Raw genomic sequence first — 112543 nt, 5'->3', positions numbered from 1 at the left:
GAAGACCACCACATTCAATTAATATAGTTTCTGTTCACAATAACAACACAAAAACCACCAAACGTTGCACACTGTACCTTCAAATGTGAGCGCTGAGAGTTGAAAAGGGCACTGTTTTTCTGTTTTGGCCTTTTTTTGCAGCAATATCATTTAGCAGGAAGGGTCTCAGGTGTTACTAATCGCATAAACGAGGGCTCTGTTAAATTCCCGAGTGCGACAGAGGGCCAGAAGTGTCCCTGAACCTGGGGAAGCTAAATGGAATGCAGCCCTAATTTAATTGATTATTTACACCTGTGCTTTTCCTGCTGTCACTCAAAAATGTCTTGCATGAAAAGAAAGACCCTAGAGAGAGAGAGAACTACAGAAGTACAGATAATGAGATATCTGAAGCTCCTGCTTGTTTGTTCAGCTGGAAACACTGAATTTGACACAGGCTCAAAGACGCAGTCGTGACTTATTGTCATGTTATTTAGAGGTTGATTGACTTCCCAGTTGTAAGTTAAGCTCTGCGTTCCCCGTGTTACTCATTTGCTTCATTAGAGGGAAGATACAGTCGTGTGTTGTGGAGCTCAGGTGTCAAGACTTTGTTGTATTTTTATTTTAGTTGCCAGCAAGAATGTTACTCAGATTTCATAAAAAGTTGAGATCACCTCCATGTATTTATTTATTTAACACTACACTGCATATATTTGTTTTCTGAAAATGTAACAATTCAGTAGGGTTTCCTTGTAAATTCCTAAACACACACCTTTGCTGGAGTAACATGGAGGTTTACTGACGGCTGAGAGGAGGGGAGGTGAGTCTTTCCTAACTCTGCTAACTCAGATCCGGTGTGAACTGACACCAACTGCTTTAGCCTCTTCCTGAATAACCCCATTCCAAGTCATCAACAAAACCATCCAAGATGATGCATAATCTGCCCGCATAATTTCTGCCCTGTCATTTCTTCTGAAAGCGCTATAGATGTCGTTTTTCAGCCATTTTCAGGCATGAACTTGAAATTTGGATCCGCTGATTTTCCATTGTCTGCCATTCACATACGAGGAATGCAGCACAAGATTGTCCAGAATTTCCAGAAGATTTAGGACATTTCCCTGCTGTTTTCTCATGTATCTAAATGCATTTTTTTCTGATATTTAAATGTGACGGGATTTTCATATTTTTTTCTATTTCGCTTGGGTTCACGTTACATGACATGAAAATATGAACTACTATTTTACACGACTGGATAAGAAACAAAGATGCGAACCTGTTTCAAAAAATATTATATTATATTATATTATAATATAATATATTGTATTATATTCTCATAGGCAGCCTTTATGGACAAGGAACATACCCAGTCTTTGTGTGGTCCATTCTTAATCTGTCTCCCAAATGACTCTGAAATCACAATCATAAAACGGATGTTTTCAATAATTTTAATCCTAACCCAGAGATTTTTTCTGTGCAGGGAAAAGTTTTAAAGTTGTTCTGTTTCATTCTTGTTTTGCCTCTAATTTTACCCATGGTGATGGACGATGATGCACTTTGCTCTGAAGAGGTCAGAGGTAAGGACACTGGTGGAGGCTGGACTAAGTATAGCATTACAAAGCCACCCGCCCCCCTCCCCTCAGTCGTGTTAAATACTAAAACCTGAGCATTTCTCACAGATTAATCTCCTGAGACGACTCCAGCCGGGCAGCGAGAGTCACACGCGGCACCACAATGAAAGGTAAGTCACACATGTCAGCAGACTCTCCTACGTTTCTTTGACAAATGTTATTACTCTTACTCACAGCTGACTATGTAAACAGGGGATGTTATGTTGGGATTTATCTATTCATTTAGTGTTTTATGGACCACTTTGTGCCAGTTGAATAAAATCCCTGCCTCCCTTTGAGAGCTGGTAAACACTGGTTGATTCTGTTATAAGAGCATGTTTATAGCTCCTTCTTGAATCTGTAAACATGCAGTGAATTCACTTTTTATTTTTTTTGTTATTGTTCACTGAACACAGAAGTGAACATCCAGGCACATATTACTGAATAGCAAGAGTGATACACGGTACATATGTATAGGACACTCACAGCACCACAGTAACAGCTAAGTCGTTCATGTTTGCAGATCTATAAATAGATGTTTAACGCATTCATTTCTTCTAATTAATTACTGTAACTCACAAGGATTATGTTGCCTGTTTGACCAAAATGACTGCAGTCGACTTTATACATGAAAGACGTTAGAATTTATAAATTTTTTGTGTTTACTGGATTTTTTTTGTGTTTTATCACATTCAAACTTGATGACTAATGAGAACAGGGAAATCAGCTCGAGATCAAACGACCACCTTTTAATAGGTTCACCTTTTCTGTCTTGAATTGTAGGAGATGTTCCTAAAGCTGTGGTCTCCAAGGCGAAGGACCTCCTGCCTCCTTCAGAGGAGAAGATGGAGGAGCGCGGTCAGTGGAGCAACAAGGTGGAGTTTATCCTGTCAGTCGCCGGCTCCATCATCGGCCTGGGCAACATGTGGCGCTTCCCGTACCTCTGCTACAAGAACGGAGGAGGTAATTTGTTAAAAGGGTTTTTTTTTTGTGTCGCTGCTAAATTGGTTGGGCCCTCTCTTCTCCCTCTATAGTGTGGCAGGGTCAGAGGTCAGAGCCTTGTGGGGTCAGACAGCTGTTGTTGCTCCTCGATCACAGCGGCTGTCCGTGCAGAGAGAAGAGGTGGAAATCTGAGCACAGGCAAACATTCTCGGCCACCCAATGGGATGTCAGCACAAAAGACTAGTGTGGTGGCCCAGATATAATGCATGCATATCAAGATAAAAGAGTGCTCACGAATTATAATTCCTTGCAGCAGATGCCGTGCAGTGTGTCACTGAGTCTATCTCGCATATCATTTTCAGTTTAGAGACAGGAAAGACACACGTGTATCAGTATTTTTTGGAACTTCATTTCAGTCCACATGTCAAAGTACTTCTGGTTTTTGCTAACTCGGCGTCCCCGTTGCATTCCTCTGCTCTAGTTTCCACTTAGGTCTGACGACATGCTGTCAGTGTGTGTGTGTGTGTGTGTGTGTGTGTGAGAATGAAAATCTGTTTCTTACTCTAAATCCTTGGCTCTTTCTGAACTCAGGTGCGTTCCTCATCCCCTACATGATCTTCCTGTTCACCTGTGGTGTTCCCGTCTTCTTCCTGGAGACAGCTCTTGGCCAGTACACCAGTCAGGGAGGCATCACCTGCTGGAGGAAAATCAGTCCCTTGTTTGAAGGTAAGGAAAACAAATTTTAAGTCGCACATGTATTAGCGGACACAGATCCAGGAGGGTCCCTGTGCTGGAGTCTCTGTTTGAATAACTGCTAACGGTCAACACACAACCATTAAAATGGAACATGGCAACACAGAGACACAGCACAACCACAAACACATGAAAAACAACCACAAAGAGGTCTTAAACCGCAACAAATCAATGAAAGACGACCACAAAGAGACAAAAACAGCCACAAATCTATGGAAGACAGCCACAGAGAGACAAAAAACAACCACAAATCTATGGAAGACAGCCACAAAGAGACAAAAACAACCACAAATCTATGAAGGACAACCACATATTTGTGAAAGACGGCCATAAAAAGACAAAAACAACCGCATTTTTATGAAAGACAACCAAAAAGAGGCACCAACAACTACATATCTATGAAAAAGGACCACACATCTATGAAGAACAACCACATATTTGTGAAAGACGGCCACAAAGTGACAAAAACAACTGCATTCTTATGAAAGACAACCAAAAAGAGGCACCAACAACTACAAATCTATGAAAAACGACCACACATCTATGAAGAACAACCACATATTTATGAAAGACAACCAAAAAGAGGCACAAACAACTACAAATCTATGAAAACGACCACACATCTATGAAGAACAACCACATATTTATGAAAGACAAGCACAAAGAGACTAAGAACCACACATCCATGAAGAACAACCACAAATCTACGAAAGACAACCACAAATAGACAAAAACAAGGATTGTGAACTGTATGATTCCTGTGTATGATGTAAAAACCATTACCCAATGGTGGACTACTTTTTAAAATCTCACATTTCCTGACTGTTTGAGTTTTGCTTCACATATAAAATGTTCTGCAGGTCTTGGCTATGGGACTCAGGTGATTGTGACACTGTTAAACTTCTACTACATCATCGTTCTGGCCTGGGGGATTTTCTACCTGTCTTTCTCCTTCTCTTGGGACCTGCCCTGGTCGTCCTGCAACAACACGTGGAACACAGGTAACACACGTGTGCATCAAAACGATAACATTTCTTTCCGGGTGTCTTGGATGCAGTTAGGAGTTTCTCCATTTTGTACTTGTTTTTCGTCTTAGAAAACTGTGTGGAGTTCCAGAAGAGAAACACGTCAGGCGACACAGCAGTCTACCTGAACGCCACCTCTCCTGTCCTTGAGTTCTGGGAGTGAGTATTCTGAATGTCCGGCCTCCTTGTAAGTGCTGCGTTAGTGATTATATATCAACTTTTTTTTGTGTCTTGTCGCGTCGGCAGGAGGAGAGCACTGAGAATTTCCCCAGGCATTGATCACATGGGCTCGCTGAATTGGGACTTGGCCTTGTGTCTGTTTATCGCCTGGGTCATGTGCTACTTCTGCATCTGGAAGGGGGTGAAATCCACAGGAAAGGTGGGTGAGAGGTGATTATTGAGAACACAATGTGAAATACCTTTTTTCCAAAAACACAGTTGCAGCCCTCAGGATATTTAGTCTCAAAGCTTTTGTATTACAAAGAAGGACAACTTTTATTTGGCCTAATAGTTTCTCAAACACAGGGGAAGTGATGTTATTGCGGCTGAAAGGCCGAAAACGTTTCTAGTGAGTGATGTAACGCGATCACCTGATACTTTCCAGACAGATAGACGAGAGGAAATGTAAGAGGCGGTCCATTGTCAAAGAAAAACATCTCTTTCCGGTTGCAACTGTGTTCTCAGGGCTTCCATTATATGTAGACCTGTCTCTTAGTCCACTGTTCCAAAATGAGGGGAGGCAAGAAAAAGTTATTTTTCCGGCACATGCACTAATATGACACTTCGATGTTGTGTGCTTATCTGAGCTTGTTTATGCTGTGTATTTTTTTATCATTTTTTTTTAGCAGTTATAACTATGTTTGAGATTGCACCATGTGCTGTGTGTTTAGCCACATTAAAACCGTTCATTTTCTGTTTTTCGGATTTCTATTCTGCTCCATCAAACCCTTAAAAAAAAACAAAAAAAAAAACATGTTGTCATAGAGTAACGTGCACGTAAACATCCTTGTGTGTTGTAAAGTGGGTTTAAATGCAACTCAATGTTTAGATGTCTGAGATTTTGGACACCCCCCCCCCAAAAATGTGTATGATCACTATTGTTTTGCCTAATTAACATCACTTACATGTGTGTAGTCATGGCTATTCTCCAGAGCCAGATCATTAAACTGTAACGATTTTAATATTTATAATATTGATCATTTTTTTTGATCATCTTGGCCTCTGGACTGATGGCAAACTAACTTTTAAATATCATATTAATAATGTGTCCTGACTCGGTTATTTGAACAGAAATCAGTCAATATTCCCACATTCTGAAGTGTTTGAGTGTTTGTTACTTTTCAGGAAAATGTGCTTTATCTTATAATGCAGTTGTAACCTTTATTACATCACTGTAATAAAGGTTGTTTGTATAGTGTGCAGTCCTGTATGAAGTACCTAAAAGGGAAACATGAGTAAAAGTACAAGTAACTTACCAGAAAATGACTAGGGTAGAATTTGAAGTCACTTTTTTTACAATATTACCTAAATAAAAGTCTTAAAGTATTTGACATTTACTGTATTGATTTTATTTACTAGTAATGAGTAACAAAGATAGTTAGAGGAAATGCAGTGGAGTAAAAGTAAAAGTTGCCAGAAATATAAATAACAAAGTAAAGTGCAGATACGTGAATTTTGTACTTAAGTACAGCAAAGAAGTATTTGTACAACACTGTACGTGTGTCTACATAGGTGGTCTATTTCACTGCGACCTTCCCCTATTTGATGCTGATTGTGCTGCTGATCAGAGGAATCACCCTGCCTGGTGCTGGCATCGGCATCCAGTTCTACCTGTACCCCGACCTGGGACGATTGTCCGACCCACAGGTGACGAGATCTCACACTCGCACACACACACACACACACACATGCATCCACATTATAGTGTCCACTGTATCTGTAACATAACTACCTTCAGGTTAATTAGTGCAAACATACACCAATCCAACCTCAAAATCCCACTGAGGGATTTTTGTTGTGTTTTCCTCCCCGTGAGCGAGGGCGCACCAGGTGCAGGTATCCCATGGTTCTCTGCTGGAGAGCCTAGTTTCTGCTGGGTCCATCTGCTCCTCCATGAAAGAGGCAAAGACCTTGGGGGTCACATTCAGGGCCAGGACACCACTGGGACTGTAAACATGAGCTCAACCAGGAAAGAGCTGCAGGCACTCGGCTAACCAGGCTTCTCTCTGTACAAGAGTTTTTGTTCTCTTCTTGTTATTAACATACAACTACATACTACTACAAATACATCACACACACACACACACACACACACACACACACACACACACACACACACACACACACACACACACACATTGAGAACATAATACGGAAACAAATACAAACTTTTAATCCCAAAATATTTAAGGCCCATTACAAATATTCGAGGCATCATTTTCATAGTAATTCTCAAATGGAAAACTGGCTGCCATAACTCTTCCAGAATACTGTTTGTTTTATTAAAAACAATTCATTTCTTAGCAAATATATGATAATTGAAGGTTGTATTTTTGTGTTATCCATGTGAAAATGAGGCATATTGTCATGCTAAAACAAATGTGAAAATGTCTGGGATAAATGTACATTTATTCACTCACAAATCTTCACCTGGGTATTTTCATCCGGCCCCACCCCTGTAACACTGTAGGTTTGTATAATAATAATAATAATAATAATAATAATAATAATAATAATAATAATAATAATAATAATAATAATAATGAGGGACAATGCTATAATTTCTTAAATACATTAATATTTGTATCATCATAGATCTGGTAGTTTCAGTAGTTGTGGAAACTTGGTTCGTTAATCAGTGTTGTGTGAAATTCCAGAGTTCGAACAGTTTGCTATTATGCAGCTGCAGTAGTCAATGATTATTCATGTGAAAACTGAGCACATGAATTCCTTTTTGACCTGTTAAAATGTTTTTTTTTTTTTTCCTGTCAGGTGTGGATGGATGCTGGCACCCAGATTTTCTTCTCCTACGCCATTTGTTTAGGGTCACTGACGGCTCTGGGCAGCTACAACAAATACAACAATAACTGCTACAGGTAGGCGAGGAGCCCCAAAAAACACACACGAGAGAACTTATAACTTGATACAACCTTTGTATATCTGCTCCTGGTCTCTCTCTTCTATCTCTACCTCACCTCCCTCTTGTCCTTTCTCTCCCCCCTTTCTGTCCCCCACCTCTCCTCTGTCTCCCATTTTCCCTTTCGCCCCAACCGGTCGAGCCAGATGGCTGCACATCTTTGAGTCTGGTTCTGTCAGAGATTTCTTCCTGTTTAAAGGGCCTTGAGACAATGTATGTTGTGATTTGGTGCTATAGAAGTACAATTGAATTGAATTAAATCAGAAATTAAAATAGTAAAACACTAAATCTTTTTGAAAGAAAACAAAGAAAAAGGAGAATACAATCAACCAAGACACCTCAAAAGACCGAAGTAAATTGCATAAAAATGAGTGCAATAATAACTATAAAAGTAGGATAAAAGATCAATAAAAGTAAAGTAGGAAATAGAAGTTCAAAACAAATTATTGTTATTTTAATTGTCATAAGTAAGATGATGCTCTGCTGTCAAATCATACTGAAATCATCCCAATCTCCTGTTTTCGGCAGAGACTGCCTCTCGCTGTGCTTCCTGAACAGCGGCACCAGTTTTGTGGCGGGATTCGCCATCTTTTCCATCCTTGGTTTCATGGCGTATGAACAGAATGTTCCCATCTCAGCAGTGGCAGAATCTGGTGAGGCTTGCATCATGGAATAACAAAAAAAAATTAAAAACAATCTCTGTCCTCAGGAGCTGCATTTATTAAGATTCCCTCCTTGTCTCTGTGTAGGTCCTGGTCTTGCCTTCATTGCTTACCCCCGTGCTGTGTCCATGATGCCCTTCTCTCCTCTGTGGGCCGCCCTCTTCTTCATCATGATTGTCTTTCTGGGGCTGGACAGCCAGGTAAAAGTTTGTTTCATGTACTTTTACTTTTTCATAATAACCAGAATCACGTTTACCTGTTTTGTGTCTCTCTCTCTGCCTTCCTTCCCTTCAGTTTGTGTGTGTCGAGAGTCTTGTGACAGCGATCGTCGACATGTACCCTGCTGTGTTCCGCCGCAAAAATCGCAGGGAGCTCTTCCTGTTGGCCGTTAGTCTGGTCTCCTTCCTTATGGGCCTCATCATGTTGACGGAGGTAGGAGGTCACACTCTGGGACCACACACAAAGATAAAACAAAAGATCTGTCAGAATAAACTCATTTTGAACAGAAAAACAAACACATTTTGGAGGAAAGGGGAGAGAATGTTGTTCCTTGTTTATTGCACTTGAAAAAACAACCTCTACCACCGTATGTGTTTTAAAAGGTCCAGTGTGTGAGAATGAGTGACATTAACCCTTTAACTCTTAAATCTTTCTCTCTGTAGGGGGGCATGTATGTCTTCCAGCTCTTTGACTACTATGCAGCCAGTGGCATGTGTCTTCTCTTCATGTCCATCTTTGAGACTGTCTGCATTGCATGGGTCTACGGTAAGCTTTTCTAAAACATGAGAGTGTGATCATGGAGAAATATTTTCCATTTGACGAATGGCGAATTGAATGTTACGGTTTTTGCAGGTGCCGATCGCTTCTATGACAACATCGAGGACATGATTGGCTACCGCCCAGGACCTTACATCAAGTACTGTTGGTTGTTTCTCACCCCTGCCACGTGCATTGTGAGTATCAACAAACCAATCAAGCAGCAATCACGGCTTTCCAAAAATGACACAGACTCTTCCTTACGCTTGTAGAAATAAGAATTAATCACATGCTCACTCTTCACCAATGGCTGTAACATTTGTCTATTTGTTTCTTCAGGGTACTTTCGCCTTCTCCCTCATCAAATACACTCCTCTTAAGTACAACAATGAGTATGTATACCCGTGGTGGGGCTATGCCGTTGGCTGGCTGCTCGCACTCTCCTCCATGGTCTGCATTCCACTCTGGATGGTGTACAAGATCAGCACGACCCAAGGGACATTCCGAGAGGTAATTTTAAATTTAGCTTAGTCTTTTAAAAAAAAGAAAAAATGATCATGATATTAAGAATAGTTTTATTTTAAGTAGCACTCTAACAGCAGAAGGTTACAAAGTGCTCTGACAGACAAAGCAGAAAAAACAGGATACTCGGGTAAAGAATTCCCTGAATCTTGATGGGTAGCGTTCTTGGGGCTGTGTATACAGTTCAGCAGTATCAGTTTACTAGTCATCATATTAGATATTTAATATGTTCTATATGATATGCAATGTAGTGTATACTATATTTAGTATATTTATAAGAAGATATAATAACTTAATTTGTAATTATGTGCAACTGGATAAGGGCATCATAAATACAAAAAGTACAAAGACGATATATACCGTAACCAACGTTACGGAAACAAGACAGCAAAATGGCAAAAATCAGAACATCAAATATAAATAAATGCAAAAGAACAGTAAAAACAAAATCATATTACACAAAGTGAACGAGAAATAAAAGAATATAAAAAAGTAAATAAATATATACAAATATATCTTTTAGTCATCTGATCTAAAGTGAAGGTATATATGTGTGTCGTCTGCAAAACAGTGAAATGGATGACGTGAACAAGCAGGAGTATATTAATAGACATTAAAATTGGGCCTAAAATTTAACCTTGCGGTACACCGCAAGTAATCTGGGCTGTAGAAGATTATTAATCACCTATGGTGACCGTGTAGGTTATTCAGTGTAACATGTCTTGTGTCTTGTCTTTGGTTTGTTACCCTTCTGAACTTTTGATCTTGACTTGAATTGAATTGATCTGCATTGGCTTATTTTTTTATAGCGCATCCAACTGCTCATCACACCATCTGACGATTTGCCCAAAACCAAGAGGGAGCAGGAGAGGTTACTGGCTATCTTTGCTCCAGAGACGGATGCCACTACGTCTAAAAGTGGCTACTCACTTGTCTCAGAGAAAGACTCCAACTTATAATGCTCCGGTGGTGATATGTATGGCAGAGACATGTGGGTTTTGGTTCCATCACTGACTTGCTGAACGTTCAACAAACCTTCACATCATCTACTTTAACTTGTGGAGGACTCAGGAGATAAGAGAGCCACAGTGTCAGGTTTTGCAGAACCTGTGTAGTTTGGATTATATAAAAGTTTTAAAGGGGACAAGGCATTTTTTTCAGGGACTATAGTCATCTGCTCTACTCAAAATGAAATCCATTAATATATGGGCGTAAAATGCTCATGTTTTGTTTTGCCAGAATGCTGTTTTATAAAAGAAAAGTAGTAAAATAGTAGATACAGACACACAAGTGCCAACAAAGATTTTTAAAAAGGTTTCAGTCTGAGTTTTCTGCAAGTGTACAGGTCATGTGTTACCAGTGAAAAGTGGACTACATGTAAATTGAGGTGTCCTTGTTGTGTATCTGGCATCACTTTTTCAGCTACTTCATATTTGTATCATATACTGTTTTATCAATTACCTGTTTTTATTTACGTGAATTAAGATAAAATGTGACATTTTGGTGTGACTAGAGTGGAAAAGAAATACAGAATGCCAGTGAAAATTATAATTACTCTACAACAGTGCAAAAGGTTTAGGACTAACTTGGTACGTACAATGTAGTCACTTTGTAGTAAGTTTATAGCTTGTTTTGTGCTATGTAATGTGAATCTTGTGAGTGCATTTTTAAATAAACATGGTAATTTTAGTGTTGTCTTGAACCATCAAATATCATTTATCTCTGGTGGTAACCAGAAACCCTTGTAAGCATTCATTCTAATTGGCTTGTGTAGGCTCGTTTTAAAGTCAACATTGAGTTGCATCATGGGAAGTAAAGGACAAAGCTAGGATTAAAGATTTGTATTTTACTGCATTTGCTGTACTAAATTTGTATAGAGTTTTGTCTCTATACTTGTCCTGTTAGATCTTAATGCTGCATTTGACACCATCGATTATTATATTCTATTACAGAGACTGGAGCAGACTCTTGGGATCTGTGGTACTGCCCTCTGCTGGTCTAAATACTACCTATCGGATAGATTCCAGTTTGTTCATATTAATAATGCCTCATTGCATATGAAAGTTAATTGTAGAGTTCCACAGGGTTGAGTGCTTGGGCCTATACTCTTTACCTTGTCTATTGCTTCCCTTAAGGAACATTCTTAGGAAGCATACACTTCCATTGTAATGCAGATGGCACATAGCTATATTTATCAATGAGGCCGGATGAAATAAATCAGGTTGTTCCTGGATGACTTGTAACTTTCTACTTTTAAATTCAGACTAAAATTAGGTCATTATACTCAAACCTAAACACCTCGGAGAAAAACTTTCTGACAACATTAAATGCTTTAGACATGAAGGGAATGAAATATATTTTAAATTGGAAATAACACATAGTCATAATTCAATTGAAAATATCCACAATTCACAGTGTGGAGTTCTACAATTCTGTAATTATAAATCCCATACACATGAATAGAAAAGGTGACATCATCTATCCCAGGAAATATGAAGTTGTGAATATCTACATTACATTTACACTGTGCTTGTACTATCCCTCACATCCTGTCTGTATCAGATAAAACTGTAGTTTACATCTGTAAAATGTTATTGTGTCTCTGTACTTTTTCATTGTTCTTTTCTTATTAAAGGGTGTATATTGTATATTATGTGAATATCTTGACAGCCATTGCTAATTTTTTTCCCCTTATATTTCATACTAGGGATGCATGATATTATCAGCAAGATATTGGCTTTAAAATGTATTATCAGATATCGGCAAACTAGCTATTAAATGTTAAAATGGCTTGTTGTGAGCTCATGTTAAAATGTGACATGCTCCTGGCTGAATAAAAATGTGAGAGTGGGTCCTGATGGTGATAAGCAGGCACAATGATGGGGCAGTTTTGGAGAATTTTTCTAGAAAAACTTCACCACTGGGTGTCACGCTCCCCCCCTGTCCCGGCAGCGAGCTGCTGATTGGTTGATACAGGGCGTCACTTTCTCCGTGCCTCGGTGACGCCCCGCGTTTTCCCAGCATGCAGCGGGTGATGTCCGAGGAAAGATGGCGGAAGGAGGAGCGGCTGATCTGGATACCCAGAGAGGAGAGGTCGCGGCACTATTGAAAACTCAGCTAAGGAAGGGAGACACTTGGTAAGACTCGAGCTGAAACCCTTTCACAGATGCAGCGTGGCCTTCGGCTGGCTCCGCCGACGCTGTCAACGCCGTGAGGGTTAAGAAAGCGGAGGTGACGAGCCCTGTTGACAGTTAGCTCCGAGCTAGCTAACGGAATCTCGTCAGTTTCATGTGTGTCAGCTCGATGTGCTAGCGGCGCTGTGAGCTGTTTCTACCTGTTCAACTGACGAAGAACGATAGACCATTCATGTCGCTCGAAAGTTATATTCTGGCTGTCGTGTCCACCCCTGTATAACCACCACTTAACATTTTATCTGATGACATGATCTCAGTGAATATACACATTGTGTGTTGGAGCTAGTTAGCAGGCTGATAACTAGCTAGATGGCCAGACCACCGAGGCTCCAAGTGGTTTCCCAGCTAGTGGGTTCATCTGTCGACTCCAGGCAGGGCGGAGTGGAAGAAAAACACCTGTCAAAATCACAGAGCCAGCTAACCAGGCATGCAGCAACCTGAACTCAGCCCCGCGTCAACACAGCATATGTTACAACCATCAATCTGTTACATGTTTTAATCTCAATTGCAGATTTGTTTAGAGAACAGACAGAGAGGTGACATTTTCCTGCCATTGTTTGAATTGTTAAATATGAAGAACCTTTGTGTTGACACTTTAAAGATTGCTGCGTAATCCAACAATGACCATCCTCCCACACTGTTTCATCAGACCTAATTTGTATTACTGTCTGTCTCCACTGCAGGTACCTGGTGGACAGTCACTGGTTTAAACAGTGGAAGAAATATGTGGGATTTGACAGTTGGGACAAATACCAGATGGGGGACCAGAATGTCTACCCAGGGCCAGTTGACAACTCTGGTCTTCTCAGAGGTAAGACAGATGAAGCTCCATTTCTTAACACCTAAATTCACAGGAGGGAATACAGTATATATTAAATACTCTGTGGCCTTTACATTGGTCCAGGGCCTTTCAGACAGCAATGCTTCGTCATTCTGGAAGTAGCAAAAAAGAGTTATGAGGAAAGGGGAATGAAAACAACATTGTTGACCAGCTCTATAGAGCATGCTTTTTTTGGGAGTGGGGGTTCATAGAAAGCTTTCCAGCATACCCCTTTCTTTGTGTGACATGAGACAGTCATTGCAGGGTCAATAGTGTAAGTCCGTGTTTTCTAAACTATTGTGACTCAATACACAAAGGGAATAGATGTATGCAAAAGATAATGTTTCTAATTAGAGCTAAATGTTTGACCAATAAATTATAGCTTCATTTTTTGCATGTGATATTTATTTAATAAATCTTACTTAAAAAGGCTGGAAACATATCTCTGGCAGCCTATCCTTGGAGTCCATCTCATTCTCTTGGAATGACTGGTGTAAGAGACAAATTATTGTAGTCTCACTAATAAATATGCCTTGTCTTATTCTGTTCCTCTTCTTTCTGCGATTAGATGGGGATGTGCTGGCCATCAAAGAGCACCTCATCGATGAGTTGGACTACATCCTGGTTCCCACAGAGGGCTGGAATAAGCTTGTCAGTTGGTACGGACTGACAGAGGTCCAGGAGCCAATTGCACGCAAGGTAAGGTTCAATCATGACCACACGACTATGAAACGATTTGAGGGTCAGAGCTTGTGCTGCTGATAAAACCTACAGTACAACAGAGGATGGTTTTCTCTGATGCAAGTTTAATTCTTGCCGTTAGTGGTAGTGTGGCGTCTGTTGGATTGAAAGGGATAAATGTGTTTGAATAATTGTATTGGATAGTAGATTAGATTTGTCAATTAGATTTATTAAAATATACCATGCACAGAAGCTAGAAGTTAGGAGTTCTACCCTGCAGTGATATTAAGTAACAATTATGGTATTTTTCATTCATTTCCTTAAGCATTTCATTAATTTCTCTCATAATTATTAGTGTTGTGTTAAGGAGACTTTAGTTCATATTCTGGTATAGTGACCACTGATAGTTTTTATGTATGGTTACTGCTCTTAAAGAATGCTTGATGATGGTGGCTAAAACTTAGCTTATCAAATTCCTGCCTCAAATCTCACTAGTCATGGCATCATGGCTGCTAGAAGAGGTTCCTCTTCCCCCTTCATTGCTGTCATTCTCTCTCTCTCTAGTTCTTTCTCCCACCTCTTCCATTGACCCTCCCCTTTTGCCTTGTATGTATTGGTACATATCGGGTGGCTGCCGGGTTTCTATTTTCAGGCAACGTTCTGGATGACTGTAAAGCTACATGGAGCAATCAGCAAGAAACAACATGAAGGAGGTCCTGTATTAGTTTTCCTCTGTTTTGAGAGCGGTTTCTTTTGTGGGGTTGTCATCCTGAGGTGTGGGGGGAACATGCTTGTAAAAGGATTTAGGAGGATTTTGGTTAAAGGTTTTGGTGCTACCTTTCCTACTACCCTGGTCTAATTGCCAACACCAGTGAAGTGTTTCTGCGTGTCCTTGTTTTTTTTTTAAGTGGAGGAATGGAAGCTGAGGTCACACTGAGAGAAGCTTTTGACATGAGTGAGATAGGGAGGAGTGGGCATGGTTGGGTGAAATGGTTTTAGACTGGTTTTTGATTTGAGAAATTCTGTTCAGACTTTGGCGATGAGTTTGCCTTTATAGCTTTGCGCTTACAAACACATGGGTGTAATGCTGAGGAGAAGGATGGGCCCACCGGGCAATCGGGGTTTGGATAGGGGAGGGGCTGGAGGGAGAATCTGAGCCGTGAGTGTGTGTGCATGACTACTGCAGGAACATTGGTGAAGTTGGTACTGTGTGTGTGTATATATATGTGAGAGTGTGTGTGTGTGTGTTGGAGGGGGGGGGGATCAGCGGTGAAATAAATAGGCTGGGACCCTTCAGCTGTTTCTGTGAGGTGCTGCTAATTTAAGCGCTTCACTCTCACTGTGTTCCTGTCAGGACACCAGATGAGTGGCACCCAGGACAGCATAGCCTGCTTTGTTATAGTCTTGAAACAGTAGCTGGTACAAGCCACAGTTTGTCTGTTAAATGTCATTGTCTAAGACTGAAACTAGATTATTAGAGTGATACAAGTATAATGCTGTATCTTGTATACTTTCAAGTTTACTAGCTCCTAGTCATATTCTCTGATTGTGCGTTGAAAGCTGACTTACAGGTTGGTGCTATAAAGACATGTTTAGAGGAAATGAATGAAGGTTCGCAGCAGAGACTTATGGGTACCTGTTGCTACTGTAACTAATGCATTCTGGATAAGATATAGGAAGTGCTGGAAATTCCTCTGATTATTCCTGTGCTACTTAAGAAAGTGTGTAGATTAATTGATGACTGAACATTAAAAAGATGTGAATAGTGAATAACACCCCATTTTTCTTCCAGGTGGTGGAACAGGGTATGTTTGTGAAGCACTGTAAGGTGGAGGTGTACCTGACAGAGCTGAAGCTCTGTGAAGACAGCAACATGGACAATTTGATCACTAGACGCTTCAGTAAAGCTGACACAATAGGTAAGCCTGAGTCATCATAATGTGATAAAATGACTTCTCAAGAATTTCAATTTGGCTTGACCATTTTTGGCACACATACTACTGATAAAGGAAAGGATATACTGTAAACAACGCAGGACTTATTTTATTATCCTTATAGCTAGTAAATCTTTATTCTGATAAAAAACACATCACTCATCAAACACTAGTTTTCTTCTAAAACTCCAACTCCAGCACTTTTAATTTGTCACAATAATCACATTTACTTATATCTCTATCAGCCATGTCCATTTTTGATCCAAAATAATGCTGTTGGGATTCAAATGAAATGATGATGATAGATTATCTAATTGTTGTTTTTTTTATGTTGTTTTGTTTGTTTGTTTTCTGTAAATAAGTTTTCTGTAATATTGCTGTTTTAAACAAACTGAATTTAGTCATGTTTTTTTTCTTTTTAAATTGTATTCATTCTTTGCTGCAGACCTGATAGAGAAAGACATGAGGAAGCTGTTCAGCATTCCTGATGAGAAAGAGACCAGGCTGTGGAACAGGTACATGAGCAACACCTTTGAGCCTCTCAACAAACCTGATAGCACAATTCAGGATGCTGGCCTCTACCAAGGACAGGTAGGAACTGCCCTGCATGGTTGTTTTCTTTGAAGAGGCACAGGAGTGTCCAGTTTGCTATTAAGACTGTAATTATTTCAGAGTTTAAACAAAGTAATCTATATATAATTTTGTTTTTATTTGTGTAATCACTGTGCTATGTTCAGGCATCTACGAACAGATTTCATAAATCCAGTAGCTGGATAGGGCTTGGCGATAACATGATAACAATATATATCACGATATAACTAATAGACAACCTAAACAGCCAACAACGAGAGAAACTGTGCTTTGAACCATGTAGCTGGCATAGCTGCAGCTCGTCATGTTGATGCACACAATGTAAGACAAACAGGGGTTTTATGACTGCAGCCATGCACGCCAACACGCCAGAAGTGAAGAAAATGACAACGAAACCTTGAGCGACAGTGTTATCGAGGAAGACCAAGAAGAAGACACCTGAAGCAATGCTATTTGCAGAACATGTTACAGGTGTCATGTTCAACTTTTACCAAGATAAACAATATTTTAACCAAAATAACCTTTTTCCTGTCTTTACGTTTCACTTCAAAGTAAAGTGGAAACTTTAAACTTGACAGAAATATTGATTTGCATTATATCGCGATATATATCGATATCGAATGATATAAAAACTACATCATAAGATTTTTTTTTCCATATCGCCCATCCTTATAGATGGTGCCCTGATATTTTCTGTTCATCACAGCTGCTGCCATCTACCATGTTCCTCTCCTGGGTAAACATTTAACATGATCCTCAGAAAACCTCAATATGGGCTAAATGGGGCAAGAAAGGCAGTAAACATGCAGTGTCCAATCCCACATATTTATCAGCTGCCAGTGTAAAGCACTTGACCTCACTTTGTAATGTACTAACACCCTGACTTCCACCTGGCTGGTTGGATCTAACACAGATTTACTGGGACACCTGGCCACAGTGAGCTAGCAGGCTTCAGATCAGAGCACAGTCCTGTTCACCAGCAGCTGTTCCAGAGGACTGCTAAGCCTCAGACAAATCCTCACCAAGTCAATTGGCATATAACATCCATCTGGCTCCCTGTCTCTTCACATTTAAATAGGCCCTTTTGTTGAAAGGATACAAATGTTTTAGCAGCAGCAGTTACAGGTTGTTCCACATTGATTAAAATGATTAAATTATGCCTGAACATTCACCCAGGACTGCATTTTGAAAAAGTTGAGATAGATGCATTTTAATGCAGCCATTTGGTCAGAGATTTAGACACTTTAATGTGCCGGCATCTTTTAAAACTAGTGAAAGCTGATGGAGCAGCTTTGTCTTTCTCCCTCAGGTTCTTGTAATAGAGCAGAAGAATGAGGACGGCTCTTGGCCTCGAGGCTCCACAGCACCAAAGTGAGTGAACGGCACATCACCTGTGTATATATATCACCTTATTTGTCTTTGTTGACGGACAGAAGACATTTCCACAGTAATGGAATGTAATTTCCATGCTATATTCAAACACTACTCACAACTTTACTTACATATTACAAACACTCAAGGCAATTGATTTTGAATTGTTTAGCAATTTTTGCAGGTTTTGGTCAGTATGAAGGGACATTGTTATGACAAAGCACTAGAGTGACTTGTCTAAGAAGTTGCTTCAAACACTTTTCCATGGTCTCTGTTTCAGAAATTACAAAATGTAAACCCTCCGTAACATTTGCCAGCAATATCACTAGTGCACCTCATTATTTTCAAAAATGCCCCCCTCTGCCTCTTTTGCTTGATGTTTTGTTGCTGACATATCGCTCTGTTTATTTTGTCTCATCTCAGTTTTATTTGATGGACACGCGCACACGTTTCTTGAATGGCTCCTTATTTTCTCTAACTCATGATCTATTCTTTATCTTTTGAAGGTCATCTGGTGCTTCCAATCTCTCTGCTTTGCCAAAGATCTCGCCTTCATCTCTCACAAACAATCATAACAGCAGCTTCAACAGCAGGAAGTAAGGCCTAGTAGACGGTTGAATAGCTGAAGGGTGGGTTCGGACATTGACAGCCAGAGATGGAGCCCGGACGTGTAGCTCTGTGCAGACCTTCACATTAATCTTACTTGAATTGCAGATCAAATTGGCTTGTGAAGTGACAGTGAGCTTAGAGAAAGTCTTTATAAATTGTGGCTGAAATTATTTGACCAAAGACTGATCAAACATTTGTTCCATTCCTCAATTTAGTCAAGTAGTTTACAGTATCCTAGTGGCATGTTTTATTCTGGTCTGTCTCTGGCTGTGAGTGGCGACTTAAAACTTTCTCCTTATGATGCAGTTTCAGCTGTAAGAGCTGATCACTCAGCGGGGGAGGGGGATCACTAGGAATTGATCTCATTGGAATTTTCCCTCGGTGACAGCAGTGCTCTCTAAAAATGGCCCGCGGGTGCCTCTGGGTGCCTGAGTCAGCTTTTAATTATCTTGGTTTATCGTTTGCATCTGATTTTCTACTTGATTTATTGAGCATTTTCCCTATAACTCCATGATCATGGCTAATGTGATCATTATTTTACGTATTAATCAGTGCCATAACATTTTGAGATCGCCCTTAACCATAATAGTTTTATACAAGAAACAATCACAACATTCTGATAACAAGCCTCACAACGGTGTATTTAAGGTGTAACTACAAACCTAATCACATAATACAATCTTCTCAATTAAACCAAATTGTTTTTTTTTTAATAATGTATTTACCACAGTATTAAATGTTTTCTTATTTTTTTCTGTGGCCTCGATCTACGTGGTAGTCCAGAATCACAGTTTTCAGCACACAAGCCATTTAGCAAGACGGCTACACCCATTTCAAAAACATGTTGTGTCACTGCATTATGCAATCTTTTGGATTCTGATTAGGGATCAGTTGCTCAAACAAAACATTTTTCACCCACACCTGAAGCACAACACTGTACTTGCACTGTATTTGAGGTGCAGCTATGAGACAGAATCTTAGACCTTAAGCTCAGCGTTCTTCAAATGAAAAAAAGTTCACTGATTAACAGACATGTTTTTATCATCACATCTTTTTATTTCAACTAAGCCCTTTTCAAAAGATGGCCTTTGCAAGACTTGTTCATGTCTCCAGACTGCTTTTAGTGTGTTAACGTCTCTGTATAATGGAATGTAATACATCACACAAGCTCATTCAGAGATATCAAACATTTATCAGACAAACAAAAGTGCGTCCTTGTTAATCATTTAAAAATCCCTCTGCTCAAGCATGCAGCACTGCCAGGAGCTTACATTTTCAGATGCTTAATTCTACTAAACCACCTTTACTTAAGAGGCAGGGGTGACAGATTTGATACACTGTGTATGAGGTAAATCTCAGAAACTAAACATCATCGTGGATTAGATTTAATTTTGTCTTTATAATAAATTCTTATTGTTCTTCTGCAAAGCCAAATTGGCTCACAGCTCAGTTTCTTTTTAACTTTCAGTTTCTGTTCCTTGAAAATGTAACTAAAAACTAATGGAGGCTTTTCCTCCAAAAGCACCAGGACCCAGAGGAGCTGTGGGCCTTCTGCTTGAGAGCACTGCTCTACTGTGGGTGGAGCTTTGTCCCTCTGCTGTCCAGTAGACATCACTGTTCCTCCTTCCACTGGATGTGTGTGATTTACTGCATGCTGGAGTGTGTCTCAGAGTGTGTGTGTGTGTGTTGCAGCTATACATACTCTCTGAAATGCATTTCTTATTAATACTGTTGGAATGCATAAATAACTGCTGCAGGCTTGCCACCTCCCCCCCCCCCCCCACCCCCAAAAGAGAAATCAATATTTACAAAAGAGGAAAGTGTTGGGAGTGAAGTGACCTGGCCCTTTCTCAACTGTAAAGATAATCTTACCAGTTATATCTCAGTACATTACATTTCTGGTATGTCAGCTGCTAACATAGTTTCACTTTGTCATTTTCTGCGTTACACTTTTTTTCTTTTTTTGATAGCAGTGGCATAATTTCTGTCCGTGGTTGTGGATTCATAGAGTGGGTGACTTTGGGAAATTGGATCTTCAGACTTAGCAGCTCTCATGTCCCTGATTTACCTTAGTTCCGCTGTAGTGTTATTTCCTCTGAATTATGTATGGAATCGTTTTTTTTTTAAACTCAAGTGCTCCCACATAAGCTTAACACTTGTTTTCTGGTTTTGCAATTTTGGTCTGGTCAGCGTTGCTCTGTAACCGCAGTAATTGTCACTGTCTTACAAGGCAGAGTGTCCCCTGATTCTGGCAAGCAGTTCCCCCTTTCTCTCCTCTCCTCTCTCCTTTCCCCTGAGCTCAATGCAATGCACATGTTCTGCAGTCTAAGTGACCTTCAGAATACATCTCATCTGCTCCAGTCCTTCTCCCCGCATCACTTTCCTCCCATCGCCCTGTGATGAAACTGCCTCCCTTACTAGATTTTATTTTATTTATTTAGAACCACCTCCAAGAAGCTCCTTGAAAAGCTCTCTTACAGACACCCATGGCATATTAACGAGGATAAAAGATGGCGTGTCAGAAGTGAAGTGTGAGTTTTGTTGAGGATGGGTATGTTTTAACAGCAAGGGGTGAAATAATAGTGCAAATGTTGGGTGTTAATGTATGTTGGGGTGGGAGGGGGTTAGAAATACTAATAGAGAGTCAGGCCTGTGAATACTGCAGCCTCAGCTGGATGCAGTAGATCAGCTACCCCCTCCATCCCCATCTCATTTGTCTTCTGTCAGCTTCTACCCCTTGTACTGTCCGCCCCTCCCCCTCTATACTCTTGCCTCTCCCTCCCTCTCTCAACCTCACTCTCTCTCTCTCTCTCTCTCTCTCTCCCTCTCCCTCTCTCTCTCCCTCTCTCTCTCTCTCTCTCTCTCTGTGCACCTCTAGCTTTGGTAGTCTTGAGCATCCTTGCTGCTGCTGATGCTGCTATAAATATCCGCTGCTAGCCGTAGCGCAGCAGAGAGCAGCAGGCAGGCCAGAGGGAGGAGCAGGAGACCGGAGGACAGGACAGCACAGGACAGGACAGCAAGGACAGGACGTCTGAGGCAGAGAGGATAACAAGATGTCAGGTGGTAGAGCCCGAAGAAAGAGAAGAGAGGAGAAGAGAGGAGAGGAACTGCTTAGTTAGCTTTAGGAAAGAAAGTGTGTGTGTTTGTGTTTATGTGCTTTGTGTCATTGGCCTCTGCTGGACTTTGAAGTCAAATGTTGGCCTAAACTTGAGGTAGCCTTTACTGGAGCTGTGCTAGAGCTGCACCAGGTGGGATTGAGTTAACACAGAGACAGTGGGAGAGTGAGAGACGAGAGCTGGACCTTACTTCCCATACTTGAAAACTCAGGATCTGCATGCGACACACCGGAACCAGACCTTGTCCAGGCTGCTGGCCCTTTAGTTTCACATGGTCATGTGGGCCGGCGTGGGCCGGGGTGGGGCTGAGATGTCATGCTCCTGTGTTGCTGGTGGTGCCTGAGGCCAGAGGCAGTGGAGCTGGACAGCAGGAGGGTGGACCACCGTGTCTTGAACTGTGAGGTCGCTGCTTCTACCACCATCACAGCTGTTTCCCTTGAACAGTGGGAGCCAGAAACGACCAGCAGTGGCTTACAGCCAATTCAGAGGTCTGCTGATTGGCGTAGCTGGGGAGGCCTTCATTTAAGATCAATCTTGTGGTCTAGGAAGCCGGAGAAATGCTCTGTGTTGGGAATTGTAGTTTTTTGTCTATAGTCAGAAAGAAAATAGTGTGAACTTGTGCTAGTTGAAGTGTTTTCTTTTGATTGTACTAACACATTTATTTACAATTAAAACATAGATGTAGTGATATACTATTTCTGTACTATATAATTTGTACTATACATAACGTGCCTGTTTGTGTATGCTTGTTGCACAGTGTGAAGAATTCAAGCTATAGTCTGCCGTCCTACCACCCCTACAGTAACAGTTACGACTACTCGGACCATGGCAGACAGAGTGAGCGCTCAGGCCTCTGTGGACTCTCCAACCTGGGCAACACCTGTTTCATGAACTCTGCAGTGCAGGTAACAAACATGCCTCCAGGGAGCTTTGCACAAAAAAATGGGAATTTATTCTAAATCTTGCTAAGTCTTAAAAGTTTTACTCAGGGAATGTGGACTTCTCACTTCACCTGGGATTCCTAAACCCTTAAGCAGATGTGTTCATGTTAAATGTGGAAGAAAAAGGTTCTAAACAAGAAAAAGAAAATTGTTGAATATATGCACAGGTTCTTGTCTGTATACAATGACATGTATTAAAAAGAAAATAAAACACTGTGTCACATGAAAAGAATCTCATGAAGAGCCTTAATCCATCCTCTTCTTTTACTCCTCTTTAGTGTCTCAGTAATATCCCTCCATTGACGGAGTACTTCCTCAAAGACAAATACACGGACGAGCTGAACGAGGACAACCCGCTGGGAATGAAAGGAGAGATTGCCAAGGCCTATGCTGAGCTTATCAAGCAGCTGTGGTCGGGCAAATTCAGCTATGTCACCCCAAGGCCTTTCAAGGTGATTACCTGGATAAAACTTACAGCAGGAAAATGTACAGTATTTTTTGACTTTGTATTATGTGTCACACACAGCTGCTAACTTTGAAATTGTTCTACTGGCAGCAGAGAGTGGAAAATATATCTTTGGAATGTAGAGTATATTGTCACTTTAATATACAAAGGCACGTATGAAACCAGAGGAAAAATAGCACAGTGGCAACTGAAAGGTTTAAAAGTGCAGGAACAAGTTTGAAGCCTCAGGCAAATTCACATTGGCTAAATGTGAACCAATAAAATCTTAAACGCCTTAAGTCAGTTGAAGTTTATTTTTTTGTGAATGTTAAACAGTTACACTTTATTTCAAAGTTTTGGAATACTTTTCAAATTTGTGCGCATGTTGTTATCCTCCAGACCCAGGTGGGCCGCTTTGCCCCTCAGTTCTCAGGCTACCAGCAGCAGGACTCTCATGAGCTGTTGGCCTTTCTCCTGGACGGCCTTCACGAGGACTTGAACCGCATTAGGAAGAAGCCCTACATCCAGCTAAAGGATGCTTACGGCAGGCCCGACAAGGTAATGATCACAGCGTTTATACAAAAGTATATGTCAACGGTTGTGTAAATCTCCAAATGTGTTAAAAAAAATGAATGAAAGCAACCAAAGGTGTCAATTTACCCTTCTGTTCGGCAAGGTTAACAATTTGTCCTCAATCTGCATCCATGTCGGGATCACCACTAAAATCTAATAATTTCTTCCTTGGCTACAACTTACACCTCCAGAAAATGTCATAAAATTCCTCCCCTTACTTAATGAGTACGCTCTCATGCAGACAAATAGACAAACGTGACCAAAAACACTGGCACAGTTTTTTTTTCCAAACCCTTGATAGAAAGTTTGTGTATTTCCTTTAATGATTACACTTTAAGTAGTTGTGCACTGATTTATGCTACAGATAGCCTTTTCTTAACAGTCTCCTTGTTAGATTGAATTAATATGTTTATTTTTCACATTTTATTACCTCTTTTAATGGCTGGTTTGTGTTTTGTTGTTTCCTCCAGGTGGTAGCGGAAGAAGCGTGGGAGAGCCACATCAAGAGAAACGACTCAATCATCGTGGACATCTTCCACGGCCTTTTCAAGTCCACCCTGGTGTGTCCTGTGTGCTCCAAGGTCTCTGTGACCTTCGATCCTTTCTGCTACTTGACTCTGCCACTTCCTATGAGGAAGGAGCGGACACTGGAGGTCTATCTGGTCAGACTCGACCCTCTGGCCAAACCCACTCAGGTAACATAAGTTAACTTATCATAACTTGTAGCATCATCAGTACATGATTGCATGTGGAGACGATGGGTAATTGGCCTGTGTCTTTTGTTTCAGTACAAGCTGACTGTGCCTAAGGTGGGCTACATATCTGACCTGTGTACCTCCCTCTCCAGCTTGTCTGGAGTTCCCGCTGAGAAGGTATACACATCATATCACAGTCATCTCAGCTCTTATTAGCAATCATTTTATTATAGTGCTGAGCATCTGCTTACACAGCACAACCCAAAATAGTCATTCACTTTTAAACTGTCTCTGCCTGCCTCTGGTCAGAAGCTAGTGGATAAAATGTTCTCTATTTTTATTACATGAAAGCATGGAAAAATGAGCTCAACAACCTTAGTTTAGTGAAAGACCTCAGGGTCACATCATTTTACGCCTGTTCTTTCTTCTGCGTCCGTTTTCCCTCAGATGATTGTAACTGACATCTACAACCACCGTTTCCATCGGATCTTTGCTACCAATGAAAACCTCAGCAGCATCATGGAGAGAGATGATATCTATGTGTGAGTGTGAAGCTTATTTAGGAGGGCATTAACAGCATTAACTACATTGTGATTATAATTGGGCTATTAACAGAGTTAGGGTTAGAAGGTTAGAAGGTTATGGCCTTTGTTTACCATATTATACGACAGAATTGACTCATATTTCATTTTTGGCTGATCGATCAGCTGCAGTTATGATTCAAATCATATATCTGGGACCCCAGAGATTTAAAATTTAGAACAGTGGACTGTCTCCCAGTAAAATTTGCTTTATATTCCAACGATTTATGAGTCACATTCAGTGTTGTTTCAAAACCTGACCCCACAACTTTCTGCAGATTTGAGTTGGCGGTGAACAGGGTGGAGGACACGGACCATGTCGTGATCCCAGTTCACCTGAGGGAGAAGTACAAACAGTCGGGCTACAACCACACCAGCACGCCGCTGTTCGGACAACCGTTCCTCATCGCTGTGCCCAGAACCCTCAGTGAAGACAAACTATATAACATGCTGCTTGTGCGCCTCTGGTAGGTCACGTGTCTCCCTGATGGCTGTGAGTTGAGATGAAAGTTTGTCAAGACTTCAAAAAGAGGTCCCTAAAGATTCTTAGCAGAAATGTTGCCATAAATAAAAATGTCTCATGTCTGCAGCCGGTTCGTGCGATCTTCAGTTGAGGAAGATGAGGAGGACTGCGAAGAGACGCAGCCATCGAAACCACACACTGTCAATGGTAATGCCACTAATGGAGTTCTGGAGGAGGGTTCGCCAAGTGAGTTCTTTTCCTCGAATGTTTTAACATTTCCTGTATTTTTGCCTAATGGCATTTATTACTCAAAGATATTATTCTTTAGAATTAGCAGAGGTGATTATAAAATATTCTCCTTCAGGTGAAATGGAGACTGACGAGCAGGACGACGAGTCCAGTCAGGACCAGGAGCTGCCCTCCGAGAACGACAACAGCCAATCGGAGGACTCTGTGGGCGGGGACAATGAACTGGAGAACGGCGTGGTCGGCCCACAGAACTCCACCAAATGCCAGCAGACGGCCGAGCACAACAACAAAAAGAGACTTTTTACATTCCAGTTCAATAACATGGGCAAAACGGACTTTTCGCTCATCAAGGAGGACACCAGGCAGATCCGCTTTGACGAGGGACATCTCCGACTCAGTGGTAGGAACGGAAGAGAACCAAGGAAATAAAGAATTAATGTTAGGAAAAAACAAGTCTTCCCTCATTATCAACCTTATGTATAATAGTGTTGCCTGTTCAGTATCCAATGTCTCAAATGGTGGAGATCATACTCAGATAATAAATACAATTACTGTTAAATTACAACATAGGAAAGTAAATGAGTCATTTTTCAAGCACCAGAATAAGTTATGTGAGTGATGGCAATGAGAACGTAGAGTGAAATTAAAGGCGACTTGTCTGATCTGTTCACCTTTTCACAGACCGCTCTTATCTCTCCTTGGACTGGGAACCAGAGATCAAGAAAAAGTACTTTGATGAGACCGTTGTCGAGGTAAAACCAGTATCCTGATCTTTAGGTATTATCTGATGACTGCTTTTTTTAGTTTTACAGAAGAGCTGCATCACTCTGAAGCACACACCCTTGGTGTAGAAGAAAAGGAGTCTACCAGTGTCATAATGTAATAAAACACGGCAGACTGGAGCCAATTAAAGATCTATTTAATTCATTACAAAATGATACAAATAGGCATCTTTGTTGACTAAATTATAGTTTTTAATGAAACACTTAAAAGGGCATATGTAATCATATAAGATGTAAATAATAGGATTTATTTGGAAAGGTGTGTAATTGTAATTTTGTTTCAGCTCAGTGCATTTTTAGATTTGTATGCATAAAGCCAACATTTGTCTGTATATATACACACTTTTTGGTGAAATGGTTCTCATTAGAATGAAATTGAAGAAAGAACACACAGTACTTGTATGACACCCCCTTATTGTTATCAGCTTTTGTTCTATTTTTGGACAAGGACATTATCATGTCCAGTGACACACAGCAGTGTTCGGTATTGCTAAGTGGTGGTTGCTAACAATTCTCTTTGTGTGTGTGTGTGTGTCTTTGACTGAGCAGGACTTTGACAAGCATGAAAGCATGGAGTACAAGCCCCAGAAGAAGGCTTTCTTCAAGCTTAAGGACTGCATTGAGCTGTTTACCACCAAGGAAAAACTAGGAGCAGAGGACCCATGGTGAGAAACACTTGCCGTTCTATCAAGAGGAAGGAGTGACAAGCAGATAGCCACACCCACTACGATTTAATTATGAACCCTCTGGTCCTGCAGGTACTGTCCTAACTGTAAGCAGCACCAACAGGCCACTAAAAAGTTGGACCTGTGGTCTCTGCCGCCGGTGCTGGTGGTCCATCTGAAGCGCTTCTCTTACAGCCGCTATATGAGGGATAAACTGGACTCTCTTGTTGATTTCCCACTGAGGTACACAAACATGCACACACTCGTCCTCATGTCCTGACGAGCCACAGATTATCATAGAAAAGGGAAAAACACAATTATCAAAATGTAGTTGGACACTTTTTTTGTATTGTGACAGTGTTTTATGCATTTTTTTCCCTGTAGAGATCTGGACATGTCTGAGTTCCTGATCAACCCCAACGCGGGGCCGTGTCGCTACGACCTCATTGCCGTTTCTAACCACTATGGAGGAATGGGTGGAGGCCACTGTAAGACTTGCACACATGATTTTTTATCACTGAATTTCGTCACTTTATCATTTCATACAGTGCAATTACAACAAATTGTTATGCTGTTTGTATTTTCTTATCAAATACAGCTATGGAATTCACTACAGTCTTTTCTGCATTTTTAACACATTTTTTTAAAGCCTTCTTCGTGACTGTGTGTTGAGTTTGTGTAGTTATTAGTTATAAGTAAATGTAGCCAATTTGTTCCTCAAATGAATGAATGTTTTCACTGTAGGAGACTGTGTGTGTAATTTAATATGTAGAACTCTCCTGGAGACTTGACTGGGCTTAATCCAAGTTACATTTACAAAGACATTTGTAAGACAGAGACTCTCGGATACTTCTGAGATAGAGGCACACAGCACTTTATAACTTGCTATAAAAAGTGCACCTGCGAAGGGCCGTTAAATCGTAATTCGTTTACTTTATACACTGTCTGGTCTTGCTCAGATACTGCTTATGCTAAGAACAAAGACGATGGAAAGTGGTACAACTTTGATGACAGCAGCGTGTCTCCTGCCAGCGAAGATCAAATAGTGGTGAGTGTGTCCTTTTTTTTTTTTTTTTGCTTATATCAGTAAAGAAGTTCAGTTTTGAATCATTTGACCAATTGAGATGAATTATTAGAAGTTACCGTTTCCTGTGGTTGTTGTGGTCTGCTGCTATTACGGTAATGGTGAACAGTTAAAATGTCCAGTGGCATGTGCAGTATATAAACAACAGTAAGCTCGGACACAAGCCAAAGTCTCATTTAGTACTTCCATGCCAGCCATTAGGGCTACAATTATATGAACCATGGTGTTCTCTTCATCAGCCAAACGGAACTAAAGTTTCACCATCATCGATGACGACCATTACTCGGTGCATGCGAACAGAAATAAACACATTAGTGGCAACATGGCAGATGGCATATCCACACATGCCCACTAATGACGTAACGGTAATAGCAAGTATTTTCTGTTTCCTTCCCATGGAAACCAAATCTTTTCAGCCTCTGAATCAATTTATTTGCGGTGTCAATGCACAGTGTGCTCTGGGAAATTGAACCATGCCGGTTTTTGACAGTGGGGGTGTTGAAGAAGTTTGTATTTCAAACAAATGAATAACGGTGGCCAGTGTTTAATTTCTGAGAGTCATCTCTTAATTCATCTTTCTTTTGTGTCTTTAGTCCAAAGCTGGTTACGTGTTGTTTTACCAGCGGCAGGACACGGTGAAAGGCACAGGCTACTTTGCTCTTGACCGAGAGGAGGAGGAGGAGGAGGAGGAAGAGGAAGAGGAGGGAGAGGGAGAGGGAGAGGGAGAGGAGGAGGAGGAGGAGAACGAGAATGAGAATGAGAATGAGAACGAGGCGGCGGAGGAGAAGAGACGGGAGAGAAAGACCACCTCCTCCACGCAGTGTGCCTCGTCAGCTGCTGCTGCTGCTGCTCAGAACAATGAGGAGGACCTTTACGAGAGCGCATGCAGGAAAAATGACAACGACAACGAGCAGGGAGACGATGAGGAGGAAGATGGCGACGAGGAGGAGGAGGAAGAGGAGGAAGAGGAGGAGGAGGAGGAGCCCAATCGGGATGTCACCATGAAAACCAACTGAAGTTGACACGCGGGACAACGGATAAATGGAGAGATGGATGCTGGAATCTTTCCATCCAAAGCCATATGGACACTCAGCATGGCAGCGGGCGGCATCAGTTCCACTCTGTGGCTCAGACTCGGCCGCTCCACAGGCGGAGCCAATGTGTTTTAGGTCAGGGAGCTGCTGCGGTACACAGTACACTCTAAGAAATCAGGGCCCTCCTCTGTGGTTGGATCACGGTGTTTGTGTGTGTGTGTGTGCGCGTGTGTGTGTGTGTGTTTGTGTCGCCAAGTCTGTCCGTTTGGGAATTGCTCACTAAATACCACCGGGGATGGATTTTGAGGTGACTCCGTACGTTAGTGCAGCACTCTGAACCTCCCACTGCTTTTTGTGTTCCTTTGTTAAATTTTTTACATAAATATATTTATATATTTCAGAGCAATGCATTGTTGGCATATCATTTTAGTATCATTTAGAGATTTTTGTAAATATTTTAGACACTGAAATCATTTTGGGGGTTGTCGGGATGTGCGGAAATGTTTTTGAAAATTGCACAATCACCAACCATCCACCTTTTTTTGTTTATTTCATGTATTATTGCCAGACACACTGCATTTGTTTAACAATGATGCTGTCTCTCAGAGGGTTTTCTCACATAAAGAAGCTTAGGAAGCTGCCTTTAATAAGCCAGTGGTGAGATGCGTGTGCAGTCACACTTAACGTAAAGAAGTGATGCCTGTATTTGTGTGGTTTTATAGAGTTAAACAGCTTTGTGCTGCTGCTGCTGCTGCTGCTGCTGCTGTGGTCTTATAGTTTTAGACAGTTGAGTACTTCGTTCACAGGCTCATACCTTAGTAATTTAAGGCTGTGCTAATGTTGTCTTTCGCTCTGGTCTTGTGTGCTAATAACACATTTTTTTATACCCAAAATAAAGCAGGGTAACTTTTTTAACCAGCAGACTTTGCAGTGTAAGGATACAGATTGTATTTGTGCATATTCAGCTGCAAACGTGAATCAGGAGAAGTTGTTTCAGAATGTCCTAGCATTCAAATTTCTGTCTCGATGATCTCCACATAGCAGGCAGCAGTTGTGGACACAAATCTTCCCTTCAGCACTCCCCCTCTCATTATACTTTGTAATTCGTTTTCAAAGCTTTACCTTGGCTCTGCACTCTCTCTGAGGCACTGTGAGATTGGGAACATTGGTGATTTCGCTGACATCAGATGCATTGTCTGTTTGGATCACCTCGGCCTTAACTCTTAATCTCGGACCAGTTGCCTTTTGCTTTGCACATCACGGTTGCGCAGTCTTTCTTGCATTTCCTCTTCCAAACCGCAAACTCTGTATAAAAATGGACGTAGTCTACTGTTTGCAAAGCAAAACTCTCATTTTGAAGCCTAAAGAGTTGACCGGTGCAATGATCGCTTTATGAAACACGGATGCCACCTGCAACCAGTTACCTATTGGGACAGTACCAGCTGTCGATCACACTGGTGTCCAACTCGTATGTGCCATGCTTTATCGTCCATGTTGCTCTATATAATCATGTTCCAGTGAAGACGACCTGCAACTACAAATTAAAGATCATTGACATTAGGCTCGTGTTCCCACAGACGTCCTTTCAAAAGGACTTCTTTTTGCGAACAGCGGAGTCGCCCCCTGGTGGCTAACTTCCCCGGGCTTCACTTTCCAAAGCGGAAAGCTACGTCTATTTTTATATACAGTTTTCTATTCCAAACACACAATCACACGAGTATGAATGTCTGTATTTGCTTGTTATATCGCAGCCACGTCATCCTGCAGGGCTTTTTGTTTGTTTTTATAAAAGCCACATGAGGGCCAGAATATATGCTAAATGGAATGAACACTGACCAGATGTATGTGGTTGATGATGCCTTTTGAGTCTTTACAGGGCCAGATCTGTTTTTCATTTCCCCCCCTCTTCTGTCTTTCATGGCTCCCTCTCTCGGTTTGGATGAATGTGACGGTAAATGGGGTTTCCTCGCCTTTGATACTCGCTGTATGCATTAATGGGTACTGCTGAATGTGTCTCTTTACAGAAAGGGACAAATAAATGCTTGTCTGAGGTCTTTGAGGATGTGGAGGAAAAAGGGGGAGACAAACTGAAAACTGAGGGGTGGGTCTGCCCAAAAGGCCTCGGGATCATGACACAGTGAAATTATTTTGTGGCAGGGTTGTTGCAGGGTATTCTTCCATCTATGTAGCTCATGATTGAATGTTGATGTTTTATTTTTCTACCCGTTCTTTCCATTGTAAACAACATTAGCATACCTGCTGTTGCCTCAGAATATTAGACGTGTACCATCTCTCTCTCTCTCGCCGCGCTTTCACCTTGGTGGGCTCCATCGCCGTGGCGCCGTCTCTCTTTTTGGGCGACTCACCCCATCCTGACTGTGTGAGATGTGATTGCTACTATAGAGTTATACAATACTGTACATAAGAGTTCACTCTGTGAGTGCACATTTGATAAAGTTTATTTATTTATATGTAAGCATTTAATAATAAACAGACAATATATTTAAGCCTCGGCAAGACCCGATATGTCGGGGGAGAAAAACGTGGATTTCGGTCCACACGTACACACCAATTCGGAAAGTCTTGCCTGTGCTGTTGTCAGGGAGGGAATATTTAAAAAGAAAAAGGATGGTTCTGATGTTTTGGGACTTTTTTTGTAGAAAAGAAATAATGGAAAAATAAATAAAAAAAACAACAATAATCCAGACATCCTTGCATGATGATGACATAACGAGGGTTTCCAGATTTTGCTGCACTTGAGTTCACTTGGGTTTACATTTGAAATGTGCATGTGTATTTATACACAATCTTCAGTAAAGATGTGTAAAGCTTCTTGTGGGTTTCACTCTGGTCTTCTTCCCTCCTGTGTGACGTGTTTAACGTGCATCCCGACATCCATACACTGACAAAAATGGACACACGTTGAAGTTCTATTCATTAAAGCCACACTATGTAACATTTGCTGGACGCTCTGCGTTAGCAGTAATGCCACGTTGAGTTAGGGTAACATGTATATAATATTTTGGCCGAATAGCACTATACCTCGCGTACTGAATCCTGGTATTAATATCATTATTAGTAATAAAGCTGCCATTTTCACACACTGCTCACCCTAACATAGGGCCAAAACAATCGCTGGAATAACTTGAGTAATTCGATTACTAAAATTACTCGAGGCAACTTATCTGCATCAGTCGAGTAATTGTTAAAAACAGTATTAAATTTTGGTTACACATGGCTATCAACGTGATCACATGATCAGATGAGGTTAGTGTAACTGAAACTGATGGCCGTAAAATGGAATTAGCGTTCCGCAACAGCACGTCCTCGATTTTTTGCAACATCTCAACAGGACGCATCCACTGTACGCTGCGGGTTCTTGGTCTAGTTCGCCGAACCTCCAACCGACAGGTAATATTTATTTCTCCTTTGCAAGAACATCCGACCCAAATCAGTGCAAGTTCAGATAAGTCTGTGTAATTACTGTAACGGTAGACGAATTATGGCTCACGTCAGTTATCAACGTTAACGTAGTCTGCTACCTGGTGAGGTAATATGTGATGCACACATATTAGCAATTTGACTATAAAATGTACCAAACGGGTGAAGGAGTAGGTTCAGCAGGTTTCGACCACCCCTTCTCATTATTATATAAGTGCATTTTGCCAGTGTTGTGGACTTAAATATTAATTTAGGTCGAATATTGAATAAACAATATATATTTTTTGCTTTTCAGAACATCACAGATTGGACAGCTTCATACAGAGGGCTCCACCATGTTCACCTGAGCAAGCAGCCGTGTTCACAGAGAGCATTTTAAGGCAGGTCGGCAGTCCATCACAGGGAAACGTACAGACAGCTATTCACTCTCACACTCAAACCTATAGTCAATTTAGAGTGTCAAGTTTTACATGAAAAACATAAATATTATATTTTTACAGCTGTGCGGTAGGGGCTGTTTTTTTGTTTTTTTATAATAAATAAAAGTGTTGGAACGATATATCATCATTTAAAAATAATAAAAAGAAAAACATACAGAAATAACTCATAACTTGATATTAAGTGATTTTCTGCCTCAGAGCAAAGTTCACTTATAACACGATTTAATATGTAGCATGGTCACCGAAGGGTGGCGCTCTCTGACAGTTCCCCAATCCTGCCGGTGTTCGGAAAAATCAGTCGGAGTGGGACCTCTGTGTTTTTTCTCCTCATCTCTAGTCGCGCCTCCAACCGTCATGACGCTCCCCCCGCGAGTTTTATCCACGCCGCTCCTCCACCGCCGCCGCCACATCTACTCATTCCCCCCCCCATACCTTCCTCCCGTCCTGTCGTGTGGGTGTGTGTCGTCTGCGTGGAGACAGAAGAGAGGGTAGAGACGCGCTTTCCACTCTGTCGCAGTGCTCGGGTTCATTGTTCCGTGAACGGAGCCTGGATTTTGAATCCGGGACAACTTTATTTATTTTTTTCCTCCTTACAGACACAATAGATGCGGCTGGAGGATCCAGTGAGGAGTCGGTTTTTTTCTCCGCGAGCCTGCGGTCATAGAGCTGTGAGTCAGGACACTGACACTACTGCAATGATTTAGAAGGAAAATTACATTGACCTTGTAATATTTTTTAAATCGTTACATTATGTTTTTTGTTGGTATTTTTCACGCGTAATGTGTAGGCTATGGGGTAGATTTTCCTCTTATAGCCACAGACTACATTGTTTTCCTCCTCACATTCATACATTCATTCATATTCGTGTTCATATGCGGACTCTGTTTTTAATCTCTCTTGTGTTAATGTAACACACAGATGGGCTTTATCGTGGATCCGTGAGGCTGCGTGTGCTCCTGCCCAAGCAGATCCACGCGTCCTCACCTGCCATATGGCGTCTCTCCACTGAGGTCATCCGAGGAGAACAGCGGGTGCAGGAAATGTGGGGTGGGGGGGGTGGGGGGGGGAAAGACACATGGGGTGTTGTTGTTTCTCCCACTCTGGGTGGGGTTTTTGTCTCGTGGTAATGCAGCCACGTTTGGCGCGCACGTCCTCGTGCGCTTTTACGCACAGCGACACACGGACTGAAAAGGAGACTCGATCGGACAGAAGCTGGAGGTGGAGAGGGAAGGAGGTGAGGAGCGGAGCACCCGGGACCAGACGCTGGTTGAGGTAGTAGTTTGTGCTGTTGGTCGGGTTGTCACACTGCCCCCTCATGGAGATGACTGCGCAATCTACTGCCTTGCCAGCGCTGGTGACTTGCGACACAGAGGAATCAAACCCGATCGGAATGGAGTGCAGTCATGTCCGCTACTCGACGAGATCACGTGGTTATTGAAACAAACAGGTGCGTGAATTAACAGACGTGTGAACTGGGGGTTGATTACATTACACACGAATCTTGTGTTCATTTAAATAAAGCAGATTTAAAAAATAAAATGCATCACCTGTTATGTATTCTTAAAGCTTTAATATTTGGCTGGAGATAGTATGAGTATGATTATGATTATTATTGGGGGTTCAATGCAGAGAGCAAGGACTCAAGTGAATAATGGGCACCATCTCATAATTATGAATTAATATACGTATATATATATTACAATAACAAATCAAGTACTTCTACTTGCACTAAATTACTATATGTAAAAAATGAGTGCAGTTTTGAGGCATTATTACACATTTTTATGGAGAATGAATGCTATGGGTGACAAAAAAATACATTAGACAAAGAAAATAACTAATTGGTAAAAGGGCAACATGTTAGTGCTCAAGGTGTAATGATTTGTGTGCATAATGTTTGTGACGTTTTTTTTATGATGATGAGTCGCCAGACATTTCCAGGATAAACTATATGTTTGAGAAAATAATCACACATTTTCTTTAGCTGAGCATTTATTTTAATGAGCTAAGGATCCATTTTGTGTGTCTGCTTGCAGAATTGTGGGTTACTATGGCAAATAAAACCCCAAAACATGACACTAGTGGAAAATTAATGAGCTCTCATTTGACTCCAAAGTGTACGGCAGACATACAGTAAATCTTGAGAAAAAGAACAAGTTGGCGACCCACAAAACATCCAATATCTCATATTTGGCAAAGACTGACGCAAATATCTAATCAACAAATCACATGGCAGCGACTCATTGGATTTAGGCATAGACATAGTCAAGAAAGAAGTTCAACCCGAGCATTAGAATGAGGAAGAAGGGTGATTTAAGTGACTCTGCCTGGTTCATTATCAGAAGTTAGGCCAGACTGGTTTGAATGATAGGTCACAGTATCTCAAATAACCACCGTCTCCGAACACACAATACATTAAACCTGAGAAGATCACACCACGTGCCACTCCAGACATGAATAAGATGGCCACTGGGTGTACATTTAAGGCCTACTTAAGGAATAATTGTGTCTCCTGTGATCTTCATCATTAAGAATCTTCTATTACTGAGAACACAGTTTATCATTGACCCCATTCTGTCATTGCTCCCAGTGAAATGTTTGACGTACTGTCCTCTTACAAAGTCTTTATTTTCACTCATTTTGAGGTGATGAGCTGATCATTGATTACAAACCAACCTTATTTATAAACTCCTCTGCACTTCTCTATTGCATTCCTTCAGACTGATTCGATTTTGCATATTTTTCCTTTTATTAAATGACACAAACTACCTTTTTTTTTTTTTTTTGAAACATTGATGTTCAACATTTATTATCAGTTCTTTTATTTCTGGAAAAAAAACACCAAAAATAAACATTGTTTATTTTCCCGCAGAAAAATTCAAAGTTACACAAAGAAACATAAAAAATATTTATACTTGACTTCATAAGTTGTTGTTTTTTCCTTATACAAAATGTACATTTCACATTCACAAACAGAGGTTGGGAGTATAGCACAATGGTCACTTAAAAATGGTTCCTCAATGGGCTTAAACTTCCTCTTTGCTACAGAAAAACCCTAAGTTTTTCCTGTTGTCTCATAATGAAATGTATACAGTACCAAAACAAACAAACAAACACAAAAACCCAAACACTTTAACGATATAGAAACCTAAAAAAATGGAAACATCTACAGTTAGGCAGAGCGAAGAAAGCAACATTTTAAGTTTGTGCTTTGTACACACACCAAACCACCGAGAAATGTAGTTAAACCATCATGAAGTACCACTTGCTTTTGACGACCACTCTAACTGCCTGTCCAGTTTAAAATCACCATAGTTGAACCTGAGTCGATGTGCAGCAGTTGGGTGGCACAGAGGGATAAGAAAAATAAATATTATTCTTTCTTTGACATTCATATAATAGAAAAAAGGCTTAATGATGGGTAGAAGGATGAACATTCAATCAACACATATCCTGGCGCCCCATTCATTCATGCTTTGTCTTAATGTGTTGAATTGGAGCAAGGTGGCAGCACAAAAAACAAATAATTGATCAGATGGAAAACATGTTAGAAAATAAACGTGTAAATCTCAGCCAGTATTTGATGGAGGAACAGATGTTAAAACCACATAAATGTTTTTTTTTCATGGAATGTACAAGAGGAAATGTGCACCACCTGAATAAAAGACTACTACTTATGAGAGGAATGGCACATATCAAAAGACGCAAAAGAACAATTCAAAAACCTTTTTGGACAACAGAGTTAGCAAAGACTAGCACCACTCTTTTCACTAACGCTAGAAGCTGGTTAGCTTAGCATAGCGTAGTGTTGAGCCTCGAAATAATGTTAAAGTTCTTCTTCCAATAAGTTCCAACAGGCTGTACACTATGAGGTGCAATGCTGCCCTCCACAGTTCGAATTACGAAATCACAGTTCGAAGTTCCTCAACACCAATGAAAAAGTTAGCCTAGCTCTGTCCAACAGTATAGCTCCAGGCTAGCTCTAACGCCAGGATTAAGCTAGGCTCCAAATAAACTAGATTAGTCAGACACCAGCAGGGTTCCCACACCTTGGTTGACATCAAATTCAAGGATTCTTCAAGGACCAATTCCCTAAAAATTCAAGGACCGAATGTGCTTACACAGCTTAAGATGGGAGGGCAACAACTTAAAAGAGCCACGTTTGCCAGGCGTCACATAATTTGCTCTCTCTTGTTTGACGCTAGTAATTACGACTCCACATTTGTTGATACAGACACATGACATGATAAAGTAGGTGGCATTGAAACAAACAAGGGAGACATAAATATACCTAAATATCAACATAACCTCTTTGTTAATCAATTAAAATTATTATTATAATTTTTTTCAAATGCACCAACTTTCAAGGATTTCAAGGACCTGTGGGAATCATAACCAGTTCTTCCTTTTTTTCCCATTTCAGGAGACATTTGCTGCCTTCCAAAATTGGGTTGTGTTCACTGAGTTCAGGCCATTTTCGTAGCAGGCATTTTGACATGTTTTAGCAGGAAACGCACAGGTGTAACTGATCATACTAACGATGTGTTCAATTAGTGCAGACAGTAAACCAGCATGCGCCCTGACGCTGAGGCAGCAAAGTGGAGCTCAGCCGTCATTAATTAGATTTTCTTTGCGGCTGTGCTTTTCCAACCGTGATGTGTCAAAATGTCTGCCCTAATGAAGGTCCATAAACAATACAGGAAAAATGCAATATTACTTACTAATATTTGCAACTCATACTGAAGGAAACCAGTGCTACTTTAAAAAAGTAATACAAACCTACATTTAATCTCAGTTACTATTTATAGTACATTATGTTTTTCAGTCAAGGACTTGAAGACATGCTGTTTCTTTTAATTATATGATGTCAATCAAACAATGATGTCGGTTTGAGAATCCTCTGAAATCTCCTTCCCACACACTGCTTTCCATCTCCTGCCTCTTAACCCAGTGTCCGTGGCAGAGCAGTGCAGCTCCAAGAATACAGATGATTAATAATAACGACTGGAAGGGGTGAACTCTGCACATCAGCTTCTGAGGCCACAACGATTATGAGACTTTACAAACTGAACTCAAGGCAGCCGCCTTTCTTTCTGAAGTCCATTCAAAAAGATGGGAAAAAAGTACAAAAAAAGAAGACATTATTTGGTTTTGTGTCTGGCTATTACCAATTTCTGATTTTCTTTGTCTTCCATTGCAAAGAGTCACATCTAGCTACTATGCTAGGGTGCTATTATTTCAAAAGGATGAACAACCTAATAAATATTTGCAAGATTACAGCACATTTACAAACAAATTACGTTATTACTATACTTCGTTGATACATTACAGCAATGTAAATTCAGTCCATCGGAGAAAAAAAAAAAAAAAAGCAGTGTAAACCATTGCACCGTTGCTCATATTCCCAGGCCTAAAATATATCACTGCATGCACTAACATACAGTAAAATCACTACATCCAAACACAGTACGTCATTGATCCCAAACCTCTACCTATAAAGACAAGTCTGTTATGTCTACAGCTCAGAAAACATGCAAAACATGTTCAAACACCAGGGCGTTGCTGTCTGACTTTGATTGTATTTCGTTATGATTTTATTTAATCGTCCCTGCTGCAGGGAATATTTGCCTCTTCATCATCACATGTATCACAGCTCCTCTGCGAGTAATGTGGGTTGGCCTAAAGTGCGATAACATTCCCTGCTCGAAGAACCACCATAGACCAGCATGAACTAGCATGGACCAACATAATGATGCTGGTGGACTAGCATAGACTAGCGTAGACCAGCATAATGATGCTGGTGGACTAGCAAAGACCAACATGGACCAGTTAGTTTTTCTAGAAGGGATCGCAAGTCATCTAATCTGATAAGTTACATTTCACATTTAAATCAATTTTTTCTTGAAAAAATTAAATTGAAATTAAATAAAAAATAAAAAAAGGTAATTTGCTTTATTTGCTGCGAGCGAAGGAGACCGTTAGCTTAGTTTAGTGTAAAGACTGGAAGCAATAAGAAATAGCTAACTTGGGTCAATTCAAAGGTAATACAATGTTAAAAAAAAGCTTGTTTACCTTGTATATAAGCTTTATTTATAGGGGTTTTGAAATAAGTTTAAACCCTTTAAGTGTCGCTGTTTCTTTTGTGCTAAGCTACATTTAGCTAACGGTCTTCTGTAGCCAAACTAATGTTAAAATCCATGGTAGTAAACAAACAAAGATCTACTTTCCTTAGTCAAAAGTGAAATGTTTGGATTAAAATCAGATTAAATGACTTTGTTTCAGTGACTGTTTTCTTTCAGTACACAAGTTGAATTAATGAGCAGTTTTCATTACAAACTTTGCCACTTCTATTGACCCATATCAGCCCAGATCCCCAGTTTTTCTGCTGTCCCAACAGTCAAACACATTCCTTATCAGTCTTGCTGGAATAACTTTTAAGTCTTCATTTTTTTTTTTTCCTTCTGCTTATAAAATCTGTTCAGCAAACAAACCGGAAATGTTACTTGTTTTCAGCAAAATAATCCTTCACAGCCACACTGTGGCAAAAGGTCAATGCACCTGACCTGTCAGCTCTGTCCATGGTCAGGAGGAGAAGAAGGTTATGTTTTTTTTTCCCCAGTAAACAAGTTTAACTTACATCAGGGAAAAAGAAGGGACAGAAAGAAAGGAAGCCAAATATTGTACAGCATTAAGAGAGTTAATGAGAAAGAAAAAGTCAGTTCTTGATCCTTCCTGTAAAAATGCTTTTACCCTTCATTTCTTGATCAAACTTTAACAAAAAATAAAAATAAAAAATTGGGTCAGACTTCAGTTCACCTGAACTGGTAGCCGATCAATCCTTCACTCCTGTGGAGAAACCAAGCACCAACAAATCTACATATTCCATTTAACTTTGAACTTTGAAGAAAATAAGAGAGAAAACAGCACAGCAGAAACTCAAAAGGGAATTTTGAGGTCAGGACTAACCAGTCCTGTTGGTTTAAGAGCCTTAGGGAGTCCTTGAATGGCAGCATCTCCGTCAGGCTCCTCAAGGCTGACGATTTCCATACATCAGCGGTATGATGAAGACCGAGATATCGTCTCCAGAGCCCAATCGCTCATTGGTGATCCTCCACCCTCTGTCCCTTAGAACTCCCCGGGCTCGCATCACCAGGTCCTGCGCCGCCATCGTGTACCTGTGCCCCAGAGGAAATATAACACAACAAAAATCTGAGTGGACTAAACCTGTCACACAAGGAAAGAGAGAAGAAAGAAAACAAGTATTGCACCTGTGTAGGTCATCGGGGTCACAGTTGGCTAGAAAAGTGGTAACTGCCTCAGCCACTTCCTCGTTCGACAGGACATCCCAGAGCCCGTCCGTTGCCATCACCAAAACATCATCAGCTCCGTGCTCATACTGCATTAGGTTGTATACTTTTACCTGCGTGGGACAAAATATTACACCGGTTATTTGGAGTCCTTGATAACCACCTCCTGCTCATAAATCGTCTCCTCCTTTTCGCTCCTGCATTCGCCTCGGCATGCAATCAGTTCACCTGCGGCGGGAGCACACCTGGTCCCAATCTAATCATCAAGCCTCTACTTATTTCCTGGTTATTTGCGTCTATTCTGCTTTCGCTAACGCCATCGTGCTCAGAACTTCCTCCCACGATGGCGTGCTGCCACTCACGCCTACCTTCTCCGCCACCTGGATCTGATCCTCGCCTTCACCTCTGGTTCCTGCATTGTCCAACTCATCTTTCAATACACTGTAAAACTGCCTACTGCCTTCGCCTGCCTGCTCTCGGGTCCAGCACCACCTCGCCTTAACAGAAAAGGTAATAAAACTTCCTCAGTGTCAACATTCTCTCGCGTGTCTGTCCTCATAAGGCCGTAAGATCCATACAAACATGCGATCCCAGTGTTGCAACGCACCAGGATGTCCTGATAACACCGTTAAATGTATAAAAACACACCGAAACAGGTGCAACATTTGGTCCAGTGATCCACTGCTTTGCAAACATATACTAAAAGTGCCTTTAAGCTTTCTCAGCCATACTCAAATCTATACAGACTTAACTCGACGAATTCAACGCCGGTTTTGTTCAGTGAAAGCTTCTCCTAAATCCCGCTAAAGAGACTTTGTTAAAGTAAGAGACAGAGCGCGGCACCCATAAAGTGTTGAGAGTGTTCTGCGTGAACCTGGTGTGAACCAACGTATGAATGAATTAAAGATTAAGCACAGAGCCGTGAGAGGGGAAGTGCAAAACTGCAGCAGACAAAAATGCTTCAGGAGATGAAAGAGCTTTGAAACCAGTGCCAGACAGTCAGACAGGTGAGCTCCAGTTCTCCTGCAGCAGCCCAGAGAGAGAGAGAGGCAGCAAAATGCTGCTTCTGGTGACTGAGGCACAGAAATGAGAGAGGCAGACGCAGGGAAAGTCATGTGGCAGAAGACGGCACGAGCCAAAACTCAGTAGGAAGTTGGGCTTTGTAGATGAGATAAAAGAGAGAAGGAACACTAGGGTTTCATAATAATTGCACCAGTTACAGGGAAACAACCGTGGGACAGATTTGAGGAGATAGATGAGCAGACATATGATGATATCTTGTTGTTTTTGAATGGTATGAGCACCTGAGACACAACAAGAAGACTGTCAAGAAGACACAACAAGAAGACTGTAAAACAAGTTCTCATGGGTACAATGGCATTATTGGGTGGCATTGGACCATAAATAGCTCATAAAAAAAGGATTTAAGTACTAAGCCATAACTCGGTGAACAGCCACCACATAGAAAGTTGAAAGTGAGATGTGTCTAAAGACGATTTGTCTTGCAGTGATGACACATTTGCTCTTACCTCGGGGCAACAGGAAAGGAATGGCTTGATGTAAATATTGGAGTCGTGAACTTTGAGGTCGTGGTCGCCGAGCCCTCGCGTCACACCGATCGTGGCCAACACCCGAGCCTGTAAAACACGGACTGTTTTACTTACAGCTCCCAAAGTGCTTTTTAGGTTCCGTAAAACATTTTTGTGGATTTGGCTAAGCACAACTGATTGTACGGTGACAGATTTACATTGTTATGTTGAGATACTGCTGTTGTAGTTCGACACGAGGGGAAATCTAACATCTGTTAGAAACATCTGGAGTAAATAAATGACAGGTTTGTATCAGAGCGTCAGAGTTTCCTTGTAAAGCATCTCCCCCCCTCCCCCCATTGACGCTCATTATGTACTGTATTCACCATAAGGCTGATCTGTCATCATCGTGTGCATTTATTTGACTCCAGTGCATAATTATATAGATTTGTTCCGTAGGCTTCATACATAAAGAGGCTACACAGCACGATAAGTGAGGCTGTTAGAAGCGGTGTAATGTGTCCTGAGGTGAATGAAGCTCACAATCAAAATCTTTCACAACACTCTTCCCCTTATTAATCCCCATGTGAATTGTAAAACCCTGGTGCCATATAGACGAAACAAGCCTGTCCATGTCATGAGGAGCACTTGTTACTTCTCTTTGCATCGAAGTGTTTTCAGTCTCCTCTGCTGTCCCGGTGGGAATTAACTACAATTTATTTGTGAGAAACCCTAACCTTAACTTTAACTTTAACACATCTCTGACCTTAACCAGAGCTTCAGAGCCTCAGTGACTGAGGGTTCGGTCTCATAAGGACCAGGCTTTGGCCTCCATGAAGACTGCTAGTCCTGACGTGGTCAGAAAATGTCCTGAAGACACACTTACCTTTTTCCCTTCACCATATATTAGTGGAAACTTGAGGTCTTCATCGTCAATGGTCTTGTAAGCCCTGTGTTTGAGGACAACAAAGAGGTTCAGGAGCGGAGTGGAGTTAAAGGCTTTCTTGGTGTCACTGCAGTAATTTTAAATGCAATTTCTTAATGTAAACACAAACACAAGCACCATGTCATTCATTTTTAAAAACAGTCCAAATTAGTGCAAGGGCTGTAGGAGATGAGACACCCTGACTTTCTCTGATGCTGAAACACACACACATCTTGACAGCATCTCTTTGCCAGTCCCTCCACGTCTGGTGAAACCCAACATCTTTCAAACTCCACACCGCCATCCTCTCGAGTGAATAACAATGGAGGAGGTTTTAATACACTTAAAAGTCGGAAAACTGCAATCCTTTCAGGAGGTCCTTAATGCTTTGATTAACCTGCGTGTCAGTGCAGAATCTAGAGTGCAAGAACAAGTGATTTGCAGCTGCTGCAAACTTAAGTGAGGCAAATGCAGCGGGGACGGGATGTTTCCACATGCGGGCAAACAACAAATTAAGTTGACAAGTGCAATGCACTTAGAAATGGAGCTTTGATGTCAGAATGAAGAACTCCAAGGATGACACTGATGCGCTTTAGCCGGATTAGATTTGACGCCAACCGTCAGCGGAGAACATCACCGACTTCAAACGGCCCCGTATCTGACCAGGGTTTGATCTGCCTAGCTTTTTGCCTTTGTACTGGAGAGGTAGAAGTGCATCTTCTTCATCATCCCTCCGTCGCCCTTCCCACCTCTGGCCGTCAAACACTGCACCTCTTGTAGGAAGAGGGAGAGCGAGAGAGGGAGCCAGCGATGAGTCAGACACATTAAATTATCTTCCCAGTGGTGAATCTGGAGGGAGAGGATGCTGCAGACTGAAAGGACTTCTTTTTTACTGCTTTTTCCATCTAATTTGGATTGAAACATTTTTCAGCTTTGCATTGTCGGCTGGGTTAAATAAACACACGCACATTACCATGGGCTGACGATGAAGATGAACACTGTCATGCCCACCTGGCACCTCAACTGTAGCTGCTTCTTGTAAACAGGCCACGGTCGCCAGAGGCAGAATCATTACCACGTCTTGGCTTTTCTCAAATCTCATAATTATTCTCCAGCTGCCTCACACTGTGAGCCCGGTTGCCCTTCAAACTGAGGAGCTTTGAGAACATGACTGTGTCTAATGTGTAGCTCAGAGGCAGAGGAATAAACCGTAACACTCTTGGTTATGGCTATATTTTTTTTGGATTATTGAGTTTTCCAAATGAATAAAAAGGTTTTGTAGAAAAGTAATCATGTAACCGTGCTGCCAAGAATGGATTAAATAACTGATATGTCATGATAACAAACTTTAAGAGAATTACTAGATTTGTGCAGTCTCCCGCAGCTCTGTGGACCATTTTAGTGTCTTTACAACCCACACGTTAACCAATCTGTTTCTTGTTTCCTGTTTTATTTTGTAGTATGCCCATGTGTGGGTACCTTGTTGAGTTTTACTTCCTGTTCTGGCTTCTCGCTTGATTGTCTGCCCCGCCCTAATGTGATTCACCTGTGTGTTATCAGTTTCACCTGTGTTTGATTTTCCCTGCCTCTCCAGTGTCTTTTAGTTTCAGTTCACCATGTTTAGTTCTCAAGTTTTCCGCCTGTTCCTGGTCGTGTTCCCAACTTTTCTGCTCCCTGTGTGTCAAGGTATTTTTCTGTTTTACTTCTTGCCATTTCGTTTGTCTCCCTATGATGATGTTGTATATTGCCCCATGCTAGGGGTGGGGTCAAAATATTCAATAATTTGCTTATCGTCATCATTCCTCATGCAGTACGATAATCGATACACCAGGGAAAATATCGATATTTTAATTAACAACTTAAGGGCTTCTTCATGTCTCCTCGTGGTGGTGCAGCTCAAATGAATGAGGGAAACTGGGGCTAAAATTAGTCGTAACTTTTCACGGACGTTTTGTTTTGATATCACAATGTATCCCTAATTGTTGTATCGTGATATTATTGGTACTGGTGACCATGTATCGTATCGTACGGTACGCTGTGATTCCACCCCAAGAAGACTCGTTGACTGTATTATATTGAGCTGATTCTGAAGTATAGAAAACAATTAATTGTATCCGGTGGTATTAGATAAATAATAATCTATATATTGTATTTAGTGATTGTAGAACAGACACCCCTAAATCTGTCGATTGTATTTCCAGCTTGTAAACACAGCTACTGTATCCAAACAACAAAATGCCGTATTTGTTCGTGTATATGGAATAATAATGATTTTCACAGAATAAAATAGCCTGTTGAGACACAGACAACGTATTAACATGACATCTAAAATAACAGTAATCTTTACTGAGGCTACAGAGGAGGCAGCCTCACTGTGAAATATACATCACACAGTACAGTGTGTGTCTCAGCGTGTGCCCGTAAAAGCGCATCTCATTACCGACTTCCACTGCAGCCACAATCAAACCGCATGGTGCCCGTCTCACCCACATAACACTGCGCACACGGGAGCATCTACGCTGTGTCATTATATGGTATCAGGTTAGGCTGCTCCCTCATTAGCACTCTGCCACTCTCCTCAGCTCTCGCTGTGTGGAAGAGCCATAAGCAGCAGCTCAGGAGGGACAACGATGTGGTAACAGCAGGGATTCGGGCAGACCTCGGTGTGATAACCACGTCAAATCTTTCCCAGATTACTGTTTCATTTAAAGTGGATGCAGTTTTGGCTGCTGGGGGCTTGGTTTTAAAAGTCCCCCGAAATTGAATCATAATTTGACATAATTCATGGCGAGAGGGAGACTCGTTTGTGGCTGGTGGAGCCTGTGCCTGCTGTGTGGAAATAGTGTGTAAAAGGAGGGAGAATTAATGAGTCGGGGGGGGGGGGGGGGGAGACTGAAGGGACTCACCACCCGTTCATGGTGAAGTCTCGGTAGAGCATCCTCTTGCCCACCTCCTTCCTCTGAACTCTCCGGGGAAATTCCAGGTGCGTGAACTCATTTCCTAACAGGTGAGGCTGCATGAAACCCTGGAGGACGGACAATGATGGTCTGGAGTCAGTCAAGCAGCGACGTGTGTGGCAGATTTGCAGGTGACATCCATTCCCCCCCCTCTGACACTTCACTCTTGAGGCTGACTCCAAGTCGGATTTTGGAGATTGAGATAATGATATGCCGCCGACAGGATACTGGAAACTATACCTTATTTATTTATGATGCAAGATTTTCAACGCCCGAGTAGAGGCTTTATGTTATTGTTCCACATTAAACTTTCCAAAACTCCAGACTGAAGCAATAGCTTATCATACAATCAGCAACCCTGACGCTTAAATCAAAAACAGACTAAAACTAAAAGGGGAAAAAAAGGAACTATTTAAATGTTTCCCTGTGACTTCCCTGTGATTATACAAATGCCTGGGTTGAGATCAGTATAATCAATAATACATCTCTCCCCCCAGGTCTACTTTTGAACCCTGTCAGTGAAGTATTGATCAGGCTCAAAAGTAGAAATAATTCTAAAATCTTGTATTTGACACTAAATTCTACAGTGAAAAAAACCTCCATTTCAAGAGCAAGCCCTTTTTAAAGTATTCCTATATAATTACTAAGTACTATTTAGTGTCTCTTTTAACTGTCTCATTAATAAAAGTGAAAGATTCCATATAGGACACATACAGCAGAGTCAGACAGGTGTGTTTTTCCTACCAGGAACTGAAGTCGCCGTCGCTCAGATTCTGGGGTGAACTCCGTTGACATGGGGATAATCTCATTGTTCCTAATAATGACAGCCCTGCAGACACACACACACACATAGTTGGACAAGTATGGCAGACCCAATTAAAAACAACAAGCAGCTGTGTGAGCTGCGAACTCCCCTCTCTGCCCCTGCATGTTCATGCACTGCCATTAAATGTCTGTACTGTACTGCAGTGTAATTAAATCTGCATTCATCTCTTTTTTTTTTTTTTCTTTAGCAGCAAAAGTGCACACACCTGCTGTCACCAGCGTTCCCAACGTATAGTTTCCCGAGCAGGTAGACGACACTGAGGGCCGTACATCCTCCTGTGACGTGGTAAGCCTGCTTCTCCCTCTCAATCTGGGCGTCCTAGGAAACGGAAAGGCGGCGATAGTTTGGGGTTATGGATAGGGAGGGTGATCTTGAAAGAGCTTAGTTTATCCACTCTGGTTTACACAAGGTAAAGCTTGAACCCCATGTATTGCTTTCCATTGCCATCTAGTGGTAAAAACTCAGGGCTCCTATATTTCTAGGACTTTCCAGGCTCAATTTCCTTAAATCCAAGGACCTGGAGGAAGGTTCTAACTTATACAAGAAGAAGCATCTCACAGATACAGAATAATAAGACAAAAGCTTAAATGTGTGAACGGAATCTAATTTTCAAGGATTTTAAAAGCCCCAAAAGCATGAATACTGCTTACATTTTGGCTTATGAAAAGGAAACGCACAACCGAATGGTATAAAAGAATCTGTTCACACATTTGACGAGATGCAAAATCTAGATTTCCTGTATTTTTTTTCTTATTGAATATCTTTGATTGAAAAGCCACATACGTAGTGAGTGAGACGCTGCCATTGAGTCTGATGAAGAGACGGAAATCCGCAGCCTTGCGTGCACGAGTAGCATTTAGCAAGGAGACATTTCATAAGCCAGCTCTGTGACGCCAGAGCTCATTAAAGCTGTCAACAGCGACGCTAAAGGTTGTGGTTTGTGTGCAGCTCTGTGAAGTGTGTCCTCCTCTTGGCAAATATGTGCGTGTGTCCTCTGCTCACATCTGACACTGAGCACAAGGCATTGTGTTACCGATGACAGCTTTTGCGTATCAACACGAACATATTAATGGAGCCAAAGACTCATACAGTATGTCACCAGTATGTGCATTTCCATGTACATATTTAGTAGACACAGCCTGGGTTTGAATTAATACAGTGATGTGGGCACAAGTTTTTCAGTTAATTAGTTGAATTCAAAGTGTAATGATTTAACTATTTTCAGTTAAGTAGTTATGATGGTTTTTGTATGCATTAGTGATCATTTACTTGTGGAATAATCTGCCACATTTCAAGGCCCAGTGTGTGAAATGAGTGACATCTAGTGGTGAGGCTGCAGACTTCCCAAATGCACCACAGTGGCCACAAGTTGAATAGTGAGTCTCAAAGGTCGCACCTCACAAATTTGTTTCGAGAATCCAAGGTAACTCATTCAAATGTATTCATTGTAAAAGAACGTACGCTTTACTGCAACCTTGCTGGATAGATCTCTGCACAAGAGGTAATGATAGAAGGCTCAAAGCTGATCAGGATGAGTGAACTCATGACACGGCACTTGTCTCTCACCATCTCTTTGAAGGCGTTCTCTATGGCTCCGATCACCAGACTCTCGTGCTGGACCTTTTTCTCTGAGAAAAAGCGAGGCGGAGGCGGGGTGCTGCACGGGGAGCCCGGCGCCCCGGCGGCACCGCGCAGTGAAGCGGCCCTGGTCAGGGACCGATGAGGTGTGTTGCCCTGGAGGTAGGGGTTGCTGTCGGGCTCTTCGCCCAGCACAGTGGGAGGCAGGGAGGACGGGCTGCGCAGGATCTCGATCACGGCCTGGAGCTGGCAGGCGATGTGGTGCTGCAGCAGACGGGAGGCGACGACCGCCGCGCCCGAACCCGCGTGGCCGTCAAACAAAGCCCAGTAGTGGAACACGAGTCCTTCACTCTCCTGCATAAACAAGATAAGCGATCGTATTATAGAGGAGATATCACAGAAACAAAGTATGGAGACTGTATTACAGACTCAGAAATAGAGCTGTGTTTTGGCAACAATCTGGAGATGCAATACCCACACTGATACAGGGCTGACAAAACTATTTATTGTGATATGCTGGGATATTACAGTATAAATAAGGCAATATATTGCATCCCCCCCCTCCCATTGGAGCATGAGTGAGTCATTTGTGAGACCCAAGAGAAAACATTGTGACTCATTCTGTCCAGTGTGTGTGTGTGTGTGTGTGCAAACTGCTGAGGTCAAACCTCCTCATTTCATCTCTTCATTTCTTTCTGTAGAGGGAAAATCACAAGGCTCTCCGTCACGTCTCTGTCACGTCTGTATCATAACCCACAAAGCTTGGTATTCATTGACCTTTTAATAGGATCATTTTTCCAGGAAATTGAAGCTGAAGCTGCCTTTGGAATAATTTTCAGCTGTTGAGTGGTTTTCATATTTTTCGAATACTGTCCTTACCACTGCCACCGCAGATAAAACAAAAAGTAATTGATTAAATGAAAATGTCAGAGGCATTTCATCTTAATAAGCAGTGTAGTTTTATCCCAAATAATTCACACTTCTGTATTCTTACATTGCAGTTAATAGTAAAAATGAATCCACCATCCATAAGTATGATTGTATAAGTATATAATAACTTTAAAATAAAGATGGTTTGATTTTGATTTCAGTCTTAGTATCGACAGATACCGATATTAGTCTCGATCAGTCATTTCATGAACTATGAAGCTGTTAACAACACGTTTGTGCCGAGTCATTCCAAAGACGACATTCTCCAACCGTGTCTCAAATCTCCCAAAAAGAAGAAATAAACAGCCGTGAACATGACTCGGCTAAAATGCTTTTGCTGATTCTTATTTACATTTTTACAGCCCGTGCATAGAAAAGCATGCGATAGATGGGACTCTAAGGCTGTATTGGATTTTAACATCTTTATCTGTCCGATATCTGATCCAGTGATTCTGACTCGAGCTGCAGCTAACAATTATTTTCATAATCGATTAATCTGTCGATTATTTTCTCGATTAATCAATTAATCATTTGGTCCATAAAATATCATCAAACCTGGAAATGATGATGTTCTCAAATGTCTTGTTTTGTCCACAAACCAAAATGATTGACTTTTAATGATTTCTTTGTTATCCAGAGCAAAGAAATGAAGAAAATATTCATATTTAAGAAGTTTAAACAATTGAAAATCTTGTTTTAATCATGAATAAAGCTTCAAACCGATTCATCGATTATCAAAATAGTTGTTGATTTAATTTAGTAATCGATTAATAATCCATTCATCGATTAATTGTTTTAAGATGAGGAAAACTTCTCATCCAACTTCCAGCACGTAAAGCTAATAGGTGTGTTTTACTTTAACAGGGAACTTTTCTATATGCTGCGCATCGAGTTAGTTTGATTAACCATATTTTTAGTGGCTGTAACGTGAACCTGTGTGTTCTTGTACGTGCTGTACGTGTATATCTGCACACAATGCAATCGATTTGTGTTCATGCGTTTACTGACTTCCTCCAGCTTGTTGTGCTCCATGTGCAGCCCATGGCCCTCTCCATTAGGCAGGGAGCTGCGTCTCTTGGCGGTGGGCGTGTTGCTGGGCGTCGACTGGGGGCAGTAGCTCATCGGCCTCCTTCTGGCCACAACTACTGTGCAGCACGCCTGGTCCTCGTTCAGCGCACTCTTGCCGGCATTAATCACCCTGTAAGAGGAGGGGAAAAGGACAGTGGTTATAGTGTTACAGGTAGTATTTACAGCCACTCAAGGATCCTCTTGTAGCCTTGGAAATGCAGTGCCTTAAATCTGCCTTTGTGGATGAAAAGTGGTCTACACTTTGGCTATGTACTCACGGTATGGGCTATAATTATTATTCCAGTTCAATTCTGCTCAAAAACAACAGATGCAGGACTTGCTATTGTGACATCTGCGCTATAAAACAAGAGGTTGAATAAAAGGCAACGTCAGCCGCTTTCTGATGGATAAAATGGCACTGCTGTACTTCGTGGTTACGATAGGAACAGTTTGAGCCACAGCCTGAGGTTCATCTCTGCTCATATAGTGAAGCAGCTGGCTCTGTGCGGCTCGTGTTCCTAACGGAGATCAAACGGGGGCGTTTGTTTGTGGCACCGCTGCGCTCGGACTCCTAATTCAGCTTTATCTGTCTTTTATTTCTGTTTACAGAGAGACACGGGATGTGTCTTTTCTTGCTCTGATCTCGGTGACGTCAGTGACTCGGGATGGAACGCTACTGTGGATCGCTGTAATGAAGCACCTGCAATGAGTTGAACGTAGCAAACATACATACAGTCCTAGTAAATGGATGGAAAGCAAAAGGTTGCAGCAATGAGACTGGTGAGAGTAGCAGACATCGCTGGAGGATGTTGTGAATATCTGTGTGTGTGTGTGTGTGAGAGAGCGGGTTGAGAAATTGACATGTCTATTTATAACCTCAGGCTGTGGGATGGTTTCTGCTAGACAGAATTATTGTCTGGTTCTTAGCCTCAAAGGCTTCTTCACCTTGTATTGAGACACAGAGACGGACAGGGTGACGAAGACGCAGTAAAAGGGACGCGAAGTGCGAGAACATTGTTTACTGGGTATCAGAATCTATTTATGAGTTCGCACTTTGTTTATTATTAGGGTCACGGATGATTAGTTCAATCCATAGCATATAGAGGCAGAAGGTTTCTCTGTAAAGCCTGGAAAGTGTAGCTGTCCACTGCACATGTCTGGATACTGTCAAGAGGGAGGAGGAGGAGGAGGAGGAGAGAGGGTAATGGATAAAGGAGAGGAGAATGAATCAATAAAGTCCTTTTGCATCTGAATGTGGGAAGAGTACATTTTATTTGTGGGATGACCTTGTCTGATCGGTGTTAAAAGGTTAAGCATTGAAAAAACATGAATCTACATGTAATAGGTATTGATTTGTTATCAGTGATTAGTTTTGATTAACTGTCGCAGTAAAGTTAAAAACACCACATCTTGATTCTTAACAAAAGACGTGCTGTATTTCTAAAACATGAATCAACTACATGTGTTGTATTTTAAAGGTTAACTGCTCCTGAAAATACACATGAGAAACACCAAAGCTAAAATGGCACCGCTTCGCTCATAATGTGTCATTTGTTATGCGTCGCATTGCATAAAAGCCTCCATACTTTATACCGAATCACTCAATTCTGCGTCAAACAACCGCACCGATCATTTCAGCATGAGACTGCGTTCTCGTTTAGTGCAGCCATAAAACACAGTGACACATTTACCACATCCACTCCTGAGCTTGTTGATACACCGGAGTCCAGGAAGCCTTTTGTCTGCGCCATCTAATCTGCTGTCAACAAACACACGTGTGTGTGTGTCTGTGTGTGTGCAGTAAAAACACAATAAAATGTTGCTATGGACTTCTGAAACATGACTACAAAGTCATTTTTGTCCTTCATAACTACAATGCATTTAATTGAATCACGCCATTGTACTCCATGAAAGGTGCAGCTGGTGCTATTGTGCTCCTTGTGATTGAGAGGCTCTTGCTGCAACTCACTTGTCGTCAGTTCATTTCACCATTCGCAGGAAGAGTGGTAGTCACTTTATTTCCCTGCCAATCAAATGTCTTTCCGATTTGGAACAATTGGCTTTCCATCCATTAGGAATAAAAACCCAATTTCCTCTCCATTGTCAAGCGTCTAATTCCCTCTTTGTTTCCCTAACATCGGCAACAGATTCTGGGCCAGAATCAGCGCCAAAGACGTAATTGGTTGAAAGCTTTGCTTTTATTCAACCTGCAAGGGAACAATAACAGCAATTTAATGAAAGTTTAAAAAAAAAAAAAAAAAAAAAAGACTCCATTTAGTACTGAGGATAAGATAAGAAAATAAAAATGTGAATTTGATTTTGGGGCAAATTAATTAGGAATACTAACTAATATTATGCTAGAGCAGACAAATGTGGAGAAATTACAAATCCGACAGGCCAACTATTTTTATTATATGAAGATAATGTTTTAACGTAATCAATTCCAACGTCTAGACTATTTTTTTTTTTTTTTACAAATGTTGAGCAAACCGAAGCCAAAGCGGCTGCTGTGATGACAATAGTGGAGGCTTTAATTACAGATAAATGCAGACGAGAGCTGAACTCATAAAGCACACCAGCCCCAGAGTGACACTTCATGACGGCGCTGAGTATCCGTGATTGTGATAATAATCCAGGGGGCAGAGAAGAGAGGAGTTCAAAGTACTTTATAATGAAAGAAAAGCACTTACCTTACAGAAAGGGAGCAAACGATGGTTGACTTTGTAGAGGAGGATTTGAAGAAGTGGGCAGATTTAAAAACAAATATCTGGCAGCATTTATGAGAGGGAAGTGAATTAATCAGCACTGAGACCACAACATATCTACAGTGAGATCCTTCTCTTCACTTTCCTTCTAATTGTTTCCGTGTACGTTGTTGTGAAATTCGGCCACGGACGTCAGCGTTATCGGGGGGGAAAGAGAGAGAGAGAGAGAGACAGATTGCTTTCTAGGAATTGCCATTTGTGATACATGAGCCGAGGTTGGAGAGCGATAAGGCTGCATGGAGCAAAGTGCAACTGCACAATGTGTTTGTGTGTGCGGAGAGAAGCCGTGTTGTAGGTTTCATGCGCTTTTATTTGTTGTTAATGTGTTCAAAATGGATGCAGCACACGCATAGCCAAGATAAGGTGCTTTATACTGTGAGTCACGGTGGTGAATTAACGATAAAAGATGGCTAAGAGACTAACTGCTGACATTTAAAGGGTAACTTAACCGCCATCTTCTGAGGCTAACTTTGAAATGGGCAGAGAGCTGAGACTCTGGCGCAGTCACTAAAACTGAAATACGGCTGAACGGGTTGTGATTTCAGAAGTGCTGTCGCTAAATACACCAGACTCCTCTGTTGATTATTAAGATTTTACAATAGATTACTTATCTTACTTGTAGATTAACGCATGTTTTCAGGATTTTTAAAGTCTTTTTAAACTGATCTGCAGTTCGGCATGAGGTGAGGTTTGGACCAGGAGCTCCAAGCTGTTGGATGTCCTTCCCCAGGCTACATCAGAGGTTACCAGAGGTATAGTCCATTTATGAATGTCTGGTTACCACCAAAAAAGAAGGGTAAACGGGGTTTTTGCTAAAACACCTGATGTGTCGTTTTCATTGGACAATATTCGGTTTGGACTTCTGGTTGTTCTGTTTTCTTCAACCTCAGCTTTTTAGTTATTTGTGTTGTCTGTATCTTGTTTCCTGTTTTATTTTGGAGCATGTCCTCGTGTGGTACCTTGTTAAGTTTCACTTCCTGTCCTGTCTTCCCTCTTGATTGTCTGCCCCGCCCTAATTGGATTCACCTGTGTTCCTCAGCTTGGTTCCCCCAGTTTTCTGCTCCCTGTGTATCAAGGTATTTTTCTGTTTTTTACCTCTTGCCAGTCCCTCCTGCTTTAGTTTGTCTTCCCGAGATAATATCGTTTATTGTCCCATGCTAGGGGTGGGTCAAAGTATCGATTTGGTGAAATATCTTGTCCTTCCTCGTGCAACACGATAACTAATACCCCAGGGCAAATATTTTAATTAAGAAATTAAGACGCTCTACTCGCCTGGTGTCACTTCTTCATGTCTGAAAATGATCACATTTAAGTGTAAACTGCACGTGTAAAGCCGTTTTATCACATGTGTCCGGTGTTTTCCGAAGCTTTATCAGCTTAAGATAAAACCGCAGTGCAAAATGCATCATAATTCCGTCAGCGCAGTCAATATTGGTGAAAACAGACTTGTTGAACTAGTCTTTTGCATCTGGAGGCTGGTGTCGCGTCATGCAATCACAAATTGACACTCATGGATTCATAAATAGATCACAGTTGTAGACTAATACCCAGATGCTGCAGGCCTGCACGTGAGTGAAGCCGTGGCTTGAGTGCTCTGATCCTCTGGGAGAGTGTTTGTCGTCGTTTTTTTAATCAGCAAACGGTTTATGTTTCATAGAAAAAGTGGAGGTTGTTGGACGATGTTTGATATTATCGCAATTTAAAAAAAAAACACTGTGTTTTTGATACATTTTCATCATCAAATCTGATCCTAGCTCGCCAACATACAGTCCTAGTGATTTTATTTTGAAGTAACAGACTTTGCAGTTATTCCAGGGCCTTATAAAGCTGCAGTGCATCATAGCTTATCGTGATTTTAGTTTAAGCTCATGTCATTTTTCTGTCTGCATCCATCCATGGCGTTAGGTGATTGGATGAACACGTGCAGGCTCCACACAACACCCCAAAACACACAATTGACCCAGTGTTGACACAGAGCAGGAGCCGTTTTAAGAGCAGCTGATGCCGGTCTTACTTACTCAGCGTATCCGGTGGCCCACGGTAATCTCCTGGTCTCCTTCAGGATGAGGATGGGCCGCGAAATGTGGTCCGCGGAACACTCGATCTCATCCGAGCTCAGGCCGAGGAACTCGGGTCTTTTATACGGAAATTTCAGGGGCAGTTCGGATCCAGGGTTGCCCCCTCCGCCGGAGCTCCCCCCGGCCATGATTCCACCCATGAATCCGGCCACGGCGGACTTGACCCGTGTGAGCATGTTGGTGGCGCGTCGCGGCGGGGCGTCCGTCGGCCGGTGCGCGGCGCCGCGGCTCCCTTTCCCCGGATTCCCCCCCAGCTTCGGCCGCGCTGCTCGACGACGGACGGAGCTCAAAGGAGACTAGAGGAGGAAAACCTCAGATGGTGGAGGCTTAATTCATTCATTCATTGATTCATTCATTCATTGATGGAGGCCCGCTGTGTTTGGAAACGGCAAACGGTCCTTATTTATGACAGTAAATCGCGCACATCCCCGCGGAGCGTCATTGATCACAGCTCTGCGTCCGTGAACGCGGAAATACTCTGAAGATTAACGAGTCATGTGACGCGTCTATGGATGCACACTGCAAGAAAAATGGGGTAACGGATATTTGAGTTGAATTCACCCACCCATATATCCTTCTATGCTTATTTTTAAATTGAACTATAAAACGGGTAGCAAATTATAGCGAAATGTAAATTACAAAGGTTCCTTTGATAAACAGCAAAATAAAAGGATGTCAAGTGTAAGTGAGGAGCTTATAAACTGTATAGATTGTGTAAAAAGAAGCTAAATAATATCAGCCACCAAATATGTTTTTTTTTGAATGTGTTAAAATTGGCATTCATGAAAATAAAACATGATGGAAACAGCAGGAGTTTGCAGTGGTATTTCCTCTGTCTATGTTGAACTGAGGTTCACAACAAGAAGAAACCAAAGTAGTGCCTGTCAGTCTCTGCTTTTGGTGACTGTCCATGGTTCTGAAACGACACCCACACACTTAGGTGTTAATGGTTTGTTTTCAATGAATTTATGAATTCCTTTTCCAAAGGGGGCAAAAAAAACAGCATCGTAATCCCCGTCATTGCCTGTGTGCCTGCAACAGGATGTGTATCATCATTTTAAGATAGTTTTGTTTTTAAGTGACACGTTACTGACGAATAACGGCAAAGCAAGCAGGATGAGACCACTCGTGTCGTTTTATAAATTTTACTGGCACATCCCTATCAAGTTTCCTCAGCTTAACAGTGCAACAGGGGGTTGGTTAGACATTTTTTACAGTGCAGTCTGACCAGAGATTGGTAATTCTTTACAGAGCAGATGAGCAGCTTAAAGCTGCTCACAGCAAATCAGAGGCAAGGCCACAGAAACCTACAGAAATCTTAGAGGAAGAAGTGCACAGAGAAACTTTTGTCTGTAGAAGATAAGCACTTAACAGTCCGTCATTCATCATTTCCTTCTTCTTTCTTACTTGTAGAACTGCCTGCATTTCCACAGCTGTAGACGCTAATGCAAATGTTGTAGATCAGAGGTGTCAAACTTGTGGCCCACCATGTAATATCAATTTATAGACTTATTTCTGTGTTATTGTTTAGTAATATTCATATTGCGTCGTAAATGCATTGTTCCAGAGAGAGCATTGTTCCCCCCCCCAGACAAGTTTCTCACTTGTCTGGCCCCTTACTGGCCAGACTAGATGCTCAGTGGCCCCAAGGTCATTTGAGTTTGAGAGACCTGTTGTAGATGCTCAAATGAGTTTTGGCCAAGGGGTTTTAGAGGAAGTCTACTGTAGCCCACTTAAAAGGATTTCACTGTATATCTTGAATCTGTAAAAATGATGACAGATGTTGGATTAAACATGTAGAAGCATATTTAACTGTGCTATCATAAAATTCAATGTATTGTTTTTATTGATAGCCACAGCTTTATTTTTTAAGGTCATGTGTTCATGTCTTAAATGACGTGTATTAAATGTTGTGATTTTATAGCTCTTGGAAATGTTTGGTTTACTTATTCAAGATAATATTAGGTGTTGCAGAAATAACCGTTTTTTTGATAACAGTGTTTTGAGTTGGGCCCCATAATAGTTAATAGTTAAACCTGGGACCCCATGTAAAACGTTTGGGAAAAACAATACTTGTACCAATACTGAGACAAAAACTTTATGAACTTCATTCATAAATCCACTCTTGAATATTTTCAATTGCATACTGTATATATGTTGCTTCAGTGGAGGGATCACTTTTGAATGGCTTACAATAAACCTTTATGACTGCAGACTAGCTCACTATGCTATAAATGCATATGAATGATTAATCATTGCTAAATTATTCAAACATTTGCTGTTATCATGACCTTAAAAGCCTCCCCGTGCTCTGAAGCAGTGTTGTGATGCACACAGAATCCCAGCAGGTAGAGCCATAACACAAAAGTAGTTGTGACAACTACTTTTTTTTTTTTTTTTTTTTTACACTTCACATCTGTGGAGTAGCTCCAGAGGCTAGGAGGAAAAAATAATGAATAGATCAACCTTTGTAGTTTGCTGAGCTTTGCTCAAGGACTGTCGTATAATTATTGTATTTGATAACCTTGCATTTTCATTAAGGAAGCTCAAAGGAACCACATGCTGAGCCACGTGCCATGTTTTCCAACTCCTTAATGGCCCTTTGTTTCCTCCTTTTTATTTGCATGGTATTTTGCTTGGTACATGTTTGTAATAGACTTATATATTGGCATCCTCATCACCATTATTCTATTATTAGAAGCTGTGCATGACCGAGAGCTTTTGTTTATTTAATTCCAGGAGGTGTATTATGCCTTAAAGGCAGTTTTGCCTTTAAGGCTGGACCTGTTTTTAAGGGCATGGTTTGCAGTCGAGCGTGGCAGTAATCTCTTAACTTGTGGAAAGTGATTTATGCTCCTGTGGCTAGATGGCATTGTGTAACACTGCATTTAAAAGAAGTGCAGGGGCTGCCTGTGAAACACAAGTGAAGCTCCGGGCAGTGGCCGCTGGCGTCGCTGTTTCAACAGTAGTGTACCTGTGTTTCTGTGTTGTTGGACGTGTTGTCAGATAATTATGTGTGTAGGGTTTGTGTAATCTCGTCCAGTACTTATTGTCATCATTAGACTGATGAGTTCACATGATGCCTCAACGTGTTGCAGTTTTGCGGGAACTCCACCACGGCAGCACGTCATGCGTCTCACACAGGTTGTTGTTATGAGTGTTGCAAGTGTCACTGTCAAATTTAATTAAGACTGTTTTTAGACCCTTACCACGGAGAAAAATCCTTTTATTTTATTGATTTATTGAACTTTTTTAACTTAAGTTGTTTTAACTCACCTTACGTTTGCAGAATCTTCTAATATTTAAGCAGCTACAGTCAATATTATTTAGTGCGAAAGGTACAACTTACAGGGAATTGTGACTTTGATCATGTGACTCTTTTAGCTATTTTTTGGGTTATATGCTTATTTGTTGTTTATTGCCTTGTGCACTATTATCATTGAGTGGCTGCTGTTTAGACATACAGGGAAATATCCGGAGGTGCTTTATGTGAAATGCTATTTACAGTGAGCAAATCAGTGAATGTTCCCGAGAATGATCCAATAATTTCATATTTTTTTTTTTTAATGTTCTTCTGTAATCTCCACAAATATAACAGCACAGACGTTGAATTCAGATTCACAGTGAGTTTACCATGTTTGGGCATGTACTACAAGCACGGTGCCAAGAGGAAGTTTGCTCTCTCATAAAGGGGAGTTATATGTCACTGGTTTCTATTGTAATGAATTAATGCCCAGGGTGAATATTTTCTTGTTGTTGCAACCAAATGTCCAATAATAATAATAAAAAAAAAACGTGTTAAACAAATCAACAAAACTCATTGTACCTTGGTCTGAGGCATTTAACTTTGGGGACAGGCTGATCACAACATAGTGAACATCCTGCTTGTATCAAGTTACAGCTACTCCATTTGAGATGAATTTGAGTTGACTCACTAAGTTATGTTGAGTGATTTGATAGCAGGGGTATTTTTAAACTGAGGGGTTTTATTTCAGGAAACATGAATGTGGGAGTTTACAACTCAAAGCAATTGGAGCACAAAGTTATTATTTCATCTAAATTGCATTCCATTTCTCTGATAATCAAACTGATTTAAGGGGCATTATTGGTGCCAGTCGTGAAAGAAATGTAAAAGGACCAGGTACCACACTTAGAAACAGACAGTGACAGGTGACAAGTCGTTTTAGAAAGCTCCACCCCCCAATATTTAAAACATGTCTTTTCACTGGGTTGATTTGACTCTGTCCTTGGCTCTGCCCCATTCCACTGCTCAGTCAGTATAATATAAATAAGAGAACCTCCTCATCATCCAGCAAATCTGCAGGTCCTGCCAGCCAAGCCTCACCTGAACCTACCACACAGCCCCATAAAGAAACAAGACAAAAGAGAGAAGGAAGAAACAGATAAGGCAAAATACAAGAGCCTGTTCAATTAGAGGAGGAGGGGAGGAAGAAGAAGAAGAAGAAGAAGAAGAAGAAGAAGTCCCTACTGCTGAGTGAAGATGATCCGGTGGACTGCTCTGTTTATGTCTTCCTGTTGTTTGGCTCTGAGTGGAGCTGCAGCAGCAAGCACGAGACTGGAGAGGATAGAAACATGTGGCACCAGGTGTTCACAGGTAAATACAGCATCTGACACACACACACACACAACACTTGCACTCTGGTCATCACTGAGCTACTCTTCCAGTAAAACACTTTGGTTGACAACATTTTCTTCTGGTGGATCAGTGCGATAAACACTTCAGCAGCAGCCACTTTTACATTTTGGTCTTTCACTGCTTTGAAATGTATGGTTCTGATACCTATTTACTGTTTTTTCCTGGTTTTATGCAGCACATAAACTATATCATTATTTGATTAGTATTAGGACCAACACTTAATGCTGTTTCCCCTCATTATGTAGATTATTGTTTTTACTTTTATGTAAAAGGGACAGACCCAATTGAGAACTACACAGCAATGTTGCTTTTTAATGTGCGATAATAATAATAATAAAAAAGATGAATTTCTTCTGCTGCTAACTCCAACAAAACAAATGCAGTCATCAGTATTTACAGTTTCTGATGAGATAATTCTCACGTTTCCCCTTGGCATGAATCCGTTTAAATGAGGATACAAGCACTAAAGTTGTAAAACAAATTCCGGACACTGTATGACTCACCTGTTTGCTCATGTATATCCTGTGAAGGTCAGAATACATGGAGCGCTGGGAGCATATAATGTGTACAGTACAAGCTCAGCTGATCGTATACAGTCTCTGAGCTCTCAAGGTGAGCAGGAAACTGCATCAGAAGCTGCTCTACAAAGTAGACAGACGGAAATGGATATAGATATATAGATATATGTATATATGCAGTAACAGGAGGGAACAATGAGCATATAAAATGTTCACTTTGACCCCTTTGTTAAGAATGACTTTATTAAGAGAGAACAATTAAAGGGCATTCCACCACGTCTCTTTCTTCTCGCAGGGCCTTCACTGCAAGTCCAAGCCAGATTGTGAGTACAGACAAGTGAGGCTGCCAACACATTTACACCTGTGGTTATTTTTAAGCATCACAGAGACTTCCATCGTTGTTATTTATCTCCGTCTGTAGATCTGTTTACTCCCACGTGTCAGATGCCTCCCAAGGGTCTAAACACGTCCTCTGTGTTCCACAACATCAGCCTGTCCACAGTCATGAGGTGTGAGGGGAGACAGAGGTGCTCCCTGCATCTCAGAATCAATACTCTGTTACAACTTAATGGTATGTATACGCTCTGTGGATCTGTGCTTTATCATGTTCATATTAGATTCATATGATGCCAGCACAGCAGAGGCTGATGGGAGTGCTGTGAGGTGTCCAGATATTTATATAAATATATATATATATATATAAAACATATACACATAGAACATATACACATAGAGGAAACACCTGTCTAGATTTGAATGCATTTACACTGCAGACCCTTGTTTCTCTTCTCCTCTGGTCGAGATGTTTTTGAGAGGGGTAGAGGGGCTTTTTAGGTCTGGTAACATTGGGCATTTACTTTACTTTACTCTGCTGGCAACCTGTGTGCCAAAGTGCTACGAGTTGTGTATGATTATGTCTGGTGCTTCGGTTTGTTGCGCCAACCACTGCTACCTACGCAAACAAATGAAAATAAAACCGTGAATAAACAAGCTGCGTCGTTATCAGTGAAGTCCGTATATCACTTTAAAATGTTTCAATCTCTGACACATCGTGGTCATTTTATGACTATTGCCTCACAGGAATATGGAAGTCATGTTATACAATGTATTGTTGCTTTTCTGTGGAAACTGATGATCACACCCACAAGTTACTTGCTTAATAAGGAAGTTTGAAATGCAGCTTTTTGGGGTCAAGCCACATGGGACCTAGATAGATAGAGACATTTAAAAGCATTTGCCTATTTACCAGTGAAGGAAGTCTAATTTAGGAAAACCGCCCACTTTACATGATTTAAACTTCTTCTTTTACATTTTGAATATGTCAATTGACATTTTGTCTTCCTGATTCTGCATGCAGCTGATCAGATATGGTCAGCACTCATCAATCTGACACACACACACGCAGAGGTTTGCACTCCTATCCTTTTAAGGACACTGTTTTGACTTTCACTCATTTGGACAGTCTTAAACAATGGCTAATCCTAACCTTAACCTTACCACAATTCAAATCAAATCTCTAAACTTGAGGTGTTCAGCCCCCATTAGGACCAGATTTTGGTCTTCGTGCAGACGATTGGTCCTGACAAGATTAGTGGGTTTTTTTTGCCAGAAAATGTCCTGAAAGAAGGAGCAAATACAAGTACATACACAGTCTGGTTTTCCATCATTTATGTCCCCATAAGGAAGACAAGTGCCCATAATGTGACTGTGTTTGGGTCCCCACAACAGGAGTAAAACCTGGAACACACACACACACACACAAGGTCACAACCTCTATGGATGTATCCGGGTTTTGAGGGGGGAAATCCCTCAGCTCTTTTTTTATCTTTAGTCCAATGAAATTGAACATATTCTGCTTCCTGCATGGCACCAAAACCAGAGTCCACACCCAGGGTAACGCATGAGTATTTGTCAAACAGTAACAGTCACTGTTACTGTTTGACAACCGTTTTCTGACCATGCTACATTTTCCCAACAGAATCCATCCAGGGCGTGTCTGTTTGCACCGCCACTGCAGGGATGATGGTTAACTGTCGCATCTTTAGGTTTTCAAGATCGTCAAGACAAAGAATGTCTGGACTGCAGGTACAATTTCACACAGCTACGATTTCTCAAAACTGGATGAAGTGAATCATGTTTTTATGCTGTGAGCTGACATTTTTGTTTGTTTTTCCCTGGAAGGTGGAAGTTGAAAATGATTGCGCTTCCCTTTCCCCAAGCCAACAAGTGCAAGTATTGGTCAAAACTGTGCCGAGCTACTGTGGCCTAACGTGGACGGGATCGTACAGCGCTCCAGGCAAGAACACGGCACGCGTATTTGCACAGACAGACGCACACTCACTCGTAGGCAAATGATGGACGACAAACAGGAAATGGGCCAGAAAAGGCGGGGGAGTTTAATGGCTCCTTTTTAAACGGTCGACCCAAATAAAACCACAAACCAATTATTATGATTGACTCATGTTATGATGACTTACACTGTAGTACTACACTGTGTTGTTTATGTAGAAATGACACAATCTATACCACATTCATCCCCCTTTGCACACACCCCCCCCCTTCTTGATATCATTTTAATATTTGTAAAATCTTTCCACAGAGTGTGTCAGTGAAGATTTGAGAAGACATGTCCCTGAATGTATCAGTGAGTATAGTTTTTTCTTAACTAAATTAAATGAAGAGACCTACACCATGTCATCAGTTGCTTTTTATTTCATTTTTAATATCTGTTAATGCAGTTTAGAGGCTCGGACAAGCACACAGGTTTATAATCGTTGCTGGTGTGCATCTCTTTCAGCCGGCACGCTGTTATATGACATAAACCCAGAGAGGAAGGAGCTCAGAGTGGGTGTAGCAGACATGCTCGAGGGTCACAACTACCACCTGCGTCTGTGCTACAAGGATTTCCTCTGCTTTGGCACAGAGGCGAAGGCACTGGTTAGTAACGCTGTTTATTAGAAACCAAGCTCACAGTCACATGTTGTATTTGAAAACACACAATGTGTGAGATGCATGAAACAACGGGATCGTCAGATGTGCAGTACATAGTTACATAACGCTTTCAACCTTGCACACAGGAGACGATGGGTAAAGAAATATCATTGATGGGGTGACTTTGTGAATAGTGGAATTCCTTGGTATGAAATTAAGATTAAAAAAACATCTTCACATTAAATAGACATCGTAAAGTATCATCATAAACGCCATTTTTTTTTGGTAATCACTGAATGATTTAGTTGATGGTTGACTTGGTGATCTTACGTCCAGTTCAGTTTTCCTCACTTACTGATTAACTTGCTTTAACTACAACTTACTACAAAGTAAAGCAAAGGAGGGCTGCACTGCCACGTTCAATGATGGTTATAAAACTCAGAGATGAGTTCTAGATAAGTTACTCATCTAGAAACCTGTCTCTCAGTGACTGCCACGTGACTCGAGTATCACCAGGAACCTACTTGTTTACCTTGCAGATAACAAAGGAGAACCCTGTGAAGAGTGCCGTTCTCCCCTACTCAAGACCTTTGCCCTGTCTCTGCATTGAGGTAGAGTTTCCGTCAATACTCCTTTCAAACACTTAAAACTGCAGTGCGTAGCTTGTATATAAGAAAAATTCAAACCTTTGTCAAATGAGTGCAACAGTGCAGGTGAAGCCACGCCGCTCCACGCGACTCTCTCTGTGTTTCTAAGCGTCCAAGATCCGAGATGGAGGCGACATTGCTTATAAAGCAAGACAGTTGTGAACAGGTCGGGGTATGACTAGAAACACAAAAAGAAGTGCCCACAGAAAGTTTCTGTGTTTAAGGACTTTTTAAGGTTTTGTGCCTTATCTCGCAGACTTGCTTTTACCCTATGAACCCTCGCTAAGCCTTGCTTAGACCAGAACTTTCCAGCATTACGCCGTTTATAGAACAGCCTGCCGGAGAACCTGAGGACCGCAGAGAATGTTGACGTTTTTAAAAGCAGGCAAAGCAAGACCCACCTTTTAAATTTGACTTTTAACTAATGTCTCAGTTTTATATTTTGTTTTTTTTAAAATAAAAATCCAAAATGGTGGCTGCATCACGGGGTCCATGCACCTTACAGCGGCGGTGTTGGCTCTTTGCTGCTCGGCCAATCCAGTGAACATATAAAGAGCCTTCAGTGCCAAGTTTAACTTTTCCATTTGTCCATTTTTTACGCTCTAAACGGTTTTAATTATGATGAATGTTCCTGACCTAACCATGGTTGCATCATTTCTGTTCATAAAGACCAAACGGAGGGGAAAACAAATCCCTAAATGTTACGCACTGCAGCTTTAAGATCTGTGTAATAGTTGATGTGAAAAAAAAAAAAATTCCACTTTTAATACTCGTTAATACGCTCGTCACAGGGATGGTCAGCTGTGGTGGACGCCCTGAGAGTCCAGGTCTGCCCGTTCAAAGACCGTGAGTCACCAGAAGCTCCTCAGTAAATCGAGCATGTGTCGTAGTATTTCAAAAACCAACACAGGTGATATGAAAGATTGTGACTCCACCTCCATTCAGGTCTTGAGGAACTGTGGTTTGGGATCACCTTTGACCCACTGGAGGAGACACTGTCTTGGGAGCTGCGCTGCCCAGTTCCGACTGTGGTCTCGCTGTGTCTGAAGGAAGACGATGGCGTCTGCGTGGATCTGCCTCACGCCTCCCAGAACGTTAGCAGAGGAAAGGTACACGCCTCTACGCAAACACTCTGTGTGTTTTCACTTTGAATCAAAGCACAAGATGTGACAGACACGATAGGATTCAGATCATGATGCATAGAAGGGATTTTTCAGAAACCATACCACGAGATTGGTCTCACATTAGTCACTGCCTTAGAAAAAAATACTCACCCTTGTGACACTGCCAGGGGTGTGATGACAGCCATGTGTCAGCAATTTTAGCAATTCATAATCTATTTTGGGGACATCATTTTTTGGTGACTCATTGATTAGAATGTGGCTTGCGACATTAGCTGTTATGATGATGATGGGATTTTTTCTTTGCCCCCAATATTTTTGCGTACGTGTGTGTGCATGGGTGTGCGTGTGTGTGTGTGTGTGTGTTGTGTTACAACAATGAAGTAAATCACAGCTTATCTTGGAGTCTTGGGGAATCACTTTGAAACCTGACCCGGGGCCATGTGATGGAGAGGAATTCTCTTTCGTGACAACTCCCAGTGACGCAGATGTCTTCCATCTGATAGCTAAACAAAAAAACAAACAAATGAGTGTATTGTTAATGACGTCAGATTAAAATGAAAAAAATGTAGACATCCTTTGGAGAAGTCTTATTTAACATGTTTTGATAGATGTATTTGATTAATCTTTTGCTTTTCAGGTTGCTTTCAGTGAAGTGGATCCACACCCTCAGTTGTGCATAAAGGTGACTATCACTTTTCCCTCCCTTTGGCTACTTTTAGTGTTACAGATTATATCTTTACTAACATTATAGGCTTGTTTCTTCCTGTTGTGGTAACAGCACAGCAGCTGTTTTACCGTTTCAAGTGTTTCCTGTATGTAAAAAATCAGTGACATCTAATGGTGAGGCTGCAGATTGTAACAAAACAGAGGACTCCTCCACTCACTCACTCACTCACTGTGCTGGCCTTTGCATACCAGAAAATACGTTGAATCTCCTCAGTTATTCATTTATTTATTTATTTAGATAGATTCCAATTCAAACCACAAAATGAACATTGAAGCTACTTTATGCACCGATTTTAAACAGCGATTCAAGCGTTCACTTTATGGCTCAATGCCATTTTTTATTTTCTCCCCCACCTCTCCTCTGTCCCCCACTTTTCGCTTTCACCCCAACCGTTCTAGGCAGATGGAGTTGTTTTTCCCCCCCCTCTCCACTGATGCCTAGTGTTTACAGCATTATAGAGAAAAAAAGAAACCCAATGCGATGAGCAAAGGTTTTTGCCTTGCGTAAGTCGAGATTTGGCGCTATACTTGTACATACCATAAACTGGTCTAGCAGCATTCCAAGCATTCTACAGACAAGTGCTTAATAATGCGTAAAATCCACAATTGCAGTACAACAATGCAATTGACAATGACTTTTTTTTTTTTTTTTTTTTTAATGATAATATGTTTACTCTGCAGCTAAACTTGTCACATCTTGCTCTGATGATGTTCTTGAAGCGGTGTCCCATTTCATAGGGCTAGACTTTAACCACTACCTCTTGTTATGGTTAATACATGAGTAATAGGAATAAGCCTTAGTGCTTACACTCACTATATCACTATATTCTTTATACAACTGTAAATGTTCTATCCTCTGCAGTTCACTGTAGGCACTCAGTCCTGGACCAGGTGCCCTTTTGCTGCTGGAAGTTTTCAAGGTATCACCTTTTTTTTTTATTTTTAATACACGACACGGTACAATCTGATTATCACAGCGCTACATTAGATTAGCGTGGCACCATTTAACACTGACAGTCATTTACCCGTGTAGAAGATAATGAAAATCTCTAGTGTTGTAGAATTGCTAATTTTAATGACAGATCTTCAATCATTTCCAGTGTGGGATGTGGTTTCGCCGAGACGGCCGGGTCACGAAGGAGTGAAGCTGCGGTCAAAGGTCAATGCTGCCTTTCTTGTAGGCTGGTGTGCAAAGTCTGCCGAGTGCCACATCACCAAAACACACACCGTGCACGCGGTAGGTACTGTCGAGAGAAAACGCCATCTGCAGTTATAAACAAAGTAATCGGGCGTAATTGCATTCATAGTAACCACAGGACATCTGTCAGCATACCAGCAATGCAAAATGTGCAAGGACATGTTTTTGGAATATAGCAGGAAGTCTCTGATTAAGGTGTGACCTTACTCTGTAATTCTTATTTAATCTTTTATCAGTGTTGTGAGTCGCTACTTGGCAGATGGCGTACAATCTAAACAGAATCCATGGAAACATCAACAATATTGTGTTTGTTTTTTGTAGGAGAAAAATACACCTGTTGCTTTAAACATGAAAGAGGAACTATGTGACTCCTGTGTCCAGGTATGTTTATATTGTTCAAATCTCCATTGAGGTAAACTGCGTGCTGCTTGAAAATGACTCTGAATCTGTATTTGGACAGGTGAAGAGGCTGGATGTGAAGTATGGGGCTACAGTTATTCACTGTACTGAGCAATGCAGTAAGTATTTTTTTTGTGTGTGTTTTGTTGACCGGCTCTGATTTTTACCTCTTTTTTCTACTACCTTACTTTTTTCTTTCATGGTTTGAAACGGTAACAGAGCTCGTCTACAACGTCATCCAACATCTCAGTGGATATTAATTACAAATGTGATTTGAAATTGAAACCATGTGTAAACGTAAGGACTGAGAAGAAAGTGAAGATTACGTCTTTGTTGCACTGTGCAACTTCTTCTGAGAACAAATGTGAACACAATTGATGCTGCTTTTAAAGACCCCATAAACTGACATGTTTCATTCTTTTTGAAATGACTATAGGTTTATAGGGAATGGTTCAGAAATGATTTGGAATATTGCTGACAGTCAGATCAGATGAATGATGCAACTATTTCTGTTCATGATGAGCTTAGTTCTATGCAAAGATGATGAAATCCACACAACAATGCCTCTTTAACACATCACGTAACACATAAAATCTCACTTTCTTTTACTCTGCTGCCACTTTTCATGTTAAATCATTCATATAAGTCATATGTCATCCATCAGTCTTTACACCGTCAAAATTCTCTTTCCAGAAAACATTTTACCTCTCAGCCGGAACATCCCCAGTCAGACCTTGTGGGATTGGACGTGGGTCATTGTGCCTGCAGGCGTTTGCCTCTCTGGTATCATAATTGTCGTACTGGTTCTCCATTTCATATTAACTGGTAGGTACAATGTTACACCATCACTCAGGTCTGTAGTTTTGTCTTATTCACTGACATTTTACAATTTTAGCAGCAAAGGTCAGTCAGCTCACTCTTTACCAAAGGTTATAATGTACATTTAAAGGTCAATATGTAACATTTACAAACATACTCAAAAGTATGTTTGTATAAAGGTGTCACCTACATTTAAAAAAAAAAAAAAAAAAAAGAAAGGTTTTGTTTTGGTGCCATGTTTTTACAGCAGGTCAAACATTATACACATTATACTGTGCTCCGGTTATGAAGGAAGCACTGAACTAATCCTTATAATTAACTGATTCTAATGACTCAGTACACCAGTAAAAACTATTTTGCGCTTCACTAGTTTGAGCATTTGTGACGCATATAAAACAACGTCATGGCAGTTTTGTGCGGCCGTGCTATGACGACACCGCACGCATTGAGGAGAGGTGCTTAAGTAATGGAAAATTATTCCAAACCTAACCGTATAATGGAAAGGTGGCTTTTCTGTATGTTTGTGTTCTGTATCAATGGAAGGCCACTTTGCTTGATTGATTGTAAAAACACAAAAACAAAAACATGCTTGCTGTACATATATATATTTGCAGATTTGCAAACATTAATATTTGATTCATCCCAGTATGGTACCATAACTAATATGTTTACAACTGTAACTGAGGAAGTTATTTGTGTAGATTAGTTTTTAATCACACAATGGACTGGATATGGACTTTAATCTTGACCTTCTCTTTGAGTGTATGTATGTTTACAGTAACTAAAACGTCAGATGGGTTTCATGGTTGTATTAGTCCAATATGCAGAATGATTTGAATGAAAACCCACAAGTGAATGAATCTATTTCCTCATGTGTTCCTGTCGTGTTTTATTTCAGTGCATCAGAGGAGGAAACAAAAAAGAACTGGAAATGAAAAGCAAATAGGTAAGGTCATCACCTTTGACATGCCATGTCTTTAATGTAGCAGGTTTTACTTAAGACTTTTACTAACACTCTGTCGTTGTGTTGTTGCAGATCCTGCTCTTGACTGTGTGGTCCCTGCATTACAAAGTCATCCCCACAGAGGGATCCTCGTACCTGATTCCCCACAGTGTGGCAACACAGAGAAGGCAAATTTAATCTCAGAATAACCTGAGCTGCAGTCAAAAGCAAGACTTTATACATGCAGTGTGAAGCTGTAAAGACATTCAAACTAAACTATTTCTCTGTTGAATGCATTGCACAATGCAGAGATGGATTTTTGGAACATCAGCATGTGTGTGTTATTGTGTACGAGCCAGTTATTACATGTGTGCATCAGCTGTTTATTATGTATAGTGTGATGTCTGTTAGGGTGAAAGTTACTGTGTATATTGTCATTTCATTAAGTTATGTTATATTCAATTATGTTTACAGCTAAAACTTCATTGTTGTTCATTTTAAATGTCCAGTGTGTAACATTTAGGAGGGATTTATTGGAAGAAGTTGAATATACTCCCCTATAAGTATGTTTGTATTGGCGTATAATTGCTTTAAAATAAAACTAGTTTGGTTTTAATGGCCTTAGAATAAGCCTTTATATGTACGACTTAAATAGAGAAATAGCAGAAGCTTACAATAGTTCCATGGTCCATTATTTACTAATTCATAAATCAGACAATTGCATCAGTCCGTTTGACACCCAGTGCTGTTAATGACTTTTGTGTTGTACAGAATGCGAGAAGTCTGTTTTTGTCCACACCTTACATGGGCCCCGACAGGCAAAAGGTCTTTTGGTATTTGAACTGAACCGCTTTTGAGAAATGAGCTGTTAGCTCACATTCCCCCATGACTATGTTTCCATACTTGTTCAGACAAGCAAACGCTACTGTTTGTTGTGTTCCTTTGAGCTTGTCTCATTTCTTGGCAAGCATCAGATACACAGCATGCCTTAGATGGGAAATGTGAGCACCTCTTACTAGACTGCAAAACAACAAACATTTGTTTTTGTGGAAACACTTGATGCATCACACATGATAAAGTGATATAAATCAATATCAATATTTCTATATTATCAATGGATAAAAATCAACTGTAGAGACTGCCGATCATTAGAAGGACACAGATGTTTCAATATCTTTATTTTTTTGTCTGGGGTTATTCTCATTAGCAGATCTGATAAAGTTGGACCTAGAGGCTAAGATTAATGCTATCATTGATTTGTATCTGTTCTTGTCAGCTGTGAGGTGATATATCTGTCAGAAAAATCTAATTTAAAATGAGTTCATTGAGTAAGTACGAGTAAATTTATATTTGCTTTTCATGCTTCAATCAATTTTTAAACGATTGAGCTATGAAATGTCTATTTTCCTCTTTGCATGTACATGCTAATAACAAAACATTTTTTAAATGTGCGGGCCCTCGCAGCCACTGTACTGCAAGCAGGTGGCGCTGTGGTCTTGACTTTTCCAGTCAAAAGTGTCCTGTCTCATCAGTTTTGAGCAGATCGGTCAATGCATGGCAGAGTTACCCTGCACTTCCTGTTTCGCGGCAAAACAGCAGCTAAATTAGATGGCTGACTTCCTGTTGGGTGAAGTTCTCGTGCACAGATGTGTTCAGGGACTCTTGCCTCTTGTGTCATGTATGACCCTTCGAGCAGATCGGTCAATGCATGGCAAAGTTACAGGGCGCTTCTGGTTTTGTGGCGAGACCTTTGGATAACTTAATTGACAAACTGATGTTTTTCTAAAATGATACGATTATCGTGCTCGAGACGAGTTCGTTCATTTACGATATGTGCAAATTGCCAAGATGGATGCCAAATTCACTACCTGTTGAGTTGAGGTCATGGTCCCAATAGACCTTTTGTTCATTTTGGGCTGTAGCATGTTTCCACCAAGTTTTATGAAATTTGGTGGAACTTAGTTTTGACTGTGTCCTACCGGGTTTCACCTTTGGGGGCAATACTGAGCACAATTTTGCGAAATCTTTGGCCATTTCTTATTTGTGTGCCACTTTTCGTCCATTTTCACCAACTTTTAGTGCCTCAAAAATGTGATCCTTTCAGGATTCATGAATAAATAAAAATCCAGGAAATCCAATAGGTCCTCGCACCACTGTGTAAGGGCTCGGTCCATAATGATAATTCGGACATGATATGCTTTTAACGATAGAAGCAATAACTGAATTGCACTTGTCTTTCCCGCCTTAAACCAAAATTGAATGACGTGTCTTGAGACCTTAACCCCATGTCATATTTCCAGATTCAATGCACATCACAGGTCAGTCAGTCTGAAATAAAGTATTTTTTAAGCTTTGCCGTCTCAATTTTCACTAAGCTAGTTCTTTAAGGAAATAAAACTGAGCCAAGATGAAGTGTCTCAAAAAACCCCACAAAAAAACAGAACATCCAATACTTTTTGAGGTAAATACTATCAAGATTCTGGGAGCAGAAAACTGTTTTTAAGAATGTTTTTAGTTAGATTTTCCCATCACCCCTTTGTGTTGTTTTGATGCCTGGAATGAGGAAAAGCTTAATCTCTTCACACTATCTCCTACTTCCTGTTAGTCAACTCTTCTCTGCACTACTTTCCTGTCCTCCTCCTCTTCTTTTATGTTGTGGAATGATTTCTGTACATACAGTTTATTCAAATGACGTTTCAAGACAAGGACACCATTCCCGTAAGAGAACAGTGGAGTGTCTGTGCAGACTCTTGCACAGGAAGCGTGCAAATTGTTTATGTACAAACCGGGCAGTGATGAGGCATTTGCACACCAGGAACTTGTTACTGTAAAAGTCTTTATGGGTCAAACCTGTAACCGGGTCGCGATAATACCTATTTCCCTGTCAGATTAGTTTTGAATGTGCCTTTGAACAGCATGTAAAACATCCGCTGTGAGTAAAACGGGAGGCAATGAGCACTTTCAAATCACTTCACGGGAACAGGAATGGAAAAGCTCCAGAGATCTCACATGCAAGGACTATAAATACACCACAGGACAAAGCATGTGTTCATGTTGCTGCACATACAAGGAAAGCTTCCTCATACATGCCTTAATTCCTCTTGCATGAATCATCATGTGTGATCTGGGAAAATATAAGTGGCTTTGTCATTGCTAACCATAATATAGTCATATAGGAAATAATCAAATACAATGCCCATCTGATTACTGTAAAAAAAAATAATAAAAAATAAAATATCTTTGTAATCCACGTTGACAAAGCAAAACAAAGGCTGATATCAGGTGGCACTTTAACCCAGAAGTGACCTGGCACAAAACAAATGTTGGTAAAGGTTCCCAAATGGCTTGTTCCTTAGTCATCGTTACTCAAGTTTTCTCTCTTGGCTTGTGTGGTGTAACACGTACAAAGTTATTACCTGTAAACCAGCCACCAGCCCATAAATGGTTTGAAAACATTGTGGCCCCACTGTCCAGTTAACCCAATCACTCGGGGGCTAATGAATGGATTTATCTCAAAGGACTAAGACGGAACAATTGAGGAGTGATTTATCTTGCTGGATCTTTGATTGAAATCCAGATTAAACCACAGCTTTCTTTCTTTTAGCATCGAACGCCTGTAAAAAAACATTTGTTATCTTAAATGGAAACGCTCGACTATTCCGATATGAAGCTCATCGATTCACAAATTCCCGCACACCGCAGAAGAGAGGTTGTCACTATTTAGATTTGTCAAATTCTATTGTGATTAGAATTTTACATTGTGCATACAGTGCTGTGGATAAGTCTTGGACCTGGAGTGGAACCCCAGTGAATGTTACAGATTTAGACATCTGTGTCATTATACACACATCATACTATACGTTTGCTATTAAGACTAACTTTCAGTTATATCATTCCAATCCACATGCCACTGATCACACAATTTTTAAAAGCAACAAAGCTTCAGGTGCCCCAAGACTTTTGCACAGTACGGTACATTTAAATATTGCCTGTCTTTACATAAAAAGTGGAGATTAAGATCCACAAAGTGCCCACATTTTTAACACAACTGTAGAATTCTACCTCCTATCGATGCTTTGCATGCTCTTTCTTTGAAGAGCTCAGTCAGACACACCTCGCAATTCTCTCTCGTTAATCCCATGTTACCGATCACACCAACAATGGCTCTGTTCAGTTCATGTAGGTCAAGACCGTGTGATGGTACTAACCCATCATTTTCACACTGTGATGGCGCCGGAGCATTTTTGAATCATGGATTGACCTGCTGTATTTCCTGTAGATTTTCTCTGGTGTCATTAGCTGAACACAGTAGATGCATTGAGCCTACGTTGGTGACAATAACATATAAATATGTGTTTGGCTCTTTCAAGAGCATATATTCTAAATCTGGGCGGCCAAATAAAGAAATAAATCTGGGCAAAAACCCTGATGCAAGCATGTGAGTGTCTGACTGAGGGACTTTTGTGCACTGATGTTACCCAACTACATGATACTACTTTTGATATCATTCACTTTGAAAAACCAGACATTTTTTCCTCACCAGTCACAACATAATTTATCAGGGAAATTTTGACGTGTTTTTTTTTTCCCCCCCAGATGAGAGGCTTCAAAACCATGTGTGACTCAGCCTTTTCACCCGGGTTCTATTATCAACAAACACAATAACAGGCGGCAGATTCCAGGCGCTACTTGGACTCCATCAAAGGGAGTGTACATGTTCATACCTGGTGGCACAAGACTTGACCTCGCCCATTAAACTCACATTTAATTAAAAGTGGAATCTAAATGTCCGGAGTGTGAAGATATCATAATTACACTTCAGCTAATTGTGTAAATTGTTGTTTTTCATGACCCCAGAACGTGCCTCTCAAGTTGAACACAATGGAAAACTAATAAATATGTAATTAAAATAAGCTTTCAGAAGAAACCTGAAACTGATTTTACTTGTCTGATATCAGACAGGGAGTTCCACAAATGAGGGACCTGTACCTTAAACTGAAACCTGAAGATTGCAGATTATATTTGGTCTTGTGAGGGACTAACATGTCTTTTATGTAAGAAGGATCCTTGCCTTGTTCAGCCTTAAAAAACATGAATAACTATTATTAAAAGTGTAAGATGTGTGTTTTTAATGTATGCCCCATGAAAACATCTTTGTTTTTTTGACAAAGTGAGAAGTTTTTAATAGGAATGTAGCTGTAATACATTGTTAAAGGAATACCGATTAGCATTTAGCTAAACAGTGTCCGCCATCTTTGCCATCTCAAGGCCATCTCAAGGTTGCTAACAGTTACGCCGTAACTGTTAGCAACCTTTTTGAGACCGAGAGCTACCTAAAGGTTAGAGAATAATATGGAGGGCTACCATATTAACATTTTATGCAGTTTACCATTTAAATGATAAATATTATGCATTCAATTGCATACACATTAATTCCAGTGCTTACTCCTAATGATTATCACAGTTTTTATAAACAATATCAAGGACATTTTACTCAGTGATCATATGGATACATACAAGTGAGGTGAAGTGAAATGAGCCCGCGGGCACCTCGTTGGCTGCTCGCGGGCTACCAGGTGCCCGCGGGCACCACGTTGGTGACCACTGAGTTACGCTAACAGGACCAAGTGTCACTGGTGAGCACGTAACAAAGAAAAGATATCAAGATATTTCTCGACTTAGAGGAAGCTGAGGTTGGAAAGCTCAGTTTTTCAAAAATACTACCCCTATTCTAGTAACACAAAGCTATTCCTTTAACTGACAGCAGCACATGTTGGAAAGGCAGTTCATTGTCCACTCTGTTAAATACTTGGTGAACAGTGCCATCTAGAGGCCTTTCCAGGAAACACAACTTCATCTGCAGCGCCAACTCGCCTGATATTATTTACCATCATATTTGGATCAGTATGGAAGAGGCTATGGCACAGTCATTCAAGAGACTGGGTCTGGAGTCACATATGGCTTGCTGCAGATTCTTATTTATTTATGTATTTTAAGACCCCAAATAACATTTTCTTTTTGCAGATTTATTAAATAACACAAGCATATTATGAGGCTGCGATTCAAACATCTGGAAATAGCTCACACCCCATCTAGATGATACAACACACAACATAACACAATTTGTATTGAATGAATGGGTAGCAACTTTGACACCTCTTAGCAGGAAACATCAGATCACATCTGTTCAGTTTAGGTAAACTATTCCTTTTTATACATGTTAAACTGTTTAAATATTTTGTTGGTTTATTTTATTTTATATGTTGTTTATTTTATGTACATATTATATTATATACTATTGTTTTTTGAACATGTAAATTGAAAGATGTTGTGTGTCAATGCTGTGGAATGGCCATCTGCCTTTGTTTTCTTTTGTCTGTTTTGTTTTTACATGTTCGAAACAAACAAAAGATCAGGATAGCGTGACAGTGAACTAGCGTGCACACTGGAACTGGAAGCTAAATGGAACTAAGCCATCATTAGCTGATTATTTACACCTGTGTTTTTACACCTCTTGCCTTTAATTATTTAATTATGTACACCTGTCTAAATGTTTGCTAATTGCTTTTTGTCACAGTGACTAATTAAATATAACTACAGTGTTACATTCCATTCCATTCCATTCCATTACATGTCATTTAGCAGACGGTTTCATCCAAAGCGACTGACAATAAGTGCATTTCAACATTTGGTTACAAGCGTTTGAGTGTTAGTGGTCATAGAGTCCACAAGATGGCAGCATTCACTAAGGCTCTTGCTTGTCTGCACATAGACAAGCAAGAAAAAAAAGTGTTAGGTTCAATCAGAGGAAAATATTAGAGTCACAAACAGATAATAGAACTGAGACAATCTGGTGAACAAAGCTAACACAGTGATACAGTTACAAAAGGAAACATTGTCCAGATAATTTTCTGCTTGTAATTTTGTTTGCCAACTTTAATTCTGTTCAGCGAGCTCCTCATCATTTAAAAAAGTAGTTTCCTGCAATGTCTTTGGATAATCTCTACAAAATAATGTGTTCCCAAACAGGTGCAGTTTGGAGAAAGAGCTTCATACAAAGAAGTAAAAAGCACATCATCCTGAAGCTCCGTTTCAGTGTATTTAGTAAATATGGAAGCAAAATACAATACAAGTGTTGAATCTGTGTTGAATAATATGAACATGATGTCACGCTATTGGCTCGACTGCTTAGTGACAGGGATGAAAATACCAGTTTCAGAGCCAGCAGCTATTTTTAGTGGAGTCTGACTTCAAAACAAACAAAACGAAAGAACAAAAACAACAACACTGGAGTCATTTCTAAATTAGCAGTGACACCAAGAATGAGTTATGGGCCTCAGGTAAAAACACAAACATGCCTCTTTCTTCTTTCGTCTGTCAGTCTGTCTGTCCCTCTCCGTCCCTAAGCCCCACACAGTCAAAGAATGACAAACACAGAGGCCAGAGACAACAGACAGGGATGAGCTAATCCTTGTTGTGTGGAATTCCAGACATTCCGTTGGGGTGTTGTTCCCTGACAGGCTAATCGGTGAGAGCCAACGCAGCACTCGCGCCGGGGCTTTGCGCAAAGGCAAACAAACAGGGGCCTTTTAGCGCTGCAGAGGGTCTAAATCTGATGTCAAACTGGCACACGTACACACACAGGTATGTATGTGAAAAGACACATATTTAGACACACACACACACACACACACACACACACACACACACGGTGAGTGGGAGTTGGGGTTAGTGGGACAAAGGTGAAAGGTTCAAGGTTGAAAAAAGTGACACTCAAACCTTTGCTTCTTGACCTCAAAGAAAACTCTATCTGGTTAAGCCTTCTCCTCCATCTGCGCTCACATTTTCAAGTGACACATGACAAATGCATGACCCCCCCCCATCTTTCCTTCAGCCCCAAAGGAGAGGAGATGAGAGGAGAGGAGAGGAGAGGAGTGCAGGAGGATGGGACACACACGTTGAAAAATGAGGAGATAAAGAGATAAGCAGAGGAGGAAGAGGGGACTGTAAAATGGGGCGACAGATGCCGAGGTGATGAACCTTTTGTGGATGAGCAGGTGAAAGAGGGCAATTGTCACACTAAGGGCCCCCGGAAAGGAACGTCGAGCTTATCAAACAGATGAGGGGAGACGAGTGAGAGGGAGGGAGACCCTCTCAAATAAAAGTACAGTACACGTCGGTAGGTCCTGTTGACAAGAAAAGGAAAAGCTCCCCTCGCGCACACAGAGGCCTCTTTGTTTCTTTGTGAGTCATTCTAGAAAGGGCACAGCTGTAAACAGTCGAGATCAGTCCATTAGACCCTGAGGTGCCGGAGCTCCAGTGTTCACTGTGTATCCGGAAAGGAACGGCAAGCTTGAGTCATCAATAAACAGAACAGTGAGATGAGTGTGTGTGTGTGTGTGTGTGTGTGTTGGGGGGGGTAATGGCAGGCGAGAGGAGTGCAGGGTTTAGAGGGATAATGGTGCAGAGTAGCACGGGGCAATGATCTCATGCCTCTCCCAGCAAACAAGGCCTTTTCCATGGGCTCCTATCTCTCTGTCACCCTTATGCTGTCTCTCCAACTCCCTCCCTTTCTCTCCCACACTGGTAACTCATTCTGATGTCTCTCTCTCTCTCTCTCTCTGCTCAGTGTTTATACTGGAGAGAAATACTTTGTGGTGGTGGTGGTGGTGGTGGTGGTGATTCTTTCCACCCCTCGCCTCCCTGTAAATGCCTCATTTTTAAAGTGAGTGGAATATCTATCCCTCCCCATGACACAAGCGTATCATCGACCAACATAATCAAACCTGACCTTTGCAATTTCTTTCTCTCTCGCCTGCTTTTCAATTAGCAGACACTCGCTGCTCGTTTTCAACAAGACTTGAGGCAAATCATCAGGGATCGCACCGCAAATGCCGGGTCACTGATAGTGCGGCAATAAAAGACTGCACGTGGCCAAAGGACACCACAGCCTGCTGACCCCAGCGGGAGTCACCAGGGTCGGCTGACCTGTGACCACGGCACGCGCCAGGCTTCCGCCCCCCCCCGCCCGCCATTCTTCTTGTGTTTGTTGCCACGTTAAAGCCATGTGAGGACACACGCACAATCGGCTCTACCAGCCCCCAACACACACATACACACTCTTCAGAGTCCATCTGTTGGAAGGCAACCTGTGACCCTTGACATTTCAATAGATGAGGTCAGGCCACGTGCCGATTGGCCAGCTGTGTAGATTCCACACGCTGTGTGCCTGTATTTTGTTTCGTTTTTGTGTGTGTGTGTTCGGCACAAGAAGGGGAACTGGAGTCTCAGTACAGTACTCTAAAGACAAACAAAAGTTGGACAGAAAGAGCTCACGCAGCATAAATGTCGCAGAAAGGTTTAAATGTGGGATCACGCGATGACCGGGGACGGTACATGTTTACCATTTTTGCCAGGAGAGCCAAAAATGACTCCAGCACAAAACCACAACTCGCCGTTTTCAACATGCGACAGTTTTTGTTCATGCCGCGCGTTTTGTTGTCCTTCATCTGAAAACAGTCTGTGTCATGCAATACCATCAGACCTGACTGAGGGAGCCTTTAAATGTATACAGCGCAGGGGCAGGTGGGCCCAAACGGACACATGACAGCTGTTTTTTTGAAGCTCTCTTAGTGTTTTCATGTTTTTTGTCACACTTCTATACATATCTATATATATATAGATATGTATATATATATGTGTATGTGTGTATATATGTATATACAGTATGTATATACACATATATGTGTATATATATATACACAAATATGTAAATATTTGTATATATATATGTATATATATGTATATATATATATATACATATATATGCCCCCGTCCTCTTTTCAGGAGTGTTCATAGGTTGAGCCTCACTCCCTTTCAAAACAAAGGGAGAATTAGTGATACAGATTTTGTGTAATTACTTTACACATTCCAAATATATACAGTACATGTGCACGACACACATATATATATATATATATATATATATATATATATATATATAATTAATATTGTTACCCAAGCACGTCTCACAGGAGGAGTTCATAGTCACTCATCGTGTGCGAACAGGCTCTCAGGGTGTGGAGTCACAAGTCAGTGTACCATCAAAAATGATGCAGGTGTTATTTTAGGGGGAAACTGTCGTATAATCTTGCTTTAATTGGGACCGGTTGGCCCATTCTGAACAGTAAACTGATATTCCTTTCAGGGCACTTACTGTGAAAATAAATGACAGCGTTTGAATGTGATTATTCACTGATGAGTGCACACAAGACGAAATTTAATTCACCTCCGGTGTTGTGTAACAGTGGTTAGATTCGAGTTAGATATCACAAAATTAAACAAAAAACTGTCTACACGGATAAATACCGCGAGAGATGAGAGAGTGATATTATCAGATTTTTTCTCTATGTTTTCGTTCGGGTGAACTGACCCTGAACTCAGTCGCCATTCTTTGTGGTCACACGTGCAGATCTATCCCATTGTGTTTTGATTATGAAATTAAACAAAGAAGTGTGTGATTCAACGTGACTGGAGCGGCGCACACGCGCGTGTGTGTGTGTGAGTGTCTGTCAGCCTCTTTGATCCTGCCGAGATGTCTTTGTTATGGAGTGAAACCTCATCTTCTGTCTTCACTGCGAGAGCGGGGACCGGCTGAAATAGAAGAATAACATGAAAACAAAAGTGCAGAAGCTGTTTTTTTCTGCCGGGGTTGATAGAGGGTATGCATGCCTTGTGTCTATGTGTGTGTGTGTGTGTGTGTGTGAACTGATTGACTCCCAACTGTTTGATAAGCAGAGAGGGTGGGGGTGGAGGTAGAAAAGGCCTGTGGGTGGATCAGTGCCAGGCTTTTCCTGCAGTTCTGCAGTTCCATAAGCTCCCCACTTGTCAGTTTTGGCTCGATCACTTTTTTGCTGTTTTGTGTGTGTATATATGTATATACAGTATATATATATATACATATATGTATATATACATATATACATATATGTATATATATATATACTGTATATGTATATGTATACATGCTTATATTTAGTATTTGTTACCTCTTTAGGACATACATAAACATTGACCTTGTCAGAACCAGTAGACCTCATGGTCCTAATGAGGAACTGGTTTAGTTTAGGGCTAAGATATGAATTGTGACTAGGTTAAGATTAGGGATAACTGTGGCACTGGAACTGGCTTGACATCAGAGGGACCTAACACCCCCCCGCCCCGCCCCACCCTGTGCAGAATGGTATTTGTTAGGACAGGCCTTTATCAGATCACAGTCATACTCACCAGGATCAATCAAATAATAATAATGTGTGTGATGAGAGGGGAGTGGAATGGGAAAAGAAGAAGGGAAGAAAAAAATAAATAATATTAAAAAAAAAGTCAGACGTCTACAGTGTATAAGTGTATTGAAACGCCCTTCATTAGGGGAAGGGGGTGGGCGGGAAGTAGGGAGTGATTCTGTTTTTATTATGTGAAGCACTTTGTGCAACATATGTATTGTATGAAAAGTATTCTATAAATAAAGTTTGATTGATTGATTGATGGATCTTGTGGTCTCAATACATTAGGAAGGATTTTAATGAAGTTTTCTTGCAAAGTAGGTTTAGTCCAATGAAGAAACTATTCGATTTTTGTGACATAGTACCCACCGATATACACTTTTTTTTTTAATGTTGACACTTAATTAGTATTTGCAAATCTGTAGCATGTACGAATTGTTTGAAGACAAACTTAAAATATGTGAACCTATAGTCTGACTTCACTTGTTTGTTTTCCTGCAGACGATCTCTTGACTCAGCTTGGGCCGCAGCCAACATTCCAGTCTGAAGTTAGTGTATGAGGATATACAATACTGTACTGGCAGAACGCCCTGCTTGATATACCACACCCTACAGTTACACTGCTGCAGTGCTGGGGAGGCAGCAGATGAACCCATTAGCCTTTATCAGAATCCGAAAAAAAAGCTTTACTCTTACTAAACACACAGTTAGGAGAGAGGAAAACTATTTAAAAGAAAAGATATACTAATGCAAAGGTATATATAGATAAACAAATGTGCACTGCTGGGACTGTGTCTGTACAAACACGGATTTTCTTCTCCTCTCTTCTTCAGTGGTTTAACTATTTATTTTCTCTTTTCTCTTTTTATTCAGTGAATGAATTGTCCACCAGTTCATCGTCAGGTGAAAACCTGTATATACGTAAGCTAGTAAGCTATTTGTTGATGCAGGTGCAAGTTGAATTTATATGTGTGTAAAAAGTGGTGCATCTACAATCTGGTCAAACATCATCTAAAATTCATCAAAATTTTTATACTTTTTTAAAGTGGTCTTCCATCTATTGCATAGTCGTTATAGATGATGTATGTTTTTGATTTCACCTCATCAAGCAGTGCTTTTCCGGACAGCACGCCACTACAGGAACGCTTCTCGTTCATCGCAGCGTGTCCATATGGCTGGCGTATATTTCAGCCTGCGACCTCTCACAGATAGAGCTCCTTTGGGAATTTCCCTTGCAATAAAAAATCCCCCCAACCTTACACACTACATTATCCCCCCCTCCACATCTTTATTATTATTGTCACCTTGGGGGCCACATTTGGCCCTTCTCATCCCAGCGGATCAAAATGCTACAACTTGTACAATTCATTGTGATGAAAGTATGAATCCTGAGATATCCCTGCATACATTATGAATGATTCTGTTACTGGACCGTAAGTGTGAATCAGCTGGCAGCCACGTATGGCTTAAACCCATGGTTCCCACCCAACTGGATAATCAAAATTCAACATTTAATTAAAACACATTTTTGGTCCACATTTACAGTCTCGGGGACAGATGGAAATGAGCTCAGCGAGCCATAATCTGGTACAAAGCATATTTTCCTCCATGCTTAAAGCTGCTGTACATGGTCCCTGTTCAATAAACTAAACAAACTAAGCTACATTTATTAGCTATTCATTATCAAGTGCTGATACATCTCTGAAAATACAACCTACAACTGCTGTTTATTCTTGTAAATCAATTACTTTATTCTTTTGGTGCTTACCTGTGACACAAGCAAAGGGGGCTTCCGAGAAAAAAGATTTGGGGGAACCACTGGTTTTAAACAAACCTCATTTCAAATGGTGGAAGTCCTGTCAGTGCAATCTCTGATGCCCCCCTCTTGGGGAAAGCTCTCAGCGTGTATGTCCGAGTGGCCCTGAGGGTGAATGCCCTTTAATTATATGACAATACCCAGGGGGGCACAGGGCTGGCCTATTAATGCCACAGCACTGATGGACTGTTGGTAATCGCCACTGTGGGGAGGAGAGGTGGGGGTTTGGGGCTTGGGAGCAGCTGAGGTCACACTCGGCTAACAATTTCGTCAGAGAGATGCTGAGGCGGCATTTTCACCAGAGCTAAACATGTTCTACATCAGCAGGCGCTCAGCTGACATCATTCCCATTTTTTAAATTTTGCCATTCCAGATTAACAAGGTGAAAAAACACCTGATGCACGTCTGTCACACTCTGCATCCCAATTAAGGAAATAGGGTATGGAGGTCTGTGTATCATCACATGTGCGTGCGCATGCACTTTATGTTATGTATCATTTATCATTTCAAATGCACTCATGATGGATAGAAAAACATCATTGAAGCAGCAGCTTTCTGTGTCAGCCCTGACCTCTGTACACAATGTAATACTAAAGTTCATTTTTTTCTCTTCTATTACTTTTTGGGAACAGTAACCAATTTCTTTTCTTTTTTTTTTACATAAGTCTTTTTATTATATTGTTATCATTCTGCAGTTGGAAGGGCAACATTTTCAAAGCATTTTCAGACCAATCTGTGGCAACAAACAACTAAGGATGAACGGCCACTCTGTAATGAGACATACACACACACACACACGCACATACGTACGCTGGTGGACAACCTATTTTAAGGCTGATACACAATTCATCTGATTGTCAATCACGAACCACCTCGGCCTGTCTCCCTCTGCTGCCGAAACAATACATCAAGACACGAAGAGGCAAACACTTGTGACCCCTCTCACTCCTGTCTCTCTGTCTCCCCTCTCCCTCTATCTTTCCTTCTTCTTCTTCTCTCATCCTCACTTTTTCTTGCTCTCCCCTTCCCCCTCTTCTGTGTACTTTGTGGCTGTGGTGATTTTTCCATCCACAGAGTCATTGAATGCCCTAATTCAAACGATGCGCATGTGTTTGTGAGCGTGCTTCCAGGTACATGAGTCACCTGGCCACCTTACACACACACACATACGCACGCAGTCGCTCTCTCTGGCGGCTCAGCTGAACAGACAACCTCTGTGAGACCCATGTGTGCATGTTTTTGCTGATGTGTAACTGATGTCTGCACCACAGAGTGTACGTTACGAGTGTTTGTCTAATGACCGAACCAATACAGAGGCACGTGTGCATCATTTGTGGTTGCAGGGAACTGTAATTAAGGGGTGGGACCTTTTTGTGCTCCAGTTACGGCAGAGGTGCATGCATACGCACACACACACGTGCACACACAAACACACACAGACCCACACACATCTATACTAAAAATGCATGCACATACAGATTTCTTTTCTCGGTGGAATAAAAGAAACAATCCCCCCGAGGACCTTGAAAAAAAAAAGAAAAACGGCGGGAGAGATTGATGTGCAGCAGAGAGCGCGGAGGGTGGAGCAGTGTGCGTGACTGTGGGGGTGAGGTGTGGTGGGGAGGGGGTCAGGAGTCAGAGCAGATGGCAGACCGCACCGGTGCCCCTCCCCCTCGACTACCCCACCCAACCCCCCACAGACTGGCAGCTCAGCAGGTTATAGAGTAAGGGCAATTAACGACAGAAGCAGGGAGGAAGCGGGCCCCCGCCCCCTTGCCTCCCTCCCCCCCCATGCACCCACTCATCTCCACCCAAGTGAGTATATGTGCGTGTGTGTGTCACAGAGGGCCACTCCATCAAGGTTCACCCCCCCCCCCCCCCATAAAGTGCACACACACTTACTCCACCCCCTGTGTTGGCTGCTCCATTAGTGATGCCAGAGACAGGTGCAAGGAGGCTCCACACTTGTCAATCAAACATCCCCATTTTTACGTACAGATGCACACACACACACACACACACACACACACACAGGGTTTCAGAGGACATTGCATTAAATTACATTAATTTCCTTGAGACTTACTCTAACCTTAACCATAATTACTACTGGCCTAATCCTAACCCTGACCCTGACCTCAACCTAACCCTAAAACATGTCTTCACCTTAAAATGGAGTTATTTACGTTATGGGGACTAGATTTTTGTCCCCATAAGTCCCACAATATGACTGCGTAAGCAGATTTAGGTCCCCACAACATTAGTAATACCTGAACACACACCGAAAATTATCATTCAAAAAGAGAAAAAAGGGATGAAAGATGTATAACTAATTCAGATGGGTTATGTCAGAAATAATGTAAAGAACAAAAGAGTGCAAAATAGTACAATTTAAAAGTTTTACCTTTAATAGACGGAAAAAAGGGACGATCAACTCATAATCAAAATAATCACGGTAAATAGCAGTGACCCAGCTAACTATGCCAATGGAATAATGGAAAAACTATAATTAATTCATGCCTCCTACATACACTGTATATTGCCAGATGAGGCCACCTAGGAAGTAGGAATATATGGAATAGCCACTAGGGAACAACTCCACTGGTTGCAAAACAAACTGCATTTGAGTGGAAGTCTATGGGAAAATGAGCTTCTATACTTCTCACTTGATTTTCACACTAATATTTTCCCAGAGAGGTTAATGGTCTCAATTGTTATTTTCAGGTATTATTCCATAGCACACAATATCATTTTTTATATACTGTATATTCCCTAAATTTTGAGGAAAATAGGCTGTTCCAGTGTGATTGACAGCTGGTAGGAGCCTGGTGGCAAGTGACGTCTGTGAAGTTCCAGTTGCAAAACCTCAATGTGCTGACATCACCAGTGGTTACCATTTGGTTGCATGGTATGAGGGGGCAAAATGAAGTCCTAGAGGAGGCTTGTGTGTTAATATAAGGCCCTAATTTCCACCAAGAAGTACAGTACGGTTCACCTCACCACTGTGTGGTTTAGAATGGTACACCCTGATCTGGCTTGTGTTTCCACAACAGTGTGTGGAAACACAAGCCAGATCAGGGTGTACCATTCTACCATAGGATGATGTCATACCAACACGGCACAGTGTAACTCTCTAACTAAGTCCAACACTAGAATGGAACAACGGAGGCAATTTCATGCTCTTTCTTCTTGACACGTTGCTGTTTATGAGAAATCTCAGTGTGTCCAGCACCACTGTGCTTATTAAAAGCAGAGAAATGATTACGTTGCTGGCAGTTAAAGCCGTCCGCTCTGAAAGTAACAAACACTGGATCACAGAAGCCATCGAGATCCGGAAACAGGCCCCCGAGAACCATCAACCCGGGATGAGGGATCGCACACCTGGGATGCTGTCCTCAGGACTTCAGGCAGCAGGGGGCGTAATCCTGTATCCAGACCTGTATAAAACAGGAAGCAAGACATGTCACATGTAACATCACATGACCCCTCTGAGGAAGACCACAGGAAGTGGTCGAAACATGTCAAGGTAATCAGAAAACCTTATTTTTCTGTCTGTCTGGCCGACAAAACTCGAATTGCATTATTACACCACTTGGGAGTACCGATGCTACACACATTGCTTCTTATCTCGACCTATGTGCATCACACTCCGAGCACACGTGCATGCAGGAAGACTCGCTGACAGTGAAGCACCAGACCAGTCCAAACAGTGACTCTCTAAACCACAGTCACACAGAAGCACAGGCTTTTAGCGAGAGTGAACAGTTTATTATGGATTAAGACTTGTGTAGAATTTCCAGCCTTCAAAACCAACAATAATACCACAGCTATCTTAGCAATCACTTGCAAAAGCAATCTTTTCCACCTTGTTTCCCTCCCTTGCCTTTTTCCTTTTCACTTCTTTCCCCCTCTTTCCTTCCTCCCTCCCCCTTTGCTTCTTTCCCTCCCGGTGGCATGGCCTGTCATGTACAGCCTATGATTAGAATAATAAGACTAATTAAATCCATATCACTGAGGCTCTGAAGCACAGAGCCATGTGTGTATGTGTGTGTATGTGTGTGTGTGTGCCCACTCTTCTGCTACTGTTGTCCTCTAACCAGGCTCGGCACATGACAGTGGGTTACTGTTGAAAGCCCTTTTTAACATAAACAAACCATCATAAATGCTCAGCTGTTGAACAGAGTTCTTAGGCCTTTCACAAACAGGCAGCACGTATAGACTTTCCATTTAAGGCCACGTCCAAGAGTGGGAGACCCTTAAAAGAGCCAAGAGAGGGAACAGTAGGACTGTGTATAAACACACACACACACACACACACACACACAGAGAAAGAGAGAGGGAGAGAGAGAAAGAGAGAGAGAGAGAGAGAGAATAGTATTACTGTGTATCAACAGAGACAGAAAGTGAGACAGAGTGAGAGCTAAGAAAGAAAATAATGGCACAGTGTATAGAGAACGAGAGAATGGAACACACAGGGAGAAAGAGAGAGAGAGTAAGACAGGCCTCAGTCATATAGAAGTATCAAAGTACATTTAAGACATTTAGTAGTATCTAAAATCCCCTCACTGGAATAAAAGTGATGATGAGGACGTCTATTAACACCAATCACTAAGAGGTTGCTTACTTTTATACCTCTTCACTTTTGTGCTCGATGGTTGTTGTTTTTTTATAATAACAACGATAAGATAAGTTGGCACGTGGACATTTGTGATTGCACTCTTTTATCTTATTGGTGAGCTATCGATTTGTGAGCCCAGTTTATATAATTTTGCTTAAATGCCATTAGAAATTGATTGCAAAGAGATAAAGTAAGACAAGACAAGATACGTACTGTAAGAAGCATGAATTATACATCACACAGTCTTGTATAAAGTACCTAAAAGGGATACTTGAGTAAAAGTACAAGTATCTTGACCGGAAAGAGTCACTTTTTATAATATTACTGAAGTAAAAGTCTTAAAGTATATGACATTTACTGTACTTACCTATCAAAAGTCATTTTCTGATATCAAATTGACTTAAGTTTTATAAGTAAAAGTATTTAAAAAAGAGTTAGGATTGAGCCATGGTGGCTCAGTGGTTGGGCGAGTTGTCTTTCAACTGGAAGGTTGTCGGTTAAATTCCTGGCTCTGCTAGTGTCCTTGAGCAACACACTCAACCCCATGTTGCAGTGTATGAATGAATATGAAAGATTATCATGCTCATCAAGAATAGAAAAGCGCGAGTAGAAGTTGCTATAAATATAAATAACAAATTAAAGTACAGATATGTGAATGTTGTACTTTGTTACATTACAACACTGATCACACACCAGGGGAATATAAGAAATATTATATAATGCAATATTAGGATGATTTAAACGTTTCAAAAGCAGACGGATCTCACAAGCGCGTCTATGTCACGCTGCTTGTCACACATAAATCATCTGAATGCTTCTTTCAGCACCGACAGTGATGCAGACAGCGAGCGACAGACGCTTGGGGGGGGCAGGGGGGGCTGCAGACTTGAAGTCATGAGCTCTGGGTTACAGAGAACTCTTTCTGCTAAAAGAGAAAAGCTCACCTTTTCCTCTTTCTGGCCCTTGTTTTCAGTTCGAGAGCATTTACGTTTTCTGTGAACCATGTGGTACTGACGGGGCCAACTCAGGGGATCCCCTACCTGATATAAGACACACACACACACACACACACACACACATGCATGTACACACACAGTGGGGTTCTGTCAGTGTTGCAGACTGTCTGTCTCCTTGCCGATCCAGCGGTGACTGTAACTAGGTGTAATGGCCAGTCTGTGGTTAGCGACTCTATGGACCTATTCACAAGCGTCACAACCCTCCCTCAACACACACACACACACACAGTGTTTACAGCGGTGTATTTGGATGGAGTTGCTAATTGAAACATATTTCTTTTTCCATCCAAAGGAGTAAAGGGCATCCCTATTTTCCAAGTGTGAAGGTGTGGTGCAGTGTGTGTGCGCGTGTTTGTGTGTGTTCCTGTTGAATATAACTCAACTGCGGGGTCCACTTTGGCTGGGGGCCAGCAACATTACCACGCAAATCCTAGCAGCACTGACCCCGACACTTTCAGCCAAGTTTTCCAAGTTATTTGGGTCAAATTACACTCAGTCACACACACACACACGCAGATAATTCAAGATATTCCATACATGGCTGCAAACTTAAAATGTGTTATGGATTTTTTTTTCCCCCCTTAAAAAAAAAAGTAAATGTTTACGTTCTGGCTCTTACTTTTTTCCCAGAGCTGAACAGTACGTGTACGAGTTTTATGACTGTGAAACACACTTTATATGTTTGGCAAAGACTTGGGAAACATCACATAACGGAGAAGAGAAAATCAGACTGGGCTATAAGTGAAAAATATATGTATAATGTATTAAAACCCTGAGTTTTTGCCCTTGAAATTTCAAATCAAGTCTGGATTTCGGAGAAATTCTTAAACCGCTTACTCTTGAAATTATAATTAAGTAATGATTCTGCCTCTGCTTAAAACATCAAATGCTTGGGAGAAGTTAAAATCAAAACAACATAAAATGTCTTAATTGTCAATAAGTCAGGCCTGTGTTTAGACTGAGAACAGTACCTTTACATCACTCGTATATGTATATAAATGTAAATATGTAAATATAATGAAAATCACCTGTTCATATCAACAGAGTTCCAGTATTTCTTTGGCTCATCTGTCATAAACATGTGCTTCCATCTGAGCTCATCTACTGCAGAGACATGCAGAGATGCCCAAACCCATGCATTTTAATAACCTGTGTATGTAATTCAACAAATCAACGATTCTTCCAGACCTTTATAGCTCCAGTGTGTGAGAATTCATTACATCTAATAGTCGGGCTGCAGATTAACAAATGGACGACTCCTCCGCTCACCCCCTCCATTTCTCAGGCGTGCCAGCGGACTACGGTAAACTCTGCACACCAGAAAGAATATATGAATGTATTATTATTTTCTTCATGTGTGCAATAAGCTTCTGCTTCAAAATGCATGACATTAATTTACCTGTTTACAACCACACAGCAGTTACTCACATGTTCAAACATACGTACCGGGAGCATATTCAAATTCTGTTCGTAAAACAATAGACACTACACCTTTTAAAGCCTCAGTAATAAAAGAAAAAAAGTATATCTCTATATGGATTTGTTCTGGAACTGCCAAAAACTATGAACCACTGCTATCTGTTACAAATTAAAACTTAAAGGTAGAGTGGTGGACTTTACAAAGCTGACACCAGGTCCTTGTATAATTGAATACCTCCCTTTCCTACCATGAAAACTTGTCGCCAGTGGAATCCGCCATGAATGAAATAAAACAACAGCTGTTGTTCTCCGCGAGTGTTTTAAACAAACTTTTAACGGCCCCTTTGACACTCATGCGTTACACAACTTTGAGGCTCTTGGAGACAATGGGCAGTTTACAGCTGCTTGCTCCTTTGACACAGTGTGGCAGCTTTACGACCTTTTGTAGCAGCAATCGGGACGGTGGCATCTGCTCATGGGTATGTGACGCCACGGCTTGGATTTTTTAAATTGCTCAGCTGAGTGATCAGAGGCGGTGGCGTACTTCAGTAACCCTTGGAAATGCCTCCATATTGGACCGACGGTGCATTTTAGACGGCCTGTGTAAATGTAAATAAACACGTCATCCCTGGAATATGGAAACTGGTGAACAGTGACACAGTAATACAATCACTCATGTGACTTTTTTTTATTATTCTTGTTGAGTTTGTGTTCCAAAATGTTTGACTTTTATGTGGATAGATTGCGTGTGCATTGTTTGTTTAATTGGTTGCAGACCCTCTTGCCCTTAAATAACTCCCTTCAGGGATTATTATAATATTTTTAATTGAACTGAATTGAATTAACCAACCACATGTTGTAAAACGTGGGCATTTAAGAAAAAAAAAGAAAAAAAAAAGGCTCAAATCTGACCACAATCTTGTTCTGAGTTCATTCCACAGTGTAAATCTAATTTGTTGTATTATTCTGAACACACTTCTGGCTGAGCAGGAGGGGGAACCTGGTAAAAGGATGAACTTTGGGCAAAATCAAGCGTATTTTTAGCTTTTAATTATTATTTTTTATTAACTAATTTTATTATTATTATTATACAATTATTCTTTTATGTCATTAATTAATTAAATTAGCTTTTCGCTTTCAAGCGTAGCCTCTGTCCAGAGCCTGTTTTTTTCTCCTGCTCTGGTAAAACTCTGACCCTCTGGCTGTAGCTCCTCCTCCTCACAATTACTCCACACACCTGGTCCTGATTGCCAATCACCAGCTCACCTGGTCACATAGCCTTCTCTCATGATGTAGAGCTCCTGTCAGCAGTATTCAATCCCCTCACGTAACAGTTGGAATCAGAAAAATTGCCTTGAATTTCTGTTCAAGGGCAACATATATATCTGGAAATTGTCAGGCAACTCATCCCTTTTCTTGCTGTATTTAAAAAAAAGTGAAGATGGTGGACAGCTGTTGTACACCGGGACACCAAAAGAGATGGGGACACGCCAATGAGCCAAGATGAGCACAGGAGATGGAGAAAATACGAATCTACAGGCAGTGGTTTCTGCTCGTGTGGCGATGACTTCATCTCAGGTACAGAATTCAACACTTTCTAGCTTTAATACATTGTTTTAAATCTCGTCCACTCTTTGCATACTCATGACAAGCGTTACATGGCGGCATTATATGGGTCAGATACAGTATATTCACTCTCTCAAGTTCTGTGATACATTGCTAGATGTCTGTGGATGTGCACAGTGAACTCTGATGACTCAAAATTGGCACTTTTTATAAAGCTTTTCCTGCCTGTTCAAGTCCTGGATTCTTCTAAATTTCCATGTTCCTGCACTAAAGATTTATATAGTTTGAAGTTGTCATTCTTAGTTTGCTGTGTGTGTTCTTTTTTTTTCCCCATATACCACCGTTATCAGTATTTATGATGTATTCTCCAGTTTTGCCTAGTGAATTATGACATATCCTCGCTCTGTTGTGTCCCCCCTCCCCTCCCCGCCCCATTCCATATCAGTGGTGTATAAGGACAGAGAGTTCTGTACACTCTACAGAGTGTACAGCTACCGCCGGAGGCAAAGTTCCAATCTGTGATACGTGTTAAAAAAAAAATATATATATATATATATACACACATATACATAGATGTATTTTACTTGACATGGGGAAAAAAAGACCATGGTTTTGCAGAATATCCCAATATTGGCATCTAATGATAGGCTTGTGTGGCAAAAATCTGAGAGAACCACTGTGGTCGAGAGAGTTTACAGGTTTCCAAATACTTTCAAACACACGAAAGCCACAGCTGTAATAAAGTAGACACAAATACTAAACTGTGCTTAATTTAGATGACGGTCTGTGGGACGCACTTTCTGTCTGCGAGCAAATTCCTCCAGCAGAGCTGGAGTTTTCGGTGGCCTGTTCTTATGTAAGCAACTCATGTTGCTGTTATTTCTTCATAACCGTGTGCACAGTCTTTGTATCGATCGGTCTGTTCAGGCTCATTTTTGGGTCGTCTCCAGTAAAAGGACTGCAATTACACTCCTCCAGCTCTCTCAGGCTGATCTCTTCCAGCTCACCCCGAGCGCCCCCAGTCATTTAACCGTGACCCAAGTTCTGTTCTGAGTAGATTTAAATGCATAAAAGGTAAAGTCTGGCAGTAGAAAGCTATTAAAAGGTGAAGGAATTTCACTTCAGCTACATCTGTTTTCCAGCTCACTTTGATGTCATGTCTACTGGATTTGAGGAGATTTGATTGAGAAGAAGTGTCTTACTCTGCAGTGCAGGAACACTGGAAAAGAACTGTGATTATAGGCGAGAAGGGTGAAATTAATCATTTCTCCCCTCTGTGAGATTAAAGGAATCTGGATTTGTATGGAAATCAGCAGTGGAGGAAGGTGTCCTTAGATTGGAGGTCAGCTTTGGTGAGTGGTTTGAAAAGAGAGAGGGTAGTTAGAGGTATGATGGAAAGGTAATTTGAGGGCATCTCACAATCAAAGTTGTTATGGTTTCTTCTGATGTGTGTTTCAAGTGTCAGTTCGCATGATTGTTTCGGTGAGAGTGTGTATGACGGTGGATGACGTGCGTGCTCTGCAGTGGCTTCAGTGGAGAAAAGGTTTGATTTAAATCGTCAATAGCAGGCAGCAACAAAAGCAAATGGTGTGTCCTTCACGGCAACAGAAAGAAGATGAGCTGATCAAATACTACTATGTGTATAGAGACCAAAAGTTGTGGCTTCAGTAATAATAAGGTCAGGCCTTTTGAAGAAAAACGACATCTTACTTTTCCAGCAAAACAGCTGAAAAACAGCTGAAAACAGCAACAATATATTTGACATAAAAGTGGCAGAGACCTTAAACGACCGTAACCAAAGCCTGTTTTTTTTTTTACTGGAATCTTCATCAATAGCATCAACTGCTTTTTGATCCAGACATGAAAGTAACTTGACACAGTAAAACCTCTAACCTCTAAAACTAATATGTGTATACTAACTTAGTAGCTTTAACCCTGCCCTCATGTGCCCGTAAAATGTTCTAAAAACAAAATGTATCCGTTTTCTAACTTGTTAAATCATTGTTAATAATTATTGTGAGGAATCATTAATGGATCAGACGGTGTCTTCACATGAATATCCTTCATAATTATTAACGATGATAATAATAATGATAATAATAATAATAATGATGATAATGATAAGAAGAAGAAGAAGAAGAATCACAGTGTCAATCTCAGTGTCAGAAAGGTTGGTGACCCCTGCTGTGAACACTTTAACAGTCATCTCCTCACCCTCACACTCAGTCACACCCCAGTCACGCCCTTTGTTTTTAAGGGAGTACCTTTTGGTTTGTTTCGCTGCCTCATTCATTGTTAAATTGTAACAAATGAGCTGTAATTGCTGTTCCTGGCTCTGGGGCGGCAGCGGCATCACCAAAGTTCAAGTTAAGGTAACGCAACACGAACACACACACACACACACACGCGAGGCTGAACGTAGACGCTGAAAACGGTAGTGCTTAACCAGCTAATATAGAGCAGATCAGAGCTAATGAGTGTGAGCTGCCCAATCAATGACGTGTAATAATATAATTATGATATAATTATAACTACGATCTGAGGAACAGTTCCTCTTTAGTCTTTTGTTGTCTACGTCAAATTGTTGTTTGGAGCAATGTGTTCCCACTTTTATTATTATCATTATTATTATTATTATTATTATCATTATTATTATTACAATAATATCATTTCATTAATATGTTGATGCTGTTTACCTAATTATTAGAAATGTCCAATATTTGCATATTGCGTGGCATGAACACCCCGACACACTTACTGTCTCCTGTAGTGCCAGAAACATTGTTGCTTTGAAGATAGGAAGTCATTTAGCTGGCACTTAACGCTGTGTTTGCTTTCATGAACGGCCAAGTCCACCCACCAGCACACACGCTCTTGAGGACAAGAAGATGAACTCTGTGTGTGTGTGCACGCTGTACATACATGCCGTGTTTGTCTTTTCTACCTTTCTCTAATGCAACAAAAGCAGCCATTTGTAGCGCCTGTCTTAGTTTGCACATAAGCCAAAGCCAATCCCACTCTCTCAGGCCTGAGAGAGTGGGACGTCGTTGTAATCCTATTCGGAGTGGGTGATTTCTTCAGATCGTACCAGGGGTTTGGGAGGCAGATAAACCTGAAGATTTGGGATAAAAGGCCAAACAAGTGTCTGTTAAGAGATATTTAAGAGATATGAACTTATTGTTGGATGTGGCTCAATGAGAAGGGTTTTTCAATACCATGAGCATTTGGTGACAACTGAACTACAGTGTATTTTTGACACAGGCAAAGAGCAACCTGTCCTCCAACTGAAGCGTAACTATCGTGTCTTTTTGCCTGAATAGTACCCATAGGTATGTTTTAAGAATACGACCCATAGGCTCCCTTTTACGCCTAGTAATGCGTTTTCTGTGATCGGATTGCAATCAGATAAATAAAAAACACCTAAATAACATTAATTACTTGCCACATCGATGTGTGTCTCACACAAAGTGTTGCTGCCTCCACCTTTCTAGATCAGAGTCAAACAGACACAAATGTTTAAAATGTAAGCCAGTCACATAATGTCACATGTAAATATTAAAAATAATATATATATTTTTTTTTATCTTCTGGGATAGATTGACCTTAGTAGGATCTACCTGTTGAACCTTGGTGGTTAATTTTCAAAATAAAATTCTTATATCGTTATTATTAAATCAAGTTAGTCCCATTTTAAATACTGGATACTTTATGTTTACAAGTCAAACTGTGCGATACAGAGTGCATGCGGCATAAGTATTTTACATTCATTGCTTGAACCTCACACTTTGAACTTCAATTAATACTTAAATTAACTTTATTTGATGCTTTTTCATGTATGTGAGTGAATCATTTCTGAAAAAGAGGCTTTTGAATGTTCTGGCACGTGATCAGAGTAGGCGAGTATGCTGTTTTCTGAGAAAACAAAGGCATTAAACCCTGCATGAGGCTGGCTTTTGACAGCTGCGGGCAAAGGAGAGTGTTTATGGGAACTGAGCGTGAAGGTGGCGTGTTTGTGTGTGGGTGAGTGTGCACACTCGGGCACATGCACACCTTTTGTTATTGTTTTGATCTGACCTTTTTTTTTGCGTCTCATGTGCGCCAAAAGCCTCCGTCACATGTTTCTACTCATGCCCATTGTCTCGTGCTCTTATCCTCTCCAACTCTGACACACACACACACAAACACACACACACACACACCGTGGGGCTCCACCTGCAGGGAGGAAAGGGGAAAAAGATGAGAAGATCATAATAGTGGAATTAATAACAAATAGTTGAAGCTGAAAGCAGGGTGGCGGTTCTGGGAACAGCCTGGTATGATACTCCTGTAGAAATGTTTACCACACAGTAGGATGAGAGCCAGCTCCCTCTCTCTCACACACACACACACTCACTCAGAAGCTTGTATGATCATCGCGGTATATTTTCCACTTTGTGGTGGAAAATAAGGTTTGCGGGAGTTGTGAATGTGTATAGACTTACACTCTGCGGGAGTGTTCCCATTTTCTTCTCCCCCTCTGTTTTCTCTGTACTGTTCACGTCACTGTTATTACATAGAGTGCAGCTCAGACCACCTGTGTTGTTCCAGCATTCACAACGCCGTTTCACTTGGACTTTTTTACACGGTGTCCCATGTTTAAGGTCCTGTGAGAATCTATCAGCAGCAATATAGGTTATTTGTAATCACATTTTCATAGTGCATAATATCTGTATTTTGTCGGGTCGGTGTATTAAAAGGTGCAGTGTGCAATTTTGCAATGTTTTATTAGTGAAGTTGCTGCTGAATATGGCACCTCATCCTTTCCTTCCAAGTGTGTTGGAGAACCTATGGAGCCTTCAGTTAGCCTCAAAACTCTAAAGATGTTCGGTTTAATAGAGCTTACCCAGCTTCTGGAGTAATGAGAAACAATTTATACAATCACGTGATGGCACACTTTTCAAAAATGAAACACAATTCTTTTACCTTAAATTTCTGCCAAATGAAAAATAATTTCAGCTAAATTTCATACGCTGTACCTTTTTAACACCAAGTGCGTTTTTTGGAAAACACTTTATCTTAAAATAGCCAAAACTGGAGGTGGGAGAACAAGTGGAGTGAGAGCCATGTGAGGTGAGTGTTGTTGAGTGTGGAACTTGGCACCGATAGCAGCTCTGGCTCAGTACAACCAAGCTGGAGGAGAAGGTAACCTCCATGTGTGGTGCTACACACAAAAACACTGTCATAATGCTGTTACCTTATTCACACAAGTACAGTACTTACACATGAACACAGCAGCCTTGTTTTACAGTAGATTCAGGCTTTAATTTGGAGTTTGATGAAACTAAAACCATGAGAATCATATTCCCTAAACTCTTTGTGGTCTGCACCCACTCCCACCCACTGTTGCTGTGATCTGGGATTCAGGCCTTTCTTCCCTTTTGCATTTCATGCTCAGCAGTGAGAAATTACATCACTACCTGATTTCACGTAGGCAACGAAAATGGAGGATAACGTACAAGTGAATGGAAACCCATGCTGAAGTGAAATGTACCTGTACTTGTGTCCGTTAGCTACAACACAAACACGCTGTTCTCTCCTTGTACATGTCTGTAAATGGCGATGTGATAATGTGCAAGTGGGATTGCAGATTAATATTTATATGATCAAGGATTCTGTTGATTGTGCTTTACAAAGAAATCTGACGTAGGGACAGTACACTTTAATCAACATTCACATGTAAATGTGCCCACGTGTAGCTGCAGACTCGTGGCCTTCTGTAGTCCACTCTGTGGTACTAGTAATTATACTGTTATATGGTACATTATGTTTGATTTTGAAGTCATCCAAAACTGGCCCTTGGTCCTGGAATGACCTCCAGTCCAAACTCAAACTTCTCTTCCACTTTGGTTGTAAGGGTAGAGTTGGAGATCCTGGAGAAACTGTTTGGAGCAGGCTACATTTGGAATTCAAAAGTCCAAGCCCCTTCCCTCCGAAGTTACACCTCCAGAGAACCCGCAACGAACATCCAAACTCCATGCAGAAAGGCCCTTGTTCTAACTGGGGCTAGAACCCCAGGTCTTCTTGCTGCAAAGAGTGTGAACCACTACACCAACCACAACGCGATGATGAGAAACATCTCTAAAAAGTTTACAAAGATATAAAGTTAACCATACAGTAGAAACAGAGCCACCATGGCATCACTTTGCAGCCCTTTCTGGGCTTTCAGTTGTCGCCATCGTTCAAACGCAGCACCGATGTTCACTCTGGTCTTGGGTCTGCATCAGCCTTTTTCTTGGCAGTAGCTTTCCCCAACAAAACCTGTTGTTGGCACCTTTTTCTGTCATAACGCTGCTGCAACTCTGTCATTGGATTTAGCAAGCTAGCATAAGCTCTGGCGCAGTCTTCTGAGCATGCACTATTAGTGCATGAAGAGGGGTACGCGCTTAGGGGGGAGGCGGGGGAGATGGCAGTTTGATTGATGCATCATGATACAATTAATTTGTTTGGGCTGTTCAATATGATTGGATGGTGTTATTACAGGCCTGTCCGTTCCACAGTTGACTTTTTTTTTTAAACAACACAGTAAAAAATGATCTCCCACACCACCTTTAAGAGTAGAATGAAGCAGAAACTGTGAGTTTCAGCTGAGTGAATGCATAATTGTTGCTGCCTTGTTCTTTGTTCCTCACCTTTCTTGTTGTTTCTTTGTTGTTTCCTCAAATTGTTCTTATTTCTTCTGAATGAGACTTTACCTGGTTAAATAAGGTGTAATAATATACATATATTGATGCCAAAACTGGGAAATGAAGTAAATGAGTCATAGTTGTGCAAAAATCCATCTGTAGGTCCATCATTTAGACAGCCATTGTCTTCCTTGGATAATTAGAAGTGAGCCATGTTGTTAGTCTCATGAGTGAAAGGAACTATAGAGTCGCAGCGTTTGCATACAGCCAAAAAAACAAAAAACAACACTCTATCAGCTCACTTAGGCCATGCCTTCACTTTTCACATGTTTGCGGTCAATGTATGGATGGGTGGACAGATGGGTGGGCTGTCAATAGAGCAGATTGACAGGAGCACAAATAAACCATCACACATTCTGCCCCTCAGAGTGTTTGAGTGATGGATGGATGGATGTCAAGAGGGGCTCTTTGTATTCACTGCTCTGTGCTACAGCTGCCACATCTGAGATACTCACACACACACACACACACACATGCACACAAAAACATTTACATCTACATACACCGTATAATTTAAGCAATTATGCAAACATGTACGTGTATTTGTGTTTGTATCCTGAAAATGTATGCATCATGTATGCATCACAATCTCATTTTAGATTCAGTATGAGTCTGGAAAGGGTTGTCGTCACCTCCCACTTCCAAGAGGCGTGACCAACAAGCGTAGATCAAATGCCGCTGCACGCAAACTGAATAGACCTACAAATAATGAGGCCGATGATCTGGATGACGTACGCAGAGTGAAAACGTGTCCACAAACTTGCATGTTGTACTTTTGCAGTCGCGATGGCTATCTACAGTTTCAGAAGTAATTTGCGTCCATACTTATTGACCATAAAGTATAATAAATCACCATTCAGGTACACATGTGCATGCCAGTCTAAAGAGGGAGTTGATTTCAGAGAGTGTTATTGGGAAGAAACAATACCGTCGAGCGGTAGAATCAGACTGACGATGAGGGGAAACTCAAACTGAAAGTGAACGTACGTCTCAACTGAGCTACTTCATTTACAGTTCATAGTCGAGTTGCGGCTAATAAGAACCAATCGATATTAAAATGCAATATATATATATATATATATATATATATTTTTTTTTTATTGCGTTTATTGCGTTCATGGAGCATTCCTACCTTCATCCACATGGGATTGACCTCATCTGCATCCTCACAGTATCCATGACACCTTCACAGGCGATTGATCAGATGCAAAACTGCCAGGTGAGGTCACTGTGTGAGCGGTTGTATATGTGGTTCCCCCCCCCCACGCCCCACCAAACACACCCACACATACACACAACACAAACGGGCGCCTGCCGACCTCTGACCTAGGCGTAATAAGGTCCCGTGAGCAGAGAGGAAATAGGCTGTAAATGCCACTGAACGCTGACATTCTCATCCTGCGCGAGGTTACCGAGAGGCCAGAGAGAGAGAAATAGAGGGAGAGAGGGGAAAAGACGGAAAGTGATGAATAGATAAATGGACTGATAAATGACAGGAGCGATGGAAGCATGGTTTGGTTGACCTTTAGCTCGCTCACCACCGACTGAATGGAGCCATCGCCACCTATAAACACGGAATATCACCTCAGCTTCTGGCCTTGTAAAATCGGCAAACCATCAAGCCACTGGTAGTTACTCTTGCATCACACAGCGCTGGGACAGTTGATATAGATTAATGATGATGCTAAAGATAACCTTGTGGTCCACAGTTGAGGTATAATAATGAAAGTGTTTGTAAATCAGCATGCCAACAACTAATTTCCTCTAAACATGTGATTGGAGTTCCTCTCATCCAGGTCGGATGTAAAACAAGATAATTAACATCCTGACTTATTTTCAAACATGTCTTTCTCTGTCTCTCTCCCTCTGTGTGCGGAAGAGAGTGTGTGTATCTGTGCATGCATGTGTGCCGGCTCAGTAACCATGGAAACCTTTCAACATCAAGTTGACCCCTGATTGTTTGGGAATTGATGTCATTTCATGGTTACTGACTCTCCCTCGGTCGCTCCCTCTGTGTACATGTATCTTCTTGTGTGTGTGTGTGTGTGTGTAGTCACACTGGTGGGGTCACGAGTGGCTAATAAAGTTGTCAAGCACCGTCAAAATCATTGACACGTTCAATAGAGGAAGAGGAGAAGCTTGCAATCCCCGGCCACAACATGCATACGTATTTACATGTATACAAACATATTATATCATCGTCATTTCTGAAGTTTCTGGTGTTTGCTTTACCTGAACCATCTGATAGGATCACATCCTTTTAGGGTCATACTCAATTATTATTATTATTATTATTATTATGGCCATTAACCTCCGTGATGCGGTGGTTGGAACTGCTCGTCTTTGGGGAGGTGTCTGAACCATTTTTTTTTTTTTTAATGAAGTTCTCGGAGCAGAAGGTTTTTTCCTGACAGAATTATAAACTTAAGTGCACGTAACAAAGACGGTAACCAGTGTGCAGTTGTTGCACAAAGACTTTAGCTTTAGCTGTTGCCGTTTGGCAGCCCAATGATTTTATGTTGTAGGTTGCAGGCATGCCAGCTGTTCCACACTGCAAATACTTTCAGGACCAATTGTTTGCTTTTCACGGTGATCTACATACCTGAAGGTGTTTGCAAAAAAAACAAAACCTGCTATGACATGTGAAGAAGGAGAGAATGTATTCTCCTTGTACTGCTCTTGAGTTGTTGCGTTTAACCACGCTTTTTTAAGAAAGAGAAAGTGATTAAATCATTGAATAAACACCGGAATGGTAATGTTTTTAATCATTTTTTTTAGATTAAAACAGTGTTTTTGTTTTTATTTTGCATCAGCGACAGTTGCTGGTCTTTGAAACAGGGGAATTCTGCAAACGAAGTACGACCAGCTGTTTGTCTACAGACTTCCCTCACAGAGTCCACACGGGACTGATGTTTCTGCAACGCTGTCAATCAAAAACTGGTTCCGCCTTTCAGACGGTTCCTCAAATCATCATGCAGAAGCACGTTTACGCCATTGACTCAGAGAGAAGCTAAGCTTCCCTGGAAGTGATTTTTTGCTGAAATTTCCGTCAAGCTCAAAAAAACAAACTGTGCCGTCCCATAGAACAGTTGAAGTTTAGCTTCAAGAGGTCTGAAAAGATGATCCATCATCTGTGATTAACAGCTGATTCTGAGTGATCTGAACCTGCCTGCATAACACCTCTGTCAAATATTATTCCCGTGAAAGATGCTTGACAGCTCCCAAACTCTGTTGACGGAGGTTTATTTTAGCAGTAGTTTGAGTTTAAGTGCATGTCTCCAGCTGTGATGATGCTTCACTCTGACTCATCTTTTACTTCATGTACATTTCTCTCATTTCTCATTTCCAGTTTTCACGTCTCTTTTTTTTTTCTTCGTATGCCTGAGTTGATCGTTTCAATGTGAATCATGGTTTTTATGTGTATGAACTAGAGGAGTACTAATGAGTGACAACTTTACCTTTAAACTGAGCCATGATAGGTTGCATTGATTTCCTTTCTTCACGCTGGCAGTGCCTGATGGGCCCATGAATGAACAAATAAATAAATAAACATTGCCTCCATCTGTCGACATAAAACAAATCACTTCCTGTGTGCAGTGCAGACATGTTGCCAGGCAAGAACGAGATCCAAACGCCACGACACTGAGAAACACAGACAAAGTCGTGTGGACATGAGCACTGACATTTGACAACGGCTTGATTGTTTATATTGAAACGTTACGCACTTACAGCTTTAAGATTCATTCATTTGAACTTTTGGCTATTTTATGTCTTCTAAAAGGACACTCTAAATTGACTGTAGGTGTGAGAGTGGATGGCTGTTTGTCTCTATATGTGGCCTTGTGATGGACTGGCGATCTGTCCCTGCCTTTTGCCCTATGTCAGCTGAGATTGGCCCGGCACCCCCACGGCCCTCATGTGGAGGATAAAGCGCTAGAAGATGGATGGATGGATGGATGGATGTGTTATAAAAACTCTGCTAGCCAATAACTACCAGATTTATCTTTACCGAAATGAACTAAAATCGAATCTAAACGTGACTCTAAATTGTCTCGTTAAATGGGAAAACCTCCTCGACCAATCTGTGGCAGGCCAGCGGTTGCGAATCCTTTGCTGCCACTAAGTGACAGACTGCGGCTGGTCTGCTCGGCAGGAGACGGAGCGATGACGGACACTCTTATCTTTCAGCCTGCCAACGACACCGCAGGAGTCATCTGCCGTAACAGGCTGGAGCCACACACATGTTGGAAAGTGGCCTGTCCACGTGTGTGTGTGCGCTGTGTCCTCACAGACGGAAGGACGCGCGTTAACGTGCGACCGTCACGCACGTGTAGAATAATACGTGCAATTACGCGTGTACCGTTTCCATGCCACACGCAAACGTCTACCGGTTCGTGTTTGACACACACACACGTATGTGAATACACACGCTCCACAGGGGCTGTCTGGTGTTGTATGACTCAGTCATTCTATTCTGTGGTTACTTCAGTGTTTGGATTAATGTTGGCTTGCTTGCATGGATCATAGTCTTAAGTGAAATGATTTAGTTTCAGACTTCAAATATTATCAAACCTGGCTCATGCAACTGAACTAATCAGCCATTGACTCCCAACCTATACCACCTTTTTTAATATTTTATTTTTAGTTTTTTACTGCCTAACCCTGTCTTTTTTGCCCTAACCCTAACCTCAGTAACACCTGTGCATATTTGAGTTTGAAAAATAACGCACCAGTGTACTAAAAACATACCCTTTAGGTCTTATTCAGGGGTTGGAAAAAACAACCCATAGTTATGTTTCAGTTGGAGGACTTTGTTGCACAAATCCCTCCCCACATATCCACCTGAACTTTGTTAGATTTTAAAAAATGTTCAGAAAGAAATTAGCTTGTGTAAATGATTTCCTCTATTGTGCTCATCGTGATACATTAAGAAACCCTTGTGCTGTATGAATGTCTTCTCAAATTCCAGAAATGTTCTGGTGCATTGATGATGATGACCGAATGGAATGGTTGTTTAAGTCTGGAAAAATGTCAAGAAGTTTCATTTGTTGACTGGTTTTTATCTCTGACGCTGGAATGGAGCAGCGTACTCCTGCCTTTGCAGCAAGATGACCCAGGTTCACGACCCGGTCAGAACAAGGGACTTTCTACACGGATTTTGCATGTTCTCCCCGAAGAAATCAGCGCTATGTTTCCACTGATGTTGATCGTAGCTTTCCCACTGGTGAAAAAACAGTGGGAACGGGGTCTCAGCTGTTTTTTCCCTGCAAAGAAAAGCATTCTTATACTATACTTACAAGCTGATACGGCATATTTTGTTTCAAAATGTTGTCATGGAAGCAGCCTGTGTTAAAAAAACAAAAAAAACACTCTCCATTTTGTGGCTGACCTTTAAATCATAAGAAGCAGCATGCACTTATATGGCCCTCAATTAGTTGTAATCCTGTATGGTGTGCATGGCCTTTAAGGTATAGCTTAGTGGCCTTTGTTCTGTACATAAAGGCAGATCTGTCTGTCTCTTACATTCATGTTAGTTACAGAATTAGTGTCCTTTCATGGCACTGTAATATTATTACAGCAGGCGTCACGTTCAATGACACACACACACATGCGTGATACGCACTTAGCTGGGATGAGCACTCTGGTGCTTTTCTTTCCACGGTTTCGCTGTGTTGTTCATTTCTTCATGCGACCTTTGCCTAAGCAGGCCAGCGCCATTCAAGTACAAATTCTCATTGAAAGCGACAGGAAAACAATTAGCCATGGAGGAAGAGAGAGGATTTGGCTGAAAAAGAGACAGAGCGGTGGATGGAAAGAGGGGAAGATGAGTGGAGCTTGCGCAATGCAACACAACTGAAGAAAATCAGACACGTTTTAATTAGTACTTCTTAATCCTCCAATTTTGTGTCTTTAAATGCTTTTTTTTTTTTATAAAAGCCAGTAACAGAACACGTAAGCTACAGTATATGGAATATTTTTTGTGTTTTCCTTTTGAAAGATGACACAATTGATTACTTGTAATATGTCCTTTTTGATTTAGTTAACTGTATTTGGTACATTTTCCGTGCATTTTTGTACGGTGACCTTGAGTGACCTGAAAATCGCCTTTAAATAAAAATGTAAATGATCTATCTATCTATCTATCTATCTATCTATCTATCTACTTCCTTTTAAGCCTAAAATAGGCAAGTATGTGGAAGAATGAACGATCGCCAGCAGTGCCCCTTTAAATTGAGCAGTCTCTTTGTTTAACGTGAAGCCAAAGAGAGGCACATCATGAAAAGGACGTCCCTGCTCTGCTGCTGCTGCTGCTGCTGCTGCTGCTGTCCTCGTATAACCCCACCGCGGCAGCAAGGCAGTCCACACACTCCACTGACACACTGCGTACGCCTTTGTGCATGTGCAGCTCTTTCTTTGTGTCTGCACCAGTGCACGAGGGGCACAAATCATGCGGCGCTGCACGCACAGCATGAGCACCTCCATGTGTGTCGGCTTTTTTTTTGTTGTTTTCTTTAAATTCTGAATACTGTAATCTCACGTGTCACTGCAGACGTATCACTGACACGGTTATAAGGGCAGTTTGACACATGTGAAGTTTCTATTTATGCCAGCTGTTGACAGGGATGTACACAGCACACACTGTACCGTCTGTGGTCTGCAAATTAGGCTGATGCACGAGCAACTTTGTCACGACAAAGAAACAGACGAGAGTCAACTCGTGGGAAGCTGTGAGGTGTGTCTGTGGAGTGTCCGCAGTTTGCTGTCTGGCGCTGTGCTTGGTATTAATATGGCATTCCCTCCGCATGCTGCATCCCAATTGGGGTGTGTGTGTGTGTGTGTGTGGCAAAGATGCATCAGGGACAAAGAGTTCACACTGCTGCAGTGCTGTCTATCTCCATTCCCTCTCCTCTCCGTTCGTCCACACCCACCTCCATCCCTCTCACATGTCTTCCTTCACTTTTTTCCCCTGTCAGTCTGTTTCCCTCCGCTCAAATGATCTCTCAGTATTTCGGTGTGTCTGGGCGCTCGGTGCATCTCTCTCTCTCTCTCTCCCTCTCTCTCTCTCCCTCTCTCTCTCTCTCTCTCTCTCTCTCTCTCTCTCTCTCTCTCTCTCTCTCTCTCTCTCTCTCTCTCTCTCTCTCTCTCTCTCTCTCTCTCTCTCTCCCTCTCTCTCTCTCTCTCTCTCTCTCTCTCTCGAACACACGGCGTGGGGCTGAAACACGACTGTCTGTACATCTTGTACCACACGTGCCAACCTCCATACTCCGTATACTACACTATCTCTGTTCCCCTCCTTCTCGCCACCCCCACCCCTCGCTTGATTGTATTGTATGATCCACGTACATGTGTGTATGTCTTTTATTTCCTGCTGCGCTCACTCCGTCTCCTCATTTGACCTCTCCGTTTCCATCCTCTCTTGCACTCTCTTTGCTTTTTCCTCCATCTCTTGGCAGTATGCATCAAACGATCCCATGTATAGTTTACCTACCTGTGCCTACACATAGTTTACCCTCTTTCTTTGTATATATGTGTGTGTGTGTGTGTGTGAGAGAGAGAGAAGACCGTTTGATGCATCCTTTTTTGTTTGAAGCTGTCGTGTCTGCCTCCAACTGAGATGCTTGATGTGTGTGAAGCCATTTTTAGTACTGATGTCTACTTGTGATGTGCGTCGTAGTACTCTACACTGGGCGTGTGTGCGCGTGCATTAACACTGACCTTGTCAGGAACGATAGGTGTGCGAGTGTGTATCAAGTGTGTATGTCTGCAGTGTGTAGCCGTGCTCTTGTCTGCATCATGGTTCAACATGTGTGCGTGTGTATGTCTGGGGGAAGAAAGCAGACAGTGCACATGTGACTCGAGTGTCGGGAACATAGGGTTCAGACTGCTGCGCCAGCCCTCCCCCTTTTCCTCCCGCTTCTGCACTCACTTTCCTCCTTACAGCCTTCTTTCCTTGTTTCCTTCTTGTTCTTTTTATTGCTCTCATTCTCTTCTCCTCCTTTCTTCCTCACAGTCGCTTTCTCCTATCCTCTTTCGTCCATCTCCCTCCTTTCCTCCTTCTCTCTCTCTGTCCCTGCACATGCTCCCTTCCTCTTTCTCTCTCTCTGTCTCTCTCCACCTCCCTCTTTGTCTTTTCGTCCGTCTGAGGTGGCCCACTCAGACGTTGATGAATAATTCAGACTGTGTTGCACTGCAGGTTTTCCCCTTCTCCGCCCTCGCGACTCCCCTCTTTTCCTATCTGCCTCGACTTTCCTCCTCTGAATCACCCCCTCTTCCTCCTTATCTCCTTTCCGACAGAATCACTCATCTGCAAATTAGTCTCTAATAATTCTCCCGAGTCTCCGTTATTTTTCCGAAAGGTATTGGTGAAACAAGTGTGCATGTTTGAGCGCTTGCCAGTGTGTGAAATTGAGAGATCCCCCTAGTGTTTAGAATTCTGCAGCTCTTTCTGAAGGGGGGATTCTCTCTCTGTCTCAGTATCTCACCCTCTCTCTTTCATACACACTTTCAGAGGCTCTCCCACTACCCCGCCGAACCTCACATCTCTCTTTCTCACACACACACACACACACCCTCCATCAGCATCAGCCCTTTCACCCCATCTCCCTCTATCACTTTCCAGTTACTACTGATTCGTGATTAGGAGGAAACGCTCAAGAGATGTGAAGAGCAGGAGCCGAAAGAGGGCGGGCTCGCTAAGTTAGAGGGGCGAACCAGCGTCGGAAGTAGTGAGTCACGGTCAGTCGGGAGCAATGTGATGAGCACTTGGCAAACAGGAAACCGACGTTCTGCAGGCTGAGCTTTCCAGGAACCCGCCTGTGACGCTTCACTGATGAACCACGCACATCACCTTGCTTTACATTGTGACGGCGATAGGTCAAGCTGGGTCTTTGGTGGTCTCAAATATCAATATTGTCATACATTCATCAAACACTGCCCTTAATGAAATATTCACTCCCTACACATGATTCGATAGACGAGGCCATTGTAGTCATGATAATGTTGTGGGAAATCATCCGCATCATCGACTGAAGGGGATTCAATAGATGAAAAATTACAAATGACCCTCACTTAAACTGAGGCTGTCTGCTATACGTATATATATATATATATATATATATATATATATATATATATATATATATATATATATATATGTATATATATATATATGTATATATATATATATATATGTATGTGTGTGTATATATATATATATATATATATGTATATATGTGTATATATATATATATATGTATATATATATATATATATATGTATGTGTGTGTATATATATATATATATATATATATATATATATACATATATACATATATACATATATATGCTATATTATGGAACGTGTGGGTGGCCCTCATGTTTTAGTATAGTGTGTATGTCTCATAAGTTACGGCTGGTTCTCATGTTTTATGTACAGCCTGAAATGGGCAGTGAATTTCTACAGTATGCACTTAAAAGGCTATACTGTGCTCGGCAACAAAATTGTGCGAACCACTAGAATACTTGGCGTTTGAAACACAGCACAATGACATTATGGAGCAGCGCTGTTGCTGTAAAGCTGGATATGTCTCTGTCCGCTATTACTGTTATTACAAGGCAAATACAGAAGCCTATAGGACATTACGTATAGGGCCGAAGTGCCCTAACCCTAATTAGAGCAGGGCAGGTAATGAAAAAGGTGGGAAAGCAGACAAAAGACCAGGGAGTGATTAAGTGACGTGACAAGCGGAAGGACAAGGAAATACTGCACACATGGCGTTTGATTGACAGCTATCATTACAATATTTGTGTCCGTGCGGTGATGTCATTTGCTCTCGAGCACGTTTTACTGCTCTCACGACTTTTGACATAAATGTGACGCCAACTTAGACAAAAATAAAACAAGTCCAAATGAGGCCCAGATAAATCAAAACAGCTAGAAATATTACAGTGGTCGGGATTAGTATTGTGACAGCTGTTGTCGATCTTTGCGAGATTTAACTATGAATATGAAGACTTCCGCACAGCTTTATCCACGACCTGCACTTCTCAGTGTTTGACTTTGGTTTTGGAAGCTGAAAAAAACCGCACATATGTTCCATTACAACCTCGCCAGGTCAAATGTCACTGTTACACGTGATACCTTTGGAGTCTCAGTAGTATCACCAGGAGTGTGTTGTACCTCTGCAGGAGCCATATGCTACATTCTGGGGTGTAGGTCATAGCGCACGGTCAGTTAGATCAGAGTGGTGATGCTTATCATTGATTTTACAAGATGTGAATCAGCCCTAAAAAAAAGCCCTAAAAAGGATAGCACTGCCTCCCAGCAGAGAGCAAAATAGAGAGTATGATAGTTATGTTGGCAAAATGTGACAAACGGGAAAAGCAAAGCCAAGAGTACAAAACAGAAGGCAGGGGAAGAGAGGGTGCTGAGATGGAAAAAAAGGGGGTTATTTACATGATGCTAACCTCCTGAAGTGGCAGTTGCCATGGCGACCATGTCCGAGTGTCTGAGCTCTCCTGGCTTGTCGGGAATGGGCGGGGTTAAGTAGCAGGGGAGTGTGCCCCCGTGAGCCAATCCCCCGTGAGCCAATCCCTGCTTGGCTCTGACACATTTCCCACATGCAGTGCCCCGGTGTTAACTGGGTTACGCAACGTTCCCCCAAAAACACAGACTCACAAAGATCAAAAACCAGGACCAGTTCCTTCAGCTGTGTGTGTGTGTGTGTGTGTGTGTGTGTGTGTGTGTGTGTGTGCGTGTGCGTGTGCGTGCGTGCGTGCGTGCGTGTGTGTGAAAGGCATCATTTTAGACCAAATAAGAAACAGTGAAACAAAGAGAAGGAGAAAAAGACAGGAGGAGAAGTGCAGATGTGTGACTGATGTTTAACAGCCATTCACTTGTGTTGCATAATTACTGGGCAAACCTGGAGATACTGAGTACACAGTGTGCTCCGTGTCTCAGCCATACACATCGCACATCACATGACCGGAAAAACACGATTGCCACCAACAGTGAGAGAACGGAGGATGACAGTGCATTTTTAGAGTTTACAGAAAATGCTTCAAATACCATCACATGCACAGTGACACAGACATTGCCACGATTCATTGTTCATTCAAAATATGGCATTTTTTTCCACTTCCGAGTAAGAAACAAGGATATTTGGCTAGAATCAACCCCTTCTTGATGTTGCACGTGACTCCATTTTGACAAAAATGCATATTTGCTTTCTGGGGCAGAGGTCATATTATGTTCAATAAAACTGTAATGTTTAATTTAAAGCTTAAAGCATTAGCTCCACAGCTTAGCAGTGTTCAGGTCAGATTTTATTCAAAGGCTTTTAGGTGTCTGGAAGGCAAGAACATATGAAATATTTTTTCCCCCGCGTCTTATTCAAATTCATATTTGGAGTCTGTTGAATCAGATTGCATCACAGTCCAAACACTCTGCTCAAATCCAGATTTCCAGTTGTCTTTTGCCTCACTCTTATCGTGACACACACATGACATTCATGCCGATATGCTGTGTCTGTATATACAGAGGTTATAAGAATATGTGCAATATAGAGTGTCTTATATCGCTTTTTTTCCAGCACAACCCATAGGCAATCTGAGGAACTCTATAAACACACCTGAGCAAAAAGTACTCAAAATGTTTAAAATCGGATTGAATTTGTGAAATTAGGCAATATGTCGCAAAAAATTGTCTCATTTTCTGACTTAAGCACAATTATTGCTATTTTTATATCACTACTAAAACTGCCTGAATATGTGACGTATAAACACCCCCCCAGAATGTTCATGTAAGGAGTTGTGTATTATTCCCACGGCAATTTACCATGGGTGAATGGTATATTGCCATGGACCAGTGCCACGTGAGCACTAAGGGTTAATTGTTCAGCCCTAGTGGCAGCCCACAGGTTCGATCCTGCTCACCATCACCATCTCCTGTCTGCCAGTGTCACACGATCCTCTGCTGTTATGGTTGAGCGAGTGTGTCCTATTTTTTATCCAAATTGTGTTTACAGTGATTACAGCTCAGTGCAGGTTAACCCGGTTAATTCATCCATCAAATGTGCTGAGCTGCCACCAACAAATGTACCACATGCATTTTCAGTCGGGTAACACACTTTGACCCAGACTGAAACACCTATTTGATGGACTGACATTAGGTTTGTTACTGGCATCCAAGGTCTCCAGGGGTAGATCGTACATTTGTGATTTTAAATCAAGTAATTCGATCTTGACTTGTCCAGTAATGTTGTCTGTGATCTATCTGCAAAACTAATCACATTCCCATAAAACTCCCTTAGCTGTGGTGTGTCTTTAAGCTATTTAGCCCATGTATGTAAGTCATTTGCTCAGTGTTACACAGCAGTGAGCACAGACTTCACTACAAGCTGCAGTAGTTCATTCAGTGCACCAGACACAAAAAACGCTGCAGACTAAAGTGACCGTTTGGTAATTTATGGCTGGATTTATGAAGGTACAGTCAAGCTAAATCAAAGTTGGACGACATCTGTTGAAGAGACTCAGCTCTTTCTTGAAAACTCTTTATTCTCAGTGGGAATCGGGGGGTTTGAGAAGCTGCCTTGTGTTCAGGAATGAGATGATTTTTTTTTTTTTTTTGTTCGCCCTCCACAGCTGAAGTCAAGGTGCCCTTGACCGAGCAGTTTGCCTCGGCCGATCTGCCGCCAACGATTACAGCTGAAAGTGTGGAGGAGTGTCTGTGAATGATGCTGAAAAAGAAATGGAGCTCATAAACTGTCTGGTTGCAGTAAATAAAAGAAAGAAAGACAAGTTTATACAAACGTTTGGACATTACGTAAGCCATCGTCCTTATTTTAAATATTCATTTTCAAGTGAATGCAAATAAGACTCACTATTTTCGCATCATTTCCTGTATAATTTGACTGACTGACTCTTTGATGATGGGCAGAATAACCCTCACGTCACATTTTTGACATGACCCCCCCCCCGCGAATGAATCGACTATAACAGTAGAGCGAAAGGCGGAGCTTCAAAGACGGTGCGCGTCTGCGACGGGAACATGATGAAGGAGCTTTCAGTCACTGGCCGACAGCTTCACCGAGGCGGCGACAAACTGTGAGACTTAAATAGACGTTTCATCTGTCATTTAAAAGGAGGTTTGCTCCTGTTTTGTTTTACTGTACATCCCCCAAAGTAATGGTTTCTCAGATCTCTTGGCTTTTTATACTTTCTAAGACACACAAACACACACACACGGTCCAAATAATCCTCATTGTCTAGCCAGTGAAAGGCTAATCCAGTAAACAGTGGAGTTCATCCAACAGTTGACAGATTAACCCACTGCAACATCTCTCTTTCTCGACCATGCATACACACTTGTACACACATGATGAGGCAGAACTGGAATATTCCAGCTTTGCAGTGAAAACCTGTCATTCTAAATGTCAAGTAGACATGGAACTGTTAACCAGAGTATGTCACTTTATACTTTTTTTCTGATAAACATAAAATGTGCTTTTTGCAGATAACTGAACAAAACGTGTGTTTAAACAAAGCAAAAAAACAATTCATATACTTCTATTTCCGCTGCATTAAATATCCAACTTGTGAAACAACAAACTGAATTCAAAGCGTTTTAGTTTGAATTAACTCAGTATTCACAATCTACAAGAAAGTAGCCAGTAATCTTCACACTAGGTACTCCTGTCTTTTATTCTATTTCAAAATTATGTATAAGTTCCTTAACCAATGTCAGTCAATCTGCGACTCCTATCACGTGCATTACATGCTGTAGGTAGGGCACCAAAACAAAAAAAATCCATCCAAAGTATCATTTGACAACACAGGAAAAATAGTAAGATATAAAACAATTGTGAATTATGTATGGCCGTACCCGTTATCCCCAATCTTCTCATGGTACGTCTTCCCCCTTTCTTCAAGTGGTGTATTCCAGTGGTTCTCAGTATCACCTGAGAAAATAATGAGCTCTTGAAGTAAGACCATGTTCATGTACACACTGCAGTTGTACACAAACATCTAAATTAGAATTTTGAACAGTATAAAACATATTTACAATAAAAGTCGTTGTCTCAACATGCAAAAACAGGCCAAAACATTTAAACCAACTCTCTCCTCTCTGGCGACAAAGACACTGATTCACCGGTGCGAGTGAGATTACCGTAATAACCACACTATTGGCTTTCAACTGCAACTTCTCAGCTCTCAGAAACCGTTTTTTCCGATAGCACAAACTGTTGCGTAATCAAACGTGTCATTGGCGATACAAAAGGGTTACATTTTTTTTTTCCGGTTCCCGTGCATAAAAACACCTGAAACTTGGCATTGAGGTCAGGTCTGGCGAAAATGCGGTATTGGCATATTTCCCGAACCCGTGCGTTGCTCAAGGGCTCTATAGCGGCCCCTAAGATGCAACGTGGATGGAGCATGCCAAACATCAACTTGTGCTGAATTTCACAAAAGGTTTCAAAAGGGCGTGGCCATGGCAACCATCGAGAGTTGACCTTTCGCCACGAAACAGGAAGTGCCTTATAACTTCGCCATACATTGACCGATCGCCTCAAAACTTCATACGTGACACGAGAGGCCGACCCTGAACACGTCTACGGACACAAACTTCACCCAATGTGATGTCGGTCATTTTGAATTGAGGTCAGGGAACTGCTGCACTCCCCGACTTGCGTGGGCCCTGTCATGACTGCATGCAGTCCTAGTTTTGATTTAATTTGTGTACCTTTTATGTGTGTTTTCATTACTGAAAAGTAAAGTTTGAATAATGATATGTATGAATAAGACATTATTGATGGTTACAACAGCCAAGTTGAGGTAAAACATTCAGTGCACATATTACACACTAAGCACAGTTCAAAAGAGAATTCATAAAATCTAGGGAGCTGGGAGCTCCTTCCTGGGTCCTGCAGGAGCTGTTGAGGGTCACCACAGTCTCATACAGGGGTGAGAGGTGTTTGCCAGGTTTAATGTCAGCTCGGCTAACATCCTCCCCTCCCCCAGCCCCTCTGTGGAGTACGACAACAAGAGGCTATTGTGCTCCGTGGCATCCAAATGGCTAGCAGCGGCTGTGGTCTGG

General features: G+C 41.3%; 4 protein-coding genes across 9 annotated transcripts; 3 read left to right on the top strand and 1 right to left on the bottom strand.

Annotated features, from left to right (window-relative positions):
- The first annotated feature begins 1646 nt into the window (after positions 1–1646).
- Positions 1647–11068, top strand: LOC131456434 (sodium- and chloride-dependent GABA transporter 2-like). Its single transcript, XM_058624778.1, has 15 exons — positions 1647–1714; positions 2367–2546; positions 3117–3251; positions 4139–4279; positions 4375–4462; positions 4550–4682; positions 6035–6169; positions 7295–7398; positions 7968–8092; positions 8189–8301; positions 8396–8533; positions 8764–8866; positions 8954–9054; positions 9197–9367; positions 10189–11068. Exons 1-15 carry the CDS (start codon positions 1708–1710, stop codon positions 10336–10338), a joined length of 1824 nt encoding a protein of 607 aa, XP_058480761.1. The 5' UTR covers positions 1647–1707; the 3' UTR covers positions 10339–11068.
- A 1343-nt stretch (positions 11069–12411) lies between these two features.
- LOC131456559 (ubiquitin carboxyl-terminal hydrolase 15-like) lies at positions 12412–32039 on the top strand. Of its 5 annotated transcripts, none has more exons than XM_058624991.1 (22): positions 12412–12516; positions 13257–13384; positions 13962–14092; positions 15867–15993; positions 16454–16599; positions 17909–17970; positions 18477–18566; positions 22453–22600; positions 22915–23088; positions 23481–23639; positions 24125–24349; positions 24443–24526; positions 24797–24891; positions 25209–25397; positions 25521–25639; positions 25758–26042; positions 26324–26394; positions 26974–27089; positions 27183–27332; positions 27474–27577; positions 28049–28137; positions 28767–32039. In XM_058624991.1, exons 1-22 carry the CDS (start codon positions 12428–12430, stop codon positions 29187–29189), a joined length of 3204 nt encoding a protein of 1067 aa, XP_058480974.1. In that variant the 5' UTR covers positions 12412–12427; the 3' UTR covers positions 29190–32039. The 5 variants fall into 5 exon arrangements, with proteins under 5 accessions (XP_058480974.1, XP_058480975.1, XP_058480977.1 ...); XM_058624992.1 differs by having other exon boundaries at positions 12413–12516; positions 22498–22600; XM_058624994.1 differs by lacking the exon at positions 18477–18566 and having other exon boundaries at positions 12413–12516.
- Positions 32040–37253: 5214 nt separating this feature from the next.
- On the bottom strand, positions 37254–55810 carry LOC131456845 (protein phosphatase 1H-like). Of its 2 annotated transcripts, none has more exons than XM_058625501.1 (10): positions 54992–55810; positions 50149–50338; positions 48199–48564; positions 46838–46950; positions 46551–46635; positions 45756–45874; positions 42811–42874; positions 41925–42032; positions 40357–40508; positions 37254–40263 (listed from the first exon to the last, which is right to left on the bottom strand). In XM_058625501.1, exons 1-10 carry the CDS (start codon positions 55225–55227, stop codon positions 40116–40118), a joined length of 1581 nt encoding a protein of 526 aa, XP_058481484.1. In that variant the 5' UTR covers positions 55228–55810; the 3' UTR covers positions 37254–40115. The 2 variants fall into 2 exon arrangements, with proteins under 2 accessions (XP_058481484.1, XP_058481485.1); XM_058625502.1 differs by lacking the exon at positions 54992–55810 and adding an exon at positions 52899–53465.
- Positions 55811–58880: 3070 nt separating this feature from the next.
- Positions 58881–71332, top strand: il17rel (interleukin 17 receptor E-like). Its single transcript, XM_058625350.1, has 18 exons — positions 58881–59666; positions 60522–60549; positions 60648–60797; positions 62205–62311; positions 62408–62522; positions 62826–62870; positions 63024–63163; positions 63697–63768; positions 64596–64650; positions 64750–64913; positions 65566–65610; positions 66517–66574; positions 66755–66891; positions 67174–67233; positions 67313–67370; positions 67945–68076; positions 68969–69016; positions 69107–71332. Exons 1-18 carry the CDS (start codon positions 59553–59555, stop codon positions 69220–69222), a joined length of 1644 nt encoding a protein of 547 aa, XP_058481333.1. The 5' UTR covers positions 58881–59552; the 3' UTR covers positions 69223–71332.
- The last annotated feature ends 41211 nt before the right edge of the window (positions 71333–112543 follow it).

Source organism: Solea solea, chromosome 3, assembly GCF_958295425.1.
Source record: "Solea solea chromosome 3, fSolSol10.1, whole genome shotgun sequence".
Lineage (NCBI taxonomy): Eukaryota > Metazoa > Chordata > Actinopteri > Pleuronectiformes > Soleidae > Solea > Solea solea.
This window is presented reverse-complemented; position numbering and strand designations above follow the sequence as displayed.

What these genes read in the sequence shown, in the direction of transcription:
- LOC131456434 (XM_058624778.1), top strand. An exon ending in GCCTCATCATGTTGACGGAG is followed by an intron (nt 8,534 to 8,763) that starts GTAGGAGGTCAC and finishes TTCTCTCTGTAG; the next exon opens with GGGGGCATGTATGTCTTCCA. An exon ending in CTGCATTGCATGGGTCTACG is followed by an intron (nt 8,867 to 8,953) that starts GTAAGCTTTTCT and finishes CGGTTTTTGCAG; the next exon opens with GTGCCGATCGCTTCTATGAC.
- LOC131456559 (XM_058624991.1), top strand. Translation starts at nt 12,428, where the DNA reads ATGGCGGAAGGAGGAGCGGCTGATCTGGATACCCAGAGAGGAGAGGTC. An exon ending in CAACTCTGGTCTTCTCAGAG is followed by an intron (nt 13,385 to 13,961) that starts GTAAGACAGATG and finishes TTCTGCGATTAG; the next exon opens with ATGGGGATGTGCTGGCCATC. An exon ending in TCTGGAGGAGGGTTCGCCAA is followed by an intron (nt 25,640 to 25,757) that starts GTGAGTTCTTTT and finishes ATTCTCCTTCAG; the next exon opens with GTGAAATGGAGACTGACGAG.
- LOC131456845 (XM_058625501.1), bottom strand. Translation starts at nt 55,227, where the DNA reads ATGCTCACACGGGTCAAGTCCGCCGTGGCCGGATTCATGGGTGGAATC. An exon ending in TGGGCCACCGGATACGCTGA is followed by an intron (nt 50,339 to 54,991) that starts GTAAGTAAGACC and finishes CTCCTCTTACAG; the next exon opens with GGTGATTAATGCCGGCAAGA. An exon ending in AGAACGCCTTCAAAGAGATG is followed by an intron (nt 46,951 to 48,198) that starts GTGAGAGACAAG and finishes TCCGTTTCCTAG; the next exon opens with GACGCCCAGATTGAGAGGGA.
- il17rel (XM_058625350.1), top strand. Translation starts at nt 59,553, where the DNA reads ATGATCCGGTGGACTGCTCTGTTTATGTCTTCCTGTTGTTTGGCTCTG. An exon ending in AAAGAATGTCTGGACTGCAG is followed by an intron (nt 62,312 to 62,407) that starts GTACAATTTCAC and finishes TTTCCCTGGAAG; the next exon opens with GTGGAAGTTGAAAATGATTG. An exon ending in GGGATCGTACAGCGCTCCAG is followed by an intron (nt 62,523 to 62,825) that starts GCAAGAACACGG and finishes ATCTTTCCACAG; the next exon opens with AGTGTGTCAGTGAAGATTTG.